Raw genomic sequence first — 144,179 nt, forward strand, 5'->3', positions numbered from 1 at the left:
AAGCATTTCATTCATGGCAAAGTACCATTTGTTCCGGGACCAGAAAAAGATCCCCTTATGCATTTTGATGGTACCGTTGGTGCTGAGTCAGTAGAAGTGATCTGGGTAATGTTAACTTTTGTTCTTAATGAAAAAACAAAAACAAAGTCCTGGATAAAGTGGGGTTTTACAAGCAGCATCATAATACAGGCATACCTTAAAGCGTCTATTTAAATTGCTGCCATGAATATGCATTAATTCCCTCAGTCTCTCAGAGCAGAGTGAAGCTTTCTCTCTCTGATTAAGAATCCTCTGATTTGAATTATAGTGCCATCTTTCCTATGTGAATTATATCCACAATACATCATCTGTGATTTGGAGCCTCGGTGTGTTTAAATTGGGACACGGTATCTGACAACTCATAAAGAATTCTGAGTGCATTTTTCCCCTAGGATTTTTTAAAAGATGGTCCTTTTCCGATTATAGTTGCTATGGCCACATCTACACAACACATCTACACCTGTACTAGTCACATCTATGCCTATGGTCCTTCATGTTCACCTTTGTCTCAGGGTTGCTTTGCTATGAAGAGATACCATGACCAAGGCAACTCTCATAAACGAAAACATTTAACTGGGGCTGGCTTACAGCTTCAGAGGTTCAGTCCATTATCATCATGACAGGAAGCATGGCAGCATCACGGATGCAGACATGGTGCTGGAGGAGCAAGAGTTCTACATCTTGATCTGCAGGCAGCAGAAAAGGACTGACTTCCACAGGCAGCCAGGAGGAGGCTCGCTTCCGTACTGGGCGGAGCTTGAGCACTAGGCATCCTCAAAGCCTGCCCACACAGCGACAGATTTCCTCCAATGAGACCACTCCTATTCCTACAAGACCACCCCTACTCATAGTCCCACGGGCCAAAGCTGTCAGATGACCACAACCTTCATGAAGTCTTTCCTAACAATCCCCTTGAATTTATTGAAAGAAGAAAGCCAGTCATATTTTTAAAACGTTTTAATGTGAATATAGCGCATTGTGCCAATAGCAACTGGCATAAATATATTGAGGACACAATGGCTTTAGTAAGCATACAGCTTTGTTGGTGTAATCACATGGTCATGCAAACTAGAAAATAAGTGGACTCAGATCATACCACAGGTGTAAACCTGAGTCTTACGGATTGTCAAGAAAACTAGAAGACAATTATTAGATCAATGGCAGCTCTGGACAGGTGATGTGTACTAGCCATACTTAACATGGTATCCCAGTGCATTCTACAGCCAGCCTCTGAGCAGGAAAACAACCTGGGCTCAAAGACTATTTAAGACTCCCCTCAAGTCTTATTGGTTATACACAGCATGGCAGAATGAAAACGCAAGTCCTTGTATTAAACAGTGATCACATAATTCCTTTCTTATGTTTTCTTTAATCTAGGGTGGAAGCTTACGATTTACCCTGAGTATAATCCAGTGAAGTGATTCTGCAATGATAGCATCACACAGGCTAATCACACATAGAGCTTATTATGTTCATCGACAGAACTTGGATTTCAAAGAAGAAGTGAGATCGAGGATGGTTCTTCAGACAACTGCACGTAAGCATTGCTTTTATCAAGGAGGCATTTGAAAGGCTCTAAATTTCGGGGAGCTAGAGGTTGCACGCCTGACAAGCAGCATGGAGGGCAGCTATTTTCATTGTCCATCAAGAGTAGGCTAATGCTTTCCCAATCAGCCCAAACAGGAGCAAGGAAGGACTGACTGACATGGGGGAAGGGGTGCACTCACTGGATGGCAATCCAAAGGAAAAGCGAGTCTATTATAAGAAGGGTGACTACCTAATGCTACCCTGGCGTGGTTTGCCTGTATTTTAACCACAGGCAGCTGAACTGTACAAGCATGGATGTGATTGGAAAATGACTCCTTTTCTTCCAGTTTCCTTTAGACACCCCAAAAGGCTAGCAATTTTCTTTTAAAAATACATTCAATAAAAATCAACCCAGGAGCACCAGTATCCCGACTTTTTTCTCAGGATACTTTTACTTATTATAGTCGATTATATTTTCAGATTTAATTAACTTTTAATGAGCACACACACTTCTCCCAGCACAGCGCTAGGCTCTCTCATGTGGATTATCTTTATTTAATAAACTGACTAAAGTCAAATTTTACTTATGTCCCTTGATGTAGCTTTTAACCCAGATATATGCCAGCCTCTATGTAGGGTAGAAGTGGACTAAAAAAAACCAGATCTCAGACTTTCCAGAGCCAATCAGCAAATTCTTACCTGAAAATATTAGATTTCTCTTTGTGACCATAATATGGACAATTACAGTGATTTATGGTGATGTAGAGTAATTTTTATGAGCCAGTGTAAGTTAAAAATGTACACTGATAATTTTATTTAAGAAATGCACATGTAAAGGTGGAAAGGCATGGGAGACACCATATCAAAGTCATCATTGATTAGCTACAGAAGAGAAAGAATTAAGCAAATATTTCAGACCTCTAAGTGTGCAGGTCCCATTATCTATGGATTCATCCAACAAAGATGGAAAGAATTTTAAATTGTAAGATGGCTCAGGGTGTAAAGTGCTTGCAGAATAAGCATGAAGAACTGAATGTGGATTCCCAGATCCCACACAGAAAGAAATACTACCTATATGGCAGTATACAGGGAGGAGGAGACGGGAGAATCCCCAGAGATTCCTGGACAGGTAGTGTAGCCAATCAGTTAGCCCCAGGCTCAGTGGGCAGTCCTGTCTCAAAGTGAAAAGAAAATAAACAGGATATGATATCCATCTTTGGGCTCCATACACACACCCAGGGACGTGTACGCTGCACATGTACCTGCATGTAAAATTACATGTTTGTGAGAGTACACACACACACACACACACACACACACACACACACACCACTGTTCCTGTAGTGAGCTTTTATAGACCTTTCTCCTTGTTACTCCCTAAACAATATAGCATATCAACCATTTGCCTAGCGTTTACATTGTATTAGGCATTATAAGCAATCTAGAAATGATTTAAAGCATATGGTAGGATGTGCATGTGCTATATGCAAATAACCTATTTTAAATGAGGGGCCTGAACATCTTCAGATTTTCCTGTCTGCAGGGGGTCATGGGATTAACTCCCTGTAGACATGAAGAAACAAGTAGATATTTAATAAAAAATTTAAGAGGAATTTGGAGGTAAGAACCTCTGTGCTAGAAGTGTCTGAAAAACGGGACGACACAGGTGACAACCTTCCACATCTTCCTGTCTGAGTCAGTTCAGCAGTCTGTGTTCAAGTAGCTAGGGAATATCCCCCGAACACCCCAAAGGCAGGAAGTCTGTCAGTCAGAGCCATCGCATGGTGGGAGGATGGGCGGTTAAACTGCTGAATGTCAGGGGGCTGCAGAATTTCCCCAAAGGTTACCTACAAAAGACTAGAGTTTGAGGGCCACTGTGTGACGGAACAGGGGCCTGGGATTCATCAGCCACGGAAATATCCTAAAGCTCCCATTTTTTAAGTCTACTGAGATGGACTTAGAGGTCAGGTAAAATTTGTTTAACCTTAGCTTCCTCAACTTTGTAACCCACATAACTTCTATCTCTAGGGCTATTGTGAGGATTAAGACCAAAATGTGCTTTAAGTGCTCATAAATGGTCATTTTAAGATAGGAGTCTGAAGAGATGCCTTCAGGTAAGTAGTGGCAAGAAGAGGGAAGATGTAGGCTTGGAAGTCACTGGCTATCGTCCCATTGTCTATAATCTTCCCTGGCATGCATCCAGGGACTTTTTTATATTAATTTTTCTTTGTTCATGAGAATGTCATACATGTATGTATATGTACATGACCATAGCCACTCCTCTACCCACCCCCAAGTGCTCCCAATATGGCTCCCTCCCAACTTCATGTTCTGGGTTTGTTTGCTAACATACTAAATCCAATTAGCGCTGTTCATACATGTATGAGTGTATGGTCATCCACTGGAGCAGGAGAGATTCAAAGAGTGATCTCTCACCAGAAGCTATCAACTGCCAACAAGGGTTGGCATAGAGAGCCCTTCCTCCATCTATGCTAGAACTTTGGCTGGATCGAGTTTGTTCAGGTAGCCACAGTTGGTGGCGAGTGATCCACTCACGCATCTTTCTCTGTTTGCAAAAGCCATCTCATTTTGTAAGGTCGGGAGTGCATTCTTGTAGACCTTGGAGGAAAGAAGTGCAGTAGAATAGCGGGAAGCTCATGTCGGGTAAGCAGTGTGGTAGGGAAGCTTCTTCTTGTATATTTAGGCAATGAATAAAAGTGAGCCGAACCCTTCTGAACCGGGCTAGCATTGCCTGTCCATACTGACCGAGACAGGGGAACGCTGGGGTGTCTCTGTGAGAATTAGAGACTTTCTAGGTTCTTAGCTAGGCTTGAGAACATTAGGGTCCTAGTAACTAGAGGGTCGCAAAAGCCACCCTGAGCCAGTGGCTCTGTTTGTGTCTTGTGATTTTGAACAATGAAATGCACGGCCCACAGAAGGGGAGTTCTAGAAAGAAGAATTTTATTATGAGGGAATGTCCTAGTTACTATTCTATTAATATTATTTATTGATTGATTTCTAAAATGCATTTAATCGGGGACTTGCTTACAGTTTCAGAGGATTAATCCGCTCTCATCGTGGTGGGAATCTAACAGGCATGGCACTGCAGCTGAGGGCTTTACATCCCGACCCACAGATGGAGAAGGGGGAGAGAGAGAGAGAGTGAAGGGTGGGGACTGGTGTGGACTTTTGAGTCCTCAAAGCCCACTCCCAGTAACACATCTCAACACACCTTCTCCAATAAAGCTACATCTTCTAATTCTTTCCAAATAGCTCATCAGCTGGGGATTGAGCTCACAACTGTATGAGCCATTTAGGGGTCATTCTCATTCAAAAAAAAAAAGAGAGAGGGAAAGGTTAAGAGAAAGAAAGGTGGGAGTATTCCTGGACAGTGGTGGGAGCCCCTAGAATTGGGCTAACACTTGGAGTCCGTCCATAAGGCTTTCCTAGACGCTGGGACGGAGCAGGGGAAGAACTGCCCAATCTACTTACATTCCAGGTGTCCAGGCATCCCATGACTTCAGTCCTCAGGATGGTTTTCAGCAATGGGGTACTCCTATTAGGGCATAGAAATCAAGGAAAACCAGACCCCCATTCTGACATCCCTGACCTGTGACTGTCACAAAAATCAAAGATATTTTGGCTTTAACATGCCTAACATCTCTGGTTGCCAAACAAGGCTGCACAGAGACAATTTGGCACAATGGCTCAGAACACATACCCTGTACCTTGTTCACTTAGACTCAAATATTTCCTTTGCTACACACTAGGTATGTGACTCTTGGCAAGTTACCCAGACTTCTCTGTATTAGTCGGGGTTCTCTAGAGGAACAGAACTGATATAATGAATTTTTTTGTCTATCGATCTATCTATCGATCTTTCTATCTATTAATTGATAGATCTATCACTATCTATCTGATAGATAGATAGATAGATAGATAGATAGATAGATAGATAGATATAGGTAGGTAGGTAGGTAGGTAGGTAGGTAGAAAGGGGATTCATTAGAATGGTTTACAGGCCATCATTCAGTGAGTCCGACAATAACTGTCTACCAATAGAAGGTTAAGAATCTAATAGTTGTTCAGTCTGTGAGGCTGGATGTCTTAGCTGGTTTTCAGTATACTCTAGAATCCCAAAGACATAGGCTCTGATAGCAGTGAAGGAGTGGATTTGCCGGCAGGAGTGAGAGCAAGCAGACAAACAGAGCCATTACCTTTCTCCATGCCCTTTAGAGGAGCTGCCAGGAGAAGGTATGGCCCAGATTAAAAGTATATCTTCCCATTCAAAGTATCTGGATTAAAAGTGGGTCTTCCCTTCCCCTCTTCTGCCATATGGTGGCATGGGCCTTCAGGCCCTGAGGTTGGAAGAGTGGTTTGCACCTCTCCTGAGCAGCAAAGTAGAGTTGCCTCTGGTGGCAGGAGCACAAGAAAGCCGGTCCCAAGGTCGTAAGAGTGGATGAGCTAGCCCTACCCCTAACCTTTGGCAAGAGAGCAGCCAAACTGACTCCGTTTCCACCCAGGCCAAGATCCAGGGCTTTGAGTCTGCCTACCCCAGCATCTATACCATCTGTAGACACATGAAAGGGCTGGCCCGCCCTGCAGATCCAAAGCTGCAGGGTCTCCATGACACAGGGCAACAGTAGGATCTGAGAGGAGTTCTGGTGAGGATCCAGTATTGAGGGAGCAGAAGAAACCCGGGGCCTCGAGCCAAGGCAATCACTCACTGCAATGATTGCAAGTAAAGCTGTTTGGGCAAAAGGGTATATTGTGTGACCCACCGAGATATACCACCACTCCACAGGGAGATTCTTGCTGTTGGTTTTGGTCTTTTTAAATTATTTTATTTTATTTTTTCTTTGGTGGGGAGAGGTTGCAAGGGTAGAAGGCAAGCGTGAAGAGGTAAGTTGAGTAGGACTGGGGTACATGATATGACATTTACAGAGAATCAATATTTTTTTTTAAAAGTGGATCTTCCCACTTTAAATGATTTAATTAAAGAAAAGAAAATCCTTCAAAGATGTACCCAGGTGCATGGATTTTAGATAATTCCAGATGTTGTCAAGTTGACAACCAAGAATGGGCACCACACTCTTCACATTTGAGTTCCCTCATGTATGAAATAATAACTATTATAGGTGGTCATTGAAGAGATTGCATCAATTGATGTATTTAGCCTTAAATTGATGTATTACACTTAGAATGTAAGAGCACACATAGTACAATCCCCCATTCCCAATTCCAGACAGACATAACCAATCAAATACAGCATTCCTTCCCCAGAACCTGTTAAAAAATCTATACTCCTTTGTTTGTTTGTTTGTTTGCTTGCTTGCTTGCTTTTGAGACAGGATTTCTCTTTGTGGCCCTGGCTGTCCTGGAACTTGCTCTTTAGACCAGGTTGGCCTGCAAGAGATTTGCCCAAGTCTGTCTCCCAAGTACCTGCCAGATACCTGAACTTTTAACAAAGCTACTTTAGGTAGTTGTTAATTGATTAGCTCACCAAATGGAAACTATTGAGTCCGGTAGAAAAATCTAGTTGAAGGAACAGAGAAAGTCATTTCCTTCACACCAGATTCCTACAAACAGCAGGCTGCGGGGACGACACATAGTTTGATCAGATGCAAACAATACCTTTGCTGCCTTAACGGGAAAGTCTGGCTCTCAGACCAAGCATCCTGTTGTGTTGTCACAGAGTTTTCATCTGCCCCAGAAACAAGAAACACAATTCACACAGAAACAAGTAGCCATGAGGGCAGTCCTCGCTGTCCTCCTTTTTCATCCGTTACAGAACAACAACTGCTGAGCCACAGACCACAAAGAAAAAGGTCATTCTCTCACAAAACACAAACCGCAGTCCCACTGAAGCGCTCAGAAAAAAGCACGCACACTTCAAAACCAGCCATGGAGGGAGACACGCAGATGAGCCACCACTCAGGAACTCATCTCACTCAAGGAGTATCTCTGCTGAGGACCCAGCCCTTGTGAGGTCAAACCCTTCACAGAAAAACCCACATCATAAAAGTTGCATTCAGCCAACAAGGGTGTGAGCAACGGTGGGGGAGACACGTGGGGGGCAGCTTGTGGGGGCAGAACAACAGGGATGCCTGGCGCTCTGGGGGTGGGAGGAAAGGACACTTTCACATCAAGTAGGGAAGCTGAGATGCCTCTGTCCTCTGTCGCTTCCACAACCCTCTGTGAGTCCAGCGTGTTTATTCTCTCATGAGGCTCCAATGAACAAGGCAGTTCTTTGAAACACAGAGGAAGAGAGGCTTCCTGTAGGGCATGGGACATTCACGAGACACAGGAGGGAATGAAAAAGTAGAAATCCCGAGACTTCCCTATCCTGGGACCTCTCTCATGTGAACATTCCAGTTCAACCGCCTTCCCACCATCATCTTACACAAGTTAGCAGGAGACAGCAGAGCAGCCGTTCTGACTTCCTTACCACGTTTTGTCTTTTTTAAGGTGAAATGAAATGGCATCGTGGTCACTCACAGCTGAGAAAAAGACAACAGAGGCCTTGCTTATGTGTTGGCCGGATGGATGCTGTCAAAAGTCTTAGGATGAGCTAGGGTTGCTCAGTGATATAGCGCTTGCCTAGCATGTGTAGAGGCCTGGGTCTGGCATGGCAGCTAAGTGATGATACTAATTATTAAATAAATTAATAAATAGTTTGGATTTCAGAGTAGAACACCAACCAGAGAGTTCTTCCCAACCACGTTACCATAGCTGTCGGGGGTTAGGACAAGACAGCAAAGCCGTCGGAAACAGAATCTTTGTATCTTTGAAATAAAGCAATCCTTCTCTTCCAGGATTGCTTAAGTGGGGAGAAGAAGAGCGAAACGTGATACACATGACAGTATATTGTAGACACTATATAAACGTCGTCACTGCTGATCATTACACGAACAAGGCAACCTGTCCACTGTCACCACTACTCGAAAGATCAATAGATCTAGAAAGAGCCCGAAGACAATCTGTGATTGAATCTGTGCATTGAGAGCTTCATTTCAACTGACAATTTCAACTGACAATTACCTGATTAAAATCACAATGCCTCCTAACTGGGTCAAGCATAGTTTCAGAAGGACAGTCATTTATAAAGCCATCAAATATACACTTTCCATTGGCTTCTCAGTTACGTCTCAATGAAAGAACTAAACGTATTTTCCAAAGGCCAGGAGCTAGAAGAGGATTCAGGAATAAGAATAGGAAGTATGTGCCTTGCAGCCTAGAATGCCAAGAAGAAAGTACTTGGAGAGAGCAGAGCAGGAGCTCAGAGGCACGGTGCCAGAGGAGAACATCTAAGATGCTACAAAGTCCCAGAAGAAGAAAGGCAGGACGGGGCACAGACAAGTTAAAAGGAACTGATAATTTTCCAGCACTGATTAAAAGCGAGCAAGCAAAGTGCAGATAGATTCATGAAACCCATTATATTAAAAAGGAAGCCAAGTTTGCATATATCATAATAAAGTATTAAAATCCAAAGAAAGAGAAATATGAAAATAAATATCCTCAGAACAGACTGAGCTGAATTCTAAGCTTCTCTGTGCACGTGTGTGTGTGCGTGCAGGCATGCATGTGTGTGTATGTGTGTGTGTGTGTGTGTGTGTGTGTTTGTATGTGTGTGTAGGGGGATGGATGTACACTCTTGTGCACATATGCACAGGTACACATCATGCGTGCATGCATGATGTCATGCCAAGGTTGATGTCGATGTCTTTCTGTCAGTCTCCACCTTGTTTTCTAATACAGTGTCTATCAGTGAACCTGAAGCCCACCAGTTCAGCCATATTGGATAACCACTAAACTGGAGAGACCCTGCTGTCTCTGCCTCTCTAGTGCTGAGATTACAGGCATATAATGGCTCGCCTGACTTTTATACGGGTGCTGGGGATTGAACTCTGGTCTGCATGCTTATGTTGTAAACACTTGTAGCTTCAGAGTGATCCTGACCTTATGAGTTGACTTCTCTAATGATGAAAACTTGGAAGCAGGTGAAAGCCACCACACTCTGACCTACGGTCATCACCTTTCAATCCAGTACCAATGTGAGACTATCAGGACTGCAGGTGAGGTAATTTAGACTAAGGAGCTTTGCCACCTGCAAGCCTTCCCTAAATAAAAATTTTAAAAGATAAAAACAAAATTACTCCTCTGTATTTACCATAATGGAAACTGTTTCTCCTGTGTGCCAATTCTGGAATGTTCAATGGTTAACTGAATAGCGTACCCAAATCAAAATTCAGAAACTCAATACCCAGACAAGGGCTACCTGATTTAACATACCAACCAAAGAGCACCAAGTTAAATGTGAATCTTAGATAAGCAATAAACAACTGAGAAAGATGATCTGAGATGACACTGGAATAGTGGAATAGTGTGCTTACATAAAGGGAGGGTTTGGGAACCCATGGGCAGAGGGAGGGGGAGGGGGAGGGAGAAGGGGAGGGGAGAGAGAGGGGGAGGAGAGGGAAGGGGAGAGGGAGGGGGAGGGAGAGAGGGAGAGGAAGGAGGGGAAGAGGGAGGGGAGGGGGAGAAGGACAGGGAGGGGGAGAGAGGGAGAGGAAGGGGGAGAGGGAAGGGGAGAGGGAGAGGAGAGGAAGGGGGAGAAGGATGAGGAAGGAGCTGGGGAGGGGGAGAGGGAGGGGGAGAGGGAGGGGGATGGAGATGCGGATGGAGAGGGGGAGGGGGGAGGGAAAGGGAGAGGGGGAGGGAGAGCCAAGAATCACCAGAATCTGTCAGAAGACAGGAGAGAGTAGAGCAGGTCCTCTCAGCCCTTGCCACACCTGGTCCTGGGCGTCCCAGCTTCCAGAATGCCACAGGCCTTTCCTCTCTACCCTTACCATCCCTGTAAGGCCTTTCCTCCCTCTCTGTGGAGCAGCTGACCGGGCCTCTGTAAGGGGTTCTCGGCATTCCCTCCTCCCTGCCTAAGGTCCAGTGAGGCCCCCTCCTTAGGTCCTGTTCTAGCCAGTTTTGTCTTGTTTTTCCTGGGACCATTTCTTCCCAGGTAACTCTCCTTCATTCCCAACTGCTGATGGGATATTTAATTATTTGAGGAGTATTATATTAACCACTTGTGGAGCATTGTTCCACAGCTCTGGGGGGCGGGGGGGGGGGGGTTGAGTGGACCTCTGGCACTTAAGGGGCACGTCTTATTGTAGCAACTTGTTGACACTTTTGGGGTGGCAAGGGAGGACAGTCTCCCTCAGGCCAAAGCAGGCTGGGATGGATGTCTTCTCAGGACACGTAAGCGGGAGATCAGCTTGGGAAAATCTTTATTTGCCATGACCTCAGTGAAGATTCAGATCTTGATGTAGGTTATAGTTCCACAGACTACAGAGGGAGAAGTCTTAAAGACTTAAAGAACTCATAACCTTTTGTGCTGGAATATTTAGTTTGTCAACTTGACACAAGCTAGAGAAGTCATCTGAGAAGAGGGAACCTCAACTGAGAAAATGTCCCCATTAGATTTGTCTGTAGGCAAGTCTGCGGAATGTGTTTTTGGCTTATGGTTGACAAGAAAGACCCCAACCTCTTGGTGGCAGTACCACTTCCTGGCACGTGAGCCTGGGATGTGGCATGTAAGAAAGCAAACTGAGCAAGCCAGGAGGAGCAAGACGCTACGCAGCATCCCTCCACAGTCTAGGATCCCGTTCCTGCCTCTAGGTTCCTGACTAGACCTCCTTTCATGATAGAGAACTATAAGATGAAATAAACTTTGCTCTCTGGTTCATATTTTGGTCATGGTATTTTACCACAGCCACAGAACACCATCTCCCAAGGACTGTATGCTTTGAGACTAGGCAATTCCATGCCGGGGAGCGTGTGGGTACTCTGTTAATTGACTTTAAGACTAGATAAAGTGGGGAGGGAGAAGTAAGAGCCAGAATAACTATAGCTGAAGGCAGAAGTGGTAGAAAGATTCCCCAGAAGCGTGGAATGTGGAATTGAGAAGCAACTTCTGACTGGGATGGTTTCTGTTGGTCTTAAATGATGGGGGCTTAGCACACAGGAGATACGAGGGGGGAGACTGGCAGTGGAAAAGAAGTGGGGTATATTATGGGCTAGTGAACATGGAAGTGAAGCTGAATGATGACCCAAAAGGTTGTAATTTTCATAAGAGCACCCAAATCCCAACTGCAAAGTCACCTCATACCAGGACTCACTCAACCAATGGTCCTCACTCAACCTGTGTGCCACAACCTCTCTGGGGTCAAATGACCCTTTCACAGAGGTTATCTAAGACACATCATCAGACACAGAAACACACAGATATTTACAATTCATAGCAGTTGCAAAATTAGTTATAAAGTAGCAACAAAAATAACTTTATAGTTGGGGGTCATCACCATGTGAGGAACTGTATTAAATTAGCGCTGCAACTTTAGGAAGGTCGAGAACCACTGATTTAGGAGGAAGGTACTACTTGGAACTGACTTATTGAATCTCCATGACTTGAGCCGTCCTTCTAGGGCTTACTAAGCCTAATTTATCGTGCTGAATGTTGCCATTTCTGAGCTCTATGCATGTTTAGGCACACAAGGGTTTAGTGCATCATGGTACTTGTAGTCCTACAAAACCTACATTTCAAGAGCCAATCAGTTCAAATTCACACAGCAGTAGATGGGAAAGACAGGGCTAACTCTGATTTGAACTCAATTTGAGCCTGAACAAGGGTCTGGGGCAGTTAGGGGAAATCATGACGGGCTAATAACATGGGCTCCGAAACTGCTTCCAATTCAAGATTTTAAACACAAAAGGTCTAACTAAATGACAGCGAAAAGCATTCTGAAAGAAAAGGCCTCTTTGTTCTGTGGTCAGTTGACATTCATTCCTGTCTGCAACAAGGCAGTGGCCATCGCCTGACTGAAACATGGCTCTGTCTTCCCCATTGCTGCCTGCCGTTTTGAGACTTTCCTAGCCACAAAAATCCCCTCCTGATTTGAAAGGACTTGTCTTCATCAAAACTCACCTCCCAACCTTCCTTCCCTTCAGAGGATACTTCAGCAGGTATACACGTCTGTACAGGGAGCCAAGACTTCTGGTGCTTGGGCTTCTAACCCATTCCTCTGTGTGTGTGTGTGTGTGTGTGTGTGTGTAGGCTTATGTGTGCTGAGGGTGCTGGCACATCCAAGTGGAGGTCAGAGGACAACCTCAGGTTACACTCCTTAGGCTCTGTCCACTGTTTTTGCCAGGCAACTTCTCTCCCTGGCTAGGCCTTGACTACAGGGTCTAGACTGGCTAGTCTAGTTATGGCCAGGAAGCCCGTAACTCCTCCTCCACCTCCTCAGCCCTGGGATTACAGGGATGTATCAGATTTATAAGGGTGAGTTACTACGCTGGGGCTTTTTCTGCTTCCCTCCCTTCCTTCCTGGCTGCATGGCACATAGAGGGAGGTTTTCTCAGAGTGTCCCAATGGCCTGGTTGGTGCACTCTGGTGCCACGGGATGGTCCAGCCACAGGAGAACCCTCTCCTCATATACCACAGGCCTCCAAGCGAGCGCACTAAACTGTTCCAGAAGCCAGTAAGACCAGAACTCTGTCACCAGAAGCCTGAAGGCGTGGCCAGAGCATCTCCTCGCCTCATACTGTCAGCTCACTTCAACCCCTACACCACCAGAACACAAACTGCTTTCTCCAGCTCCCTGGTCTAACCTTGTTCATCACAACGGAAGCTAATTTTTAGTCAATCTGTTTTTAGGAGAAAACATGCTGTGTGCATTAGCTTGGACCACATGAGACTGCTGTTATTTACTGTTATTTTCCCAACAAATAGTCATTTCCCATGAATCGACCTAATGTTAATCATAGCTATGTGGAAAAACCCTCAAAATGTTTTCTACATTTCTCAACTTATTAGAGACCCTGGGTTGTGAGGATAAAATTAAAAAAAAAAAAAAAAAAACAACATCATCAACCCTGAAATAGCACACACTAAAATTACTAACAAATGTATATTGAATTTTCAAGGATATAAATCCTAATGTGACGAGAATCCTGCATGCATTTTACGCAAATTGTGCACAAAACTTCTGATTGAGTGAATGAATGTCCCTTAAAAAAAAAAAACCAGAAAATTTTATTTGATTTATATATTTACATTTTTATTAGAATTCTTCAGAACTGTCAACAGTTGGACAACATATCAGAAAAACCCACACGAAACGTGACATGTTTAAACCTGCACAGCTTATTATTTACACATAAAGTTACTGTATATATAAAAAATATTTTCAGGGACTCATGGGGCTCAGGAATATTCAAAAGACATTATTGCTACATTTCAATATTTACAAAAAAAAGCCACATAATAATTCCAAACATCAAGCAACTGAAAGAAACATCTGACATCTGATGTAAAAACAAAAAAATTATAAAAATATAAACTTTCAAGAATATCCAAGACAAAATTCTCAATGGTGTGCCCCTGAAGTACCTGACATCCATCATTAACAGCTATTCTTCTTACTCTAATTGAAGCCATTAGGAATACAAAGAAATGTTTCAGACAGAGCACGGTAAACGGTGACAGTCTCGTACATGACAACACAACCTCCGAACCAGCTAACTTTGGAAAGGTGCAAGAGTGTAGCACTCCAGTGCAAACGAGCACTTCCAGGTCAACGGCCACGAGTCTCTGAGTGTGGCCTAAAGGGTAAAAGGGCAGGAGGGGGTGGGGAAAACCGTGAAGGCAACACACCTGAATCCTGTAGGACAGCATATGACCATGCAGACGGACGGACGGACCCCTTATGCCGGACAGTGGTCACGGGCAAGGTGAGGCGGGCCCCAGTCGACAGGGTACACTTTAGATATGTTTTCCTGGATTGGCAGCATTACATCAGTTCTAAGAGGTGGGTACAGTATGGTGAGTACAGAGAAGAGTGTCGTCACGTGCAGGAGGAGTCCAAATAAATAGGTCCTTCGGCACGCCACTCCGCTAAGCCTCGGTGGTGGCTTTGAGTAAACTCTTCTAGACAGCAAGCCGCATGCAGGGAAACTGGAGAGAGACGGGCGGTGCTGGAAGCGGTCACATCTGGGGTCCCGGAGGAGGACCCTCAGGGATGCAGGGCAAGTTTCCCGACACAACTCACCCACACGCATATACATACGCATACATACACACATGCACACACATACACACTTATATAGATACTGGCCCGATGCCCGGGACGCACCTATTAAAAGGCCGAGTCTAACTTTCACCTCCTGCTATGTGAGAATCCAAACCAGGACCGCACTGTTTTCTCGATCCTGTGGGAATCATGGGTAAGACGGTCGGTCACCTTTTCAAACAGCCTCAGTTCTCCTGCCTGCAAAGCCACTCTGACTTGGAAGGCTTGTTCCGAAGCATCTACAGGGCAAGTATGTTGACTAAGAGGTCTTATAAAGATTGTGCTTAGCAGTTATATTTTTTTCTTAAAAAACAAAAACAAAAACAAAAACATTAACTGTTTTCCTTCAAATCTGTATGGCTCTTAATCTATTCTTACACACAGCAGACCTGATGCCAGGGCTGTACACAGAAACTAAAGCTTGTGGGAAATCCCTCCTCCAAAGTATGAACACATACAACGTATAGATGAATATATACAAATGCTGGCTAGGGAGGAGGCCTTGTCTCCAATTCTACTCCCTGACAGCAAACTATTTAAAAACCAGGTCAGTTGTACAAAAGCCCGCATGCATGTGTGCGTGCGTGCGCGAGGGCCAGCCCAGAGCAGAGCATCTTTGTTTATGCCTCCAGGGCTGGTTCCTTCACAGCCTCGGTCTTCTCAGTGTGACCAGACTTCTGACGCCCAGATGTGCGCACGCGCCCTCTGTTCTAATAATGGTCTGCTTTCCACACAAAGGGCTTGGGATTCCCTTTCTAGTCTTGCTACATACATCTCCCATCCTTATGGAAGGCTCTCAGGGCCAATGGGACTACTTCTATTCTTCAAATTAACTACTGGCCATACTTTCCAAACACCCTTAGAGGAGCCCCGGGAGGAACTCTGGGCATCCTGTTCCACTCTACCCTTCCTCCTCTAAAGCAGGAGTCCTTCTGTTTACAGTAGGAGCTACTTTGCTATTGGGAATGTATATACACAGAGTTCGGACCTTCGCAGTGGGACGGTGGCTGATAGCAAAAAGGAAAGGTCATCAGCCACTAAAGTGTGCTCATAAAGGCTGAATCACAGTGGGGTGGGGGTGGGGTGCAGTGAGGAACCCACTACCCTGGGGGGGGTAGTATGCAAGTCAAAGGAAAACAAAATAACCATCATAGAAGCCAGAAGAACCGGGGCGAGACAGCAGCAAAGCCTATTGGACTCGGTTTCTGCTCAGGCATCTTGGTGTACGAGCAGAGGCTGTGTGGAAGAGGCGCTGCTGCCGACAGAGTTGACCCTCACGGAATGGTCCACCACCACGGGGTTCTCTGGGTTGGGGTTGCAGTTTGCTAAGTTGGAGTAAATCTGTGGAGAAAGAGCCCGCAGTCAAACAGCAGCACTGTGACCAACTCAGCAAACAGGGCCACTCCCTGTTTGCAGAATCCTCAAGACAAGGAACAGTGAGTGGCTAAAACCAAGATTGGGCTTATACTCCAGTATCCCCTATGAAAATCACTTCGTGAAAGAAGTGTCAATAATGTTTGCAGTGTTTCTCCTCTGAAGGGATGTATCTGAAAGCAAGTACTAGCCAGCCTGTGAAGAAGGCCTGCGCGTCCCCAGAGCCAGCCACAACCCAACGGGCCAGTGTAATTTGCAGCGACACCCATGACTCTTCCAGAGGTCGTTTGTCAGGAATCAAAGCACTTGGGTGGAAAATGATGTTTCATTTGAAATGTGCCTTGATGCCCTGCAGAGCAAGCATTAACTCGAAAGGATCAGCGGTGTGCTATTAGAAAAGAGAGTCCCCAGCAGATGGCTCAGGGGAGGGAGAAAGCGGCTTAAATGGAGTCTGGTCTCAGTAAAGATGGCCAATTCCTCCTTAGAAGCACAAGAGGAAATACTGGATTTAGTTCATCCCACACTCCCCACATCACTGGGAGGGATGTCCTAACTCCAAACAACCAACCCTTCTACACAGCTGCGGGCATCCCAGCCCTTGCGGCGGCGGCTGGCTAGTTCTGGCTGTTTAAAGCTCACTTGACTGTGGTGGCAAAGCTATGAAAGCCAGGACTTTCATCCTAGCTCAACCTACCCAGGATGAATGGCCCTGACATGTGAGGAGGAGACCAGACAGTCCCATGATCAACATTTCAGGACTGGGAGGAAGCATGGCCAGGCCTTGTGACAACAGCTAATCCCACACATCTGAACGCAAGCCCCTCCCCCTCCCCATCTCACATCTCTGGATTAGAACAGAGGTGGAGGTCAGGGGAACTGTGTGCAGGAAGAATGGACTTCGTTGTTTTACTTCCACCTTCAGAAGGAAGACCAGCCTATCATTCAAGCCAGAGAGGTGGGAGAGATTGGTCCTTGTCCTTGGAAGCCTGAGGTCTATGACCCTAGAATAAGGACAAAGGATTCCAGGCCTGGCCTGTCACTCACATGCTTGGTGCTGTCTGAGATCTGCTTCTCAATGAGCTGAACAACCTGCTTGAATGTCGGCCTTTTCAGGGGGTCAGCGTCCCAGCAAGTCTTCATGACGTCATACCTGCAAAAGGGGAGGGGGAGGGGAGGGTGCTGTTTGTCACTCCTGGTTCCCTTAACCCCCTTTCTGCTGCCCAGCACACGACCACCTCAATAACAAATCTGGGGCTCTGTGCCAGGGTGTGCGAAGTAACATACAGAGAATAAAACCCCACGCGTGTGAGATACTGTCAAAAGCTTCTGTGCTATCGGTGACAAGAGATTATGAAAAGAACCAAAGCTGTGGCATTTGAGCAGGGTGGCCGAAGGAACCAAGTGACATTTCAAACCGTGCTAGCAAAGACCGTCAACATTTCCATCTTTCAAAGGGACCTTATCAGAAGAAAAGGCTCGTGGTCCTTACATTTCGGCGGGCGCATGCTCTGGGCTGAGCATCCGGAAGCCTTCCTTGATCATCTTGTAAAACTTGGAATCCACCTGCATCCCTGGGTAGGGGCTGCTTCCTGGGGGTACAGAGAGGTGGCGAATCAATGTCAGCCGCAGTGGGCAGGATACCATGGAAACCTCCAGAAGCTTTTGGACAATGAGGACATCTTGGATAAAGGAACATTTTACCTAAAGAGAATAGCTCCCAGAGGAAAATCCCATAGGACCAGACATCACTTTCAAATGTGTACACGCAGTTGAAAATGCTTTCTGGTGCCATCCACTTCACAGGCAGTCGTGCCTAGAAGGAAACACAGCAAATCCAGCTAGTTAACGAAGACTCTCAATAAACAAGATGGACAGCAATCCTGCAGGTGCGGATCTGGCTGGAGGGCAGGGGCGAGTCCCACTTAACAAGACCTTGAACCTGGCCTCCAGCCACCTTCCCTACTTATAATTCACAATTCTAGTAGCTCCCTTTCAAACAGGGGTGTTGAGTTCATAATAGAACCATAAACTAAGAACAGAGAAGTCTATGGGTTCTAACCTTCCTTCCAGTAATGGCCTTGAAGATACTTAGTGTGCCACTCTTCCTTTCTGTGTTGACAACCTATATGGCCTCTCCCAATGAGAACTACATTTCCCAGCCTCCTTTGCAGCAAGCTATAGCCAGACCACTCAGTTTTAGCTGCTAAGATCTGAACTTTATACAGTGGCATGAAAAAAAGAAAAAAATTAAAATACTGTGGTTCTATACTCCTAGGTTCTCTTTTTTTCGTGGTATTCCTTCATGCATCTGCCTTTACCATGATGGCTAGCTGTCGGTCCGGTCATCTTTGACCAGGATGAGGAGGGTTACATGCAGGAATTACAAACCAGAGAGAGGCAGAAGGAATCCGTGCTAAGTGTTGTAGAATTCCCCACCTGACCAGAGATCCCTTCCCATTCACTGTTAGACTCCTGCCAGGTACAACCCTCCCTAACCCTCACACACCTACTAGAGTTACCTGAGCACGGATAAGCCGGGCTCAGAATCATCTTCTGTAAAACAAAATTAACTTCAAATACCAGGAGTTGTTTCATGGGACAAATGAGGCAATGCAGGAAGAAAAATGCCCACCAATGTCCAACTCACTAGTATTTACCCAGACTAGCAGGCACCGCTGAGCTGTGGCTGTTCTTGGGGGGCCTGGGCACAGTCGGTGCTTATGTCAGGAGACATTCAGGCCCCTTCCTCTCAGTCAGGCCAAGCTTTCTATGACCTTGTCTCGTACAGCCTATCAGGATTTCTGGATATTAATCTGTCAAATGAGGTGAAATCAATCCTTTAAATCTGTTTACAACTGAACAATAGGAAGAGAGCCCTTTGAGGGCTGAAGTTATTTTAGCGTGTGGGGAGGGGATGATTCACAAACTAGAAAAACCATCCACTATCCCCAGGTTTTATGCTGTGTCCCCAACAAGAGTGTTAAACTAGGATCTATTAGGGTCTTGAATTCAAGGGACCTGGGTATCTAAAACTTAACTTCTAAGTGAAATTTAGCATTTTCTAAAACTAGAAAAAGCAATGAAAGAGGCTCAGTGACTTGTCCTCCGCAGGCAACACTTCGCATCGCAGTAGTTACGGGAATTACAAAGAAAACTTTCATCCAGGGTCCCTTTGAAATCACGGCAGCGTTTATAGCATGTTGCTCCATGCAATAAAGAAGTATGTACACTGTCTCCCACTAAATTTGCTTTACAAAATTCGATACAATCGTCATTCAATATAATCTGCTTTTCTTGGATAAATATAGCATTCCATTCATTATCCATACATTGGATAAGTATCCCACTCATTTGAAATGGTATTCTAACAAGGGGCCCATAGGCACAGAGACTCAGTGCCCAGCATGGAAAATTATTAAGAATAATTCACAATTCTAAAAGATCTTTCAGAGAACAAAGGGACTTTACAAGGACTGCACTTCAAATTCCACACAGCACGGCATCACGTGCATTTCCTTGTTTGAAATGTTCTCAAATAATTGGCCAGTTCAACTGCTTGACTTGTCAACTATGATATGAGTTAGGAAGGTCCTGGGGCACAACCTCTGTCCTGATGGTTTGGATTTCAAAACATAAAACAGAAGAATGGGCCTGGCCCTGTTCTGAGAACTCTGCCCCGTAAGAATTCCTCCAAGTACTGAGTCAGTCCACCCCGGTTAAACAGGACCAGGTCGGAACTCTGCCAGCCTGGGCCCAGACATTTCACTTCCTTATCTTGCTGCTTTATCCTGAAATACTGAAGCATTTCCCATCTTCCTTCAAATATTAAGCCAGGAAGTTGATTTCATCAAATCTCCTGGAAAAAAAAAATCTGACCTTGACAGCCTTTTCAGAACCATGTGATTGAGCCAGGGTATAAAGCCAGCAATATCCTTACAAACCAAGTCGTGCACAGCCTACAACAGAGGTGCCGCTGTGATGAACAAGAAGGAACTGCATTATCCTGACAGACATAAAAATTGACCTCCAGGAATAAATATGGACTGTTCAAATGGGCTGAGGAGAAAAAAAAATATATACCTAAGAATATACATCTAGGAGATTATGGCCTTCCATAGCCAATGGACCCTGCTGACTAGCTATTTCAGATATAAATCACTAAAATATACTGGGCTTTAGTTTCTCCTTCTATAAAAATTGGAAGATGGTGTGTTTTAAGGCACGAGGTTTGTTCTGAGGTTACAGAAAAGGCTGGCAATAAAGTTTGGTACTGTGTCCCACAAACCAACCATTACTTGTGAATCTACTTAATAGCCCGATGTTGACAACGAGACCCAGCGTCCAAGTATTGCATACAGATAACTCTAACACCATCTTAGACTGTAGTCAATTCCACATAGTATTTCAATCAAAGGGGGTGGGTGCGGGGAGGGGGGAAGGCCTACTGTGACTTTCAGGTCTGCATTTGCTATGATTGAGCAAAATCAAATCCATTGCTAGTCTCAGGCTATCATAAAAAATTAAGGCTAGCTTTATTTCCTTTACAGGCGCCCTAATTACACAATTATAATTAAAAGTTCTATTATCAAGGCATTAGTGGTATTAACATTCCATGAAAATTTCACTAAAATGAGTGACATTACAAGGTAGGAGTTGGGGTAAGGTGTCAATTTTGAATCAAAACTGGATACCAAAGCCCCTGCGTAGACCCGTGAGACAGAGACAGGCACTCACATTTCCTTTGACCACGTAATTTGAATCATTCCTGATGTCTCTGGCTAGACCGAAATCGCAAATCTTTGTGATCCGCCCGTGAGTCAGGAGGATATTCCTGGCTGCCAAGTCTCTGTGAATACACTGTTGAGGGAGAACAGGGAAAATGACAATAGCCGTTCATTTCAGCTCTCCGAGAGAAGACAATTTTAATACTATGATGGTGTTTACATAAGAAAAGAAAAACCAAACTTTTGTTTTAAAGCATTTAGTACACCGAAAATAAAAATTATACTGCAAGTGATATTCATCTTTTGTGTTTCATAGGATTGGGACTCTAATGACTATAACTGCTTTCCAACCCAATTCTAATAAATGTCTTTCTCCCCTCCTTCCATTCACATAAAAACGCATTATAAATAGTCAAATCGCATTTCTAAAATGAAAGTTCATTGTGTATGCATCTCTTTGAAAGTCCTAAAAAAAACCCAACAAACAAAACAAAACAAAAAACCGATTCACAGCTTCAACTTGATGCCTTCTCCCAAGGACACAAGGAAGAGGATCTTTTAGTTTGGTAATTACCTGGGAATATCACTAGAGGAGCCACTGTGACTTCCCTCCTGGCCACACCTTCTTCCCCGGGAACACTTCCATCCCTTCCAGAATCCCTCTGGTCCCATCTCCATCCTCTCCATCCTTTCCCTAACTGCTCCTCTCCCTCTGACCTCTTCTTACTTCCTGATCAAGAGACCCATGCACAGTATGCGGGTCTCACAGAGGGAGCCCAGACCTATGCCTTTCCAGGCACAGTAACAGTGAGGCACTCCTGGGTCCCCCATTTACTGACAAAACCATATCCTTCTATTTTCTAGAAGCACATCCTACATCTTAAAGCCAACACTTTAAATGAATTCACCGCATATAAAAGAATATTCATGGAGGCTCATTTAAGACAGGTTTGTGCTTTCAAGCTTATAAATTAGAACAGGAATTCCAAAGAGACAGCAGTTGGAACGTGAAGAAATGAAATTTCCTCTGCTTTTGGTTACCACGCTTCAAAATGACACTCTGAATTCTAACTAGGACTATGCAATGTTCAAGGCTTTTTCTTTTAAGGGGGGGGGGATGCCGTACTCCTCTCGTGAGACTCGATGCACTTACGTTCTTGGAGGCGAGGAACGCCATGCCCTTGGCCACCTGGTAGGAAAAGCTCAGCAAATCTTCCAGGTCCAGAGCCAGCTCATCATCTTCCATGATGGCAGGAGTCACGTCTCTTTCTATGTATGAGTCTATTAGGAAGATAGCAAGAAAAACAAAAAACAAAAAACCCCTTAGTGGTAAAGAGAGGAGAGAAGCAGTCACAGCACCAGAAGCCAGCAGTGGATAAACGCTAGCGCGAATTCCTGAGCCAGTCACCCCCCCCAATCCAGGGAGGAACAAAGGTAGACACTGAATTACAAAGCCAATAGCTATCTGATAGTCCCCGGCTGGGTTCCAGAAATCTTCAGACTGTGGTGGGTCTATCTTCAAAATCTAACAAGTATAACAGTGAGGCATTAGATATAAAAGTGTGTGCTTTTTCCTGAACCGTATACTTGTGAACCTTAACTGCCACTTAGCTTCTTCCTGGGAATGCTGTTCCCACTTTGGACAATGGGAAAGAGGCAAAATCCCTGCCCCATGTTTCTTCGGGACTCAGAACCCAGCTCCCTAAGCCCTCTTCCCGGACACAAGAATGAAAATAAGGAACAAGGTTTGATTACGAGCCCGGTTTGATGTCGCGCTGCTCTGGCTGTTTGGTGGGTACCCACCTATTCTTGTGGATCTCCGCTTGTCCGTCTTGGTTGGCACCACATAGGAGACTCCAGGCTTCATGTCCATATACTCATTTGAACTGTCACTGCGGAAGAGATGCAAGACCCGTGTGTGTCAGAAGCGCAGGGAGCAGACGCGCGCAGTGGGTGGGGGCATGGCACGGCCGGGCCAGGCTCCGGCTCGCCTGGACTTTGTAGTGCAGCAGACTGACTTTAGGGCAAGAAAAGCAAGGGGAGCGTTGAATGAAGTTTCAAAATAGGGTTCTGTGAGATACGCTTATTTGCCATTCAACGTTAAGGTCCAATTCTCTGGAAGTAAATGTCTTTTCTTCTTCTTTCTTTTTTTTTTTTTTGGTGGGGATCCAGTTAGAAGAGTCCCATCTCAAACTATCATAGATTCAATGGGAGTGGGAGAGGGGCACAACCTAAAAAAATGTTACCTCAGATTACTTCAGACTCTAAATTAGCCCCTACTCAGACAAGTGGAAAGTCAACAGGCACTTCCAAGACATGTGAGGGGGGAGATGGTGAGCAGAGAGACGAAGGGAAGAAGGTTTGAAAAAACCAAGTTTGGTTCAGATAAACACCAATAATTTGGATGATTTTCTAGACCATCTGGACCTCTTGAATCTGCAACATTTGGCTGGAGACTCTTCAAGATTTCTAGTACTTCCTGCCTCTGATTAGCATAGAAACACCATGACAACAACCTCCTTCAGAGCGAGCTGGTGGCTCCAAACCCATATGGGATCCCAAAGCGCAAAGAACATCACACGGGACCGACCGACCGACTTATGCCATTATTTCAGAAAGTTAGGAAAAGAAAAAAAAAAAAACCCACCCAGGGCCCAGTCTCCAGACGAAGAAGCGTGGCTCTGGCCTCCGTGTGAGGAGTCTAGGTTCAAGAATAACTAACAAAAGGTGGGGTTTGTGGCATTTTAGTCCCACATTACACAACTCAAGTTTACAGGACTAAAACGAAAACATGAAGCTTCCTTTGGGACTTTAAGCTTTAGTGGTGGGAAAGGCTACGCGGGGTAACCGCCCACTGGCGATCACTGCGGTCCCCTTGGAAGCCTGGATCTAAGACTTCAGAAGAAGAAATCCTGCCATTTAAAAACGGGGTATGGTTGCTGTGGCATTTCATGATGTTGGTTTCTGGTGCTGGGATCTGAACCCGGTGCTTAGAGTTAACATGAAATAGAGGTAAGATCCACTCCACACAATGGAAGCAGTAAAAAAAAATACAAGGGAAGGATTATGATGTCCAGTAGGCCTGAAGGATCGCAAGCACATCTGGGAAGAAAGGCTGGACAAACCACAGCAGGGATTTCTACCCTGGTTGTGCATCAAACTAGGTTTCCGCCAAGGCACTTGAAGCTGCATAGACATCATCATCCTTCGCACCATCGTCCATGAGAACAATGTCTGTGAGGTCAGAATGCAAAGGGCGCTCTTTGATAGTAGTGTCTTCATAATGCAGAGCAAGGACGGGGCACGGGGAGGGCATGGGGAGGGGTGTGCCAAAACAAGGCTGATAACTAGTAGTCTATGTATGCTCCGTGCTCTTGGCCAGTCTGTGCAGTCTCCCAGACTTAATGACCACATGACAGCCTTTACCCTCTTCCCTATAAGTAGTCACACACCCGGTTCCATAGGACTAAGGCTAAAGAGAGAATAGAGACACACATTTAAAAGAAATCAGTGATGAATCTCAATTTGAATCTTCAAGGGTGCTATCTGAACTTCCGAAATAGTTAATCACGTTTAAATAATTTAATAATTCTGATTTCACACCTAGGAGTACCTCTGCTCATTTTTTTTTAAAGAATCAGCCTTGATTGCAAACCCTTATGACCCCATGAACTGCCTGTCAACAGCTGACTATTTATGCAAAACAGCCTTACCAGGAAGACTCCTTTGAATGCAGAAGGTTCTTATAAAGTGCCGCTTCTGCCTGTTCTTCATGCTTTGAGAAAATAAACGAATCACGTTTTCGTCTCAAAAAATTCAAAAGATCACCATAGCAACAATATTCTGTAATGACCAGGGTGGGCCCTATGAGGATATAAGAAAACATTAGGGACAGGCAAGATATACTATAGATAGATAATCCTGCATCCGGTAGAAATACCCAAGGGTGACCACGGCTATTAACATTCAGCCACAGTGGCTAAACCTTCTTAGTCCCAACATAATTCTATCTATTAACATCTTTTATCAAAAAAGGCAGCATTGTGTTGAGCGAAATAGAACAAGCAAGCCCCTTCCTACCTGGATGTCTAAGTGACAGGAACATTAGGGGCCAAGTGTGACTGCTGGCTTGGCAGCCACAAGCGACTACTTTCAAAAGTTCTACTATGATCTAGCTCCCGACAGGGAATCCTTTGATTCACTTCTGAGCATGGCAGGCAGGGGTCTGCATCCTTGCTGTAATGTTATTATGAAAATGAAGAACCCAAGCTGCAGCCTGTTGGGAAGTAACCAAGGAACAGCCATCTAAGCCCACACTAGAAAGTGAGCGGAAAAACCTGAAATGACCCGTTCTTCTGAGCGTGACTACTTGGAAACAAGAGTTGTTGCTCGGAATGTTTAAAAGCTTAGCTCCGAAGTTAACAGGCAACTAACTGCTGTGGGTAGAAACTGCCTCATGAACAATTCATGGTGTGCAGAAAAGCACCGGTCATGGGGGCTGTCTGGAGACCCTGTCTGAAGCTGTCTGCTGTCCCGAGGCTCTCTCTAGACAGACAGCAACAGCTCACTCTACACACCTTTGTTCCTGCAGAACAAGATGCCTTCTGGAAGCATCAAGGCATCCTTGATGGGAGCACTGAGTTAGGGGCTAGAATTGGAAGCTTGTTTTTATGGAAGTGAAAACCTTGTTCTACTTGATGTGCATTTGAGAACTGAGAGGCTCGGGGCCACTTTCAGTTATAGAAGACAAATCCACATTAACTCTGGAGTGACTGATTGTGGCCCAGCAATATATAAAGCTACCCCCACCCCGGTAGAATGATAACAACCAAAAGCTGTATCTCTGTTTATGCTGTTTAAGGGGGGGGAGTATTATAATTCCACACACATATATAACATATGATGAGGAAAGGGGGGGAATGTAAGTGGCTCCACATAAAGAGAAATCCTGTGTGTTTCCAAAAGTTTGCAGGAGTTTAAAATGTTGATCTACTGGGGGCAGACTAGAGGTCCTTAGGGCTATGGAGAGGGAGGGGAGAAATAAGAATCTGAGTAATGGGCACCAAACACAGCTACGAAGAGAAGTTCTAACACTCTACAACACAGCGAGACAACCATGGCTCACATCTCGAATGAGAGGACAGAGTCTGAAGGCTCCCAACGCAGAAATGATAAAAATCTACATTCTTAGGAACACTGTGGATAAACAAACCTAGAACAAAATGCTTCGGGGAAAATAAAAATCTCTCAAATAGCTTAGAGTTTTTGAAACCGGACAGACGGCAACCGGTGCTGCGGACGGACACGAGACTCACCTCCCACGGTGCAGGCTCCAAGGAGGTTCACAATATTCATGTGATTGCCCAGGTAGCTCAGGACCTTCAGTTCTGACATAAGGGCCTCCCTTTCCGTTAAATGGGCACTTGCTAAAATGGAAAACGGTGGTATATTTTAGCAAAACAAGGGGGGGACCTATTAGACAAACCCGTGGTGGGTAGAGGCAATGTGTGCCCTGGAGACGCTTACGTTTGAGCATCTTCACAGCAACCGTCATGGCAGCATCCGACTTAATCAAGCCATACGCAGTGGCTTCAACGACCTTCCCAAAGGCACCGGCACCCAACGTCTTTCCTTTAGGAAGGAAGAAGGCAGGGTCAGGCCAGCAGGATGACCAACCAATGGTTTGCAAGGTTCCCAAATCAACAAGGCAATCAAAGATGTTTGTGTGTCTGGAGCTACTTCTCTACAGGGTTCTTTTTGCCAACCCTGCCAACTTTTGTGTAGTTTGACAGAAAACACTTCTTGTTTTAGGTGAAACAAGACAAAGGAAGCGACTATGGGTTCCTTAAAAATCACAGCTACATGCTATACAAAAGAACTGCGTGGAAAGCCCCTGATTCATACTGACCAAAACTCAGCCTGTTTCTGGGAAACTCCCATTTGTGGTCATAAGGAAGCTGTGTCGGGTCTATGTAAACATAATTGTTTCCATTTATCTCCTCGACAACCTTCCATTGTACTTCATACATGGGTTTCTGGAGGAGAAAGGAAAGAAAGACGTGTCACACCACTGAACAATCAGTGCCTCCCTTGTCATTGTGGCGTCCCGGGGAGAGAACAATTCAGAGCTCACCTGCAAATATTTGTAGGCGAGAACCATCACGAAGATCCCCATTACACCAGCTGTGACCACAAAGCCAATGAGCAGCGGCGTGAACAGAGTGTGGGCCTGGATTTGCTCTGCAAGGCAAGAGGATTGAGATTGTCCGAGGGACAACAACCTGGCCACCACCACCTGTCCCAAACTAAACCCTTTCCCTTATGGTGCATGCAGGGAGCACGTCTTTCTCTTGGTATTCAGATGCATCACCTCTCCCTCTCCTTCCTTCCTTCCTACATTTATTCTTGGTGCTAGGGCTAGAGCCTGGGTATGTGTTCTGGCACAGCACCACAACCATACCCTTACTAGTTGCACAGGCGTCTTTAAAGGTGTAAGTTAAAAGAACAGAGAAACAAAGTAACGCACAGAACCTATGCTGTTTTTAATGAAAAGCTACATCTGACTTCCTCTCTGGGTGGTTTCCATTTGCTTCTTTCTGCTCTCTTACATTTTCTAAAATTTTCTACACTGAATGCAAACATCTTCCACAGACAAGAAAGACATTTTTGAAGAATCCTTTTCATCGCTGTGTCTGGGAAAATTAACAACAGAGAGCAGAGGTATGATTCGGCCCCTCCTTATCCAAAAACTGAGCACACAGCTTTTTGGCCCCAGTGCCCAGTTTCCTTGTCTCAGGCGCACCCATCCGTCAGCGCCTTCAAAGGTCATCTGTCTGGCCTGCTAGTCAGGCAGTGGCTGGCCTAGGAGCCTAGTCCACAGAGGCTATCTACACAACGTGCAGTGGGCTGTACCATTCTGACAGTACAGATGGGTAAGTACATGCATTAACATACATACATAACATACATAACATACATATAATATACATACAAATAAAATGGGAAAAATCATTTGCTGACAAGACCATATAAAAGATATTGTTAACCTTTCAATATAGATGTTTAGCAACATGCAAGTCGTCTTAAATAACTGAAATTTTAAACGGAATTTAACATTTCCAACGTGTCCTAATTATGCTGGTGTGTAATGTAGGGAGGTTCCCCTACCCAACTATAATTGTCCATATATTAGTCATTATCAAGAAGTTCATACAAACATACAGAGACCAGGGAGAGAAAAATGGTTAAGGTTACATTGGTGAACGCAAAACCCTCTCCAGCAGATTAGTATGAAATGAGTCTGTGAAGTTTGATGGCAGCAAGGTGTGATGCGGGTGTTCCCAGAAATGATATGGCCAACACTGGGATGGATGTAAGATTATGGTATGGCAGACAGAGCCTAAACACCCCTTAAATTGGATTAAAAGGAAATATACCTTTGTTGTTACCTTTAAATGCAAAGTTAAAGAAGGCGGAACTCCTGCCTACATCGTTGGAGGCCTTACACTCCACCGTGCCGTTGTGCCGGAAGACGCTGGAGTCTATGGAACTCTGAACCACCAGTTTTCCAAATGGCGACACAGATACGTTCTGGATCTGTACGTCCACTGGTGGGACAGGAACAGTACACCTACAACAGGGGAACAACAGCGTGGGCTTACGCCGGAAGCCAGGCATGCATCTGGCACCCGTGGCACCTTCCTCTGGCATACTTGTATGGCGAAGCTAGAAGCTAGAAACTGACTCCCTTTCCCGGCCACATGGCCAGGATGGCCTGAGGAGAAACGACCCCCCTGGGACCCTGGGAGTGTGGGAGGCACTGCAGAAGAGCAGAAAGAGGAAGGGACGGTTTAGGGGTTGGATGTGGACTTCCAGTACTTCTTAGTACTTAGTACTTCCAGTACTTCTTAGTACCCAACCTGGTGAATTCTACCAAGTTCTGTGAAGTCTCCAGGGTTAGGTTTCTATGACTGTACCATCTTGATAGACTCAAAAATGGCTGCCAGCATCAGATGCCGCCATGCCTGACTCAGAAACGATGTGTGATGGTTGAAGATCAGAAGAGGAAATCAGAAGAAATCAACAAGAATGAAGATAAGAAAGACTCAAAGAGTGTGTTAGGGAGGAGCCCGAAGTCCAGAGTTGGAAGCAGGTCCCACCGTGTGGCACTGACCACAGGATCTTCTCTGAACCCGTGGAACACCTCTCATTTACCGTTGTCTTCTAAACACCTACACATGTCAGCTGTCTTTGCCTTTTTCTGTCTCTCTCCACCCAAAAAATACAGAACATCAAGGCAGAGACGTGGGCACAGCCTAGCCTGCCGTGTGCTCTGCCAGCAGCTGGCGCAGTTTGCTTCCATTGAAGCATTTTACTGAGCAGGAGATATATACTCAGGCCATGCCACAGAGGGCACAACGTTCAGAGGTTTTATGCCCTCTTTATTGTTCTCCCCAACAAAATGTTGTGCTAAAACTCACAGTAAAACAATAATTCGAACCAATCAATCCTGATGTGTTGTCATAAAACATCTTCCATGAAAAAAAAAACTTCCACTACCATTCTATCCATGAGGCCAAACTGAGCCTTTAAAGCTGGAGTAGAACACAGTGTTTTATGGTAAAAACACAGCAACGTTGACCCCATTTTCATCTTCAGGTAATTCGAGAGGACAATTTAAGACTTAAGTGTGGTCTGCGGGATAAGCCACACAGCGGCAGATGCTCCTTGTTTCGGGGGCTGGGCACCTAATCAAGGAGGGACACTTGCAAACCCACTGCTCACAAACGCCATATGTACGTTGTAATTGTGCGATCATTACTTTTTGGTTACTTGGCAATTAACTTCTGAGGTAATTTTTTTCATGATAACTGCAGCCACATTTCCCACACACATTACCTCCCGCGTATAGAATGGAAATCTAATTACTCTGTCCTGGGAAATTGCTTTATCTACCTGCAGGCTAGAAATTGCATGATAAACCCAAAAAGATAACCACCAAAATAGAGAAGTCACTCAGTAATCATTTTTCAGCAAACAAAATTAATGTCAACCAAGAAAAATATAGCCATTATCCCTTCTTCAGAAGCCACACGGATATAGGAGGGGAAAAGAATAATCAAAACACAGCCTTTTATTCTAAAAAATAAATAGCAAGTCTGAAAACACATTTGAAATTCAAGTGAATTATAGCCCTTCCCTTCTGCATTTTAAGCAGCGCCAAAAATAATCTTCTCACCTTTGCTCTGCCCCTGTACAAAAATACCAATCTATTGTGGGCTCCGGGAATCCCGCCGCCACACACTGGAGCAGGCCATTGGTGAGCCTGTCATACGTCAGGATTTCTGGTTTTGCTGCAGGGAGAGAAATAGCCACGTCAGTCCACTGAACAACCAAGGTGTCATCTTTCTCATCCCATCCCTAGGGCCTTCCAGAAGCAGCTGAGGGACCTGAGGGACTTCCGAGACACCCAGAGGTGGCTTGAGGACTCATTGGGTATGCTGTGCAGCCCTGCCCAGACCCTCCCCATCCACCTGAAGGTAGAAGGATCCTGAGGAACTCTGTATACCAGAGCCTGTAAGACCAGCCTGGCCAGTTTCTGCTTCAGGTCAAAAATCAGCTTTCTTAAGCAGGCCTTCTTGCCAATAGGACTTCAAGTCAACCAACCTGCTCTGACACCTCATGTTATTATAGGGACTGGGACAGACAAAATGGGAAGTTGTTGCAGAAAAATAGAAGCTATACTCTCCCTTCAGGGGGTGCGAGAGGTGGTGCTGGTAAAAGCTGGAGTGGCATGCTTACAGGAAAGCTAGACCACAACAGTGAGTGGTGGTGTGAGAGACTCAACCTTTATTTCACACAAAACACACAGAGAGGAGGAGGAAGAAACCAGCCCCAGAGTTTCATTCCTACATTTATCTACAGCCTGGGCATAATCAGCAAAAACATAAATTGTACCAGCAGGAAGGCTCTCACTTGACAGTCCTAGGTAACTACAATAATCAATTGATATTCAACAATTTCAAATTCCGGAAATTATTTCTAAAGTGAAAGCAAGGTGGGCTTCTGGCACATGGTTCTAGTGACACTATAGTCCGAAAAGGCTTCTGGCCCTTTGAGGATGAGTGTACTTAACGGTCGGGCAGCATCACGCAGGCAGAGATGGGAACCACGGCCGGGAGCATCGCTGTGGAAGAGCCCAAGGCTGTAAGACCCAGCAAGGCGGTGCGTAGTGGACAACCCAGCCGATGATGCCACCTCTGAGTCCCCCTCTCAGTTCTATTTCTTTACTTATAGATAGGGAACAATGACTTCCATCTTATAGGACGTTGGTCAAGTAAAGGTGATGGCGCGTTCAGAGAACTAAAGGAGGAGGAGCTGTTGAGATGCCCCGGCAGGTAAATAGAGTGCCACCTTCCCGAATATCCAAGTTTGATTCCTGGAACCCACAGGGTGGAAGGAGAAAGAACTGATTCCCACTAGTTGCCCTCCAACCCCCATGTGCACGTTGGGGTACATTCCACCCCCATACTCACAAATAAATAAATGTAATATAAAGCTTTTAAAAAGAATCAAGAATGACTCACAGACGAATATTATTATTATTATTATACTTATTTGATTTCTTTTATTGGAATACCATGCTCCCCAGTTAAGGGAGTTAGCTACACATTAAATTGATACCATTTACCACCTTTCAGTTTCCCTTTAATGTTCTGAACATTGTTTCTTTAAGACAGTGTGATTGTGTGTTTGTGTGTGTGTGTGTGTGTGTGTGTGTTAACCTGTAGTGCAGGGATTTCAGCATCAATTATACACAGACTAATAAGGGCAATAGATGTGAGACAGAAATGCTGACAGATCAGAAGCTTACGGGGTCCGTTTCCCCCAAAGGAAGTTAACAATGATCAACAGCATCTCCGCAGAAGAATACTCAGCACCTCATTCCCTCCGAGGCAAGATGAGCTGGCAGGGATCGGTGTCCACATGCGTGACACACCCACCTGTCACTCAACCTGGTCCTGCTGACAGCACGCACACAAAAGAGCCACTGCTCTCCAAAGCTATCTCAAGGTAAGAGCATCCTTGAGGACTCGGATCTGACGCCAGCTTTCGCAAATAGAGCAAGAAGACGAGCCACCGTCTTGCGAAAGCATCCATCTGGCAAGTTTCATTTAATTATCATGGGCAACTGTGGGATCAGGCTGGAAAGTAGGACACAAAAGAACAGTGGACTCCTAGAGGCATGCTATTGTGCCGGAGAGTGCGGGAGCTATACGGTGGGTCTCTCTGGACTCAGCCCCAGAGTCACCTCCTTTTCTAAGCAACCCCACTTCTCCCAAACCAAGTTGGTTGGTCTCTATCCGTGTTCCTGGAGCAGAAGCACTTGACTTGGTTACTTCACTCATGCTTTTTTGCCTCCTCCGTCAGACTTTCACTGACAGCAGTCACATGCTAGACTAATGGTCTGGTGGCAACAGTCACATAGTAAGAGCTGATGAGTAAATACAAGACCACCCAAGGGAACAAATGGTCAACATCACAAGGAACTAACTGTGAGAAAAGTCTAATGGTGGCTTTCCTGGGCAGGGGACCTAGTTGCTTTATTCTTTTGCAACAGAGAAGCCAGAGACAGGAAATGTACATGAACTCCTAGACATGTGGAATTTATATATACTGACATTAACAATGATCAGGGGCGAGAGGTGGCGGTGCATGCCTTTAATCCCCACAGATAGACAGGCAGATCTCTGTGAGTTTCAGACTAGCCTGGTCTACAGGATGAGTTCTAGGATAGCCAGGGATACACAGAGAAACCCTGTCTCAAACAAAACATGAATAGGGCAGTTTACATAGAGGCAGCAGAGATGGCAGGATTAAAATGTCCTGAGTTCATTAGCGGAAATCTGCCTACATTCTTGGCACTCAGCCTTATGTAGGTCTATCATGTCCTAAGATGAGCTTGTCTTGAGCTGACACAATAGAAAATAATTCTTAAATGCTGGGAGGATATCTCATGGCAGGGGTTCTCAACCAGTGGGTCACGGCCTCTTTGGGAGCTGTATATATGATATCCTACATATCGGGAATTTGCGTTATGATTCATTACAGTTATGAAGTAGCATCGAAATAATTATAGTTTATAAAAATAATCTTATAGTTGGGGGGGTCACTGTAACAGGAGGAACTGTATTAATGGGTTGCAGCATGGAGAGGCTGAGAGCCTCTGCCTTGTGAGGTATTACTAATGCGGACTTCTGGCTAAAGGCCTTATAGTGTCTACTTTATTCTTCTAACCTTTTTTTTCTTATCACACTGCGGATGTGGAGCCAAAAATGAACATATAAAACATTTTTAATTAAAAAATTGGAACAGCTCAAACTTGGGCCATCAATTCCACTTTGCTTTTGGGACAAGTACTCTCTAAGATGCAGGCCTGCGAGCAGGACACCTGGGAACAGTTACACAATGGCTGGCGAAACCAGAGATGATGCACTCCGGATGGCCTACTTGCTCCTGTGTGTTGGCTAATTAGGTGGGTTTATTTATTTATTTTATTTATTTGTTTATTTATTTGCTTTTTGTTTTTTTTTAAAAGCTGCTATCCCAGGTAGGACATAGCCTGAGGCCGTCTGTACTGCTTTTGTCCTGTTGAGCCTCAGACAGTCCTAACCGTTAGATAGGAGAGAAGCTAAATGAAGATTCCTGCCCCAACCCCCAGCTTCTAAAAGCTAAGGATCTGAGCCAGCCAGAACTTGTTTTTTGTTGTGTTGTTGTTGTTGTTTAAACAAAGCACCTTAAAGGAACCTGACTGATGGCCAGAACTAGAATTGTGCTGTTGAGGCAGCCCAGAGGGTTCAGGATCTCCAACCCTTAAGTTACCTGGCTACCTACAAGGGTGTGCCTCGTACAGTTTTGTTCTTAGTCCCAGCCCTGTCCTCAACACTAGTGGTGTGATACCTCATTCTGGAAAGGCTAAGTCACACTGGCCCAGTGTCAACGGTTGTCCGTGGCAGACTGAACTAGGAAAATGTTTAATGCATAAAGAATGAGCTAGGTAGAACTGATCCCCAAAATGAAAACCTGAGCTTATCTGCATTTTGTAAGTGGCTCAATGCACCAGCTATGGCATTAAATATGCATTTCACCGCTAAAGATACATAACTGCAATTCTCCAGGTTAAGTCCGAGCCGTGGTTTCTTAAAAAGTAAGTAGGGTATCAAATGACATGTTCCCTAATTCCTGCCAAGTTGGAGTTTTTGATAAGCCTAAGAAATGTCTAAGTTACATGTTTCCTGGGCAGATTTTTTCTTTTTTAAATAGCCCTTTCCATTTGAAAAACCACCATAGATTTAAGCAACCCCAGTATCCCCAACATCGCTGACTGGCTTGTAGGCAGTTAACTCTGAGAACGTTGTTGCTCATGCAATTAAAATCTGAAACACTGATTTACCCAGCAGCAGATTGGCGATTTTGAAAAATATCCTTCTTACCACCATCAGGTCCATGTGGAAAGCAAGAACAAAATGAAGTTTAAGATTGCGGTACACAGAACAAGAACTGGCAGACAACCCTGGGAGGCTCCAGGCCACAGAAACTGCCTCCCACTCATCTCCTGCAGGGGAGTGGCTCTGAGTAGAGGCTTTCTCTGGCCCTGGCCACCTTAACCAGCCCCCATGCTGAATACAATTTGCCTGCACTCTATCATCAGCAGGAGAGGAAACACAGACTCGGGTCTCCAAATAATAAAAGACCAAATGGAGAGTGGTTGGAAGGATGAATTTCTGTTTTTATAACTCTGGGTTTGCTGGGGCAGAATGGTGACACAGTGGGCATTCACAATTCGTCACCATCCTGCTTAGGTCTGCATAGAAGCTACATTTCTGCCACAATATTGTTATAATGAGAGGGATGGAAAACCAGCTCAAGCAAGAGTATAAACTAACTGCAGCTGACTCAAAACAAAACAAAACAAAAAACTCCCCTAAAAGATACAATCTAGGCATGTATTGTAGAAATCCCAGAATGGGCACCTGAGAATAGATCCAATTGTATCTTATACATATCTAAAAGTGGCTAATGGGTATTTTGGCCAGAGTCTCATGGAACCTGGGCTGACTTCAAACTCCCAAAGTAGCCAGGAATCACCTTGAACTTCGAATCCTCCTGCCTCCAAAATCAGAGTGCAGAAATTATCGGAGTCCCCCACCAAGCCCATTTGTATCGGGGATGAAACCCAAGGCTCCTCCTTCCCTGTTAAGTAAACTCTACAAATTGATCTACACACACACGCCATCAAATCTAACATAGGCATTTTAAAACAGAAATCTGTCCAATAAACAAAAAGGTTAAAAGCTCCAACTATTTATTTTTAAATGCCAAACCCATTTTAACAACAAAATGTTACTTTAATGCAGTGATATTCCCAAGTAGACTGTAAGTTTAATATTGTATCTCAAAAATCTCTGACCTTTAACTTTTTAAAAGATTTATTTGTTTATTTTATGTACCTGAGTGCCCAGTCTTCATGAACATCAGAAGAAGGCATTGGATCCCGTTACAGATGGTTGAGCCCTTATGTTGTTGCTGGGAACTGAACTTAGGTCCTCTAGAAGAGCAGCCGGTGCTCTTAACTGCTGAGCCATCTCTCTAGCCCCAATCTCTTCCCTTTATAACTACTTAATTTTTGTTCTTAATTTGTTGACTGCTCAGACCCAACAGACACTTAATTTTCTAAATCCGTATTCTAAAACGCCATCAGGAAGAGCCCCCAGGGGCTGGGGACTCATGGACTGAGAACTACCGCTTTAACACAGAAAGCAGAGTGGGATGGGAAAAGACATAAAATATCCACCTCTGGCCGCTATACACACTTGTGCAGCAGTATGCCCCTGGGCGCACACATGGGAACATGCAAACACACATGCATGCTGCCACATACATAAGCTAAAAACAAAAACAAAAACAACCTCCTCGTTTAAGATGGAATCTCAAAATAATGTCTGTCTCTACGTGGAGAAAGCTGCCCTCGCACAGACGCGTTAAAGTCGATCTATAAAATCCTCGGTGCCGTGTGCATCCCAGATGTGAGCGGGGGACCTGGACACCCCCCACAGAGCAGCTAAGCTGGCTGCCAAGGTGCACAGGCACAGGTTGAAATGTTATTTTTCTACCCTGTGAAGTAGGTAATTCATTTTGCCACCTAATTCAGAGGATATTGACACAATGCCCACAGAAAAAAAATTATGTACCTATTCTTGGATTAATTTAAATTCCTGCTGAATTAGAGGCGACCCTGCATACATTTATAAATGAATGGGGCTAATTTGATGTAAAAAACACACCTGGCTCAAAAGCAAAGGAAATTTCCACACAGCAGAAGGTCCATAACAGAAAACGGCTACTTCGGCTGGAGTCTGGAAAAGTCACAGGGCAACTTCACCAGTGTTGGCAGTTATACGCTGGCCCCATTCCTTTGCTTTTCTATCATTTAATTTAAAAATTAAAAAAGGGGGGGCTAATCATGCAAGCAACAAAGGGCCCAAGGACTGAGGCAGGTGACTGAATTCTCTAAGATGTCTGGCATTCAAATGGATACTCCAATGAATGGCACACCCTTCAGGATGGATTATCTTATGAGACATGAAGGAAAGTAATGGTGACAACATCGGAGCAGAGAGAGATGTTTACCAGTATTTACTGCTGCCGTTTTCTTTTTTTCCAGAGTAAAAGAGATTTGAGTTCTATGCCAACAGCTGGTCTCCAGATCTGTTTCCCTCCTATTTCAATGTCTATAACCATTGTAGTATGTACAGATTCTATTTCTATGAAGAGATGTAATGTCACACACATCAAGGGCCCACAGAGAGGGCTTCATGGGGGAAAGCACTTGCCCCTAAGCCTGGCAACCTAAGTTCAATCCCCGAGGACCCACATGGTGGAAGGAGAGAACTGACTTCCTTAAATTGTCCTCTGACCCTTCCATCCATGCTGTGGTGTGGAAGAACTCATGACTGACTTTCTATTTTTCTATTTTCTGTGGCGTGGATGGACATGTGAAGTGTACACACACAACATAAACAACTGTTGAAAAAAAGTGTCACAACAAAACAATACTCAGTCTAAGAGGCAATAAAAAAGACTCAAGTCCTACCCAATCTCAAATAAATGTACAAAGTCTACAAACAGATTAATGTCAAAAGACCGGCAACTGCCTTTACACAGATTAACTACTATACTAAGACAACCTGAGAGCTATTCTTAACTCGGAATGGTCCTGAGGAACGACAGTGTGTGGAAGACATAGAGCACCAGATACACTGACAGATGGCGACTTTGTAACTTCCAGGCACTTAGGCAAGGTCACACATTCAAGATTAAATAGATGATTATAAACTCCTGACAGATCTTTTTTAAACGTCTGTCACATCATGTTAGAACCCTCTTACTCCTTAATGTCTCAAAATTGTATGTGATGTGGGCTTAAAGGGATTATGAAAGATCTGCACAAGGAGATCGCAAAGGGAGGCTGCAACTAGTACTCAGACTGGAAGACATTCTCAATACATCTGCACTCAGTACTAATGAGTCAGGATATAAACTAACACAAGCTCACTTTTGTTAAGATTTATTCACGTTATCTCATGTATATGGCCATTTTGCCTACATATATGTATGTATGTGTACCAAGTGTGTGCCTCTGCAGGTCAGAGCGATCCCCTGGAACGTGAGTAATGGATGGTTGTGAACCACCACGTGAGTGCCAGAAATCAACCACCCAGCTGACGGCCTCATAGAAAGAGAAACATGGCTTCACAGAAACATGTGTGTGCACGCACATGCAAATATGATATAAACACGCACGCAAGAGTCCGGAAGAAGATAAAAAATGAGGGGGTCTTAGCAATGGGAAGCAATGAAATGTCAAAAGAAAAACGGTAAACATAAAATTCGCTTTTCATTTTTGCTTTGACATTTTCTGGGCTTACCAAACCTAACTTCTAAGGTTAGGAAAAGTTGAATTTGGCATCTTTGGTTCCCTGATATTATCTGAAAATAGATAACCAAGGCCCGGGGAAATGACTTGGTGTTGAAGCCCTTGCTGCACAAGCAAGAGCATCTGAGTCTGGACTGATGAGACCGCTGACTGGTCACAGCAGCTGCCTGTCATCACACTTTGGGAGGCGGAGTCAGAGAATACCTAGATGGAGCTGCTTCACAAAGGCGGCCGAATCTGATCCACAGGCTCTGAGTTTGACTAAGAACGAGATTGCATCAAAGAACAAGATCGAAGAGTGATCAAGAAAAAAAAAGTTGAATTTAAAAACACATAAATAGCCGGGTGGTGGCAGTGGTGGTGGCACATGCCTTTAATCCCAGCCCTTGGGAGGCAGAATCAGGCTGATTTCTGAGTTCGAGGCCAGCCTGGTCTACAGAGTGAGTTCCAGGACAGCCAGGACTATACAGAGAAACTGTCTTGAAAAAACAAAAACACATAGATATACTTCAAGGCAGCTGATGTGTAGCCCACCTGCCAACAGTAAAGGTGGATCTGTCAAGCCGGCCGTGGAGATCGCGTCAGGCCAGCTAGGCCTGAGCACCCAGCCATCTGGATGGCTTCCCACCTGGCTAGAATCTCAGGGTCCTTTGCCAGGGGGAGAAGGCCAGCTGCCTGCCTTCAGGGACAGCTCCGTTTGGGGACTTGGGGGAAATCTGCCCTTGAAGATCCTTAAGGAACAGGATGGCAAATTTACAAGTACCAACTCCATTCCAGCCTCCGAGGAAGCCCCTCAGTTTCCGAAAAGCAAGTAAATAGGACTCCATGAAGCAAAACTCTTATTTATATTGTTTCAGAATCCAAACTACAGCCTCCAGGACCAAGTCTCAATCAAAGATGCACTAGAAGGCAAAAACGTTTTCAAACAAAACCCCACAGAGAAATGCACTGAGGGTTTCTAAACATGACAGTTTGGACACACACTTGTTAAGAAAATCATACACACACACACACACACCCTTAATAGAAACATGGGAGCTGGGAATCCAGCTCAGAGGCGGGGGCACTCGGAGGCCTTAGAGTTCAATCCCAGCATCAATAATCAATCAATGAAGAGAAGAACGTCAAAAGTAGAAACTAAGTAGCTAGGAGGTTGGAAAATATGTACAGTTATGCAGAGCGTTTCTCTTGTTCACTGAGGTTCTTCAAGGACATATTCCCTCCAAGGCAGGCAGCCATTCTTACTGTCACCCTGGTAAAGGACCCTGAGACGCCAGCCAGGTGGACATCCCAGATGGCTGGCAGGCGGTCTGAAGCGGTCTACATGGCTGGCTTGACAGGTCCACCTTCACTGTTGGCGAGCGGACTTGCCATGTGACTTACATGCAGGCCGCCCAGCGCCCGAATAGCGGCTTCCGCCCAGCCAGGCTTTGGCCATCTGTAACCAGATTTATCTATCAAAGACGCAAAAATATATCAAAAGCAGTCTGGGCTTTGCAAATGTGGTCAAAGGAAGACTTTCTCATCAAGAACCTTCATTCCGGGTGATTTATTACTTGGGCTGATTTTGGTGTACTGCAGGGCCTATAAATAATCGACTGAGCACCCGGCAGGATTTAATTATTTGATGCAATGATTTAGAAATAATCCATTATTGGGCATTTCCTTAAGTTGTTTCTGGTGCTCTGTTAGCATCCTTCCATAAATAGAGAGAAGCTGGTGGTCACGGATAGTCAAGCCATTGCTGGGACTCCAGTCTAGCTTAAGACAAGTCAGCTCTAGGGAAGCACCTTGAGGAAGGTGAGCCCTTCCTGCCCCCATAGCTGTGGGCCTCAGCAGCCCTCCTCAATGGCTAAAGTCTGTCACTGAAGGTAGTTCCTTTAGGACTGAAGGAAGAGCTACTGAGGACCCTTCTGTACCACATATTTAAATTCCTAAAGCTGACTTGCAAATGCTATCGGATGCCATCTAAAGATTTAAGACAATTCAGAGGTTTAAAGATCAGAAGCATGAGACAAAGCATCATGTCCTCCAGTGGTTATATAAATAACTCCCCAAGTCACGTGGATATTTGAGATTGAAAGTCAAAATAGCTTTATAAAGAGATTTACTTTGCTGATTGCCCTTTCAAATCTACTGGAAAGTCTCTGCCCTTTATCCAAAAAGTACAGACTGGGAAGAGAGGACAAGCCCAAAAGCCAAGTGAGGAAGTTCACGGCCTTTGATTTTAGATCTGGCAGACACATAACTGTCTGACCTGGGTAGTAAGCACGACCTGCAGCTCGCAATAAGTACTGCAGGCTACTACGAGGCTGGCAGATGGGGTTTTTTCCCCCCAATATTGAGAGGATTCTGGGAGAGACTCGTGCCTAATGGAGAAAGGAGGTTGGAGCAGAGTTTGGAATTTTATAATTCCACGCGCTCAGCGGTTTTCACATGTATCACTGTTTTCCCAAAGGGCACCAACTTTTCAGAACTGAGAATTCAACTTCTTTGTACACCTTGGATAAGCACTCCCAGGAGGAATTATAGTAATGCAAACTCAGTGGGGAAAAAATATTGAGGCTTTATTTTAATGAAATCCCCAAGTCTCCTACATGAGGAATTAGCCCCCACACTAACTACATTGAAATCTACATGAGATATTTTCAAAACAAACGGACTCTTGAAGCATTTAGACCACTCCAAATCAAGGACTGCACATTAGCATTTCTTAGCACCGAATCTGGGAGGCAATTATGCATCATGTCATAAGGAGCCTGAATTTCTGCGCTAACCTGGTGCATTTATTATCTTGACTTTTATTAATTCTAATTTTTGCAATACATAATTCCTTTCCCCCTGGAGGCTAAGCTTATTTACAGAATAAGCCATGCATAGAATTACCCATAACTGTCACTGTTACCCTGTGATGTCAACATGGGCACACAATTCCCAAGGTTCTGATTTTAAAACACTTTTGCTTGGTGGCTTGTTAGACAGGTTCAACCACGGTCAAACACAGCTAGGCTGGCCTCACCATGTAGCCCAGGATGACCCTGAACGTCTGACCTTCCTGCCTGGGAAGACAAGCACATAGCACCTCGCTTAGACTGCTTGCTGGAGCACTGACAAGCAAGCCTTTTACCAACTGAACCACATCCCCAGCCCTTGACTCTAAGTCCAATGCAAAATAACTAAGTAAAAGAAAGAAACCTAACCCATAATACTGTCGACTGTAACAGTAGAGAGAGACTGGGACTCGCCTCACAAGAGGTGGAACAATTATGCTCACTGTCAAAGCCATTTGTAAATCCAATGCGCCCCGTGAGTGAAATAAACAGCTTTTGCCAACTTCACATTTGCAAGAAACTGACAGGAATGAAAAGCCTTCCTGAAAAGCTTAATCTCAGAGGGCAGAGCCCACTGCCCCACCCTCCATCCTCCCAGAGTGATGAAGAAGGCATTCCATCAATGCCCAGGAGCTTGGAGCACAGAACCCGCGACTATAGAAGAGGTCCCTCCTGACAGGGAGAGATCATTTCGGAAGGTATCAGTGTCCCGAGCAGATGTGATCATAACCGACGCTGCTGGGTGGCAAGGCGACCTCAAAAATCAAATGACAGCAATTCTGCCCCTAGAAAGAAAAGTTAGAAGTGCACTGGGTCAGTGTCTCATGCCCAAGTGGCAGAGAGCATGCTGGGAAAGGAGGGCCCAGAGGCTAGGCAAAGACTAACAGGATGAGCTCCTCAGGGGGGGTCCCATGGAGTGTGCTCCTCTAAGATGTGTTCTCTGCTCGTGGTACTCAGAAGGAGCAATCTGAGTGCCCAACAAAGCCTTACAGGCTGTCGCCTGTTTATTTTGCCTTTGTAGTAACTGGCACTTACTGTATTTTCTGGGAGTGCTGGTCTACCATGGATAAGGAGTATTGGCACAGGTAGGTGAGAGGGGCCTACTACACTCAGAATCAAGTTTTGCATAAACAATTTTGCACATTATGCTTGCAAAGATACTGATTTGCCTACGGTCGTCTCTTAAATTAGTTGAATTATTATGGTTTTCAGAAGTAGGTAATTTTGCCCATGTGTAATATATTAAGCTCCCTTGATTAACATCTGAATTAATCTAGAAATATTTGAATTGAGGGCCAATGAGATACCAAATAATCAAAACTGTTCTCAGGAACAGAAATATTAATTAACATTTCCTTTGGAAGGGAGGAGCTCTGTGGTCTAGAGTCTGGGATTTTAGGCACCACCACCACCCACACCCTTTAAAAAGTATAGTGTACATCAACAGATAAAGGATTCTGGGACAGTTAGCAACACTAAAGAATGTAATTATGGGCCTGTGACACTTCTCCCCCTGACACTGACTAAACCAGGCTGGCCTTGAACTCACAGAGTCAACTGTCTCCAACTCCCAGAATGCTGGGATCAAAGGCATGTACCCTGACACACAGTTCAAATGTATATTGATGTCCTGGTTGGAATCAAGTAAAACCCAAGCAGCCAGGCACTCCTGTGAAGGATTTTCTTTATCAGATTATTTGTAGCAGGAAAACCCTCCCTCAGTCTGGGTCTTCTTCAGGATTCCAATGGAGACTGAAGACTAGGGCTTTCCAGAAATCCTTCCGGCCCTCAGCATCTGATTGTGACTCCTGAGACATTCAGCCTGGTAGGCTGAGTGAGACAGCCACTTCTGGGCTGCACTGATGACATTCTATAAGCTGACCTAATAATTCTGTGTGTGTGTGTGTGTGTGTGTGTGTGTGTGTGTGTCTGTGTGTATACATGTGCATACATGGGCTGCACTGATGACATTCTGTAAGCCGACCTAATAATTCCGTGTGTGTGTGTGTGTGTGTGTGTGTGTGTGTGTGTGTGTGTGTGTGTGTGTGTTTGTACATGTGCACAGATTCCCAAGTTTTGCTGGGCTGCACTGATGACATTCTGTAAGCCGACCTAATAATTCTGTGTGTGTGTGTGTGTGTGTGTGTGTGTGTGTTGTGTGTGTGTATACACATGTGCACACATGCCCAAGTTTTAGAAAAACCTGTTCCTTCAGAAAACCCTGATTGATATCTTAATCAGGAAGCACATTTCCAAAAATACTGATAAACAGCCAAGCAACTCTAGACTGCAATAACAATGCCAACCAGAGTAGGGCTATATTAGCTGATTCCTTTTCTTGAACAAGTGGATCTGGCCACACCCAAACGGCTGTCACAAGAGGACAGGGACAAATGGGATAGATATGCCTGAAACCACTGCAGATATGCTGCTCTAGGGAGGGAAGACACTCCCCCTGCCTCTGCCCACTTCAGCCATCTACAACCCACTTAGAGCCTGTACTGGCCAATTCCGAAGCTGGTTTTGTCAGGAATCCTTCTGGTTCGATCTGACATATCCCCACAGGCTGGTGAACCTTCAGGGCAGGAGGCATAGCTAGTGGAGGAGGTCACCGAGACAGGCCACAGAGGGTTGTAGCCTGGCTTCCAGCCTCAGTTCTCCACTTCCTGATTAGTCATGAGGTGAACTAGTTGTATGTTCCCACTGTCCAGGCCAAACCCCAAAGCCATGCCCTCCCTGCTAAGATGGCCTATATTCCCCACAAGCAAGAACCGAAACCCGCTCCCTCAGGCTGCTTGGGCACACGCTCACAACAACAACCAACAGTGAACGTTCCATTTCCTCAGACACACACTCGGGATGGATAATTCTAACAGTTACTTATTGGACCATCTTTCGGAGTTCTCTAGTAGACAGAATGGTGTTCGCCACTCCTTGCCAATGCAGGCTGGACCCAGAACAGAGCCAAGGAGAAGCCCTCCCTGCACGTGGCAGAAGCTGTAGCAAAGATTGACTCCTGCTTGCGTGGCTTCCCCCCACCCCCCACCCCCCACGCTGCTAAGAATCACAGTGGTGCAGAGCTTTGGTGTTGAGGTTTTGAGGTTCCCATGACTACAGACAACTGCCCTCTACCAAACCAACCACCTGCTGCCTGCTCCCCAGTCCTGCTAAAGTACTCAGGAGTGACCCATTGAGCTGGGTCAATAGCACATCGATCAGCGTGGGAGAACAATCTTAAACACAAATGGTGTATCACAGGCTGAAGAGAGAAAACTCCGGGAAGAGAAAATTCTTGTCAGGGCTTAACAGTATCTTCTCTCTCTCTCCCACCCAAGGGCAAATGCCAGCTCCATTCAACATCTGGCTCTCCAGTTGAACAATCAATAATAATATACTTTCTCTTAAACAGTTTCTAAGCTTGGCCTCTCCGGCTCCTCTGTCGACTTCGAAGGCAGCCCTCAGAAATCCACAGCACTTCAACAAGGTCACGTGGCCAGTGAAATGTAGGACAGGGAATTGGTTTCTCTTCCAACCACCAAACCACGAGGTCTTTGTTAAGGTCAAAATTATCATGAAATATTATTTACATAGTACACGAGAAACGCAGCTCTGCAGCTGTTGGACACAGGGACTGCAGCAGGCAATAACACAAAATAAAAAGATAAGGAGACCGGCGATTTACTTACTGTTCACATAAACATTAAATGTCACGGAAGCACTGACATCAGAGTTGGACACCAGAAAGGTGTAAGTGCCTCCTTCTGTGCCTTTCAATCTGGTCAGGTGAAGTTCGTTCACATATCTACAAAGGAAGGACAATAAATCAACTCCCTGTGGAGAGTCCATCCTGGAGTGCACTTCTCTGTCAGTTTCTACTTGGAAAGAGATGCCTGGTTAGGGGGAAACATCGATGAATCATTTAATTCAGTGTTATTCTCCTACACAACACACACACACACACACACTACCACCACTCCTGCATGTGAAGATATAGAAATAGGCAAGCCAAGCCTCTGGGCCCCTGTCCCAGACTACCTTCCTGACCACTTCCTCCTCTGCCTACGCTGCAGCAATACCTAGACCTCTGTTCTGGGAACCCATAGCTCAGTAGTCTGCACACATCCTTGGCTTTCATGTGGACACTGAGACCCTGGGCTCCACACAATCCTGAACTCCTGAACTCTGTCATCCTGTCCCCCGCCTCGCTCCTGCCAAGCTGTCCTTTGTTTTCCCAGAGTCCCCAGGTATCTGCTCTCCTCAGGGACCTATAGGATGGCTGTGAAGAAGCAACACCACACAATCCTCAAGCTAGCGTGAGCTCTAGATGATAGATCTCCTGAGGAGGCCGTGAGTGACTGCCCACGCTCAGTGGCCTCGCCCCTCTCCTCTCCCCATCAGCAGACAGATCGAATGTTCTAATCTTGCGCATGCAGGTGCCTCGGTCCTGTGTGTCCTCTACGGCCCAGCTCCATCCCCCCACAGACCCTTGTTGGGGGTACAGCTCCAGATGCTTCACATCTGTCACCTTCAGCCATCTCGAGTGGCCAGGTACAAAAAACTCAGTGCCCCCCAAGGTCCTTTCTCAGCTGGTTTCCTGCCCCCCACTCCCCCAGAGCTTTCTCTCTGCATAAACCACAACCCCTGACCTCCTGTCTCAGGCTCGGCTTCTAGGGAGCTGAGCCGTTTTAGACAAATGCATGCAAAATCCCACGCTTAGAGCCCCGCAGCTCGCTCATGTGTTCATCCGACAGTCAGCAGTTCCTGATGGACCAACAGACTCTGCCCACTTCCCAGACCCTTATTAGTCATTTGATCTTGGTCATATTACTTCAGCCTTCTGTGCCTTAGATTGTTCTTCTATAAAGACAGGGGTACTAAGAGTGCCTGCCACAGGGCTGGTGACTTGATAAAGCTGCTTTCAGCACAGGCACCTGAGTTTGATCCCTGGAATGTGTGTACTGGTGGAAGGAGAGACCTGACTCCTGAAGGTTGTCTCCTGACCTTCACATACACTTTGGGGTGCACTGTGTCCCTGCCATTACATACCCACACAACTATAAGTTAAATGTAAAAAAATAATAATAATAATCAAGTGCTGCGTCTAAGGTTTATGCTGATATGTGTAAGGCATATAGGACAGAAACAAACAAAAGCACACAAGGTATTAAGACTGCTACTATTGTAATTATGATGTTTTGAAGATTTAATAAGAGATCTGAAAAAAAAAAGTCAATCACCTGGCCTGAAGCATGCTGATTCAGAGTTGCCTCAGAGATTTAATAAAGAAGTAACAATACTAACTTCCATTTCTTTCTAAGGAGAATTATTGTATCCTGAAGATAGGCTAGTCATTGCTCTGAGTTACCCTTAAAACTGAGAGAAAAGTAACCCCCACTTTCCAAATGAGACACTGAGTCGGCATCAGTTCACATATGTCGTGGAAGCATTCTAAACCCGCAGCAAAATGGAATCATTGGCCGAGAACATGGAGGAAGGTGTCCCTCCTTGTACGGCAGCTTCCCACGTGCTGCCGGGTCACCAAAACATGGCCTGGTTGCAGGGTAACATGGGCACAGTCCCCTTCTTACCTGATGTTACTTTTGTTGTCAGATTTGACGGAAGCCTCCCCTTTGTTAGTAGAGGTCCTATTCATGTAGATCCACTGCTGGTGCTCAGGCTGAGGGTAAGCCTGGTATTCAACCACCAAATCTACGTTTTCTCCATCGGTTACAAATACCGTAGTGTTCTTCACGGGGAGGATGTTGATGAATCCCTTTTCTAATCGGAACAGAGTAAGACAGCAATCAGAATTCACAAACGACAGGAACACGCGACGTCAACTTAGAATCACAAAAATGGTGGCGGATGATGGCTTCCAGCGTTGACTGGCACCATGTGAGAGGATGTGCGTCAGTCACCTTTGCTCTTCACAGAGTCCTGGGTAAGGCAGGGCACACATTAAGTCCCGGATGTATACTACCACTGTGCTAGTGGTTCCCTGAAAGGTTCTCTGCATCTGCTTGTCTCCACGATCCTGAGGTTCACGTTCAAGATATTTACTAAATAGCCTTCGCCTAAGTCCAGAATAATTACAAATGCAGTAAAAGGAAGCCACTGAGTGAAGGCAAGAATGAGCTCTAAAATATCATAAAAATGCTGCCAAAAAAATCATTTTGTATTCGAAGAAAGCGGTCGCTGGCCCTTCCATACCACTTGTTGTTTGTTGTCATGCCACGGGCCATCAGTCAGACAGCGATTTAACGTGAAAACTGGGCTCTGACCGCTTGTGAGGGAGAGGGGTGGGTGCTTCTTGGAAGTGGCAAAAGGAAAATATCATAAAGGGCAAATTCGAATTAAGGGAATGGGAAAGGAGACATTAAACTACGGGAGAAGGATTGTTTAGCTAAACCAGTCATTAAAATATGGATAGCACTTTCCATTTATTAAAAATAGCAAAACTAATTTAAAATAAACCCAAGAATCTCGAGTGTGTTTCGAAGAAGCACAGGGAAAGCACACACGACAAACTGGCACGCCACGTCTCAGAACCAGTTAGCAATCGAGAGCTTCTTTTTTTAAATTATCTATTTTAAGTCTAAATCCTATAATTTCCATTTGAGAACTCTTCTTAAAATGGGTTAAGAGATGTACAAAGTACTATCTGCAGGGGCTTCGATAACTCTTGACATGACAGAACACTGGTGAAGTAAATAATACAGGCTTAGAGATAGTTATGTAATAATCCAAAAGCAAGCTTGAAAAAGAGCAACAAGATAATTGCCAATATTATTTTTATAGCTTCCATTTAGGGGACAGTGCTCACTATATGCCAAGAACTGCCTCGAGCACTTTAGCACACATTTCATTTAATAATTATGACATTTATGCTTACAATCAGTCTGGAGCATAGAGCTGTTGCCTCTAATTTATAGATGAAAAACAGGGTATGGGTTTTATTCAAGTGTGTGTGTGTGTGTGTGTGTGTGTGCGCGTGTGCGTGGTCTATGTGTGTGTGTGTGTGTGTGTGTGGTGTATGTGTATGTGTATATGTGTGTGTGGTGTGTGTGTGTGGTGTATGTGCATATGTGTGTGTGTGTGTGGTATTAATGTCTATGACACATGCACATTTAGTGTGTAGTGACTACTCAGGTGGTGGTGGTACACAGCTTTCATCCCAGCACTTCAGAGGTAGAGGCAAGCAGATCTTCTGAGTTTGAGGCCAACCTGGCCCACAGAAGGAGTTCCAGGACAGCCAGAGCTACACAAGGAAATCCTGTGTAGGACAGAACTCCAGGGGTCTTCCACTGAGTCAGAAATTCACTATTTCAGGAAGACTGGCTGGCCAGGGAACTCTCGGGAACTGCAGTCTCTGTCCCCTAGTCTAGGTGTTACAGTCGCACACGGCCATGCTTGGTTTCTTATATAAATGCTGAGGACTTGAACTCAGCTCCTCAGGGGTAAAATAAGTGTTCCTACCCACCAAGCCCCTCCCAGCCCCAGATTAGAGACTTAGTGATAACTCCAATTTATAGGCAATACACATAACCTCTAATTTATAAATGAAATAGATGATTTATGTTTGGATCCAGAGCCATATAGGCAGAGTCTAGCTTTGAACATAGATCTATGAGAAGCCAAGCATGGCTGCTATTTTTAGAGTCTCTATACATTTTAAGCGAGAGAATAAGAATATGAATAAAATTGTATAATGGAAACTCATATACAAAAATATAAGCAAAATACTCAAATCTTTAAGCAGCAGCTATATCAAGTTAGAGCTTAAAGTTTATTCCATTTCATTTTCAAGTGCTTAAACTGTATTGTAAACTTTTACTAACTTTGTAGTTATCTATGTATATACAAGGAAGGTTGTCATTGTGGGGCATTTTGTTTGGGTTTTTTTTTTTTTTTTTTTTTTTAATGCTGTCTGGTTGCCTAAAGGGTCAAGGTCAAAACCACAATCCCATATCCTTCCTCTCTCTGCTGAACCGATTTGAAAGGGATTATTTTCAGTGGGGAATGAATGAAAAAAATCATCCAAAATAAAAACTGGAGTTGGGACTGGCCCTAGTCTAACACCCAAGTCACAAATGATATATATCTCTGCCACTCTTTACAAGAGCTTTTTTGTTCATTAGATCTATGTTAAAAGAATCAATGTTGCTGCACAAGGTCATATGTTCAGATAACTGTACACGCAAAAAAAAAAAAAAGTCAGATTACCATAGATAAAATGTGTAAGCAAGGCTAGAGAGATGCTCAGTGGTTACGTTCTCTGCCCTTCCAGAGGACACAGGTTCAATTCCCCCGCACCCATGTGGCAGGTCACACCCATCTGTAAGTCCAGTTCCAGGGTTTCTTACCCTCTCACATAGACATACATGCCGGCAAAATATCAACTATGTATATTTTATATATATATATATATATATATATATATATATATGTGTGTGTGTGTGTGTGTGTGTGTGTGTGTGTGTGTGTGTGTGTGTATGCATGTATGTCAGCAGTCTTGAGTTTTCTGTTGTCTTACCTTGCCAATACAGGTGTTCTGATTTGACTGTGAAGAACACCCCCATCTTAAAGGCTTGGCTGCTAGTGAATGGATTTGTAGGAAGAGACTGGATTGCCAGGGTTCTAAGCTCATCAATGGCTGTCCATTGTGGGGGCGCTATCTGAGGGAAATGGGTCACTAGGGGACCGCCTATCTTGTGGCTGCTCTCCTGCTTCTACCATGATGCTTCAGAGCTGCCTCAAGTCTACAGACTTAGAACATGAGCCAAAGTGAAACTTCCCTCCTTAAACCGTTAGTGTGTCGGGTATTTCATCATAAAACAGAAGGCTGACAACAGGAGGGCTATGCGATGTAGTGGAAACAAAGCCTTAAATTTCTGTAATGTAAGAAGAATTAATACTCTACCTTAAATACTATAACATAAAAAGAAGAAATGCTAACAAAATTCTTAAAACAAAGTTTTTTCAAGTGCTTCTGCATAAAAAAAAATAGCAGTACATTAACTTTTAATCAGGTTTAAACGCTATTGCCTGACACTCCCATAAAATCTGTCTCATCTCGTCTCCAGTGTTGTGGGAGCTGGAGGCTGCTTCCTCTGAAGAAATACAGAGAAAAAACTGGGGTACATTAAACAGAGAAGTAGAAAAGCCCCTAACCTAAAACCAGGTCAGATTCTATCTGCTCTTACACACACACACACACACACGCACACACACACAATCAAAACATAACTGTGGGGGATGGTGGATCTGTTTATTTGCTGCATTAGAGTAACATTTTTATAGCCTGTACGCATCCCTGTAATATGTTGAATGCCTTTACTGTATACACATACACACACACACATACACACACACATTCAGATGGCCCAAAAGTCTCACCCCCTCGCCTATGCCATGTTGGATCTGAACCCTACTATGGAATCAGCCTTTGCCTCTTCCTGCTCCAGCCCCACTACAGCCCACTCCTGACCCACGACAAAAACCAGATTCAGGTTTCATAGTCACAGAGCTTTCCAGTCACACATCTCCAATTCTTGGAAACTGATGAATGGATTTTTTTTTAAAATCCGATTACATACAACAATATGCTCAAAACACCCTTCCTAATTGCTTTCTGGAGCTGAAGAGGGTGTATCAACATGCTCCCTGATCAACTTAGCAAATTAGTGCTTATGGAGTTTAATATTTTAAAAGCATAGCCTTCTATTCAAATTAATAAATGGCTCACGATCACAGTTGGGGACAGAGGAGTACACTTTGTGTGTGATGACTCTATAATTACAAGCGAAGTGTCTTCTCTTGTGTTCATCTGTTGAGAGACTTTCCATTAGAACTTGGGCAGAAGCACCAGATTTTTATGATGTTACTACAGGAGAATAAAAAAAAAAATCACAGAACTCTGTTCCATAAATTACTGAAATCCTGGGTGGGGCGAGGAGCAGGACGCAAGCACACAGCTGTTGCTTTACTAGCACTCACAAATGAGCTTGCCGCTCTACACAGACAATATCAAAGGCAAGCACCAAGAAAATGGATGCATTAAAAAGGTTTACATATTAATTACAATAAAGATGGTAAGCCAAAAATAAAATAGGTGAAATCAAACAACATCTAGAAGATAGAAACCAAAACAAAACCTATGAATGAAATAATTTTGGAAAACTTATTGGTTTGGATAAATCATAAATAACAGGACTGCTCTATGCTCAGCTTCTCTTTAAGTACTTACCGCAGATATAAATACTAGGGGACTTTCTTGCATCCAGAAGACCAAAGCTACACCTACTGCTGTACAGAACAGATGTGGGGACCTGGGGACAGAAGAGACCCTGAGGACCCTTCTCCAAGGCCCTCTGGGACCAGCGCAGCTTTCCTGACCGTGTGAGCTATCAATGAACTTGATTGAGTGCTACAGAACAGAGAGGCAGAAAGGCCAATGGCAAGCACCAAGAAAATGGATGCATTAAAAAGGTTTACATATTAATTACAATAAAGATGGTAAGCCAAAAATAAAATAGGTGAAATCAAACAACATCTAGAAGATAGAAACCAAAACAAAACCTATGAATGAAATAATTTTGGAAAACTGTTATTGGTTTGGATAAATCATAAATAACAGGACTGCTCTATGCTCAGCTTCTCTTTAAGTACTTACCGCAGATATAAATACTAGGGGACTTTCTTGCATCCAGAAGACCAAAGCTACACCTACTGCTGTACAGAGCAGATGTGGGGACCTGGGGGCAGAAGAGACCCTGAGGACCCTTCTCCAAGGCCCTCTGGGACCAGCGCAGCTTTCCTGACCGTGTAAGCTATCAATGAACTTGATTGAGTGCTACAGAACAGAGAGGCAGAAAGGCCAATGGGCAGGAGAAGCCCGACTCATCGCAGACCACAAAGGGGCTAAAGCCAACAACTGACAAACAACGTGTCTTCCAGAAGACAGAGAAGTGTCCTGGGTTTCATGCTCTACGCATCTACAGAGGTCATTGCAAAACTCAAGCCATTGCAAAACTCGAGCCATTGTAGCAAGGGCTAACATGTGAGGGAGTCGGTCTATGTTCTGCTTGCGGGGGAGGGGAAGGTGGGCACACACAGTGACAGGTCTGAACTTCAGGGACAGTTCTCTCCTGTCTTTTGGGTAAATTGGTAGGATCTGGTTTTGTGTTCTGCTGCCAAGAGGCTCCGGGGATAATATTCATCCATCCATCCATCCATCCATCCATCCATCCATCCATCCATCCATTCATTTGGTGATAATAAATTCTAAGAATCGGTTCTTAGAATCTCATTTGCATAAAAAGGAAACTATCTAGTAATTTCTCCGTCACTATTGCCCGTAATTTATACATTCCCATAGAGATATTTACCTACTACTTTCAAGGTTGTTGTGACATTTGCTGATCCAAAAGTATTATTGGCATAACACATGAACACTCCAGAATCGTTAACTCTTACGGAGCTGATCGTCAGCGTCTCCTGGCGTTCGTAATTGAAGTCGCCCCGGTGCCAGCTATTGCGCTTTACCTGGGCTTTGCTCTGGGGCTTTCAGAAGGGGAGGAAAAAAATCAAAGATTACCATATAATTTATATTCAGGATCTTTCCTAAATTAAAAATAGCAGCAATTAACTTCTCCATATTAGCATTCATTATACACTACTGAGGGGGAATAATAAATAAAGCGTCGTGACAAGCCTGTCACTGGGACCCTTCATATCACAGGATTATATTGAAAGATAAGTCATTATGAACGATTGGAAAATACAGGAAAATTCATTCCAAGGTCTCTGCGGTATTAGATTTTCAGAGTCACCACATAAGAAATATTATAGAATACCGATATGTCATAGTGAGTCAGCACATGTATGTCATATTAACATTTCCTTTTGTTTCCTTTCCCCCTTTGACACAGGATCTGCATGTAGACCAGAATTGTATCTAATTTTTTATGTAGCCATGACCTTGACCTTCCACCCCCACCCCCCCTTCCCCCCCGAGTGCAGGCATCACAGGCATATGTCCCCATCAAGTCTGGTTTATGATGTGCTATGCATTGAACCCAGGGTTTCATGCATGCCTGGCAAGCATTCTATCAACCAAGTTACATCACCAGCCCCGCTACCCCACTAGACCCTTTTCCATGTGTGAATCTAACAACTGAAAGAAAGCATACAACCTTTTTAATAGCATTTAGTTTATTATCTTAAAAAACGAAATTAGAAGCAGAATATGAACAACTGACTCCACATTCATCATCATAGTTACCAATCCAAGAGAACTTTCTTAAGGACTCAAGGCATAAGGCATAGGTCGCCTACAAGACCACATCACAAAGTGTTGGATCAGGCTGACCAGAAAGGACTGTGGCTCTGGCCTTAGGACGTCACTCTTGTGATCTGTCTGCAGACCAGACATGAAGAGATGCTTGCCCAGGAAGTACCATGGGAAAACTTTAATATCGGCAACTCCACTAAAAAAGATGGGAAGAAGTCTAGCTCTGCATTTTGCATCTTCCAAATCTGCTGTCATCTGCACACATTCCCTTTACAATGGAGAAAACAATAGCATCAACTAAAGCAAGCAAGCAAGCAAGAGCGGATACCAGCAAAGACCAGGGGCGATGGCCAGCTACGGCTACATTGCCCTGGCAGTGTAGGCCCAGCAGCCAGTGCTGGTAATAGGCACACTGCCGGAAAGGAGCCTAGCAGGATGCTAAGCTCCTCAGATCACCTGTGTCTAAGGCTCATAACAGAAGACAAAAGTTCCACGATACTGACTGCAGTGATGCTTGGGACGATGCTAATATCCGTTGGGTAAATATGACAGTAAAGATTATGTCTGGGTAGGAAATAAGAGAAATGTGGCATCACTTAAGACAGCTTACACCTGTACTGCCAACACCTGGGAGCTGAGACAGATGGATGGCTACAGGTTCAAGGCCAGCTTGGGCTACAATAGTGAGAACCTATCACAAGCAAAGCATCAGTCTTAAAGCTACAACCAAGTGGCAATGCATGCACGTGGGGAAAAGTTAAGAGAACCATGGAAAACGTGCGGGCTACCTGGCATTACTAGGACTGGCCACTTGTGACCATGGAGTGCTTCAAATGCTGTAGTTGTTGACTCCGCATAAAATACATCCTAGATTCCAAATTATACGATGCAGAGTGCATTATTAATAGCTCTTATGTTCATTTTAGTAGGAAATGATGATATTTCACATTACTGGGTCAAATATGACATTAAAATAAATCACTTATTTTTGGAATGTGCCTATCAGAAATTTTTAAATGGCCTGTGCAGCTCACATTATATTTCTACTATAGATACAGCATTGCTAGCTACAAACATGGACAATGACTCTCGTTTTTTGTTTTTTTTTTCCTCGTATAATTACAGCTTAAGAATTTTTCTTCAGGGCTGGGAACTGAAGGCCTCAAACAGGCAAAGCAAAGGCTCTGTAATGGAGCTAACCTCCAGCCGCAGTGTTTGGAATCCTGTTACATTAAAATAAGCATACGTAAAAGTCGATGGCCCAAGGTTTATTAAAAAAGAAGAGAATCTGTTTGACTTGGAGAACTTATCAAAGACACACCTGGCCCTGGCCTTTGTTCCTATAAGGTGTGAATAACAAATAGGGCTCCCCGTGCCTTTCTAATATATATGGTCCTCAGCAGATCCCGAGCCATCCCTTCTAAGTGTTTCTAGTGGCAGAAACCTGCCGTTTCAGTGTATAGGACCACTATATCCTACGATGAGTCACAATGAGCGACACCCCTATGCTGGCCTTTAGGCTGCTGTTTCTGCCTTCTGTGCCAAAGCCACAGTGATCAAAAACAGATGGAACACCACTCTGCGTAGGGTCAGAGAGTCCCCCAAAGGGTGCTCAGCACAAGGACTGAGATGGCCAGTGCAGAACAAAATAGCTTGGTCAAAAATGATGTGCTAGCTAACACCCAGAGTCAAAGATCTTAATTCAGCATACTATACTGCCAAGCTCAGCACTGGAAGCCAATAGAAGTTCAGCGTGTGGAAGCATTAGAAGAGCTGGCCAAGATGAACAAGCACTGTATAATAAACCCCAAGACTTGTAGGCTTGAACAAATAATCGCAACAACTCCTAAGATCTCATTGTAGCCTCAATTTCTCCTGAGCACAGCTTCCCCTAAATGGTCAAGATCAAGCATTATGGATTTTTTAAATAATCTGATAGTGCTAACAGCATTCCAAATTATGCCAAGGGATCAATAAAAGATTCATGGTGAACCCTGGCAGGGGGCCAAGAGTCCCATCTGCAAGTCACACATTGCATGCTGTCTGCACATGATTTGGTTTTTCTTTAACCCTTGGAGGCACACACTGGGATCTCCCCAAAGAGCTCCTAACACTAAAGACTTAGCTACCATTGCCAGTGGGTTAATTGGGACTGGCATGCAGGGCTCCTGGGATACGTGGCTCAGAACAAAACCGCCTGGGGCAAATTGAATTTCCCATCTTAAAAGGGCTAATTTTCAAGTATACACAGGCTCAAATATACACACACAGTCTAAATTGTTCTCTCCTCTGAAATCAAGGATTATAGAAAGCCAATTAATATGGGATTGTGCTCTGTAAGGTTAGCCCAAAATCCATACAGAAGCTATTATTTGTATTACATTAGATGGTCTGAAAACTAAAACTTGGTTCTCTGAGGTATTGGTTTGAAAGGATGAGTCTCCAGTCCAATCCGATCTCCAGGCCAGTGGCAGGCTTCGTAGACGGAGCAAGTTATCATCTGTCAAGATCTGTACAAATACCATCATTATGCAGGTCACCATGGTTATGCGGTTCACACCATACTCTGTATGCAGGCATGAAATTGCCAATGGTGAACACTGGCCAGGAGGAGGAGGAAGAAGAAAAATAAATGTATTTCCATTTTTCCATTTCACATTCCTACATGTAAAAGACAGAGGAACTTCTGATGGTTAGGCAATTGTCTCACTAAAATTATAGAAAAATAGAAGAGAAACTCAGTCAGTGGGAATTTTAATGGAAAATATTGGGGAAATTAAGAGTTTTAAAATCTTGTAATTGAGTATTTGAGGCAAAAAAAAAGGAATATCCAAATAAAACGGTCTAAAATCGGTTAGAGTATCCTTCCTTGCCTTGTAGTCATAAGGCCTTTGGGTTTAAACCTTAGAACTGAAAGAAAAAGAAATGGGGGAAGGAAGGACTTGGCTAAGATTTATTTAAGACATGCCCAGCACAGCATCTGACATATAGCATGCATTCAATACATATATGTCAGCTGATTGAGAACATAGGCACATCCAAATGTTTCACATTAAAGATAATAACCATTTTATTAATAGCAACGAAAACAAACAGAAAGCTACTAGCAATTTCATCTCAGGTAACCAGCCTCAAGGGGGAATCCAAGCTGCAAAGAAAGAGCCCAATGTCCCAGACGATGCGGCCATTCTGCGGGGATCAGAAGAGCTTCGAGGGCCATACCAGATGGCATTTCTTCTTCACAAGAAGAAGAAGGGGGAAAGGTGTCGACGACTCTGTCACCTAGCCTAAGCAGACTATAGTTTTACCTGAAGTATGCATTATCTGAATAATATACAGTTATTTTATTTATTTTGTTTTGTATTTTTAATTTCCTTACTAAAGTCATTTTAAAAAAACAATGTTAAGTAATAACCTGAGACAGATGCCCTCTCGTTTCTCAAAATACAGTGACAATGTGGCAATTATTTATGACTAATAGTAAACACGCATGCCGCAATATACAGAGTTAGACAGGATGTGAACGTACTTTTAGCTAGTTGCAGACAGCTATGCCCACCAGCAGAGTCACCCTGGGCCAGTGATACAGAGATCCTGTACAATCACCAACCACACAGAGACCGCAGCACGAGATAGGGATTAAACGGCACTCACCTGAGGGTTCACCTTAATCCACATGGAGCCCACGAAAGTGGACACATCTTTTATGGTGCACACCACCGTAAATGTGTCCCCTTCCTTAAGGAGATGACTTGTTTCGGACACGGACACAACTGGGATAGCCTTGATGGCTACAATGAAAAGAAACACAGCCCTGACGTCAGTCCTTCCTTCACAGGGAATTTCAACTCGTCTTATTTTTAACACACTTCTTTTCTTTGTAAAAATTATTTTATCGGTATCTTTTTTCTTTATCTTTGTGTGTGTACACCATGTGTGTGTTTGTGGGGGAAGGGTGTCTGAGAAAGCCAAAGTGGATGGTGGAGAATACCCTGGGGCTGGAGTTATTGGCCGATACCGGCCACCCAAGGTGGGAGCTGGGAGCTGGGAGCTGGGTTGATCTGTTGGAAGAGCAAGCAGCAAGCTCTCCTAACTTAGTCAGCCACCTCTCAGGACCCAACCTTGCTTTTTCTTGACTTTGCACAGCTTGTGTTATACACCATTAAATAAAATACAAAGCACAATACTAACTGATCTGTATTGTTTGCGTAACTAAATATTGACCTATGAAGTCATTCATCCCTCAAGTAAACTCAGTCATGCTGTGTGAGAAAGACAGGGGTGCCCAGCGGGAGAGCATAAATACTTCTGCCTTTTCCCCTTGGGTGGAAGAGGGTAGCCTGATAAAGCAGGCTTAATCTTTACCCTTGATGATTTCTTGAGGACCTAGTATACAGCTAATAATAGTCTTTTAGCCAAATGGGTACCTTTCCCATATATTATACAATCACACCTTGCTTACTTCTAAAAACTTCAGGTTTTAAATAATTAAAATTTCCTTCATTTTAATGAGTACAGTTTTTCAGAAGCAGATTAAAAATTCTCCTCATCAGTTGAATCCCAAAGTGATGCTGAATTAGATAACCTCCATCTATAAAGCCTGGTTTATCTCCTGGCTACTGGCAGGTTCGAGGTGATGCCAGGGTAACAAGGTCCTTGGGTTGCGGGCACTTTCTTTCCCAGAGCTTGAATGGCTTGGGAACCAATCAGCTATAGGAAAAAAAATCAGGTCACATGTCCATTTAAATTAAAGCATAAATCCCTTGTAGACTAATGTCCTCAAATTAAATCTTTCCATTGAGTAGGAACACCTGTGGCAAGGATGTCACTTTGGGATGACCTAAGCCAGCAGGTTTAATGACCGTTTAGTTAACAACAGCCATGTACCTGTCTCTCTGGGAGAATTCACAATGTCTACCATGACCTGGGAAGGTGGTGATCTTACTAGTAGCTGTGTCCTGATACCTTGGGCTAAGCAGAAAGAGAGAAATCAGACCCATGAATAGGGTCTCCACCTCCCACAAGATGTAAGAAAGAGGCTGTACCTGCTCTCACTTTGAGTGTGAATTTGTCGGACCGAATCCATTTGCCCTCACGCTGGGCAGTACACCGGACACACAGCCGGTGGTAGGCACGCTTCACGTTTTTGATGGTGATGCCAGCCTTGGGGTTTGGGACAAACATCAGGTCCGTGGGGAGAGATTTCCCATCGCACTCAGCGAGGGAATAATTGGACACCTGTGGGTCTGTCAGAGGGCATCGGACCAGCGCGTCACTGTCTTCTTTGCCAAACAAGGAAGGGTCAACCAGGAAAAGTACAGCGGGATCTGTGGAGCAGAACAAAAAGCCATCGTGCTGGGTGTGGAGACACTGAAAATGCTTTGTTAGTGTGTTTATTTGTTTGTTTAGATGGGGTTTCCCTATGCACCCCTGGCTGATCTGGAACTTGCTTGTAGACCAGGCTGGACTCTAACTCAGAGACCCACCTGCCTCAGCTGGGATGAAAGGTGTGTACCCCCACAACCTGCTCTCTGGATACAAGTTTAAAAGATTTACGAGCTTGAAGAACACAATGGACTTCAAAGCTTGTCATTTTTATTAGACCGTGCGCCAGCGTGTGGACAGAAGACTGGAAGGGGCCATTAGATCTTCTGGAAACTGGGGCTCTAAGTGATGGTGAACTGCCCAGTGTGGGTGCTGGGAACCGAAGTGGGTCCCCTGTGAAAGCAGCAAGTGCTTTTGGTGGGTATTAAGGATCAGACTCAGGGCCTAGGCCTGTGGGTAAGCACTCCCTGCCTGACAAGCTATCATCTCAGCCCTCGGAAATTCTGTTTTTCAAATTATCCTCTCCACCTGGAAATCAAATGTTATACACACACAAACAGAATCTGCTACACACTGAAATATATTTGTTTTATCATTTAATTAAAAAACAAAAAGACCAAAAAAAAAAAAAAAAACCCATCAGAAGCTGCAGCTGGTTTTCTGTCTATACTTTCTCCATTACCAGGGTGCAGGAGCCTCCCAAAGGTGTCCCTTCTGCTCTCTCAGTGGCATGCACACTAGTTAAGGGTCTAAACACGAGGAAAGGGGGTGAGCTAACTGGCTAACTCAGCCACCTCCTCAGGCCAACAAGCGTCTATATGATCACCCAGAAGCCGACTGGTACTTTAATGGTATTTTCATTACCTCCTGTGGAAATGACAAAATGTCTTCTCCAGCGTTGCCAGTGGCTGGTGGGTGGGCGCAACAGTTGTGGAGCCGAACCCTGAAGCTAAGCTGTGTCTTATCGCTGAGCAGTGTCCTCAGCTGCCCACTTGAGGAAGGACAACTGATAAAGCCGGCGGCAGAGGCACAGTCAATTTCACGGCGCTCTTCCGAGGCCGCTTTATTAACCCCTGTTCGAGCATGCTAAGATTTGTATAATTGTGTTCCCCTAACAAGCCCCTAAGGGAGACTGCTCATCTTATCTGAGGACCACAGGGAGAAACGGAGGCCCAAGGCAGCAGCACACCTCCCGGGCACAAGAAAACATCCACCACAGACGCACAGAGCTCTAAGCATGCGTGTTATAAATGACAGGCCCGGTCCCACTACAACTGGGGCCGCACCAGGACTGCCATTTCCTGCCTTCTCGTTTGTCTCCTAGACTGACATTAGCTTTGTTTTACGTCACCCAAAGGATACCGCCCTGCGGGTTCTTGCCATGATAGCAAAGACACATCCACAGACTGCGGAATGCGTCTAGAAAATGAGGTGTAGGAGTTCAACTGTCACATCTTTGTCTTTTGTTTCCAAGAGGCTGTAATTGCTGAAAAGAACCAACTCTGAACAACCTTATGACTGACAAGGGATGCTTCGCTGTTTTGAGTCGTTTTTCTGGAATTTAGTCCCTCAGAGTGGGCCAAGTCTTTTGAAGTGCTGGTCTGTTCAGGCCCTTTGAGGCCTTGGGCTCCCTGAAGTGTCTTTACTAAGTGGGAATATTTAGTATCTCAAGGTTTTAAAATACAGTTTTCCCAAAGGGCCTAATTTATTCTCAGGGGTTGACTCCAAGCTCCAGGACAAATGGGTTAACCAGATTGTAATCCAGTTCCGGCCTGGCTTTGCGGACCCCCAGTTGGGGTCACGCTCAAAGCCATGAGGAAGCTGGCAGAATCAGCCAGCCAAATTCTGCCTGTGGTTTGGTCACCTCCACGTCACTTAAAAGAACAGGGTACCCACCACTCTCCAGCACAGTAACACGGAACACCGAGCATTTACCTCTTACGAACACATAAATAGAGCTCCTGAGGCCGCTGCGGTTGATGCATGTGTATCTGCCCGTGTGAGAGACCTCAGCATTCTTCCGAATCCATTCCTTGTGCTTATTCTCAATCATTCCATCCAAGTTCTCGAAAGTCCATTTGACGAAGTCAGGATCCACGCACGTCAGCTTGATGGTGTCGCCAGCATCAGTTATTAACTCAGATTGTGCTGGATGGATGGATGGTGGAGACGGCTCCCCTGGACTCGCAGATGGCTGGGAAGTTGCTGCCAAGAAAAACAAGGACCGTGTTGACTGTGAGCTGTCTTGGCGAAATAAAGCATTTCTTCTAATATTGAGTTCCATCTCGACTGTGTGCGCTACAATAAAAATAGCCCTGCTATTTGTGGCTGCAAAGGGAATTCTGCCTAAAATTTAAATTCATCTATAAAGTTATTTTCTGCAGCCTGCAGTTAGTCCTACAGGTCATACTTGGTGTACAAGCTGTCAGGCCGGACACATAGCTTTCATTGGGTCAACTGTGCCCAACTATGACGGTCTGTCCTCACGGTGTTGCTACACGAATATTCACCTTAAAAGCCCACAGCAGCGTCTTACACAGTGGAAACCAAAAACAAAAATGAGCTGCAAGATGTATTCCTCTGTGGTGTAGCCACTGGTAAGTCGCCCTTGCTCAAGTAACCAAGCCCAAACCCTACTTATTCAAGTCAACGGGCCACCAAAGGCAAAACAAAAAGACTCTGTGAAGGAGGGAAGCCAGAGAAGAGGTTTACAGGAATGGACAGAGGAGGCAGGATAGCAGTAGGCAGGTATGATACACACACACATATGTATATGTAAATATATATAATACACCTATATGCATACACTATATAAATTATATAGTACATATATGCATATATATACTATATATACTATATATATATATAGTATGTATGTATACATAACTGAAAAAATACATTAAAAGAATATACATGACAGAAGAACATCTTTTTTTATTTTCTTTAAGCTTTGGAATTCACCTATTTTCAAACAATACTCCTTACAGGAGGGCAGTCCTCACAGAAATAATGTTACGGGGAAAAATGATGACTGTATCACCAAGATTAGACCCCGGGCTGTTCACCACATACATTGGCTTCCAATGTGATCATCCTAACGCCTAGAGAATCCACATTAGTGTGACATACGTTCTTGACATACATTTCAGAGTTGAAGAAAGAACACTGCGCCAGGAGCCAGGGTAAAAAGCTCTGTGGGGCAAACCTGGCCATCTTAACTGTAGGTCAGGGGACTCGAGAACCAGTTCCTAAAAGTTACTCCCTGACCACAGGCACACAGAGGTAGTAAGTTAAAATATTTTAAAAGGACTCTGCTGAGTACCAGAGTAAGTGAAATACAGCGAAAGTTTAGACTGAAGGAGAAGTGGTGGGCGGGACCTTGGTCCTGTCAGAGGAGGGGAGGACAAGGCTGCGGAGGACTAGACAGGAAGAGAACCCCCCCCCCCAGAAAGCCCTGTGTGAGGTGCCTGGCTGGACGTGTGTTAGGCAAGGTTGACAAGTAAGAGCCCCCACACCTCAGTATAAGTGTGGGCCAATCTGTAGAACAATCACCATGCAGGGATGACTTCAGGATGGAACCCCTCACCACCAAAAATAAGTAAACAGCCAAAAGCAGGTAAGAGGCTGATTTTGTTGTTGGTTTTAAATCACTCGGAGGGAGGGCGAGGAGGGAGGCCAAAGCAAAGGAACAAGGCAAGACAATGCATTAGAAAGTACCAGAAAGCTGGGCGGTGGTGGTGCATGCCTGTAATCCCAGCACTCTGGGAGGCAGAGGCAGGCGGATTTCTAAGTTCGAGGCCAGCCTGGTCTACAGAGTGAGTTCCAGGACAGCCAGGGCTACACAGAGAAACCCAGTCTCGGAAAAACCAAATCCAAAAAAAAAAAAAGAAAGTACCAGAAAGAAGGCAGGACGAGGCAGATGCCACACAGACCAGAAACAAGTCCTCTAAGATGGTTACAGAAAGACTGGATCTGGCCAGCCATATTGGCACACACCGAAATCCCAGCACTTGAGAGGCAGGGGTAGTCAGAGGTCCATGAATTTGAGACTAGCCTGGTCTACATAGTGTCTCAACCAACACACTCACACATGGCCACACACACACACACACTCTGTCTCTCTCTCTGTCTCTCTCTCTGTCCCTCTCTCTGTCCCTCTCTCTGTCCCTCTCTCTGTCCCCCCCCCCCTCTCTCTCTCTCTCTCTCTCTCTCTCTCACACACACTCCTGAGAGTCGAGGGCACAGTTTCACTGGAGTGGGATGGTGTCCTTGTTCCAGGGCAGGCAGCTTCAAGTGTGGAGCTCTCCTTGTAACAGGAGATGGAAGAAAAAAATGTACAAGCAAAAAGGCGGCAAAAGCAGGGAGACAGCAGGAGGAGGGGCTATACCCATGTACAGACAGCAGGAGGAGGAGCTATACCCGTGTGCAGACAGCAGGAGGAGGAGCTATACCCCTGTGCAGACAGCAGGAGGAGGGGCTATACCCGTGTGCAGACAGCAGGAGGAGGGGTATACCCATGTGCAGACAGCAGGAAGAGGGGCTATACCCGTGTGCAGACAGCAGGAGGAGGGGTTATACCCATGTGCAGACAGCAGGAGGAGGGGCTATACCCGTGTACAGACAGCAGGAGGAGGGGCTATACCCATGTGCAGACAGCAGGAGGAGGGGCTATACCCATGTACAGACAGCAGGAGGAGGGGCTATACCCGTGTGCAGACAGCAGGAAGAGGGGCTATACCCGTGAGCAGACAGCAGGAGGAGTGGGAGGGGGGGCGCCGATGGGGACAGAAGGAAGGCGCTGTAAAGAAAGCATGTAAATTAAGCATGACCAGCTTTAATTCCTGTTTAAACCCAACCAACAGATCCCTTGGGACTGCAACCACGGCCCCACTGGGTCTAGAGAGGGTCACCCTAGAGCAAAAGATACCACCCAGGACAGTGACAGGGATCATAGCCATCAAAGGTCACTGAGCACCAGCAATCAGGGAGACGCTAGAGGGTGGCGAGCCAGCCTGGGCTGCAGGGCTCCACATCTCAATGACCCGGCCTGCTTGTGGGCGTATAGCAGTGAGGACTGTTTCCAGAGACCAAGAGCATTTAAAAGTAAAAATGGAGGTACTATTATTGTTTCAGTTCCTTCTATGCCAATGATGTAAACCCTCGCCAAAAATCGGAAGGATGGACTAACTAGTTCCAATGGATACAGAATACTCTCAGGACGCTGACAGCAAACTTAATCCAAAAAATGTAGTCGATGCCTTACGTCGTTTTAGTGAAATTTGAAAATAATTGCCACTGGATGTATTCATTCAGGGTTTTTATTTTCAGCAATGACTTACAGGCTCAATCTTCAAACACACTATAAAATAAAAGGCTTTATTGGGATACAAGTGAAGGTAATGTTTATTGTCTTGTTTCTAAACTATCTTCAATGTTGTTATTATGGCTTCACCAGACGATGATGGTGATGATGATGGTGGTGGTGATGTCAGAGATTCAGGTTTAGAAAACTAGAGATTCACAATAAAGGACTATCCCTCAGAAAGATGCTCCAGGATTATAGGGGTGCTCAGGGGAGCCTAAATTTGGATCCTCAGTAGTATCACATAAAAAGCCAGGCACGAAAGCGTGCTGCTGTAACTCCAGCCTGGCCTGGCAAGCAGAGACAGGCAGCTCCCAGGCACTCATGCTCTGGCTGGCCCAGCCCAGACTGCAGGCTCAGGTCAGTGAAAGATCATGTCTCAGGGGAGAAGGGCTGTGATAAGCAGCAAAGGGAACACCTGAGGCCCTCCTCTGACTCTCATGCACAGGGCTGTATCTCCCCGACCCTCACAGCTCTCCCCTCCACCTCCCCACCCCCCACCCTCACAGCTCCACCCCTCCACCACCCCACCTCCCACCCATCCAATTTCTCTCCTCAGTATTTCAGCTGAGCCTCGAAACCACTTTGAAATACACGTTTTGATGTACGTACCTGAGATTCAATTCAGCAAGCTTTCAACCATTTGTTTATTTGCAAGGCTGTCTTTTGTCTCCCAGTAAGATTTTTGTATCACTCAATGGACACATGTCCTTAGTCACTGTGGTTATGGATAGTAGTAAAATGTATTTTCTTGTCCCTGAACATGTTAATTAATGAACCAAAGGAAAATGACATATGATAGGACTCCACACCCTAGAGACGGATCTAACGGGGAAGGAGGGTGGGACGGCAAACACAGCTGCTCTCCAGGAAGGACTTACAAATCGTTGCTGAGTGCGGGCTCTTGCTCACCAAAACAAAACAAACAAAAATGACAGTCCTTTGACAAGAGGGGGCACATAAGTAGACAACTATGAAAAGCCTTAGCACTGGTGTGAAAGAAACATCAATGCATCCTCCGCTCAGAGTCTCTTCCCGTACCCACAGTGTCTTCCCTAGAATCCATGTAAAATTTATCCAAAATCAGGTCAGCTCAAGGCAGGGACTCAAACATACCCCAAAGGGCTTTTTGTAACAGTATTCGATGGAGCCCAGAGGCAGGAAGAGCACAGCTGTGTACAGACAGATAAAGCACACATGTTGGGTGTTAATGCAATGAAATATTAGTAAGTCGTAAAAAAAGAATGAAGTACTGACACGCTACAACATGGAAAGACATGAATAAATACATGTCCTTCCTTACATGAAATACCTGGGGTGGCGCAGTTCAGAATCAGAAAGCAGCCTGGCGGTTACTAGGGGCTGGGTGTGGGGGAGGGGAGGAGCTCGCTTACACGTGGTCACTCTAGCAGGAGGATAAAGAGGTCCCAGAAATGAGACAGGATGGTGACTGTCCCACACTGCAGGCCCTCTCGTCACTGCTGAACTGGATACTTTAGGATAGCATATTCCATGTAGAGTATATTGTACCATTGTTAATTAAAATTAAGCCAGGCATGGTGGTGCACGCCTATTATCCCAGCACTCAGGAGGCAGAGGCAGGCACATCTCACTAGAGTGTGAAGCTAGCCTGGTCTACAGATTGAGTTTCAAGACAGCCAGGTCTACACAGAAAAACCCTGCTTCAAAGAAGCCAACAAACAAACAAACAAACAAACAACCCTAAAGTTAAAATAAAATGAAAATCCTGGAAGAGAACCACCTAGGTCTTCCCCAGCCAGCCCTGGCTCACTCTTAGCTAATGCTCCATGTGGCTCCAGTGTGGCTTAGAGTGTGTTGTTAAAAACAATCGCAAAAGCCGGGCGGTGGTGGCGCACGCCTGTAATCCCAGCACTCTGGGAGGCAGAGGCAGGTGGATTTCTGAGTTCAAGGCCAGCCTGGTCTACAGAGCGAGTTCCAGGACAGCCAGGGCTATACAGAGAAACCCTGTCTCGAAAAAACCAAATCCAAAAAACCAAAAAACAAACAAACAAACAAACAAACAAAAACAATCACAAAAAGAAAAGAAAAATTCCTCATTGTCTACTGTTGTACCTGGTGATGCTCACTCCGCACTTTCCATGAAGCGCCCAGTGTTGAGGGAGCCCTTTCAACTCTGAGCTCAAGGACCTAGCAGCTCATGCTGACACCACTGGAGCCCAAGACACAGGTACCCCAGGGTGACCAACTACTTCTCACACTGCCCGAGTCATCTGACTTTATCCTCAAACCTGACTAGGATGCATACAAGTAGTATATCATGCATCAGTTGCATGTAGGAAGTATGTGCTCTGAAAAAGCACACACAAGTACATGCATTGTGTGTGTTGCTGTGTAATACATGCACTCATTGTGTGTGCATGTAATGTGGAAACAGCTGAAGGCTCATGATTAACAAAAACCGTAAGGGGTGCCTCACTGGGAGATCTGTTGGATTTAATGTGGGTGGAACGTTTAGATTAGATTAAGATTAGAGGGGGGCCTCCAATGTATTCAGCACATCTGAGGAGAACTTGTTGGGAGACAACTGAACGACAATCCACAGAGCTTGCATTTGGTGTAAGGAGCAAGAATGGAGGCTCAGAATACCTCGGAGAACTCTGAAACTTTAGCTCAGTGGTAGAGCTCTGTCACATAACTGAAACACAGTGCTGTGGGCAACCCAGAGCCTTGTACAGAAGACAGGTAATCTGAATGAAATAAATACAGAGGGAATGAATGGAGCAGCTATTGTGCTTCCCAGAAGGACCAAGAAAGGTTCCAGGGGAAGAGACCAGGATACCCGAGTCTGGGGAATCTGTACAGATGTTTGAGGAAGAGGGCAGATTCTCAAAGCAGATGGTGTCAGGGAATCAGGGTGAGCTACTCCGATGAGCTCAGGGCTGGACCTACGGCGTCCCCCAGCCAGTGATCTCTCAGTCTCCAGTCCAGTCAGCACAGAGTCACGTTCCTTAGAGACCAGGGATGCAGACTGTGCAAGGAGGGGTAGGGAATGAGAAGGTGTGTCTAGCAGACTGGCCGTAACTGAGAACACTACCTACACCACACCACAGTGACTGCGTTTGCTACCCCTGCTGGCAAAGAACTTTATCCTTTCCCGTTGTTTTACATATTGTACACTGAAAGAAAAGACTCAAATGTACTCAGGGTAGCACGTGCTTTGAAATAAATCAAATTACTTTATGCCAAAACTACTAAGACTATACCTGCCTTTCGAAGTATCTTCCTGGTCAAGTGTGAATGCACACACACACACACACAATCACTCACTCACTCACACACACACACAACACTCACACAACACTCCAAAATCTCCAAAGGGCTTTCTGGATAATATTTAATTCAGTTGTACAAAGATAACAGTACTGGCAGAATTCATCACCAAGGTCACATAGGTTTAGACAATAATGTGAACAAACTCTCCTGTCTCCTAGGCCACGGGCCCTAAAAACAACCCCCTTTGTTTAATGCAAATTTCTGTTTAGCTTTTAGAGATGTGATACATTTTGAGTGTGTGCATAGCCTGTTGGATTTATGAGCCAACCTGATGTTCCAAGCAACAGAAATGTAGCCACTTGAAGTCGGATTCAAAACTCACAGAGGGACAAGGTATCTTTGCAGGGTCTTTTTAAAAGCAACTCCTTAGAAGGCTGGCCTAAAGATGAGCCTGGGCAGAGGAAACCCAGAGGGGAAAGTAAACTGCTAAAGTGGGCGTGTAGGTGACTGACACAACAGGTGCGAGCTGTGTCTCCACAGAGCAACAGGAACTCAGGCCCTCCATTAACTCAGGGAGTGCTGAGGCCTAAGAGACAAGGCCCACAAGCCTCCCAGCGGGAGGAGGGAGGCTCACAGCCAGAGATCAATGAAGCTAGTTCTGGCAAAGGGGCCATCCATGTTGGCTCTTTTCCTTAGGAGCATTAAGAAGCAATCATCTCTGCAAACTGGGCATGGAGTTTTAGGAAAACTGGGCTTTCTTACAAGGACTTGACTTATTTGGCCCAACTGCGGGCTAACAGTTCTGAGTCTCAGATAGGCTCAGCTCAGCTAGGATGTCTGACAGGTTGAGTGTATTAATTAAATTCATTTATAACTTCTAAGTGTTTTGTAACAGCATTCTTACTATTGTAACGTAAGGACTACATTAAAGTACATTACATCTGCATTAAAGTGAGATGGTCTGCGAAAGGAATGGGGTGTCGGCAGAGATCAGAAAGGCGTTCCTGGAGTTCAAAGTTTGAGCTGAACAGCTTGTAGGGCCAGGCCAGACTTCCAGGCCAGACTTCCGGTGGGATGTGCAAGCTCAAATACAAATGCCCAGAGGAGCAGCAGTGAGGGTCAGGGAGGTTAGTTAGGGTGGGGAGACCAGCCCGGGCCTGCTACTCCACAGGAGGGAGCCTGCCCTGAGAGAACAGGACTAGAACAAAGTCAACTGAGAAATGAGCGGCCTGTAGGACAGCCAGTCTGGAGGACCTCCACGTGAGATGCATATTTCTAAGTCCCCTTAGGACTCTAGGCAAGCTGGCGCTGGACAGTGCAGAAACAAGATGACACTTGGCATTTTTTAAGGCCTCTGTGATGGGACATTGGGGGTTGCCAGGTGAGTAGAAGGAAAATAAACTTAGGGACATGTGGACCAGTGTGGTGGCTAGGTTCTAGAGATCAGAGGACAGAGGTGAGGGCCAGGGACACATTCATACTCTTACTAGTCCAAAGTGGTGGTACTTGGGGTATCTGTGAAATCTCTGGGGGTGCAGGGAGGTAGATGACAAAAACCAGACAATGAAGGACAAGGGCCAAGTCACGGGAGGAGGAAGGAGACTGAAGATCTGGGACATTTCATGTGGATGGAGACGACAAACCAGGAGCAGCTAGGAGAGCCTCCCAGGATGCTGCATGTGGTCCAGCGGTTCAGGAGCCCGTCCTGGCTCAAGGGGGAGACACTGCGTTGAGCCCCTCATATTTTGGAACCAGTCTTTTGAGGAAAATATATCTGTGGCACCAGGGAGATGAGGCTCTCTGTTGGGACCGACAGAGGAGTCCAAATGGAGAAATACCGGAGGGGGATGAGGCCTGGCTGATTTGACATCAAAATAATGGGGACAAGCCTGCAGAAGAGGCTAGGGGGAGGGGAGACTCAAGGATCCTTGAAAAGTATAGTTCCCCAGCCCCAGAGAAGGAAGTCCCAAGCAAACAGGGGTGCTCAAGCAAGCCAGGGGTGGGAGGCTACCCTCTCCAGGCCGCCTCCTACCTGTTCTGCTGCATGGGGACTTCAGCCAGCCTGATCCACCTGCATCTTGAACCCTTCCTGCCTCTACTTTGGAGAGCAGGAACTCGGCGCTTGAGTAGTTTCTGCCTTAACCACTGGACAGGGCCAGGGCTAATAAATCACCTCCTCACATCACACCTTTCCTGTAGTGTGTGCTTCTGTTTCTCTGCTTTGGGGTTTTTTGTTTGTTACTGTTGTGTTAATCTTTTAGCTAAAATCTTGCCATGTTGCTCAGGCTGGTCTCCAACGCCTGAGCTGAGGTGATCGCCCATCTCTGTCTCTGGAGCAATAGTACACACTACAGAGGGCCCAGCTGTGCCCAGCTCCTGGCATTTGTAGCCGCAGATCTCTTACCCTGCTGTGAAGAACGAACGCCTCTCCTCGGAGGAGCCCCTTGGAGCTCTTATCTTAGTGGGGTGTGCCCCACCCCCACCCCAAAAATCTTAAACATGCTATCTGGTGGCAAAGAAGAAGCCCCTAGGCTGCCTGTGCCTTTTGAAAAGCACACCCAAGATCAAAGAGATGTCAGGTTCTGCCGCTGCTAAGGGACTGAGAAGGACTCCGAGGGCTTTACAATCCGGCTTTCGAGCACAGCTCCGTGCTGACTGAAGGACAAGGCGAAAATGTGAAATGTTTGGTTTGGCTGTGATTTAATATTTGTACATTTTAAACAAGACTCATAACCGCCTGTGTTTGTTTTCAAGCAACTCGCAAAGAGGGAGCACTGCACCAGGTCGAGACAGACACACAGACGATCGGAATTCCACTGACGGAAGTCTCCTCCTTGCCCAATAATCAAAGTCCAAAATTCTCAACAGATGTGAGGGTTCAGGTCCCGATGGGGGTATTGCTCAGTGGGTAAGGGCCACCTCATACACCAAAGGCCCTGGCTTCAACTCCAGAGCACCTCTTACACTGCAGTGGGATGTCTGGGCCTGTAATTCCAGACCCTCTTAAAAAAAAAAAAAAAAAATCCTGACCAGCAAGGTCAAGAGTTCAAGGTCATCCCTGACCTCAACCAACTCTTGGCCCAGCTGGGCTCGCTGAAACCTCATCTCTAAGCTTCTTCTACCACAGCAGGAAACTTAGATCATTGCTCTTGGGGGTCTGCCTAAAATTCCAGGGGCTAGCAAGTCTGCCCAGCAGATAAGGCATTTTCTGGCAAGCCTGATCTGAATTCAATCCTGGGATCAACAAGAGAGAGGGAAAAGAACCAACTCTTTAAAGTTAGCTTATGACCTCCATATACATGTGTCATGGTATATACACGCCCTCACACAGACACACAAAGTAAATAAATAAAGATAAATATGATAGAATCTAAACATTTTTGAAAAGCCTGGGGCCCATAGTCAAATACTTAGAACATAAAGGGTAAAGATGAAGGGTTCTCCTTAAAGATTTGGGGCTGGACACAGAAGCCCATCAAACCCCTGTGGCCTAACGAGATGCTACCAGGTCAGTAATTCCTGGTCCAACACACCCCAATGAGAATTCTTCCTATTGTTTTTCAGAGCTTCTTCCAGATACAGTTACCAGAAGTACAGGTTTTCCCAGAAAAAGAAAAAAGTATTTCCTTTAAAACAGTCCCTGCGAGCTCATCCTAAGAAAACTCCAGCTGAAGGTCTGAGGAGACAGAAATAACCCCTACCATGGCTCAAAGATGGCCAAAGAGAGGACGCTCTCCCCAGCCATTATGAACTTGCCTTTGAGGAATGAGGCAAGCCCTGGGTTTGACATGGACAATAAATGTAGCTCCATCAGGGAGCGCAGAGAAGGAACTTTCTCATTTCCACTGGGTTTTCCCCAGCACCCAACTCTTGCTGTAAATATATCGCTTTCCGTGTTTTGATTTCTGGAAAGCACTTACTGAAATGTGAACCAGATAAGAAGCACTAAGGAGTGGTCTCTAATAAACACCAGAACATGGACCCAGCCACCATCTGTGCGGCCTCTGGCTGGGGATGGTGTCGGGGGCTGTCTGTCCATTCCTTTCAACATTAACTTCCTTAACTTAAAGAACACTGAGAACAAAGCAAGAGACAGGTCAACAAGGGAGGCAAGGGCCAACCCAGCCACACTCTGCAGCAGGACAGCCAGACTCCAGGCCACAGAGAGCTCAAGCGTATCCCTACTCCCAGCAGCCTCCCTGGCCTGCACACGGGGCCTGCAGGGATACGAAGCCCTGGCCACAGACCCAGTTCACGGGTGCTTTTACTGTGACAGGCATGGCCTATGCCTGTGGATGTAGTAGTGCCATCCCAGCATGCCATGTTCTCTCAAGAGTCATACATTTTTGCTAAATGCCTAGGAGGAAGATGTGAGGTGGTAATGGTGACAAGCCAATCAATCAATCAATCAATCAATCAATCAATCAAATGGCTGCAAATAAAGCTTTGGAGATCCTAGGCTCCATTTCCAGTCCTATAGCATCAAGTTGTAATGGTGTTGAATGAGACATTAGGTAAGAAATGATTAACAGTTTCACACATCCGTGTGTGTGTGTGTGTGTGTGTGTGTGTGTGTGTTGTGCACACATACGCATACATATGTACAGGCATATGGCAGATGGGGCATTTCAGAAATGTATTAGATAAAATATGCGTAATATTTAATTACCACTTTAACCGTTTGTAAGTATTCAGCTGACAGGTATAGTAAGTACGTTCACACGGTCGGGCAGTTACCATCCTATGTCATTTCCACATGTTTCCATCTTCCCTGCCTGCCAGGTAGTACCTCTGCACTCCTTTCTCCCTGAGCCTCCCGAGTCTACTTTCTAGCTTTCCGAATTTGGCATTCTAGGTACCTTGAATAAGGGTCCCCACACACTATTTGTCCTTGGCTGACTTACGCGTTTCCCTTGGAGAGTCCCCGAGACCCGTTTACGCTGCAGCGTAACCCCATCCCTAGTCAAGGCTGACTAATGCTTCAGTGCACGTTTGGGCCATGCCTTTTTTTTCTACTCCTCCTGACATTTGGATGGTTTCCCTGAGGCATTTTCAACTGTGATCAACACTTTGGAGAGGCCTCCCTGACTTTCTAGCTTTGAAAGATGCTACGCATTAATTATACTTGACTAAACTAGATGAATATGCTAATTTCCCTCATAATGGGCAAGTCAATACATTTTACTCAGAAATATACTCTAAAACCTACTTTTAAGGAACCTGTCAAATAAGAAAAATTGTACCTTCCCTTTTCCCACACAACTTGCAAACAGGAAAATTTCCTTCTGTTTCTACTGTCAAGATGTCATCTTACAGAAGTAGGGACTAAAGCAGTCGTGTTTCCCACAAGAAATTTTATCTGAGGCTGTTGCTGGAGGAAAGGGCAGAGGCAGTTGTTAACTGTTCCTCCATGAGACTTCTATTCCAGGGTGACAGTGAACTGCGGCCTTGGGTAACAGGCCCGGGGCGAATCTCCACAGAACCATTTGGTGAGCCCATCTCTACTCACCTTCCTGTTACCTTGCCAAAGAGGAGAATCTGTTTTCTAGGTGCTAGAGATTTCTAGGAAGACAGCAAGCCTGTGTAGAACTTGCAGAACTTAAGGGGCTCCCAGAGGAACTCAAAGCACCCTTCTTGTTGGAAGGCCTTACTAGAAGGAAGGAAACTAGTCTCTGGTCAAGGGCAGAGGCTCGGCCTGGGTGGCCTGCATGTGCTCATCCCCAGGAAAAAAAACAAGGATCAAAAGTTAGCAGTTGCAGCCTGAAGTCCTTGGGAGTCGGGGGTGGGTAGTGGAAGGGTAGGGGCGGGGTGTTGTCCAACTTAGTAACTTTACACAGTTTTAATGTCTAGACCAGAAGCCAGACCAGAGGGTGTAAGTGACAGATGCTGCCCTGAGCTTGGGTAAGCAGGTGACACCATAGGAATACAGGGACGCCAGAGTAGGTTTTGGAGTCTCCCAGGGATCCCAAGTCAAAAACCAGTGAAGCTTTGGAGAAGCCAACTGGCCTCTCCAGACCTTGGGGGAGATGTCTGCAAGCCACATGGTGTTCAGGACCCTGGCACCATCTCTAGCTCCCTTCAGAACCTATGTGATACTGCGGCGATATCCCAGCGAGAAGATAAGGGCCTGGTGGCACCTGAAGTATCAGAGGATGTACCAAGAAAACACTGTGCCTGGAGGAAGGCAGGGGGAGGAAAAGGTGATAAAGAATTAATTCCCTGAAGTTAGGAGGAAAATGGTACTTGATGAAGACACTAAAACAATGGATATGGGGAAACAAATATCACATCCCCTCTGGGGCACCAACCGCCCTAGCCAGCTCCATACACAATAGTTTTCACGCACTTCTTAAAATCATGGAGCTTTTGTTCCCAAATTTACTGTTTTACTAGTTTACTAAACCAAAGCAGAATCTTACAACAGGTATGAGAAAGTATGTTGAAGGGCCCCAAGGATGTATCTCAGTGGCAGGGGGCACAGAGGGCGGACACCAGGCCCTTGGTTCAGTCCTTAGCATTGGAAAAACAGAGTATGTGCTCATACACCCAATAACTTCAAATAGTCAACAGATTACTAGTTTTTTCTACTCAAAGCAAGATTCCCATAAACGTGTGAGCATTTTCACTCCTTGAAATATCATCTTCAAAAAAAAAAAAAGCATTTCTTAAGGCTCTACTGTTTTTATAAATGATGGGCAGGAATGGTACTGCCAGCTCCTCTCGTGAAGACCAATGAGGCTGAGTCTCTTATTTTAGACAAATGTCTCCATCTAAGGCTGCAGCTGCTGCTGTTGCTGCTGCTACTGCTGCTGCTGAGATGGAATTCCCAAGCTGTCGCCTTCTAGAAAGGGACTGCAAAGCTTTAGCTAGGGCAAAACCAATTAGCATGCCACTGGGCTGGGCGCTACTTTCCTCTTGACATTTTTATTTGTGTGTGTGTGTGTGTGTGCCTGTGTATGTGTGTCTGTCTATGTGTCTATCTGTCCATCTGTCTGTGTGCAGACACCCTCAGAAGCCAGAAGAGGGCATTGGGCCCCTGACACTCAGGTGGGTGTGAGCATCCAAGCTGGTTGCTGGAACCTAACAGACTCCTCTGGAAAAGCAGAAAGCACTTTTAACCAGTAAGCCATCTCTCCAGCCCCTGCATCTCTCTTCTGTTACTGTGTGGGAGGAACAGGATACCCGAAGACTCCACTTCTGTGCACAAAGTGGGTTAGCTGTGCTCGGAAGCTCTGGGAGAAATGGGACAGCACCGGTTTCCATGCAAACTTTCCCAGCACCTTTCCAGTGCAGACTGCCGGCCTCTGGGCCTGCATCACACCATCTCCAAATCTCCAAGTGCAGGTTCTTCTTCTGCTGTCTCCCTGGAAGACTAACCCTCAAGAACCTGCTCTCTCGGGCACCCCAGAGCCAGAACTGAGCTTCAAACCAAGCAAGGAGATGCTACTGCGACAGCACCAGCTGCCGGTTAAGCTAAGAACGGCCTTCCTACAACTCCGCAACACCGGAGCGCTACCAGGTAGCCTTAAGCCCAGGTATCCTTGAAATAAGGGTAAAGACTAGACCTTACCTCCATCCTCCCATCACCCCAAAATACCACACTGAAGCCTTGCTGTGTGCCGGGCCCTTGGAGCAACAGTATACAAGACTTCCCCGTGCCCACCCGAGCTGTTTATATTTAGCTCCTGGTTGGGCAATAAGCCAATAATTATACACTTATATAATTATTCTATGTTAAGTATGAAGAACTAGGCGGCACAAAGGAGCTGACCTGACCCTCCCTAGGGGTGGAAGAAGATTGCAAGGGGAGGTACAGGAGGTAGAAACTGAGGTGCACCGGGAAGTCAGGGAGAAGTACCATGCCCTCTGTGTCCCAGGCAGTAAGCAGAGGCCAGGAGGCCACATATCTTTATAGAACCCAAGGCAGCTGTGAGTGCGCACGGCAGGAGGCAAGTGTGTAGCACAGGAACCAGGCCCCACCGCAGGGTATCTTTATACCCCCCAGATAGATGAGCGACACTGGGTAAGTAGTCTCTGAAAGGTTGGAATCAAGGCAAGTGCTAATCCTATTTACCCTTTGAAAACATCACCTGCAGCAAGGCCTTTGCTTCCTTCGACTCCCTCACCACACACGCCTGCTTCTGGAAACCTCTGCACAGTCCCCTCAGGACTGTAGCTGTCTGCTTTTCTGTCTGGACTGACTGAAACTCCCATCTACCTTTCTTAGGTTGTCAGAAGGAGAACTGAGAACTGCGCCCTGTCTGAACTTCAAGGGACTCAGGAGGCTCTGAGCACTGTGCTGACAGCCCTTCTGACCCCCTCAGCTGGTGGTAGATCAAGGGACTGGAAACTTATGCTTCCCATTATTTCCAATGCAGCAGGTTTGGGGGAAAGAGGGTGTTGGCATCTTTATCTGGTACCAGGCGTGCCCGGTGAGGTGGTCCTGTCAGCCAGAAAACTAGTATGGTAGCCCCCTGAACTACACAGTAGTCAGTCGACTAGCAGGAAAAAACAAGAATCAAAATTCAAAAAAAAACAAAACAAAACAAAAAAAAAACAAAAAAAACTCAGGATATTAGCCATTAGTATAGCAAGAAACTGTACCAGGATCTTTCTCTTGGAACTCAGGGACAACCTGCAGAAACAGATTTTCTTGAGTGAGCAAATCTGCCTGGCTTTTACACCTAGAAATCGGCCTCGCGCTGGGTCCCCCTGACAAGCCTTGGCAGCCAGTCATGCGTGCACAGATTTCTCAGATCCCCGAGCTTTCAAGTGGGAAATGTTGCAGAATTCACCAGTCACAGCTACAGGACTCCAGAACAGTGACACTGGTGGCAAAGACAACTTCTGCAGCGCATCAGACCTCAATCTGGCTCAGTGACTCAGAGGAGAGCCTGGCACTCAGTCTTCCCATGCTCCCATTCTGAGGGTCTCCTAGCCCATTCTGGTACAATATGGAGCATGGGGGGGTCCCCTCATGCAGGGGTTCCCTTACACCGGCATGGTTGAACAGGACTGTTACCTCTCTCAAATAGAATTAGATGCTGCCTGCGAGGGAAGCAGAGACCTGCTGCCACTTCCCTCAGAGAACTCCGAAAAGGCTGCCCTGTGGAACTGCTCTCTCCTTCAGAACCCCATCACACTGCCTGTAACTCTGGGGCCTGAACGCTCCTCAGAGTTCTCACCGTGCTGTTGTCTGTAGCATTAATAACCCTTCCAATAAACGTCTGGCTCCCAACAGTCTGTTTCCGGGTCCCCTCAGAACCCCGCGCCAAAGACCTTCCGTCACCCACCAAGCTTTTCTTGGTGCGTGGTTGGATACCAGCAACCGGTTTCCTCAATTGCTAATCAGATAATTGCCCTGCAACAGTTAATTCTGTAGCCATTCTACATTCAAATACACAAAACAGAAAATAATTAGAGCCAAACAATTGCCCTGGTGTAAAAGCACACTAATGGACAGGATTGGGGCATTCAGATTTAATTCAACATTCATCAGGACGCTTGCTGGTCAATTTGCTTAATGAGTGTTCACTTCTCTTAATTTTTCTGGGGTGACATTCACCCAGAGCCACACATTAAGCCCACTTCCTTTCTGCAACGAATTCTTCCTAAGAGGCCCCCGGTGTAAAATGATCTCAGTGCCTGGAGGAACAAGAGAAAAATGCCTGAAACTGATCTTACAGTTTTCCAGAACTGAGAAAAACAATAAACAACAACAACAACAACAAAACCCACCCACTATGACCATTGAGAAAGTTCCAGTTCTTCCCACACAGCTTTAGAATATGGCCATCCCTGAGGGTGAAAGGGGAAGGGACGCCTACTCTAGAATTGTAAGCTTGTTGTTTGTCTGTTGTTTGAGACAGAGCCTATTTGGGTCCCGGCATTCCCTAAGTAGACCAGGTTAGTCTCTGGCCTAACCTCTAGCATGCCACCAGGTGCTGGGGCTAAAAGCCAAGGAAGGTGCTCATCACCGCACCTGGCTAGGAACCTTTTAGTGTGATCATTGAAGTCAAGAGCAAGTGGAAGAGACTCAAGTTGAACAAAGAAAATTTAAGATTTCTGGAAATTTAAATAAATATGTCAATCCCTGGCAACATTTTTTTTCAAATGATTATAATGAAAAATATGCAATTTTTTCCACTGGGGGTAAGAGAGAGGGTAGGAATGCACCCAACTAGGTAGCAATGATACCTTTATTATTTGGTATTAAACGTGTAGATGTGGCATTAACACTTTCAAAACTAAAAAAAAAAAAAAAAAAAAAAAAAAAGACTGTCTCTCTCAGAACTCAAGAAGAATCTTTTACCAGACAGACAATGTCAAAGAATATTGGTTCTTACGAATGTTCCACAAAGACACCCTAACAAGCTTCCTGCTCCGCTCTCTGCGCAGCATTACCATAATGCTTTGTGGTAAACAATAGCTCAGACCGCTGATGTCAGAGGGGCAGGAAGTATTTGTTTTCACACTGATCTGTTTGCAGAGAGTTTACAAACACAACTCTTGTCTCCAGCGACAAAAGTTTTTAAATTGTACTTTAAAAGAAGATTGCATTCTTCAAAGGCATCAGCCAGTCATTTAATATTTCGCTTCGGTCCAGGCTTGGCAAATGCATAAATTAACAAAACCATATGGTAAAAAGTAACTTTAAAGAGTTTGAAGGCTGTTTTGGCTTCCGGAGCAGAAATGCAACTGATGAATCTCAAATCTCAAAACTGGGCAAACAGAGAAGAATTTAATACTTCAAATGACTCATGGCCCTGCATGGCTCAGTGGGTGTACAGGGCGTAGAGTGTATGACATCACAGCCCTGTGTGACTCCATGAGGGAGCCGCCCAGAGTATGACATCACAGCCTGTGTGAGCCAATGAGCAGAGAGCCCAGAGTATGACGTCACAGGCTATGAGAGCCAATGAGCAGAGAGCCCAGAGTATGACATCACAGCCCTGTGTGATCTGCTGTGTGTCGCCAAGGGAGTAGGGACTAAGTACCAGCAGCAAACATGGCAGCTCGGCAACGAGGTTATTCTGAGAAGAACCCCATAGACAGGAAGTGCAGAGGAGACTGTGACACATGAATATTCAGTGTGTTGGAGTATTCTGGAATGAGGGAGGTTGAGCCCTAAGAACTAACAACCCCAGATGAAGCCCCCCAAGGGGAGACAGAGCTGGGGGTGGGATCTAAGGACAGATTAGGGGCAAGGAGAAGGCAGGCCTGGGGCGAGGGGCTGGAGAGAGGTGCAAAGTCAGAGTAAGATTATCATTATCACTTAGTTAAAACAGGAGCAGAGAGCTCTGGTCTGCCATACTTAGGACAGTATTGGCCTGTCCTCCCCAAAAGTACAAGGGAGCCTCTACTGAATTACAAAGAGTTATTTAAAAAAACTCTACACCCTCTAAAAAGGAGGGTGACATCTCTAATGCAGAGAGCAAAATCTTTCAGCTGGTGGCATACCCCTGTAATTCAGGCACACAGGAAGTAATGAAAGGAGAATCAAGAGTTGAAAGGCAGCCTCAACTAAATCGTGGGTTCAAGACCAGCCTGGCATACATGAATCCTAACACACATACACACACACACACACATCAAAGACTGGCATGGTGGATAGAGGTTTTATGGCGAAGTACAGGTAGTTGGATCTCTGTGAGTTCTGGGATGGGGAATTCTAGTCTACATAGTGAGTTCCAGGACAGCTAGTCTTACAAGGTCATGGTGAGACCATGTCTCAAAAAACAAAACCAACCAAAACCATGGAAGGGATACCAAGAAAGCTCACTTGATAAAGACACACGCAAGGGAGGAGAGAATCAGCTCTTAAAAGTTGTCCTCAGACCTCCGCACGTGTGCGGAGGTGCGCAGGCACACAAAATAAATGCACTTGTTAAGAAATCAACAAGAATAGAGTAAGCATCAAGATGTAAAATGAAATTACAAAGCAACATTTCAAAGTTATCTCCCCCCCCCCCAGCACACAAAAAAACTAAGCAAATGAAATAATGCACACAGAGCAGTATAATCAGAACACTAAGGCCAGAGAGCTGAGTGGACGGCCCACTGGTTAGGAATACTTGCTCTGCAGCCATGAGGGGTGCAGACCCCAACACCCACCTAACAAGGTTTTCCTGCTGCTCCTAGGTGTATCAGACAGGAGTGAATTTACTTCATATGACTCATGCTTGCTGGTGTGATTAAATGCTAAAACTGTTCTTTATATGCATCTAGGGTAAAACATGTGTTTGCCATGCGCTTGACCTACCTTGTGACTGGATACAACTTGAACTCGTGGGAATTTACCCATGTGACTTCCCTAACCCTCAGACTATTAAAGTCGAGATGGTCTGCCTAGTTTATGGGGCCCATGCTCTCTGTTGCCTCTAGAGGCGCAACAATCATTGGCATCCCACCTGTAATCCCAGATCTGAGGGGGTGTGGAAGCGGACAGCATGGCTGGGGCTTACTGGTTTCCAGTCTAGCCGAGAAAACCCAAGCTGTAGATCCAAGGAGAGGGACCCTGCCTCAAAGGAATAGGTGGAGACCAATACGGAGCACCCAGTGCCTTCTGCATTCACACATACAAAACCATACGTGTGCACATGCGTGTATGTGAGCACATACCCATAGACACATACAAGTAAATAATTTTAAAACTTGAAAGTATGTTGAGAGAAAAATGGAGATCTGAAGTGGCAGTGGAGAACTACAAAACAACCAGAAGTCAAATACAGAACACAAGAACAAATGCAAGACTGTGTCTCCACGCGCAGGGCCCTCCTGTAATCCCAGAATCTGGGAGGCGGAGGCAGGAGATCCAGAGTGAGAGGCCAGCCTGGACTACACGGAAGAACCCTGGGGATACCAGGAAATTTGACTCTAAACAAAAGATAAAGGAGCTAAAAGGGTTTCCAAGAAAAGGGTAGGTCTAGAAGACAAGGCGATCTAGCAGATGCCGCTGGTGGCTCTGACAGAAGCCACTGGAGAATAATAAAAACTTCTGATCTTCAACAACTCTTTAGGGAGGGAAAAACGAAAACCACGCTTGGAATTATATGTCAAGGCTGTGATCTCTTCTCCGTAAAGACTGACTCTTAAAAATGACTGTCCTGCAAAGAGTGAAGAAAGCATTCCCGTGGGTATCCAGGTAAATGTGCGGCAAAGAAAAATCAGATCAGCGTGCCTGCCTTTGACAGCACTTTATGGTGCAAAGAGAAGAGCAGGAAAAATATTAAAGAGACCTGAGCAAAGACAGGATAGCTGAGGCTTTCTATCAGACATATGACCTTTAAAACAAAACCACAGTCAAGCTACCCTGAGCACATCACTGAGATAGCTTCCGGACGCCCCTTCAGAAAGAGGCACATGACCAGGCATCCTCCCAACACTGCGTGCAGGCTGACTTTCGTCACTAAAAGGAAATGGTGGTAGGGAATAGGTGAGTCCCTGTCATGGATAGAATTGATTGGAAAACCTGAGAGTCAGCTTGGCAAACAGATAATTAGCTGGGGGGAAATGGGTACTTACTCCTTAAATCCCCAACTCCCGGCACAAAAGGAACAGAGAACAGACTAGTGGCCAATTTACATGTCACTCATGGTAGGAAACCAATAGAAAACAGCTCTCAGGAAAGGCGGCCAGGAGTGCTTCTAAAGGTATCTGTCTAAAAGCGCCTATTAGAAGAGCATCATTGTCATCGCAAATACTCAAAGGTCTACTAGAGAGAATACAGTGTCTACCCAGCATTCTCTTTAAAAACAAAATGTGATCATGATCAACCACTCAATCAACAGTTTACAGGAAAGGCAGACACTGAAACATGCTAATTGTTGGAGGAATGCAATCAGATTAATTTGCACTGAAGTGACAGAGCACGCATGCGCCTCTTCCAGGAGCTAAGGCTGAATTAAGCCTACCAAGAAGCAATGGTGACGAGAGCCTCCAAGCAGAGGCTCCTGCTTAGCTTCAGCCAAACATTTACAGACTTGCTTATATTTTTATATTACTTATTTTCAGCAGGGGAAAGGTGAGTACTGAACAAGCCACAGCAGGGTAGAGCTATGATTTGTTTTCCTGCTTGAATGAAGCGCCCCTCCCCCTTGTGTCGGCCAGGGCAGTGATCAGACGCATGACTGTTTACAAAAGGAAATTGGTATTTTAGAGCTACATAATAAAAATATTTATAGATGGAAATCAAGCTTTCGTAGGAATGAGGTAGTGAACTGGGAAGGGACGAAGCTCATAGGCTGGCCTCGTGGATCTGAGAGCTCACTATGTGGTCCTTCAAATACCACGGTGATAAAAACACAAGGGCGGAGTGTGGTGATACACACCTGTAATATGGGCTTTGGAGAGGAAGACCAGGAGTTTAAAGTATCCTCAGCTACATACTGAGTTTGAATGAAGCCAACCTGGGCTACATAAAACAATGTCTTAAAAACTCCAGAAACAATGAAACTATCAACATAAATGTTCCTCCATGTTGAAATAAAAAATGGCTACCAAGAAGTTTTCAGACAGGCCAGGGAACGATAGAAATCAGAGGCTACCTGATGCTTTTCAAAATGGATTTACTCTTTCTTAGTCAAGTGACAGTAAATTTAAACATGGTTATACTGACACATTTTTATTATCAACTTGACAACCTAGGGTCACCTGGAGAGAGGGAACCTAGAGAGAGGAACTGTCTAGATCCGGTTGGCCTGCGGATATGTCTGTAATGGTTGTGCTGACTGCCGTAGGAGGGCCCAGGCCACTGAGAGAGGTGCCATGCCTAACCAAGGGGGTCAGAGCTGTGTAAGAAAGCAGGCTGGGCAAGCCAGGCGGAAGAAAGCCAGGAAGCAGCTCCCCTCCCCTGTCCCTTCCTCAGCTCCTGTCTCCAGGACTCTGCCTTGACTTCCCTTGGTGTTAAAATAAAGAAACCCTTTCCTCCCCAAGTTGCTTTAGTCATGGTGTGTATCACAGCAATAGAAAGTGAGAACAAAGGTCTAGTTAAACACTAGCCCTGAAATTCTCACCCCCAACAGTAGGTCCTAACAATGACGATTACCCTGGATCAGAACAGAACAAGTACTTCAACCGAATCATCTTGTAGACCAGTAAAGCCTGCAGTGTGCATGTCCAAAGCTAGCGAATTCATCAACAGTGACTGAAGCCGCATGTCAAGCACCTCTGGCTTCAACTACGTCTGTCAACCCACTTACCGGTGTCCTTCCCAGTTCCAGCTGAGATCTGTCCCTAGATTCCTCCAGGAGGACCAGAAGTCCACCATCCAAGGAGAGACAGATAAAAACTTTTGTCTTAATTCCCCAGTCTCAATTCTCAGTTCAGTAAATCCCATTTTTAAAACTGAAAGAGCTCAGAGCTTAACACTTTCTGGATACCCGAAAGGCCATTCTAAAGGCTAAGATGCAAAAAAATAAATAAATAAACCTCACTATGTTCCCTCCCGTGACATCTCCCTGCTGGTACTTCATCCTGACCAGACACGGCAACTGGATTGGGATGTATGGGCCATCAGTATCTAAATTGTACTGTGTCCCAGTACAATGTTGTGGACTTTAGTATGGTTACGCCCAGCTTCTTAATAAAAAGATGAAAGGATGTTTTAATCGTGGTATAGAATGAGCCCCTCTCCCCACCCTCCTATAGATCCAAAGAAAATCTGAAAATAGGACAGACAGATGGCTCAGTGGTTAAGGGTACTGGTTGCTCTTCTAGAGGTCCTGAGTTCATTTCCCGGCAATCACATGGTGGCTCACAACCATCCGTAATGTGATTCTGGCATGCAGGTGTACATGCAGACACAATGTTCATATTCATATTCTTTAAATAAATATTAAAAAAAAAAGAACATCTGAAACATCTCCCTCAGCTATGAAAGAAGAACATTCTGGTATGTTCTAGAACAAAGGGTTCCAAATCTTCAGACTGACAAGACACCCTGGCACACACACACAAAAAAAAAAATGCTCCAAAATCCAGAAGGTGGGGGATGTCCTAATGTTTCAGTTCTGATTTCGTCCCTGTCATATATGACAATCAAAGAGTCAAATGACAATCCACTTGGTCAACAACCAATGGTCAGTCCTTCCTGGGAAGGCAGTGGCCCTAGATCACTCCAAAATTCCCACTGACCTTCCACTCTACCCTTGCAAGCCCAGCTCCTGTCCCTGGTCTCCTGGTTTGCCCTCTCAGACCTTTCGCTGCTTGTCCCTTCACTGGCCAGACCCCGCTGGTCATTAAGTCTAAATTCAGCAGATTTTTGTAAGACAGGCCTTCACGTTTCTTTCTTTACTCTTTGCCTCCCTGCCAGTCTGGGCTCTTGAGAGGAAAGAATGCACTAGAACACAAGCCCCCAGGACCAGGATGTTCACTGCTATCCCCCCACTCAACTTTAATAACTACTCGTCTAGACTCTGCTCAAGAGCAGCCCAACAGAAGGTGCTGCACTGGTCCTTGGCACTTCCTGTGCCAGGAGATGCCCCTTGCCCGCTGGCACCGGCTCGCCCAGCCCCTTAAGGAGAGGAGACAGTGGTTCTAAACTGGATGATAATTTTAAGTAATGTCCCTTGGAAATGCTGGAAATGTAAATTAGGCAACACATTCAGATCTAAAGAAGAAACTCACAACCCCTTCTACATATGCTAAGCTTATTTTAAAACTGGGGCGGTGGGTCCTCTTCTATCAAAGTGATGCTTTCTGGTTCCGACACAGCTGAAAGCATACCTTCTATTCCCTGTATTAAGCATATGGATTATATGAAAATAAATACAACAACATTCAAGGACAAATTTGCTACTAGCTATCCTAATGCCTTCATTTTAAGAAAACCAAAGCTGGCTGTGTGGCACGTGCTTATAATCCCAGCATTTGGGACAATGAACAGAAAGATCAAGGGATTGAAGTCCACCTAGGCAGCATAATGTGTACCAGGCTAGCCTGAGCTACATAGTGAGACCTTGTGGACTTAAAAAAAAAATTCCACATGGTATTTACCAGCCAATCAAATATAACCCATTTATTAAATCGAAAATCTTTCCAACAACAATGGAGGATATCTACACTGTGGCAATCAGGATGGAAGTGGAAACACATTTAGAATAATTCTACTGCCTAGCAATTACCTCTAAAATACCTGATAAGTTTCTCAGAGAAGAGTCTTGGCTTTTAAAGTACAATTCCGTTCCCCTTTTTAAGCACACACTAGCCTTGTAGAATGACAGCCTGCGCCACTGCCCTCAACACTTCTAACATCCACAGCACAGTCCCCCTAAATCTGCACTGGGTTCCATTCTTTGAATTCTTCCACCCAACAGACAGGGTCACTGGCGAGGTCCACTGTGGCCACCCTCCCCTCTGTTCTCAGGCACAGAGCAAGCTCTCCACTTACGAGTAGACTATTATACACATATCACAGGTAGTTTCAGAAAGTTCCCAATCCTTTGAAACACCCCAAGTCACCTGAGGCAAGCCAGGGATTCTGCCTCAGAATTTAAAGACACAACACAGGCAAAGGAGACAGGAGGATCTCCTCCTCATTTTTATTCTTCTAGTGATCTTTTCCCCACTAGGTCAAGGGTGAGGTATTATTCTCTGGCAAGTGTCAATGGCCTACATCTTCTCCTAGGTGACAGTGTTCTGCCCAATTCATATACCTAGAAATGAGTTGATTCCTGGATATATGGACTGCCTATGACATTCTTCTATTCTTTCCAATACTGTTTTAGAGAAGGTATACCTAAGAGTCTTCTAATACAGGAGTGGCCTTGAAGTCAGGTAGGAACCGGTGTGTGCCAGCAAAGACCTTACAAAAGGCCTTGCCCATCCTTGGTTTTGCTAGATCAAAAGAATTCACATTTTTAAAAAGGCTTTTAAAACCTGTTGCTTACCCCATTTCTCATCTCACTAGAGATTTGTCAATAACTGAAGAATGGGAAATCGTCTTTGCTCCTGTCAGGTGTATAGACATCTGTAATCAGGGCTGGGAGTAGCTTGCAGGGGGGGGGGAGGAACGAGGCGTGGTGCAATTAGCCATGGACTCAAAAACAACTCAGTTCAAACCCGAACTGGATTTGCATGATACATACACAGACATAATCACATGCACAAGTGCGATGCATACTTTTCCATTTTTTAAAAGTTATTTCTCTGAATAGGCAATTACTTGACCAGATTTCATTTACAAAAAATCTCATCGCATATGGCATTGTGGGAAATGCTTCAATTTCTGAAGGATTCTGAAAAATCCAGGTGCCCTACAGATTGGCCCCTATCACCTCCCACCCCATCCTCCAAAGTCTCTTTCTAGGGGAGCCTCTTGGCTTGCACAACACTTTTGCTGTTCAGACACTGACTGAATGGCAGCCCCCTCCTTCAAGATTCATTTGAGGTCCTCGAAATGCCTCTGAAGCCACCCTTCTACTCAAGGAGTGAAGCCTTATCTTCTAACCCAACTGTAAGGCATATGACCAGACTGTCACCTAAACTTGCTGACACATGACATTCCAGCGGGTCTGCCTGGCACTAATGACCTTAGAGACAGGAACCCTACCTCACACATATCATCATTCATTCATTCATTCATTCATTCTTACACCATGTTACTGGACCGGAAACTAGTGAGCGAGTGGGACTGAGGTTTCTACCACCTTACCCCCAGATCCTGGTTGATCTACTTTGAACCATGACTGTGAAATGGCCAATGGGAAAGAGAGGATGGGAAGAAGAGTTGTGGACAAGCCACAGAACAAGCAGTGCACCCGAGCAATCAACAGAGGAGGGTGGGGCTGCATCCTCACCCCGCATCCTACATCCCTGCATCCCGCATCCTACATCCCGCATCCCTGCCGAGCATCCTGCATCCAGCTGAGCTTTCTGCCTAGCCACAGCACAGGGTGGTCCCATCACACACATGAGCCCCCCCCCTCCCACCCTCAGGTGAGGATGGATCTCTCCAGACCTCAGACTTCCTCCGTTCTCTTATCCCGGCACGCCATGCACTACACGGCACAATTGGATGACCTACCCCAACAGATCAATAACCTATTTTTAGGCTGTGGCTTCCTCTCTGGCTGTTTTCCATGGAGCCAAAAACCTATGAGTCTTCACACTACATCTGAGAAGTACCCCACAGCCAGCCAAGGGAGGAAACAAACCACGGCCAGCTATTTTCCCATTTCCAAATTATGTAACAAGGATTGCAGTCCATACATGAAAGGGACATCAAGCCAAACTGAGTTAGGCAGGATGGGACCATATCAAAATGACATTTGGCTTTCCTCTATCTCCTGCAGAGATCCATTAGTCAACCATGGTAATCTTTTTCAGGCCACAATTAAAGAACTTTAAAAAAAAAAAAAAATCCCAGTTTCCTTCTGAAGCAGTGTCAGCCACTGGCGGCTTGTACCATTCTTGTCAGAGACTATAAATACTTGAAGACTGACAGCCACTAAACCAAACCTTCCTCCCCTATCATCCCAGGTCTAATAAACCCAATTTCTTTACGTTGCCTCCAAAGGTCTTGCTTCCCAAACTGCTCATCAGTTCTGTGTCTGCGTCTACACCCAAAACATTAATTTTATTCATGCCTCCACTGGACAGTTCCTTTCGTGACATCTCTCTTTCTATCATATGACCGGTACACACTTAACACAGAGGTCTTCATAATCCCCCCAAATCCTCTCATAATAGTGTCAAGCTGGAGTTTGAGACTTTGGGGTTTCATTTATTTCTGACATGGACCTGACCTGAAAAAGAATTTCATTGACATTAAGCTTTGTGTCTGTGAAATTGAGTCTGAGGGAAATGCAACCCAAGCCCAGTGGAGCCCAGCACCATGCTCTTCCCCACAAAGAGCCTCTTCCTACTCTCAGCCTGCCCAGTGACCCCTAACCACCCCCCCATCCACCTTACTCCCAGGGACCAACACCAACTAAACCCCAGTTCTCCTTCCCTTCTAGGTTCCAGGCAGGTGGTGCCAACTGGGTGCCATCTTTATCCCCCTTGGGTGTCTCGGGCTTTCTCTCTCACTTCCAGAATACACCTAACCCCCAGGGTTTCCCATCCTTGTGTCCAATACCACTAAGAGTGTAAATGAATTGTCCTTCTGTGCTGTTTCCCACGAACACATGACTCACTCTCTGAGGTGAGACCCCCTTTCCACAACAGCCCTTCAAAGTGTCCCCTTGAAAGATCATTCACAATTTCCAAAAGGTAGACCCAAGCCAAGTGCCCACCAGCTGTGAATACAGCAACAACACACGGAGCAGACACACCACGCGGAGCACAGAGACAATAGAGTGAAAGCTATTCAGCCTCAACAGGAGGGGAATCCCAACAGGTCGGTGGTACATGCATGTCCTCCTGGGACTAGAGAGACAGAGGCGGGATTATTAGGAGTTGAGTTGGTTTGGCCAACATGGTGAGACCTGTCTCAAAGAACACAAACAAACATGAAATTCTGGCCTTAAACACACAGAAGACCCCTGAAAACATTATGGTACTAAAATAAGCCAACCAGAAGAAGGCAGCCATTGTGGGGTCTACTTAGACCAGACACACACAACAGTAATAACCAGGGGATGGGTAAAGAGTTCTCTAATAGGTACAACGTTTCAGTTTTGCAAGATGAAGTGATAGCACTCATTTCATAACAATGTGAATGTACTTAGTACGCTGCACTGTACATTCCAAAATGTTAAAGGGGTCCATTTTAGGATAAACTCACATTTTAGTTAAAAAAAAAAAAAAAGAAAGAAAAGAAAAAGAAGAATGAACAAACAACAACAAAACCTTCCCTCTCCCTTCATCCTGACCTTCTAGAGTAAGGATACCCCACGTTTGCAGCAAGCCATGGCTGGTTTCCATGCTGTGCTTAATTGGACAGAAGGCAAAGCAGGTGGCCCCAACTGGTGACCTTGTTCCCAGTCAAATCCACCTTGGCCTGGCCTTCAAGGCCTTCTTCACAATCTGGACCAAGCGCAACACTAAGTAAAGTTGCCTCCCTCCCCGTGCCTTGAGGCTAATCTAATCTGGGGCCACATTTCTACCTTCTTATCCTCCATTTCCTTACCCTCCGCCATCTGACCAGACCAAAGACTAGATGTTCCTCAACATCTGAACATCTTGCTCCACGTCTTCCTTAACTCTCCCAACCATCACAGCAGCAGACGTTCTGCTCCCCTTCCTTCCGAGGTGCGTGCTGTCTTATCTCAAAGTAAGATCTCCTGTGTGGATGACTGCTATTCCCTAGTCTCTGCTAATACTGCCCAACCGGACTTGAGGCTCCTCTCTTTAAAAATGCTGCCCACCCACACCCCATACATATGCACCCCCAGTTTTACTCTGAGAGCGCCCCTCCCTCCCACCAGAGCTCCTATCTGCTGCCCCTGTGAGGACCCAGCAGGGGATTGATAAACTTCGTTAAACAGATCCACAGTGTTTGCCTAAACACTAGCCTCGCCCGCGTTTAAAGCTTGGTCCAGTGAGTGGCAGGCAGAGCCGTTAAAGCAGTGGTTTCCAGCCTGCTGTGGGTCGGAACCCAGCCAAGGGCAAGTTAGTTCACAAGGGTCTGTACTCCTGGGAAGCAGGCCAGGAAAGCCCCTCCGATTCCGGGTTTGCGCAGCTACTTACATAGAGTAAAGCGGCCCTGGGACCAGAGGAGGGGTTACCTGGATTCTTGATCCCTAAACTTTTATCCCAAACTCTGCCTTTGGGTGGAAAGTCAAATGAGGGGATATCAACTACAGAGGCAAGCACACATCACCGCTGGTAGCAGATTTAAAAAAAAAAAACAAAAAAAAAAAAAACTAATCATTCGAGCCATAAATTTCATCTTAATACCAAAAACAAAAAACAAAACAAAAAAAGCCAAAATGTACAAGCAATGTAATCTGGTTTTAGACCAGTTACATTTTTTTTTCATTCTAAGAGATTAAGCTAAAAAAGGGTGATAAAATCCAAGCACACTAGAGACCACCCACTTCCTCTGAGGGGCTCCACACTAAACCGACCTCACACAGCACCTCTAGCCATCAACCCCTAGCTTCTGCACCGTGACACCCTTCCCCTTATACAGGAGGGTTAAACATCTGGTCCCTGATCACTCTGCAGCTAAGTGGCATTCTGGGATTAAAACTCGCAGATGTTAATCCCAGAAACCCAGCTCCTAACTCTGATACAACCTGCGCTAAATAATAATCGAACTTAGTAACAGTTCTGTAGACCTGCTGGGAACCTACTGGTCACACACGGTGTGCACGGGAACCTGAGCCACGGCTGAAAGCCTGAAGCAGGGGATGGGTGGAGAGAAATGATCAGGCTGGACCATTTAGTGGGAACGATCTCCCGTGTTTTCTAAAAGCATCCAGTCAGTCGAACGAGCATGCCCAGGAGCTGGTTCCTGGCTTCAAACAACTCTCTTAATCAGAGACTAAAGTCAGACGATGACTCACACAACCATGTGCCCAAACAGTCTTGCTCCCAGGTCTCTACTACTTTTTCAACAAGAGCCTCGCTGGATTAATTAACCCTCCATCCAAATGTCTCCCTCCCCTCCCACTGACGACTTCCTTCCAAGCTCAGCTTGCCCCGTGAAAATATCGACTGGTGCTGTCGAAGCTACATATGAAATTTTGCATACTTGGATCCCTATAAATGTCTTTTAATCCCACTTTTGGAAAAGTTACCACACATGACTACAGCACTTTCCACACCCAAGCCTGCCAACTCTTGAACCTAATTCATTCTGGGGGGGGAAAAAAACCTAGACCGTGCCCTTGAACCTCCACTTCTAAGGGGGGCAGGGGGTGGCCTTACCACCTAGATCCAGCTAAGAATCGCTCTGGACACCATGGCTAGTTTGGCTCATTTCCTCAAGCTCTTCTTTAATCAGCTAGAGGATCCCGGAGGAAATGACTCAAAACTCCTAAGAGTAACTTCTAAGGACTGTCAACAAAGGTGGCGGTGCTGAAAACTCATGACCAAAACAACATCTGCAACTTCAGTGAGCACCAGGGAAGCCCACAAAATACTCAGCACAGTCCTGATGAGAATTTCTTCTGGGGGTGCAGAGAATGGACACTGTGTTTCACCGTACTTGGTCATGGCCAACAGCCACCGAGATCAGCCAGTTATCAGGGACAAATATATAATGCTGTAGTTGTTTTTTTTTTTCTTTTTACTTGAGGGGGCTGGGAATGGTTTTCAACTTCATTTTAGAGATAACTTAATCTTTCTTTCTCCCCACCAAAACCCTCATATGATAGTCTCAAACGCCCCTACCCAAGCTGTACAGTAGTGAGTCCTTATGGCAAATTAACCCACTGAAATTGAAAAGACCCAAATGTCCTAAGACAGGTAAGCATGAAGCCCTCTGACCTAAATCAGCAGTCCTGGTCCCCCAGAACCTCCAACATGGATGGGCTTATAGTAACCACTCATTAAATGCTTTTGTGAGTGTCTTACTTTACAACAGATTCTGGTGAACTGCATAAATGGTGCACAGTTGGGCATACGGAGCCGGCTGTTTTGAGCAAGTGACGTATTCTCCAACTGGAAAACAGCGGCGGAGTGGGAATACCCGCTGTAGTGATCCAACCTCCTGGACCCCCAGAAAGGCAGGCAAAGCCCTCAGTATGGGACCCGTCAGACATTTGCTGATTGTGAATCCCCACATATGCACAAAGCACACCCATGATATGATATTTAAAGCACACTAGGAAGCATGTTGAAAAAGTATGGCATACATGATTTATAACGTCATAACAAAGAATATGTGGATGGGTGGGGAAAGCCAGGAATGGGGGAGGAGTGAAATTATCGAGGATCTCTTCACGGAACCATCAGGTTATTTCCAGCAGGACCCTAAGCCAGAATGCCAGGTGCGGGAATGACTAGGGGCTTGCACCTGCAGGAAGATCTGATTCACTATTCTAGGACCATCCTGTTGAGCAGTAAATGCTGAGAATGCCCCGGAAGGAGGGGTTACTGCAGAGCAGGCACTAGTTAGCCTTCCAAAGGCTACAACATAAACAAAACCACCACGAAACTGCTTCCTGCAAAGCCAGGAACAGTCTCACTCACACACACTCACACACACATACACACACCCCAAATGGCCCTTACTTAGACTTGAAAGCAGCTTACAGAAATTCTGAACTCCCCAGATCCTTCATGATGCAAATGTCTTCAAGTACCTTCGGGGGAAACCGAAGCCCCCCACCCCACCCTCTCCCAATTTAAATGACCGCCCAAGGGCACATAACCCAAGGAGGCAGGCAGTGTGGCTGAAAAGGAGACCTGAAACTGGAGAGACAGAAAAGGGAATTACAATACACCACACTGTGTGCCAGGAATCAGACCTTCACATTTCCCTTTGCCAAAAATTTATTGGCCAGAGCACACTAATCAGGAGGAAATTGCAAACCATTGAGTCGTTTGTGTTTTTAAGAGGGAACTGTGTTTTTAAGAGGGAACTATGATCTTTGTGGTGTCCTACCTTGGTCTAACGCAGAACAAGGTGGAAAAGAGAAAGATCGCTGGGGTCATTTTCAGGTAAGCGGTTAAATATGCTTGGGAATCTGAACACTCATTTGTGACCCCTCATCTGGCGCAGAGGTCCAGATGCAAGGTTACACACACACACACAAGAAAGCCCTCTGCGGGCCTTTCTAGGGAGTGAGATCGGGAAAAGGCGATGGACTCAAAACAATTCACAGAGATGCTGGCCAGCTGACTCTTTATTCCAGCGCAAAACAATTCACAGAGATGCTGGCCAGCTGACTCTTTATTCCAGCGCGCAGATTGTCTCTAGCCTACAGCATCAAGGTAACCTTAATGGGTTTCTGATTTTCATTTGAAAATGACCTGGAGGAGAGCAAGGCTTCAGGGACTAGCCAGGCAACCGGCACAGGCAGTGCACCAGCGACACCTGGCAAAAAGGGGCAGGGCTGAGGTGCTCCAGGAGCCTGAAGATCTTCAGACCCAAGTTACCCAGCAGAGATAATTTTCCGAACAGCTTAAAGAAACAAATGCTATTTGCAGAAAGCTTTCCCCTTCTCCCCCACCCCCTAGCCTCCCCCAGGCAGCCCTGAGTATGGCTATCACGTGGGAGAGGGTGTCTGGATCTCGGGATTTCCCCCAACCCCCCCCCCCAAAAACGACCACCTGCGATTACAAGTCACACACACAGTAACCAGAGGTTTCCAAAGCTGGGGCGGGCTGACTCAGTCGTGGTACAGCGCGCACGAGATGGCAAGAACAGCTGCGTCCCCGCACGAAGTCCCTGCTACCCAGAAGCTGGCGGCCAACATAGGCTACAGCAGCTTCCCGGCGCGTGGCAGCAACGAACACCGTGCGGCTGCAGAGAGGGGCGAGCCTCTAGCACGAGATTTACAAAAGGAAAAAGTCTGCAACCTAGCGGCTGCTCGCCACACGCCCGGCTCAAGTTGTCCCCATAGCCGCCACCTACAGGCTCGCGGGGTCCCGCCCCAGAGCCTCACGCCGCGTGTTCCCCATGCAAAAGAAAAAAGAAAAAAGAAAAAGAAAAAAAAAAAAACGGGATGGGGGGGACAAGCAAGCCCGAGATTCGTCTCCACGGGTGGCGCCACGCAAAACGAGAGCGGCTGCAGTTGAGTCCCCAGCACTGTGCACAAAGAGCGCCCGCGGTGGGGAAACAGCGGCAGAAAAGGCTCTCCAACTTTGCCCGGTGTGCGTTCGGGGACCCAGGGGCTGGTCCTCCCGGGCGCGGGTCACCCACGCGCAACTTTTAACAAAAAGGAAGCTGTGGCCGCACCTCGCTCGGAGAGAGGACGCTCTCAGTGCGAAGCCCGAGGCCGCCCGCCACTGCCACCCGGGCGCAGTCGGCACAAAAGCATCACCAAACTCGCCGGCAGCCTGCAGCCCGCTGCCCGGGTTCCCAGAAGACTCTCCGCCCCGGGTCTCCACTACCCGGGCTGCGGTCTCCCAGCGCAGGTGAGCGAGGCGGGCCACCAGAGTCCCGCGGCCGCCTCCCACCTTTCGCGGTGGCTGTAACACACAAGCATGGGAAAAGCCAACAGCTACCACTCAGGACGCACCCGGGTGGCACCCCTCCCGGACCCGGGAGGGTGCAGTCCCCTTGTCTACCGCTCTTTCCCACCTGTCTGGCCACGGAGCAGGACCAACAGGACGCAGAGCAGATCCCAGGCGCCGCGAGCGCCTCTCATCGCGGTGGCTGCGCTAGACTCTGAGCTCCTCTCTCCGCTACAGCTCTCGCCCAAGTGCACGGAGCGCGGCAAAGCCGAGCCCCCAGAGCCACTAGCGGCGCGCGACAGCCCCTCCTCCAGCCCTCCTCCCAGCGCGTGGCCACGCCCCTCCCCTCTCCCGCCCGGGTCGCACTCCCTCCCGCTGCCTGGTGCCCGGGGCTCTCGGGCTGGACTATGCTGATCCCGGGGGGCGCTGTGCCCTCTAAGACCTGGCGCCCCCATAGACCCTCCACCCCGGATCCTATTTCTCCCAACACTCTGCCTCCCTCGGTGGTCCTTCGGCCCCAGGCGGCTGGCTGGCCACGCAGGTGCTGCCCGCGCTTTGTGAAGCCCGGCGCCACGCACGCATTAGGCACGGGCCAGCCACCTGGCAGGTGCTCCCTAGACAATAAAGGACAACCACCGGTCCTTCCAACACGCTCCGGAGCGGGAAATATATACTGGGCTAATGGTGGAGGTGTTGCTAGTCGGGATTGCGGGACGAAGGGATTAGGAAACTGGGTCCCCAATATTTATTTCCGTTCCTGTTTGTAGAGGAGGACGGATCGTGGTGCCCCTGACCTCGGTAAAAGACCAAGGCCACGTTTAAGTAATTTTTCGTGCTCAGTTTCTCCACCTGCTACGAAACCTGTAAGAATACAGCTGATTTCTATTGGCCAGCGTGGACCTCCGCCCAACCAAGCTCCTGCTGAGACTTGTGGAAAACTGGGCCAGTGGACTAAGGAGAGACTGCCTGTGAAGTAGTTAGCTTTGAAACACGGCTTTTAAAGCCCATTTGCATCTGGGTGCCTTTTCTCTTGTGTTATTATTATTTTTTTTAATCTAACCCTCAACACCCCCCCCCCCCCGCATCCCCGCACCCCCCTCCCACGGCGCGTCCCTTTCCCCAGTCCGACTCTGGTCTGCCTTAGGAGCAAGATAAAAGTAAAATAATTTCCTTTTAAGGTTTTCTTTAATGTGTATGAGTGTTTTACATACATGATTATGTGTGTGCCACGTGTGTGACTGGTGCCCAGGGAGGTCAGAAGGAAGATGTCAGATCCCTGAAACTGGAGTTGCAGATGGTTGCCGACCACCTTGTGGGTGCCTGGAGCCGGACCATTCTCTCATCCTTAACTATTGACCCATCTCTCCAACTCGTAAAGTAATTCTCTTAAGACAATTTCTACCTAGGGACCCTTCACAGTCCCTGCGGCTATCCGTGGGTGGACAGTAACAATCTGCTCTGTAGAAGGTTTTTATAGTTTTGTATCCCATTATCTGGGTTTACAGTTAACTTTATGAAGTAGAAAGAATAAACGCTTATTATTGTGATTCTTAAAGTGCCCCAAGATTGCACACTTACTACTGTTTGCGTATGACATCTCATTCCAAGATTTTTTTTCTGGTTATTGTTAGTTTCCCCTACATATTCTTTATAATTTCTCTTTATTTATTGATTTATTATTTATTTATTGAAGGGGCCGTGTTTGTGTGTGTGTGTGTGTGTGTGTGTGTGTATGTGTGTGTGTGAGAGAGAGAGAGAGAGAGAAACTTTCAAGAGTGTGTGTGTTCTTTCTTTCCACTACATAGGTCCTGGGAGTCAAGCATCCTCTAGCTTGGTGGCAGTAGCCCTGGGTGGTCTCAATGAGTGGTCTCACTGGCATCCTGACAAATGGATTAAACAGCCTTACAGAGAGCTTAAGAGTGAAAAGTAGGGCTGGAGTGGTAGCTCAGTGGTTGAGAGCGCTTGCTGCCCTTCCAGAGGTCCTGAGTTCGATTCCCAGCAACCACATGGTGGCTCACAACCATCTGTAATGGGATCTGATGCCCTCTTCTGGTGTGTGGCTGGGGACAGCTGCAGTGTACTCATATAAATAAAAATAAATATTTTTATTTTTAAAAAGTGTAAAGTAGGGTAGACACACAGCCACAAAAATGTAATAGGTAGATAGAGATAATGCATATAATATTTTTTAAGAATGGAAAAATAAAAGAGAGATAATCACAGAAAAATAACAATTTACATACATGTAGCCTCTTTGAGTATCATCAAGAATAATATGGCACTTCCCAGCTTTCCGACATCATTTAATATTAAAGCCGTCCTTTTGGATATTGGCAGGCTCAAGAAAATTCATTTTTTAAACTATTCGCTTAAAATTTATCAGTCCTAAAGACTGATCAAGTGATCCGGGTATATCACTGCCTCTCCTGACACAATTTGATGTGCCCCTTCCTTCAAAGCACATCTGGAGCCCCTTTGGGGCAGCAGGGAGGAGCTAGGCACTGTGAGGAGATGCGGCCTCGTGCTCAGTCCTTGGGATCTGAGATGGGAGTCCATGCCCAGCATCCTAGCAGTAGTTCTGGTCATGCAGTTGCAGAGAGGCACTGAGCTACACTTCCCTCTTGGGCTGACCAAGGTAAGTGATACCACTCAATAATCCTAAACTTTTGGGATCTTGATTTATTTCTAAAAACCCATGTTGTGTTAAGGGAGGGGGCACTATGAATTAAAAGATCAACATTATGCCCGAGAGAGGAAAAATTACAATTTTCTTCTTCAATCAACTAACATTGGAGAGAAGATAACATCTCCAGAAGTGTGGGGAAAGGAAACCATATTGCAATCTAATTCCAGGCAAGAAATTCCTATTCGGAAAAATAAAAGCAGAATGGGGAATGACACAGTTCTAAATTGTCATCCGCATTTACCTCTCAACAAACTTTATTGAATGCCGAGGACTTGCCAGTAGGCACCAAGGCCTGTATATAAATTAATAAGACAAGATCCCTGCCTGTAGGAATTCACTGCGTAATGGGGGGAAACAGCCATTCTGATAAGAATTAATAACATCTGGGAACAGAGCTCATGTTGGGCCAGGACACTCCACGAGGCCATATTGGCTGGTAGAATATTGAAATCTTATTGTACTGATTTGTTTTTAAAAGCCGTCTAAGCACATCCTAAGTGCCCCCTGTTCCAACCCACTCCTGAGACACCCACCTCACACCTCCTGAGAGCCAGCAATTACAGGTTGAACACTGAGCACAGCAGAGAGCCTCCAGGACCTGTGCTTTTAGGGTTGTTAGCTATTTTCAATAGGACCCCCTGCCTGCTTTGTACTGCAAGAAGACATGTTGTGCAAGGTGCTATTAGTGCGGGGCTGTGGGAAGGAACCGTGTTATAGATGAGCACTGTCCAACTGAACATTTTCAAAATGGAACTGTTTTCTCTCTGAGAAAGAACAGATGGGTCACTTCTGTACTATATTTTGTGATAACCCTAGATGCTATGGTGACTGTGTTTTATGCATTTTTCTGTCTTTGTCATTATTTTAGTGAGGGACTGTTGATTGCCAATTGTGGGAATATATTGCAAACTGACTTAAACAAGCAAAGAAACAGTGGGGTTTTTTGTGTTTTTTGTTTTGTTTTTGTTTTGGTTTGGTTTGGTTTTTGTTTTTGGTGCTTACCCTGAAAGGCTCAGGGTTGCTTTCATTGCACATTCTCTTGCATCTGAGAACTCAAAGCTGTTAGGATTTGAATGGGGATGGTGGTGGTGATAGGTGTGTGTGTGTGTGTGTGTGTGTGTGTGTGTGAGATGTGAATGGGTTTTCCCCTCCATCTCTGTCCTTCACGGACACCTGCCTTGTGTTCTCTGTTGGTGTCATGTGTACACAAGCAATGAAGCTTTCAGCTTCCTATAGCCAACAGAGGTGCAGTTCTTCTGCCCCATCAGCCTCTTCTATAAAAGTCATGACTGAGTCTTACTTGCTGGTCTTAAGTCACTTGCTCATCAATAGAAAACATTGATTGGAGCTGGGTTTGGTGGCAGCGCTTGGGAGGCAGAGGCATGCAGATTTCTGTGACTTTAAGGCCAGCCTGATCTAAGTAGTAAGTTTCAGGTCAGCTAGGGCTATATAGAAAGACCCTATGTCAAAAAAAGAAAATAATGATTGGTTAGTTGTGTTTCATATACCTATCCCCCAAAGGAGTTGGAATTGGAGGTCTATTTCACCTATATTCTGTAATCCAAAATAGTGAAGGATATGTGTTCAAAGGAAAATGTAGGTTTTTCACTAGAAAAATAAATAATGCTGCACAGCTAGATCAAAAGACATTTGAACCCAACATAGTAACACACACCTCTAATCCCAGAACACAGAAGGCAGAGGCTGGCCAATCTGTGAGTTCAAGGCCAGCCTGGTCTACATAGGAGTTACAGGCCAGCCAGACTACAGAGTGAGAATATGTTGTGGTTGTTGTTGTTCTTGTTCTTGTTTTAATTATAGTCTCACACAACCAAAATTTCTAAGTTGACTTCACTATGCAGCTGAGGATGGCTTTGAACTCCTGTCTGCCTCTGCCTCATAAGTGCTGGTACTTCAGTCATGTGCCACGGCCAGCTCTTAGCTTTTAATAGTTTGAATTCTAAGAGCAAGGACATTTATTGTAGATGACTTAGGAAATACCAACAATCAGAAAGAACAAAACTAAAATCAATCAAGTTGTCAACATCAAACATCTCATTTTAATGTTTCTCCCCAAACTTTTCTCTGGACGTGGGTGAGGTTTTTTTTTCCTTTGTATGATTTAAGATCATACTACATTTGTTTAGTTTCAATCCATATTTTTTGTAAACAATATAAGTGTTGTTCTGTAGCACTTAGGACTCTATTCTATGGCTGGGCCACAATTCTGAACACTTAAATATTTCTGTATGTTTTTAATAAATTTTGCCTTATGTCTATTGGTGTTTTGCCTGTTTCTGTGCCTGTGTACTGTTTATATGCATAGTACACCTGGGGGGCGGTGGATCCTCTGGAACTGGAGTTCCGGGCAGCTGGGAACTGCTATGTGGGTGCTGGGAATTGAACCTTGCCTCTCTGGAAAAACAGCCCATCTGTGCTCCCATTATTTGAGCTACCTCTCCAGTCCTCATTTCTGCATTTTTTCTCCGTGTTTTTAATCACCATGAATAACTTGCACATGAACATCCCAGGGAAGATTGTTTGCCTCTGAGTATTTTACTGAGGTCGATTCCTAGAAGTGAAGGAGTTACATTACCAGAAAACTTTGGGAGAATGGGAAATGGAGATCTCTTCTTGGGGTTCTTAGTATCACTGATAAAAGAATTTAAGAGCAGGCTCAAAGGGAAGCTTGAAGACACTTTTATTAGAGTTTTAAAAGAACCCCCGACCCCACTCCTCCTATCCCACGCAAACACCCAACCCCAGCCCCGAGAGAGAGAGAGAGAGAGAGAGAGAGAGAGAGAGAGAGAGAGAGAGAGAGAGAGAGAGAGAGAGAGAGAGAGGGGCAGCAGTAAATCTCAGCAGCTGTCAGAAATGGAAAGGGGAAGAAAAGAGCCTTGCTGCTTGAGTTAAGTTAGTGTGGAGAGATCGGCACATGGCCACGGGGTAGGGAGTGGGTCTAGAGAGAGCACGGAGCCCAAAGTGCTAGGGAAATCATTCTTAGGACAGAGGTAGAAGCAAGAAAACGTGATGCTTTTCTAGACAACTTAGGAAGTTACATATCAGTGATCCTGTACAGACTGAGTTAGAGAATTCTGGGAAGGATAAGTACATTACCTTACTAAGGGATAATTAGTTTGCCTATCTCCTTAGCAAGGCTTAAGGCAAACTTCTTCCTAGGGGCGGTCCCGCCTTCCTGTGTGTCCGCTCCTTAGCTAGGTCATTAACGCTGCCCAACTGGAGAGGCCAGAGATTTTTTTGGGGGGGGTGGGGGCGGTCTACCAGACCGGAAGTGTTCCCTAACGGACCTTTAATGCTTCCGTACCACTCACAGCACCAGTATATAAGCCGTTTCAACTTTGTTGTTTAATAGTCCTGGCTTTGTCAGCGGTCATCTGAAAATCTACCCATGAAGCTAAGGACGTGCATATAAGACGCACACTGTGAGACACCAGGCTCACAAAGGCACCTCATGGCTTGTGAGAACGGTCCTAGCAGCAGTATGTCTTTGAACAGCTTTGGTGTACCAGATAAACTGTATTAGGTCCATGGAATACGAAGTTAAAGGAAACATAGATGCTGCTGTCCTCATGGAACTCGCTGTGAAAGAAGAAAACCACGTGGGAGTGGCAAGGACCACACTGATATGTTTTCTAAAAGTTCTTCACTGCATGGTGAAGCCAAAGAAGCACCTAAATCATACACACAGTGTCCTCAAGAGACGTCCTCACAGAGGTGGCCATTAGATTCTACAGGACCAAGAAGATGACAAGGGGAAAGAGAGGAAGGAGACTGACTGGGCAAACAGTGAGAAGCCCCTCCCCCACACACACCACACACACCACACACACCCTCCTCAAAGGGCTTGAGACAAGAAACTGGCTTGCAGAATGTGAAGAACAAGAGAAAGAGAGTGCAGGTAGGGAAATAGAGTCTATGGATAAAGACAAAAGTCTTTATAAATCAAGAAATCTGACCCTCATCCTCTGAAGGACAAACAGTGGCTAATGGACTCTAAAGTAGCCAGATGGGGTAAGATTTTGAAAATTGAGGAAGGATGAGTTAAAAGATGGGAAATCTCAGTAGGAAGAACACGGTAAGAAGTGTCATGGGTCCACCCAAATATACAGGCCTGGAGCTCCGCACTAGAACAATCACGGAGAGGCAGTTGCAGCCTGGGTCTGGCTTGCTCACTCCATTTCAAGTGTGTGACAAGGAAAGCGGAGGGCAGATGTTGTCTCCTTAGGGAGCTGCCCTCCTGGAAAGGACAGGCATATTAAATGAAAATTACAGGAAGCTATTGTTTTGGACCAGATCTGACAGACAAGACAAAAAAAAAAATCAATATGGAGTCACTCGTGCTAAAATCCAACATTACCAGACTGAAGCTAGGCTGCTGTTTGGTGACCCTTCTCCGAGAAAGCTGGGATTGCAGCCTTGCAGTCTGGTTTCCCATGCCGGTTGTGTCAGCCAGACACAGATAACAGATAACAAAGTCCCCTCTGCTCCGATCATACAAAGATAACCTGAAGCAACCTACCATTCGCCAGGTTTTTCTCCTGCACTGACTTCCTGTCCTTACCTTGCAAGTACAGTAACACCGATATGACAAGCTTGGTTCTTATTTTTAACTTTCTTCAGTCTTTTTCTGTCTATAAAACAGACCTCCTTGCCTTAGCTCTTTTTTGATTTTATGGACTTCTGTGCTGGCCCGGTTCTGGCATCAAAAAGAGAGCCAATCAAAATCTATAGACCTATACAAAACCCCAGGCACAGATAAACATAAGAATAGGGCCAGCAAGATGCCTTAGTGGGCAGAGCATTTTCGCACCACCCTGGCAAGCAGACTTCAATCCCCAGAGCCCATGGTGGAAAAACTGGAAGAAGTGAGTGTATCTGTAATCCCAGGGCTCCTAACTGAGAAGAAAGCTGAAGACAGGAGAATCCCCAAGCCACACAGATATCCTGGAGGATGAACCTTAGCAGAAACAAAGAGACCTTGCCTCAAAGACGTGGAGAGAACTGACTTCCTAAAGTTGTCCTCTGACCTTCCCATGTGCTTTACGCCTGCATATTCCTCTCTCTTTCTCTTTCTCTCTCTCTCTCTCTCTTTCTCTCTCTCTCTCTCTCTCACACACACACACACACACCCACCCCCCCACACACACACAAACACACACACACATCATACACCCCACACACACACACACACATATATCATACACTGTCCTTTGCCCCGTAGAAAAGGAGAACACTGAAGTAGCCATGTAAGCAGGAGAGGGTCAGAAAGACAAAGGAGCTGTAGTAGTAGAAGGTGACCCCGCCCCCACCCCACCCCACCCCCGTAGTAGAAGGTGACCCTGCCCCCACGCCCCCCAGAAGGTGACCCTGCCCCCGCGCCCCCCCCAGAAGGTGATCCCCGCTCCCTGCGCCCAGGGGAGCATAGCATATCAACTGTATCATACACCTTAGAGAGGTCAAACAAGACAAAAACAGAAAATGTGACAGTCCCTGAGGCGACTCTTACACTCCTCTTAGGCATTAACTCGTTTAAACTTCCAAGGTAGGTTCTCTTGTTCTCCTGATGTTGCAGAAGAAGAAACTGAGGCATGAGGTAATTTAATAACCTGCAGAAATTAGAAACGGAATTAGACCCCTGGAGAGACTAACTTTGTAGCCTTGTGCTCAATTACCATAATCCTGGGCAAATTAGGGTTGGGGGGTGGGTGGGATGTTTTAGCAACTTGTGAGCCTCCTGCCTCAACTTCTTGGTGCCCATTTAGCAGGTCGGAGCAGTGGTGCCTGTTTTTATGCCCTGCTGAATGGGACCAAACCCCAAGACTTCATGCATGTTAGACAATCACTCTACCACCCTACTAACCCCCCCCCCCAGCCCAACATGGAGGTTTGGGGTGAATATGCATGGCGGCTCTCACACCCACACTGAGCTTGTGGAGACAGAACTTCTACCACAAGGGATTGTGCTCAAGGGCAAAACTGAGAAGGGAGACCCTGGACTCTAGCATGAGCAAGGCCCTAACTTCCAACCTTAGCACTAACTCCCACCAGACATCTGCTGTCACAAAGCGTAGAATACCCCATGTCCAGGCTAAGGGATACTTGTCTCTCTAACACCATGCTCAAAAGGTTTGAGGTAGGAGGATTGTGAATTTTTTAAAATTTTTTTAATTCGATATATTTTTTATTTACATTTCAAATGATTTCCCCTTTTCTGGCTCCCCACTCCCAGAAAGTACCATAAGCCCTCTTCTTTCCCCCTGTTCTCCCATCCACCCCTTCCCACTTCCCTGTTCTGGTTTTGCCCTATACTGCTACACAGAGTCTTTCCAGAACCAGGGGCCACTCCTCCGTTCTTCTTGTACATCATTTGATGTGTGGATTATGTTTTGGGTATTCCAATTTTCTAGGCTAATATCCACTTATTAGTGAGTGCATACCATGATTGATCTTTTGAGACTGAATTACCTCACTTAGTATGATGTTCTCCAGCTCCATCCATTTGTCTAAGAATTTCATGAATTCTTTGTTTCTAATGGCTGAATAGTACTCCATTGTGTAAATATACCACATTTTTTGTATTCGTTCTTCCGTTGAGGGATACCTGGGTTCTTTCCAGATTCTGGCTATTATAAATAGGGCTGCTATGAACATAGTGGAGCACGTAGAGGATTGTGAATTTTAAGCAAACCTGTATTACTTAGTAAGACCCTGTCTCTGGAAAATATAAACAACCCTATAGTCATACAAACATACACACACACACACACACACAGTGTCATGATGATAAGTATTTGATCATTCCTAAGAGCTACCTATATTTATTTCTTATTATTTACTTAGTTGACTTTGAGATGAGGCTTTATGGTGTGACCCTGGCTGACCTAGGAAGACAATATTGGCCTTGAACTCACAGAGCTCTGCCTCCCTAGTGCTGAGATTAAAGGGACCCAGCACTGAATCCCAACTGCTGCTCAGAAAGTCCTTTCTTTCTTTCTTTCTTTCTTTCTTTCTTTCTTTCTTTCTTTCTTTCTTTCTTTTTTTCTTTCTTTCTTTCTTTCTTTCTTCTTTTCTTTCTTTCTTTCTTTCCTTCTTTCTCCCTTTCTTTCTTTCTTTAAAAAGCTAGACCCGGTAGTGTAAGCCTTGACTCCAGCTACTCAGGAAACTGAGGCAGGGGGACCACAACATTAAGGCTGCTCTGTCTTACAGCCTGAACAATTTAGTAAAATGCTCTCTAAAATATATTTTTAAGGTAAAAATAAGGCTTGGGACTTCTTTTAACGGTAGAGCGTCTTGCCTGCCGGGAGCAGTGGCCTGGATTTGATCCCTAGCATTGGAGGAAAGCAAATAAACAACAGTAGACTCTCTTATCTAAACCCATGTCGCCTCCTGCAAAGAGGAGAGACATTCAGAGTTCATAAATCCCCTCAAAACCCGGTTGGGATGCATCTTAAGTCATACATTTTCCTTTGGCTTGCATGACAATTATCTGTAACCTTGTCATAGTCTCTGCACTAAATAATAATTCATTGAGGAAACTGCATTGGAATTCAACTGTGGCTCTCAGGGGAAGGCTTGCTCAAACAAAACCTGTACACCTAATAGGCACCCCATATTTGCAAAACTGAATTATTGACAATGCGTCTCAGTGCATTTTCTTTTGAGTTTTAAAATTTTCATCAGGATTTGCTTTGTTCTCAGGAAATCCAATGTCTTTACCGCTGTTATTATTGTGATAAATGTATGCAATCGAAATCTCCGTTAATTGCACAATGAACATCATGACCTCCTCATCATTTTGTATCTTCCTTCTTAGCCAATAAAGAAGTCATGCTGCTTCTACAGGAGTTAGAAACACTTTACATCTACAAGTCTGGCATGGTTGAGTGAATACAAGAAGTAAATATATATTTAACTAAGAGACCGGATCAACCAGGTTTCCTGATTGGTGGGAGTCAGGGAGACATAATTGTCTGCAGACTTTGAGCAGTTCCTAAACCTTCTAAGTGAGCAGTTCCCATTAGGTTCTATCTTTTATTCTTAATAGGTAGATACTATTTCCACCAAGGGAAAGATTGTATACTATAGCAAAGATCATTCCCAGACACAGACGCTCAGACGCTCAGACGCTCAGACGCTCAGCTCACGTCCCCAGGCTTCCAGAGGTTAAAGCGACTGGGGACGGGGATATATATGGCTTTGGGGAAGAGAGGCAAGAGAGTAGAGGTAAGTGGGGGAAAGATGAGTAAACTTTGTGCTCTTTAAAAAACAGGCCTAATGTTCTGCATTGGGGATGCAGAACTTGTCATCCATCCCAGGACATTTCTGGTGGCATTCCCCCTGTCCTGAGTGACAGATGCCTCTGCTGCTACCCATTGCTATGATTCTCTTATATCTTGAACCAAGATCTTACTAGTCATCTTGAATTCACGTTGCAGCCCAGGCTGGTTTACAACTCAAGATCCTCCTGCCTCAGCCTCCAGAATTGGCATTATAGGCAGATACAACCTAGAGTTCCCTGTCAATCATTGGCTCACTTCTGAGAAATGAGCACTCTGTGCGAATAAAAACAACTCAGAACTGGCTGAATGCTTCCGACCTTTGCCTCAAAGAGGAGGCAGGGGAGGGAAAGTGCCCCAGAGCTTCCTCCAGGGGCTCCTACAGAGCCGCCACTAGGGTTAGCTCGGAAAAGCAATTCTGAACCTGAGGGAATAGCCCCGAAGCCAAAGGCATCTGCCCCCAAAACCTGGCAACCAAGAATTTGATCTTTTGAACTTGTGCAACGGTGGGAAGAGAAAACCAGCTCCTTAAAGTTGTCCTTTGACCTCCACACGCCCTCCCCTGCACGCTATGTATCATTCATAAACACACGTGCACACAATTTTAAAACTTTGATAAAGGCAATTCCATCTCAGTCAGGAGAGTGCTTGACTGTCTTGTGTAAAACACTTGGTTGGATGCTATCGTGGCATAAACTTGGCACGGACCGTAGGCAGGCAGGCAGGCACGGTCTTGCATTCCTAAGCAGTAGAGAAGTAACGAAAGGGAGAATCAGAAGTTCAGGTCCCTCTCTGCTAACAAGCTCAAGGCAATCAGTGGATACAAGAAACTCTGTCCAAAGGAAAGAAAGAGAATTCCTGGTAAAGTACAATGTAGAATGTCTGTGATCCCTGCCCGGGTTATTGGGGAAATCAGGGTTCCCTCTTGGGTTCTTAGTCTTGTTAATCAAAGAATTTAAAGATGAATTCAACTGGAAGGTCAAGGAGAATCTTATTTTTGAGCTTTGAAGAAAACAAAACAAAACAATAAACAAACAAAACCACCCCAGGGTAAGCAAGCTGTAATCTCAGCGGTCACCCAGAAGAGGAAGATGGAGAGGAGACATTAGGCAGGCAAGGAAGTCAGTCACATAGCAGAAAAGCATCCACAATGTAGGGAGAGGAGCTGTGGAGAAAGTGTGATAGGGAAGCATGTTTAGAAAAGAGAGAGAAATAAGGAAAGTCTTCCCTTCGTGGGAGGTAAATACTGCTACGATGTCAGCAGAATAGTCAAATGTTCAAAGTCAGCCTGGGATACATAGCAAATACCAGGCCAGCCTGAACTTCATAGAAAAAAAAAAAAAGACAAGAAAGCTATCCCTGCCCCAAATCATTATAATAATAACATATAATAATGGTTATGTATTATTCCTTGTGACATAATCACCAGAGAGGATCACCTTTTATTACACTCACCTGCAGGACTTATTAACAGGTCACATAACCACATCGGCTATATAGCCCTGCTGATGTTTCCTGAGTAATTATGAAGTTCCGTGTTAGGTCCAACCACATGTTGCAACCAAGAATTCTTCAATTGGCTCTTACAGACAGCTCTGCTATTAGCCCCATGCTCAGTCCCCCCCTCCCCTAGGTGAGGAAGACATTCATTTACCTGTGGTCACATGCTTAGGAAATGGAAGAGCAGGCTTGGGGCCCTGACAGCCTAAATAATGTCTCTGTGGTCTGCCCAGCTCGGCCCCTCTGTGCACTATAGTTTTATCTAGCATAAGCTGGACCCAGCTTCATATATAACCGTTTAGAATCAAAGGCAGACTCCTCTGAAGCATCATGCCCGTATCCTCCACAGTACCATATCCACTTACTACAAAAGAACTATTTTTTTAAAATCTGTGACAAATGAAACAATTTAAACCTTGAAAGCATATTTGGTGATTTGTGTCTTAGTTAGGGTTTTACAGCTGTGAACAGACACCGTGACCAAGTCAAGTCTTATAAGGATAGACTTTAATTGGGGCTGGTTTACAGGTTCAGAGGTTCAGTCCATTATCATCAAGGTGGGAACATGGCAGCATCCAGGCAGGCATAGTACAGGAGGAGCTAAGAGTTCTACCATCTTCATCTGAAGGCTGCTAGCAGAATACTCAATTCTAAACAACTAAAGTAGGATCTTAAAGCACACACACACAGTGACACACCTACTCCAACAAGGTCACACCTGCTCTGACAGGCCACACCTCCAAATAGTGCCACTCTCTGGGTCAAGCATATACAAACCATCAAAATTTGTCAGCAAAGTTGTCTTTTAACTTATTTGTTCATGTGTTTGTTTCATGACAGGCTATCATTATGTTGCTCTGGCTGTCCTGGAATATATAGAATGGGCTTCCTATATAGAATAAGATGGCCTCAAACTCACAGAGATCCACCTCCCTCTACCTCCCAGTGCTGAGGTTATAGGTGTGGGCCAGCTCTTTTTTCTATTTATTTATTTATTTATTTATTTATTTATGGCTTCAGGTTATTTTATTGTATGTGTATGAGTGTATTTTGTCTATGCACTACATGTGTGCCTGTGGAAGTCAGGACAGGATGTCAGAGTCCCTGGAATTGAAGTTACACATGACTATGACCCCCACACCCTATGTGTATACTGGGAATCAGTCTGCTCCCAGAGCAGCAAGTGCTCTTAACCTTGAGTCACCTCTCGAGCCTCCAAAATGGTTGTTGTTGTTGTTGTTGTTGATGTTATTATTATTATTATTTTAGTGTGTTGCATTATGGACAGAATCATCATAAGGGAGAAAGGGTTGATGTTGGCTCACAATTTGAAGGTGCAGTCCATCATAGCTGGGAAGTCAAGGCAGAAGGACTGGATGAGGTGGATCATGCCGCACCATCAGTCAAGAAGCAAAGAGATGCAGAGGCTGGTGCTTGGTTTACTTTCTCTGTTTTATTCAGCCCAGGACCCCAGCCCACATCAGTTAAGTCTTCCTGGAAACACCCTCATATACCTGCCTAGGGATTTGTCTCCTAGGTGATTTTTAAATCCCATTAAATTTAAAACCATGTTTAGCTCTTCCGGTGTGATAATGACCTGGTACTGACATTAAAGTCAGAGACCTTCCAGGGCTTTTCTGTTGTTTGGTTTGGGTTTTTTGAGATAAGGTTTCTCTGTGCCCTAGCTTTCCTGGAGTTCCATCTGTAGATCAGGCCTCGAACTCATGGTGATCTGTCTGCTTCTGCCTCCGGAGGACTTGGAGCAAAGATGTGTGACACCACATCCAGCCCATGACAAAGTATTTTGATGCCAGAGAATCTTAAATTTTTCTAGTGGAAGGGAGATGGAAGAAGGAGATGGAAGATGGAGGGACATGGATGGAGTGAGATTGGCCAAGTGGTTGCTGGAGTTGTGTGAGTCCTGGGAGGACACTATATTACTGTGTGGGTTTACCTTTACCAAAAGAAAAGGTTTGGGGTTTGTTTGTTTGCTTGTTTTTGTGGGTTTTGACCAAATGGAGAAGACCATGAGAACAACCAGATGAGGGCAGCTAAATCTACGCTTGGCACTCAAGCCTCCTTGGATGCTCTGAGCCCAGAGTCGTCCTGTCTAAAATTGAGACGTTTGCCCTTGGCACTCTTAGAGGTTACACGCAGCTCTAAGATTGTAATAGTCTTTGTCTAGGGAAAAAGAGTTAAAGGGAGAGGTGTTGACCAATCGTGTACTGGCCAGCTCTGTCTTTAAAAGGAGTTTCAGACTTATCCATACAGAAAGGAAGGAAGAAAGGAAGGGAGAGTGTGGAGGGAGGGAGGGAGGGAGGGAGGGAGGGAGGGAGGAAAATGAGCATGCTTTCTCCAGCAGCATATATACTGCAATTGGAACAATACAAAGAAAAATTAGCCTGGTCCCTGAGCGAGGATGGCATGCAAATTTATCATGCTCCATATTTTTAAAGGATCTCTCTCCTTTCTGTACTTAGTGGCCTCAGAAATAGATCCTATGGACCAGTCATTAAGATAACGCAAGCCTTTGTCTGCTTAGAAAAAGAAAAGAAACCATTCTGGCCGAGTTGAAAATAGAGCAATAATTAATTGCATGCCCCCTTCCATGACTCACATATAGGCTTGTGGTGTGTGCTCCCCCCTTGTCTAACATCACCCTGGCCTGGCCTCTTTTCTAAATGCTACAATATCGGGTCTTTTCAGCTTGTACATGTACACATTGTAGTGGAGGATTCACTTATGAGGAGAGTGTGTTTCTTTTCTTCTGAGTTCCTGGGGCCTCTCACATTCTAAAATGTATCCATTTTCCTGCCGATCTTATTTTTCTTTACAGCTGAATAATTCCCCATTTTGTGTATGGACCACATTTCGCTATCTGTTCACCTGTTGATAGACATAGAGGTTGGCTCCATTTTCCTGTTCTCATCAATAGAGCAGCACGAAACAGAGGTGCAAAGATCTCTATGAGCAGATATGGCGTTCTCTATATTTGCCCAGGAATAAAAGAACTGGGTTCATATAGAAGGTTTTTTTCTTTTCCTTCCTTCCTTCCTTCCTTCCTTCCTTCCTTCCTTCCTTCCTTCCTTCCTTCCTTCCTTCCTTCCTTGTATAGTGGCTGACTCCATAAAAATGGAATTGAGAGTGACCATGTAAAACCCCAAGAAAGCTCTGTGGCTTCAGAATGGCCACCCTCACTCCACAGGCATTCACCGAGAGGCACAGAGCTTGAGACTGAGTGTGCGCTTGAGCGGGTACCTTAGCCTAGCTGCGTGGCGGTTTTACTTGTTAGTTTGTTATAAGAAAGGAGATTTTGAAAAGAAAAACTACTTTTCCTGTAGTCCTGAGTTCAATTCCCAGCAACCACATGGTGGCTCACAACCATCTGTAATAGGATCTGATGCCCTTTTCTGGGGTGTCTGAAGAGAGCAATGGTGTGCTCATATATATAAAATAAATAAATACATTTTTGAAGGAGAAGGAGGAGGAGGGGGAAAAGGAAGAGGTGGAGGAGGAGAAGAGGAGAAGGAGGAGGAGGAGGAGGAGGAGGAGGAGGAGGAGGAGGAGGAGGAGGAGGAGGAGAGCAGTGGAAACCACACTTTCCTCTGTCCATCCTTCTTCATGCCTGGACCACTGGCTGTCTTTGCTTTGCTTTTATAGCACAGAACATCAGGCCTTATTTAACTCCCCGCTACCCCTCAGTTTTCTCCTCTGTAAAATGGGTTGAAAGTAGGGTATTAACTACTTCCTAAGGCTATGATGGCAATCACATGAATAAATAATTCATCTAGAGTGCAGAGAGCTAGCTGTGTTTGGCATTTACTAAGCATCCAGTCCACGGCAGATACATCTTTTTCCTAACTCCATTAAATAGCCCTCAAAACTAATTGTGGCTCAGTGAGGGTAAGTGGTTTGGCCGAAGTCTATCTGTTTTAATAAACAGCTGTGCAGACATTTAAACGCAAGTTACTGACCATAAATCCCGCTTTGCTTCTCCAACTGTCCGCTGAGGGTGTTGTTAGGAAAAGCAGTAAAGGTTGACAGATAACGTTAGGCAGCGATCTAGGGGGGGTCTGGTAGCACCCGAAGAGTCCAACACCACCAAAAAATAAGTTCATGTTTGTTATTAACACAAAAACTTAGTCTGCGTCGCAGGCTGCAGCCCCAGGGTCACGGAGCCAGCCAGCCTCTCTCCCAGACAGCCTGGAGCCCAGCACAGAGCAGTCGGGGAGCAGTGGGTGACTGGGCAGTAAATTACACCAGTCAGCCTGGCCAGCCCAGCTCAGCGACAGGGACTAGGGTGTTCTTTTGTTTGCACAGTGAGAAGCTTTGTAACTGGGCACACTGGCTCCTTGGAACAACATCTTCCTTATACATATACTGACCTCAGGTGACCAGGTTTGAGGGTTTCTTTTTGTTTTTGTTGTTTTGTTTTGTTTTTAATGTGGCTTGTGATGAGCAAGTTTCTCCATATCTCCATCATGGCCAGAATCTCCTCTTCTCTGTAGCCTTCATCCATCCTCTTCAAGATTCATTTCTATTAATGTGTTTAGAGGGTGTCTGTGTCTGGGAAATAAGAATGATGGGGGGGGGGGCTAAGTACAGTTGGTTCTCAACCTGTGGGTCGCGACCCCTACAAGGATCTCACATCAGACATTTACGTTATGATTCGTGAGAGGAGCAAATTTATAGCTATGAAAGTAACAAGAAAATAATTTCATGGCTGGGGGGGGTCATCACAACATGAGGAACTGTATTAAAGGGTGGTAGCATTAGGAAGGTGGAGAACCACTGGTCTCTGTGAAGATGTGTAGTTAAAGGCAAAAAGGAGTTTGTGGGGGGGTGATTTAAATGGGGTCGGATGTAATGATGAACGCTGCAGAGCTGTGGATGACTCAGCGGGATTTGACTGGGCTTAGGAGGAATCTCGAAGTTCTATGTGGTCATCAAAAGGAAACGCACCAAACGCTATTGCTCCTCTTTGGCCAAGATGGTGGAACCGGAGAACGGAGAATGCATGGGGAGGTAATGGGATCTGATGTCTGTTTCTAGTGTGCACCTTGCCTTGGTTTACTCTGTCCATTACTAGGAGAGACTGCAGCTCTCTGTCTTCCTGCCTCAGTTTCCCGAGTGCTGGGTTTACAAGCGTGTATCATCACACCCACCTCTCATTTAATTTTACGTGCAGGGAACTGTCATAGTTGGGGTTTGTATTGCTGCAATAAATGCTATGATCATAAGCAACTTGGGAAGGAAAGAGTTTATTTTACTTCAAAGATTACAGTCTATCTTCAAGCAAAGTCGGGGCAGGACCTCAAAGCAGAACCCAGAACCCAGAGGCAGAAACTGAAGCAGATACAATAAAGGAGCTCTGCTTACTGTGGCTGTTCAGTTTGTGTGTGTGTGTGTGTGTGTGTGTGTGTGTGTATCCCACCCAGAACTACAGCCTAGTGGTGACTCCACCCACAGTGAGCTGGGCCCTCCCACATTAGTCATTAATCAAGGCCAACCTGATGGAGGCTGTTCCCCCATTGTGATTCCTCCTTCCCAGATATGTGGAGATTTGTGTCAAGATGACACAAACACCAACCAGCACAAACAATATTGCTGAGCCCTAAAGACAGGGTGAGGGGCTTCTAGGACCCGTTTGATGAATATGCCTTTGACGCATCTGGTCTACCGGTCTCTGGCTTTCCCAACAAGAGGAGAATAAATTCTGTGCTGCATTGTGAATCTGCCCTGTGACCTCCTTTCTGTAACAGGGCCATTACAATAGGCGTTCATCAGAGCTCATCACTGGCTGTTAAATGAACGAAAGCCTGCTCGGGAGGGCCTGCTTCTTCTTCATGATATGTGCCCTGGGTAGAGCCACGGCGGGGCGGGGCTTTACAGATGTACTCATGTAACGGTTCAAGGGCAGCGAGCTGAAAGCAAATCAGAAACTTCTTCATGTTTTGTTCAAAGCCCACGAACACTCGGACATGTATTAAATGTTAATAGGCAGCTATCTGGGTCAGTGGGTTAAGTAATAACTGTGGAGGGAGGTGAGAGGTGAGGAAATACACGGAAATTACAGTCGAGGACAGCTTGGCTCACCAGAGCGAGACTTGTATAATAGCATGCCAGTGATTCAGCCGGGCCATCTTCCCCTTTCCTCACACAGGCAGCTCGGCGCAGAGACAACCTTGCCTTTACAGGCAGCTTCAGAGTCTGGTAAAAATTTGGGAAATATTGAGAAGCATCCAAGAGGTTGCATATAGGGTCACCGTCTTCTCCTTACAGACGAAAGGAGAGAAAATCACTGTGTTTAGAGAAAATGTTTGGGAGCTGATTGTACTTTTTAGACCATTCTTTCTCTCTCTCTTGAATCTTTTTCTCACATTTTTCTAAAGCCCAACAAAAGAAACAAAGGTTTTTGTGAGCATAAAATTGCTGCTCCTGAAAGAGATACCGATGATGATGGTGGTGGTGGTGGTGATGATGATGATGATGGTGGTGGTGGTGATGATGATGATGATGATGGTGGTGGTGGTGATGACAGTAATAGCTAATCTTCTTTGAGAACGGATTATGCACCAGATCAATTCTTAAAGTTAGAAGTTTTAGGGGTGGGTGTTGTCAACCAGGAGACATTTGGCAAATACATCAGGGGCATTTTGAATGGTCAGGACTAGGAGAGAAGGGAATTGGGAGCTGATGCAGGCATTGAGGGGATGAAGTCATGGACATGTCCCCAAAGCACAGGATAGCCACCTATATAGCAAAGCAAAGCATCCCCTGGTCCCCCAAACCATCAGGTTCAATGGTGATGAAGCCTGCTGATGATGAATGCCTCTCTCTCTCTCTCTCTCTCTCTCTCTCACACACACACACACACACACACACACACACACACCATGCATACACACATATATGTGTATATCTCCCTGCACACACATACATGCACACCATGCATACACAGGCACACACATACCACACACACACATATGTGCACACACACGCACACTTCTACATGCTTCAGAATTACTGCTTTCATTTGCAGATAGAGAAACTGAGGTATAAGATCAGTAACTTACTCTGAACCTCACATCAACATAAATGAAAATTAGACTTTAAAATGAAAATGTCAACTCTGTGTCACCTTTTCCAACTAAAACATTCTGACACCGGATTATTTTTATTAAGATAATATTGATCTATAATTAGGAATTGTAATATTTAATAAAAAATATTCATAAAGGAGTTTGTGAGCAGTTCAACATAATAAAAGTATTAGCAAGATAATGAGAGCCAAACTCAGCCTTCCCCTGCTGTGGGCAGCTGCCCTGTGTTTCGGGGAGAGCTGGGCAGTACCCTGGGCCCTGGCCCATTCACTAGATACCCATACCACTGCTTCATACCCCTCCTCTCCAAGCCCTGGCAGCTCAAAATGTCTCAGGGCATTACCAAATGCTGCTGCTTTTTCTTCAGCTATGTGTACTCACGGCAGATGTGTCTCATGTTACATGAAATTCACAAAACAGTTCTATACCCCCTTTTGGCTGCCACTCTCCGTAGTCATGGGAGTTGAACAGTTAAGTAGTGTCTCTAACATGACAGTGTACTGACCCCAGAACCAGCAAGAAGATACTTCACACTGCTGTAATTTTATTTTCAAGAGAGGAGCTCACTTTTCCCCCCAAAAGCCCCAAACGACAGTCATTGGTTAATATTACCCCAAAGCCCCTGTTTTCTGCCAAGCTGAGACGAGTTCCACATATGACCCTCCCAAGTGAGCATGCTCAGTGGTTCTCTCAGTGGTCGGGTGTCATTTCCTTTCCCATAGACTGTCATAACTGGATGTCTTGCTTAATACTACATTTCACTTAATAGTTCCCATCCCTCACTCAGGAGGCAGAGGCAGGTGGATCTCTGTGAGTTTGAGACCAGCCTGGTCTATGGCAGGAGTTTTCAGGACAGTCAGGGCTTGTCTCAAAACAGAAAGAAAGGATGGAAGAAAGGAAGGAAGGGAAAGAAAGAGAAAGAAAGAATAAAAGAAAGAAAGAAAGAAAGAAAGAAAGAAAGAAAGAAAGAAAGAAAGAAAGAAAGAAGGAAGGAAGGAAGGAAGGAAGGAAGAAGGAAGGGAAAGAAAGAGAAAGAAAGAATAAAAGAAAGAAAGAAGGAAGGAAGGAAGGAAGGAAGGAAGGAAGGAAGGAAAGAAGAAGGAAAGAAGAGGAAGAAAAGAAAAAAAAACGAAAAGTCTTTCCATTCAGTTCTAGCTACATCTGGAAGACCCATGTCTGTCCAACGCCTGACTGGAAAACTAGCAAGTATTGCTGCATACATTGAAAGCAAAGGACAAAAACCAGGAAAGGCCCAGGAAATTCGAACATCCAAGGAAAGGGACTATAAATTCATGATAGCAGGGTGATTGATCCTTAAACAACTGTGGTTAGTTTTGAAATACAGTTAAACAATGAAGTCTACTAGAGTAAAATAATACATTTTTTATTTTTCTTCTCTGTCTGTCTGTCTGTCTCTGTCTCTCTGAGACAGGATCCATGCAACCTGGGTGTCCTTGAACTCCTTATGTGGCTGAGAATACTCTTCTTGCACAGCCTTTTCCTACTTCTGTTTTGAGACAAGGTCTCACTGTAGCCCTGGCTGACCTCACTGTCAGAGCAATCCATGTGCCTCTGCCTCCCAGGTGCTGAGATTAAAGGCTTACACCACAGTGCGTAAAACTTACGCATACCTTAAACTTCCTATCTGCCTGCATTTACCCCTCAGTAAATGCTAAGATTACAAATGTGTACCACCACATCTAGTTTTACACAGAGCTGGTGACAGAATCCAGGGCTTCATGCATGGAGGAGAGGCAAATCTAACCCAACTGACCCAATTCTATTGGGAAATAATAATCATAATAATTAATAATTAATAATAATTTGAGGATTGAAGTTACAGCAGAGTGGCTAAGCTCTATCTAGCATGAGCCAGGTCCCAAGTTCAATTCCCAGTACTTGTGCATGCAGTAACCTCCCCCCACTCACACACACACATAGAATATCTACCTCTATAAAAGAAGAAAGAAAAAGCGTTTTATTAGGGGGGCATTATCATTCAAGACTAGACCTAAATTAACATTCAAGAGATGCCATTAAACAAAATATAATTTAATTAATATTTTGCATTTTGTAAGATCAAAGATAATGAGAAACCCAAGGGAGAAACCTCAGATTAACTGATTTCCCCCCCCCCCCCCCCCCCCCGTCTCCCTTTCCCAGTCACACTCAGCTCTCTAGTGACTGCTGGACACTGTGGTGACAGTTTTTCTGACTAAAGTAAAAGTGTGGTAATGCTGATGGCTCGCGAAGAAGCCCCAAGAAGCTCACTCTTATCTAAGATAATGTCTGACTGCCGCGGGGCCCTTGGCACTTGGGACCTTTCTGGTTTGGCTGGAGCGTAGCTTTCTAGCCTCGGAACTTGCCAATGCTTGCTTCTTTTACTTTCCCTCATTTCCTACGAAGATTTACCTCCAGACTTAACAGATCTGGATCATGTATTGCTAATTGGAGGCTCTTTTGCATAAATATTTTTACTCTTTCACCCCCTCAACTACATCTCCCTTCCAGGCCCAGTGGCACTGATGCCACACACCCCATTTCCACAGCACATTGATTATCTCTCAACAATAGTCTACTTTAAGACATCCAGCTGAGGTCCAGGGGATAGTTCAGTGGGTAAATGTGCTAATATGTCAAATCTGACAGCCAGCATTTGACTCCTGGATCCTACACAAAGAGCTGGACTCAGTGGTGCACATCTGTAATCACAGCATTTCCACAGAGAGATGGGAAGAGAAAAGGGGAGGGTCACCTGGATGTTCTCGGACCAGCTGGGTTGGGAAGAAGAGTGGAGCAGCAGAAAACAAACGAGACAGACAGAGAGAGAGAGAGAGAGAGAGAGAGAGAGAGAGAGAGAGAGAGAGAGCTTGCCTCATCACAGAAGTGAGAACCAGCCAGAAAGTTGTCTTCTGACTTCACACACATGAAAGTATGGTACCATACACACACACACACACACACACACACACTACATTTAAAAAATACAGTGGATATTTTCCTCACACAGATACTTAAATATCCTTTGCTGTTTCACAGGCTCAAATTTTATCTCTCTTTTAAAACATAGAATTATAGGTCAGAAGAGATGGATCAGCAGTTAAGAACACTTGCTCTTCTCCCAGAGAACCAGATCAAGCAGCTCATAACTTCCCATGACTGCAGCTCCAGGGGATCCAGCTCCAGGCTCCCTTCAGCCCTCCATGGATACTTGCACACACATGCCATACATATATACGTAAGCACACACATATACATAAGTATAAGTGAATCTTTTAAAAAATAGAAGCTGGAGAGATGGGCTGGTAGTTAGGCATTTGAACTGTTCCTCCAGAAGCCCTGGGTTCAAATCCCAGCACCCAACACATTACCACACCAGTTACAGCATCTGTAACTCCAGTTCCAGGAGATCCAATGCCTTCTTCTGGCCTCCATGAGCACTGGGCACACAAGTGATGTGCAGACAGATATGCAGACAAACGCCCATACACATAAAATAGAATAAGAATGATATCCATAAATGTAGGTCTGCAAATATTTTGGGGTGACTTAGTGATCATAGGAAGGATGCTTTTGACGCACTGACCTTGGGGAGCTCAGAACACTGCACTGGCCACTCTTGAAGGAAGTCAGAGTGCAGTGGTGTGGTAAATACATTCTTCCTCGGTCAGTGTTCTGGCTTGTCTTAATTGTTAACTCGACACAACCTAGAGTCATCTGAGAGGGGAAGTCTCTACTGGGGAATGGGCTAGATCAGGTTAGTCTATGGACATATCTATGAGGGATTATCTTGACTATTAATTAACATAAGAATGCCTGTCTCACTGTGGGTACCACTATTTCATGGGCAAGCAGTCCTGAGTTGTATAAGAAAAGTGGTTAATCAGGAGCCAGTGAAGGAGCCAGGTTAAACAGGAAGTAAGCTAGGGAGCAGCATCCCACCACCACATTTCCTGCCTCCATGTTCCTACTCTGACTTTCTTCAATGATAACTTGTGGCCTGGAAGTATAAACCCTTTTCTCCTCAAGTTGTTTTAGGCCACAGTGTTTTATCACAGAAAGTAACTAGGACCATCCTTCTGATACTTGTCTGGGAGGCTGGATTCATTCACAAACACCTTTCTCAGTTCTAAAGTATCAGGACTCAAATTTCTCACCCTTACCCAACCCAAGGTTTGCGATGCTTCTGAAAATTTCTCTACTTTTTGCTTTACCTGAAAAGAAACTTATTTTCTGTAACTCTAGTCACACAGTAATTATTTTATTGGTACAAAGATGTTGGACTCAGTGCTGAATAATTTTCCTTTATAACTTGCACTAACTAACCTGTAATTTAGTCCTGTGATTACTCTTGTTGGAACCAGTTGTACGAAGATGAAATGATGACCCACTATTGTATTAGGGATTTGTACACATTGAGATGTCAATTTCTCTATGTCCTTTCTGAAGAAGCAGCAGACACTATACCCCTTCCCCTACCCAGCAGAGCTGGCTCTCCTGATCAAGATTAAGCAGGAACGGAACCCACAGAGGAAGCTCAGCTGGTATCAGCATGGTTAAAAAGATCTCATCTCTCTGCACAACCCAGAGAACCAAGAAATGCTAGTCCTGCAGATGACCTTGGGACCAGAGTCAACAGCTCCAACAGCTTCAGGCACCAAGCAGGAAATGTGAATGCATGAGCAGGCTTGTGGACATCGGGATGTCAGAACCCCACTCACGGTCCTTTTTAAAGGAATGAATGCTACTCTCTCTGAGCAATGGTGACTGGTAAGAATGGGAGGCCAAGTGTTGCCAAAAATGTACAACTTCCTAAGAGAAGATGAAACATATGGATTGTCAAAGGGGGAATATCCCTATTTTGAGCCTAATTTGCAATCAAGGTCAAACATGCAAATCCAGGTAAAATCAGTCATCAGGTTGGATGGGACCTGAGACTTGGTGTCATCAGTTTGTAATCCTTGTTTTACGGGCCAGTTTATTCGTCTTACTTCCTTCATCTTACGGATGCAGCATCAGGATGAAATTGATTTCACTCATCCGGTTACAAAAAGGTACCTGGATCTTAAGCCTTTTGATTGCCCCTGAAGACCATCTATCCTGGATTAGGCACAGAGTCTGAGATAATTGGCATAGAAGGACCAGGTCAACCTGGCTATGTTGGGGGTGCAGGTGTTATTGTCAGGGCATTCCTTGATTCTAGTCTTTCTTGAGTGTGCAAACAAGTTGACAGACAATGGGTAGATATCATGTGTCTAAAATTCTCAGGAATTAGACAATTAGTCCCTTAAGTTTACTGATCATCAGATATACCCGAGGAGCCTTACAAATTGTGGAGGCCTAGAATCCAAATGGGAGCCAAGCAATCAGAAACACCAGAGACATCAGTAGTTTTAGTAAACACTTGACAGCCTGGCTGGGTGGGGATACCTGCAGTTTCAGCTCCAGCCCAGAGATACAGTTTAGGAAACAGAGCAAGATTGGGTTTCAAAATAAATAAATAAGCAAATTCCTTCACGCCACCCTGAAGTTTGCCTGCTGCAGGCTGGGTAGAAAAAAGTAGACTGGAGACCCAGATTAACCCTTCTCCAAGCTGGTCTCCTGCCCCACTTGCTATGTTTTTATGTTTTAAAATGACTGTTTTCCATAGGCTTGGGGATACAGTTCAGTTGGTAGAGGGCTTGCTTAGCATGTAGAAAGCCCTGGGTTGGATCCCTAACACCACATGAGCAGTAATGTATGCCTGTAATCCTAGCACTTGAAAGGTGAAATAGTTCAAAGTCATTCTGGGCTACACAACAAATTTAAGGCCAACTGGGACACATGAGATCCGCACCTGGTGGCACACACCTTTAATCTCAGCACTTAGAAGGCAGAGGCAGTTGAATCTCTGAGTGTTGAAACAGCCTGTTCCACACATGCAGTTCCCAGTCAGCCAGCCAGAGCTCTATAGTGAGAACCTACCTTTAAAACAAGAGCAAAAGATGGCTCAGTGGGTAAGAGCACTGACTCCTCTTCCAGAAGTCCCGAGTTCAATTCCCAGCAATCATATGGTGGCTAACAACCACCTGTAATGGGACCCCATGCCCTCTCCTGGTGTCTAAAGACAGATACAGCATACTCATATATGTTAAATAAGTAATAGTTTTGAAAAATTAAAAAGAACAACAACAACAAAAATTCAACATCACAACACAAAATAAAAAAGTTTTAAAAAGAAAGGAAGAAAAGGAAAATGAACATTTCCAATTTTCCATGTTTTTCTATTCTCACACTTTTAAAAGAAAAAACTTGGGCCAGTGAGATGGCTCGCTGGGGAAAGGCACCTGCTGCCAAGCCTGGCGACCTGAGTTCAAGGCCCAGGATTCACAAGGTGGAGAGGGAACTGACTCCTGCAAGCTGTTCTCTGGCTCCAGTATGCATGCCACATCACATGAGCCCCCCTTTCACACCCGTGCACACATAAAAAATGTAATTAAAAAATAAAAGTACATTTTAAGAAAAACAAGGACCAAACTCTGTGTGGTAAAACTTCTGGTTTCCAGAGCTGAGAATGAGATATTTTTACTCAGGCATAAACCCGAACAGCTGCAAAGAGCTACGTAATTAAATCATGAATGACAAATTCCTCATAAATCATATTCAAACATTTTATAGTTCTTGATTTGATAGTTCTTGCCTTTTTTTTAAACTATGATCTGTAAACATTTAAGTGGAAGCTATGAATTAGATTTCAAAATAGATGAGTAATTTTAGACTGTGACACCCATTTTCACAGCATTCCAGTTTATTTTAAGGGACAATTAGTACTCATAAAAATGTATCTAATTGTGAGGCTAAATCAAACTCGGGAGCACTGAATGTTTTGCCCTCAGTGGAACTATTTTTTTTCTCACAGTGACCAAAACAGAGTGAACAGAGGCAAAAAAGCAAAAAGCTTATGAAAAACTTAATTATCATTTTGAAATTGATGCAGATTTACTCTGGAGTAAACCATTTCTTCAGATTTTGCCCTCTCTTATCCACAGAGCGGGAGTATTATTCTCTGATCAAATGGAACTCAAACCCTTCCAGAGCAAGCATAAACAGTTTGCTTTTATATTGGAAGGGTGTTTTCAAACATCTGTATCAAAAACTCAAGTTTCCACGATGACATGGAGATGATGGTGATGGAGATGCTGCTGGTGATGGAGATGCTGCTGGTGATGGAGATGCTGCTGGTGATGGTAGGAACAGTGGGAAATGGTGGGCAGGTTGAGGGAGAACATATAAATGATGCGATTGAGCCGAGTAGTAGTAGTGCACGCCTTTGATCCCAACACTTGGGAGACAGAGGCAGACAGATCTATCTCTGGGAGTTCCCAGATAGCCAGGGCTATACAGCAAAATCATGTTTCAAAACAAACAAACAAGCAACCAGATTTCACTCTAAGATTTCCTGATGACTATCGTAGAATGGTGTTATTCCAGCACTGGGTGTTAAAGGTAAATGGAAGCCAGGATGTGGCCCAGTGGTAGAGAGAGCACTTGCTTGGGATGCACAAAGCCCTGAGTTTGGGCTCCATCACCAAAATAAAGCGAAAGAAATAAAGAGGAAGGAGAGGGAGGAGGGAGGGGGAAAGGAGAGAAGAAATTCATAATCATAGGGTAGCGTGGCCTTGGCCAGTTAGATCTCCTGACTTCTCAAGAAAAGCAGACACTGGGGTTTTTAATATGAACTCTTTAAGCCTCAAATACGGGAAACTGGCTTAGGACAAGTTGTACCCCGGGTTAAACAATATGATCTGGAACTGACAGCCTAAGAGTGTGAGGAATTTCACACTCCATAGAACCTGCACCGTGGGTTGGCAGCCATAGCGCCATCGACACTTTAGAAAGCTCTACCTGGGAAGCTCACGTGTAGTAGCTAATACATAGCATCCCGCACTGTGTGGATTGGAGAGATACCGAAGAGACAGCAGTGACGGAACAGAGAATTTATGGTCATAGGATTCATAAAGGACAAGACAGCAAATTATAAGGAACTGACGCCCACCCCCTTGGATATAAAGAACCAGATGAGGAAAAAAACCAACAACAGATAAATCCAAAAGTAGATCTCATGTTATATTCAGTGTAATAAACCTAAACTTGTCATATACAGTTTGATACAATTAAAACTTGAGGGCTGGTAGGGAAAGGTGCAGGTCACCAAACCTGGTGACCTGAATCTGAGCTCCAAACCCCACATACTAGAAGGAGAGAAGAGACTCCCACTAGGTTTTCCTCTGATCGCTGTACATGTACCATAGCCTAAGTACATACACACACACACACACACACACACACAGAGAGAGAGAGAGAGAGAGACAGAGAGAGAGACAGAGAGACAGAGAGACAGAGACAGAGAGACAGAGAGAGACAGAGAGACAGAGAGGCAGAGACAGGGAGACAGAGAGACAGAGAGGCAGAGAGAGACAGAGACAGAGAGAGACACACAGAGAAGAACACTGAAGTTAAGATGAATGACAAGAAGAAATGTCTGGCTAAAGGCCATCTGGGCTACACAGCGAGATTCTGTTTCAAAAACAAAAGTCTTGTTTAAATAGGATGGTCAGGGAAATGATCCAAGGGGAAGCGATGTTTACTCTGACAGAGGAGAGTCACTGGAAAGAGGCATGGGCAGAGAGAGTGTTTCTTAGTAGATCAGAATATGATAAAGTGTTCACACAGGCCGGAAACCTAGTGGAGTCAGGGGATGAAACCTATGCAGCTATAGGACAATGGGTGAGTCTGGGGGACAGCAGGAACTGGGAGGTAAGAATGAAGGCGATTCCCTAAGCCTAGAGGAAGCTACTAAATATTACTCAAGGGAGCCATGATCTCATCTATACCTGAGAATCATCTCGGCTGCTGTGTGTACAATTGTGAACAGGAGCAAGACCGGCCCTGACCAAGGCGGGTGGATCAGGCAGCCACTGTAAACAGGAGGTAACAGTTGACTATCCCAGGATGATGCTTTGCAGGTGGTTGAGAAGGGTGGAGATTTCAGACCCGTGGTGCTTCTGAGGGTTTCCCCTCAAGTCCCATGACTCTGCTTGTTCTTCTTAAACTTTCTCCAGGAAATAAAAATCACAAGGGTGAAAGTCATCTATACCTCCTGATAGGAAAGTCTGGGCTGGAAGTAGACATTAGACTTGAGCAGCAGCTCTATGGACCGACTTTCATGACTGTAAGGCCACAGAGAAGGTGAAGGGCATGACCCTGTCGACTGGATATCTCCCTCAACGCCAAGTGCTTGAGGCACCAAGAGTTCTTTGGCTTTCAAGAGTTATAAGCATGTCTTATCAAAATACTCAGTGTGTTTGCTCAGTTGCTTGCTTGCAAAATGGTGTCAGAAAAAAAAAAATCCCGACACACTATAGTTAAACAAGTTTTACTGTGACCCTTAACCCAAAATAAACAAATGAGGGGCTAGTCTTGAAGAACGTTCAAACGAATCCAAAAAACTGTCTAGCCTGGTGACTTGGGGTGGTTGAGTACTGTTTATTTTTTCTCTCCGCATTATAAGGCACCACTAAAGCCAGCCCGGCTCAGTTGAATAGTGTCTCCAACAAGCTGGGCCTGGAGATGACATTCGTTTGAAAAGTAAATCAAACAGAACGTGAGATGGTGCTTGGACTTGACCCTGGAGAGGGAACAAGATGGAGGAGGAAGGAGGTTAAGGAAGAGCCTCTTGGCCTGGAGCCTGGGCCCTGTGTATTCTCCCGATCTACTGGGCACAAAGTCGAGTCCCAGCCTCATTTCATCCTTGCGTCTTCTGTCACACTTTCTAGCCCTGCCTCGCCACTGGGATAGACAGAAGGTGACACAGGAGACCTCTAGCAAAGGGCAACACATACATCTGTAAGGGTTGGGGCATTCATCAGCCTCTCGATTTTAACTGGCCATCTGTCAAAGAGGCTACAAAAGGATGATGCTACACAGTACGCTTGAGGTTAATCTAGATCACATATCCCCCTATCTCAAACAAAACAAAACAAAACATCCCTCCAAAACCAAAAGTGGACTTGCAGATGGCTCAGTGGGTACAAGTACTTGCCAATAGCCTGACAACCTGAGTTCAACGCTTAGAACCTGCATTTTTGGAAACAAAGAACAGTCTCCTATAAGTGACCTCAGCATACACTCATAAATAAAAGTGATAACATTTTATTTAAAACAAACAAACAGTTCAGCCAGGTATTTGCCTCGAATATGGGAGGTCTTGGCCTCAGTCCTTAGTATTGCAAACAATAACACAAAAGGCTCACAAGTTTGGGGGTATCAGTGCTCAATCAACAGGCCACATTGTTTTGGGGCCCACGGGCCAGGCAGCACACTTGTGGGGAAGGAGTCCATTCACTTCAGAGCAAATGCGACTAGAGAAAGAGACCAGTGTCTCATGGTGTCTTGAAGGACATGTCCCACTGACCTAAAACCTCCCACTAGGTCCCATATCTTAACATTTCCACTACCCTTCACTAGAACCAAGTTAGAACCTTTTGTGGATGGCCCAGACTCCTGCAGCAACACACAGATGGCTTCTGGGAAATCCCTGCTGTACCTCTGGGAAGCGCCCGCCCCTCATGGGTGCCATCTGTGCTGTTGGTGGCTGTATCCCGTCCTTCTTCCTGAGACCAAGGAGATGCCCCGTGAGAACTTTACATGTACTAGGGAGGGATGTCAGAACAGCCATGACATCCTTACTCCCTTCCAGGTCAAGGACCTGGATCCCTACTCTGTTACAGCTGCATTTGGATTTCATTAAAATCTGGAGAGGGAAGAGAAGCAACCCGGACAGCTGGGGTGGGAGAGCATGCATCCAGTCCCTGCTTGGTGTCCACAGGATCCTGCTAGTTGCTTGTTTGTTTATCTTTGTGTTCGGAGAAGAGGTCTGTCCTACCTTGGACTTTCTGCTTTGCCTCTGGCCAAGAGGTGAACTGCTTATTTCTGACATGTTTCCACATGATGTCTGTCTGGCCAACAGTCCAGGAAAAAGAAGGATGACTGAGTGTAAACCCAAACCTCCCAAACTAGGAGCCCATGTGTTTTCCAGTACCGAGTATTGAACCCAGAACTTCCCACATCCCAGACTAGTACTCTACCACTGGGCTACACCTCAGCTCTTACTTTGTTTAATTTTTTATTTTTTTAATTACAAAAGATTTATTTATTTATTTTATTACATGGTGAGTGCTCACATGTATGTAAGCGCACCACACATGTGCTAGTGCCCACAGAGGTCAGAGTTCGGGATTCACTGAAATCAATATGTGGACTCGGGGGACTGAACTTGGGGTCCTCTGCAAAATCAACAGGTAACTGTAACCACCAAACCATCTCTCTATCTCCAGTTTTTAATTTGTTAAAGCAAGGTTTAATAACTCATTTAGTTATTCAGGCTGACCTTGAACTTGTAATTTTCTTGCCCGAGCCTCCAATAGGCTGTGGTTACATGTGTACAGCATGGCATCCAGCTCAACTCTGTTTGTTTGCTTGCTTGCTTGTTTGTTTGTTTGCTTGCATGTTTGTTTGTGTTTCAGGAAATCTTGTAGCCCAGGGGAGCCTTGAGCTCACTTTGTATCTGACGATGACCTCGAACTCATGATCCTCTTGCCTTTATCTCTTAAGTGGGTCTCACCACACCCCACTGATTCTTATATTACCACCACCAACAAAATATAATGCTCTGTTTTAGTTGGGGTTTGTTTTGTTTTATTTTCTGTTGCTGTAATAAACACTCTGGCCCAAAGCAACTTAAGGGAGGAAAAAATTTATTTAGATTGTACTTCCAGTCATGGTCCACCACTGAGGGATGCCGGGATAGAAATGTAAGCAGGACTGTGAAGCATTTAACCATAGAAGAACGGTGCTTGCTGGTTTGCTGTCTGACTCAGTGTCAACTGGCTTTCCTACACAGGGTTTCTCTGTATACCCCTGACTATCCTGGAACTCACTCTATAGACCAGGCTAGCCTCAAACTCAGAGATCCACCTGCCTCTGCCTCCCATCCAGCTAGGGTTTAGGGTTTTTGAGGAGGTAGAATAGTTGAGGAAGAATCTCACCAAGTAGACCAGGCTAGCTCCCTGAATGCTGAGATGGCGAGTATGAGATTACAAGTGTAGATGAGTGTCTTCCCAGTGTCAAATCACAGTCACAGAATGTGGCAGTAGTCTCTGTTAAACTGTGTTCTCTCTGACACAGTCCCAGCATCTTTCTGGCTCTACAATCAGAACTCAACATGGGAAAAGGAAGTTTAGACAGAAGCAATACAGTATTTGGTGGCTGAAATATAATAGGGCCTTAAAAAGGAAAGGCTTGAAGAGGAACTTCATTAAGAGTGTGAAGGAGAGAGACAGAGACAGAGACAGACAGAAACAGAGAGACAGACAGAAAGAGACAGAGAGAGGCACACCACCGAAGAGGGACGGCTGTAGGAGAGCATCCTCTTCAGAAAGAAGTATTTACAACACTTCCCTGTGCAAATCCCTCCAGGCCAGGAGTCTCTAGATAAATCCCCAGGACAAAGGAAAAGTGTGACTTTTATAAACTGTGGGGGATGAGTAGCAGGAAGTTCTTGAGCTTGTGATTTAGTTCAACTTAATGTAGCTAGCTAAAGCACAGAGGGTCCAGGGCATGTAGACAGAGGGCTGTCAAGTCACAGACAGACAGACAGACAGACAGACAGACAGACAGACAGCCTTTGATGTCTCTGTCCCAAAGTCATCTCCTGGTTTCTTTTTTCATGAAGTCATCTCCTCGTTTCTTTCTTCATGCTATGGGATCTTGGAATCTGGCCTTTTAAAAATGACCACCATATTTTAGGGGCAAGCCGTATCCTAACAGGGCTCAGTCATTCAATATAGAAGCTTTGGAAGGACACATAAGATCTAAGCCATCAAGGAAGGCTCAGAGACCATGACCTTCATTTTCTTTTTTCTTTTTCTTTTTCTTTTTTTTTTTCTTTCTTTTTTTTTTTTTTTTTTTTTTTTTTTGATTTTTGGATTTGGGTTTTTTGGAGACAGGGTTTCTCTGTATAGCCCTGGCTGTCCTGGAACTCACTCTGTAGACCAGGCTGGCCTTGAACTCAGAAATCCGCCTGCCTCTGCCTCCCAGAGTGCTGGGATTACAGGCCTGTGCCACCACTGCCTGGTGACCTTCATTTTCTATTGATAATAATTCCCTATTATTGAGACACAACCACAGCCTAACTGAGGAACATCTGTAGTAATCTAATCTGAGATATCCCAGAATACAAAGCTGACCTCTGCCACTGCATAGCTGTGTAACCCTACAGCCTCCAAATTTCTTCACATCTCTGAGCCTTAGTCTCGAAGTGGACATAACAGTGCTAACATCATAAGGTCAGACCTTAATGCACTAATATGTGCAACTGTAAATGATTCAACAAGCATTAGCTGTAAATTACTCCATTCAAATGTCCCACATATTCTAACAGAACAGAATTGCAAACACTTTTCCATCCTGGCTTGAGAGAAAACTAGATACACGGGGGCAGCCCTTAAGGCAGAGAGGAGAAAGGCAACCCTGAAAAATGAAGGGGCGTGTCCTGCACCACGGCCCTGACTCCTGGCTTTGAAACTTTGGGGATTTACTGACCTGTGCCGTGCCTCTCTGTCTCCATGTCTAAAATGGAGGCAGGGTGTGTGTGTGTGTGTGTGTGTGTGTGTAGATCAGAGGACAACTTTGTGGAGTGAATTTTCTTTTTTCTACCCATCTAGATATGGGTTCTAAAGATCAAATCCCAGGGTTTCAGAACAAGCACCTTCACCTGCTAGCTTCCATTTTATGTAGGTTAAAAGGGGGGTGGTGTGGGGGACAGGGAGAGAAACCACAATGTGGGTGTTTCTCCTTCAGCCCATGTATTTGTTAAACAGACAGAATCACTTAGTGCATCTCAAGCTTTGCATTTACAAAATGTTTTGTAAGCACTGTGCGATTTAATCAATTAATATGTATTACTCAAAATAGCCCTGGGAAAGTTATCTGGAGTTCCGTGTACTTGGCGATAAGTGTTATAAAGTCAAGGTCACCCGGGAGGTTGATGGAAGCATTAGAAAAGGAATTTGCAGCCCCTGAGCTTCAGTTCTCCTCTGTCTGCTCTTGGCTACTTATCGCCATCAAAAACAAACACCGTTTGTTTATTTGGTACTAAGGCAGCTGGACGGTACAGTGAGTGTGGGGCAGCGGGAACAGACGTTGCCCTGCCGCTGGTCTACATCCTTGGTAAGAGGAAACTCAGCAGCAGGTGGTGGGGTGGGGGGGGGGGCGGGGAGAGCATAAGGTCAGGGGCCAAGAAAACGCTGAAGTATAAGCAAGTCTGAACACACCTTAAAGAGAGCAGAAGACAGGGACACCATGGGAGGGAGGGCCCTTTACAAAAAGGTCGTGCTGGAGCTGGGCTCACGGTGCACACCTGCCTAGAGACCATCAGTAGAAGAGTTAACCGTGGGCAAGATTCTGGGGCTCCCCACCCAGGAGGGGTGCAGAGGTCAGCCTTTCACTCCCCACCGCACCCCACTGGGGTCATGAACTGACTCCAAGGGGGCTGCCCAGCAAGCTGGCCCTGAGCAAGAACCCCCGCCTTAGAGGGTGCTCAGGCAGGGGCATGCAGAGGAAGCAAGAGGCAGTTCGTTTTATAGCCTGGATTCCTGCACACTTTTCCAAACAAAAGAAGGCCTCCTTCTTAATAAACACCCCTGTGATCTAGGGCTCTTTGAGTAAAATAGTTCCGAGTCAGAAAAAGCAATGGCGAAAGCCCGGGTTAGCCGAATTGCCAACCGAGTCATCTTACACAAAACAGGGCGACTTGCTCATCCAAAGACCACCCTGCTAGGGCAAATGAAGTAAGTTTGGCGGGTGGTGGTGGTGGTGGTGGTGATGTAACATTTACAAAGATGAACTTTCCACCTCTTGTATGTTGCACCCAAGCATGGATTTTAACCTACAAGCACTCAGCTTTTGGAAAAGATACTGTTTCTGAGTGATTGTTGCTAAATTGTATCAATTGGTAAAGGCTCTCCTGATCCTTGGCCTCTGACCTCCGCATGGGGCCTCCTGAACCTGGCTGCAGGGGACGTTCTCATAACACAGATGTGTTTGCATAACACAGAAGGCTGAAGTTCAAATACTCTGCAAGGACACCTTTTTGTTCCAAAGAAAGCAAGGAATTCAGAAGGACGCGCTGGAGCCCTTCAAGTTATAAAAGAATGCCAAGGGGTGAAGACCCAACCGCCTCCAAGAAGGGGCGTGTTGGGGAGGGGCTGGGGGTCAGGGGAGCACTATGATGGGGAGGGGGCAACTGGGTAGGGTCGCCTCATTTATCCCCTATATGATTTTAAGTTGCTCAGCACCAACGCAAAAGAATGCAAGGTCATGCATAGATCACCGTCCCTCTTAAACTGGCCAGCATACAGGACTTCTAGGGATGCTGTTGTAACAAATTGGGAAGGCGTGCCCAGGGTATATAGCTGCATCATCAGCACTAAGAACAGCTAGGAAGGTTTTCCGGGACCCTGCCAATTACCAACTGGGCCTCTCCCTCTGGCAGAGAACAGAGGTGAGCCCTCTAAAGGTGAAGACCCTCCGCTCTGAACACCCAGTGTTGCCATTTCAAATTTGGCAGACAGCAGCAAAGAGCATCCTGGCATGTCTTAACCGTTGCCAAGGGAGGAAGGGTGATTAGACAGATGCCAGGATCCAGCTGTTCACAGCTCCACTGAGGTCAGAGCGAGGAAGAAAGCATTGAGTCAGAGAGTGACTCAGCAAGGTGCTCCCTGCCCACCTGCTCCAAGCAGTCAATAGTTGAACGGATGCAGCATGAGGCTGTGGTCTCTCCCAACTGATGTGTAGCAGGTTCACTCCCAAGAGACCAGCATTCATGCTCAGGAATGACTCTGCCCCTTTGTTCTTGGAAATCCCTAAGGTGTTATATTCATGAGAATACTTTATTGAGGGTGGCCCAGTGCCAGGCACCAAGGATCCTGCCTGCTAAGGAGGTACTTCTGGGGAAAGTGTCATAGAGAGAGAGAGAGAACTTAATGTAGACTATAAAAGTCTGCTTCCAGTGTCAGCCTAGAGGTTGAATGCATGTACTTATTGACACTTCTTATTAGTTCATTCCATCATCAAATATTTATTGAGGGCTGTCTGTATTCCAGGCACACTCTAGGCTCAGGATAAGGAGCTACACATAACAGACACATCCCCCACCTTCCTGGGGAAGAAAGCAGACAGGGAAAAAAAAAAGAATATAATGTGTCAGGCCGTGATAAACATTGGCAGGAGAGATAAAGTGAGGTAAGAGGTATAGAGAGAGTTATAAGAGGGTAGCCATTCATTCATGAGGGCTAATCAGAGACAGCCACTGCAATAGGTGACATTTGGACAGGTGAGACATTGGAAACCAAGGAGGAAGCCACCCTGCCATACAGAAAGGAAGGACTGTAGACACAGGGGTAAGGGTAGGGTGTGTTGGGGTGCCGGTGGTAAAAACCAGCTCACAGTGCCTCAGGTACAGCCAGGAAGCCACTCGCGGCTGCTAGGTCAAAGCTGGGAGGGAAAGTGGAAGATTAGACCAAAGACAGAGCAGAGGCAGATCTCTGAGGGAAGCAGGAAGTGCTGGAGAGATTTGAGCAGAGACATGACAGGATGTGACTGGCCTTTTAAAAAGACCAGTCTGGTTGCTGGGTGGAGGGTTAACTGCTGAGGGGGCAAGTGTGGGGACGATGGGCAGAAAACCATGTTGATATCTGTGACAGTCACCCCGGTCCTAGATGTGGGGTGGCAGGGGAAGGGGTGGGGAGAAAGGGTTGGCTCGGGGAATGGGCTCCTTTTAAGTTGAATGTTAAATGTGTGTGTGTGTGTGTGTGTGTGTAAAATTTTATTGATGCATTATGACTAAACATCATGGCCAAGGGAACTAAAAGTACAGTTTGTTTGGTCATGAATTGTGTTACATAAGGACATTTTCGACCATACTTTCCACATGCGCCCATGGTTCTGTTCCCATCCCTTCTACTTCCTGTTAAGTTCTTTCTACTCTCTTTCTTTTCTTTCTTTCTTTCCTTTTATTTTATTTATTTATTTTTTTTATTTTATTATTATTATTTTTTTTTTTTTTTGGTGTTTTGGATTTGTTTTTTTCGAGACAGGGTTTCCTCGGTGTAGCCCTGGCTGTCCTGGAACTCACTCTGTAGACCAGACTGGCCTTGAACTCAGAAATCTGCCTGCCTCTGCCTCCCAAGTGCTGGGATCAAAGGCGTGCGCCACCACCGCCCGGCTCTTTCTACTTTCATCGGTATTGCCAGTACTTCTACACTCGTGTGCTGTGTCCACTTCTGGCTCTATAAAATCCAGGGACCAGAGGTAGAGAAAACATGCTCTACTTGTCTTGCCAAGCCTGACTGCATTGACTTCATATGATTATCTCCAGCTGCACCCATTTCCTGCAGACAACAGGATCTCATTCTTCTTTATGGCTGTAAACAGTTCCTCCATGTATATGTCCCACCTAGCTGTCTCCTCCATGTTTGGATCTCTGGGTTGATACTGTTACTTAGCTCCTTAATCGTGCTGTGATAGCATACTGATGTGTGAAGTGTCTCTGCATCACACTGACTTGGAGTCCTATGAGTGACTGTGACAGCTGGGTCGTACGGTGGGTTTATGGTTGAGGCTTTGGGGGGAAGCTCCTTACTGAACTCCACAGTGGTTGCGTGTTTCTCTCCGCTCCTTCAGTGTGTAAGGCTCCCTATCCCCCGCATCCCTTGAAGTATTTATTGTTGTTTGTGTTCTTCACGACCTGACTGAGGTGAGAAAGAATCTTGGTGTCGTTTTAATGTGCTTTTCCCCCTGGTGACTATGGAGAGGGACGGTTTTTCATGTTTGTTTGCCATTTGTATTTATTTTGCCACTCATTGATTGGCCCCCTTGATTTCTTGTGATTTAGGGTTTATCATTGTTATTTGTAGTAACAGTAGCTACTGTTCTATTATTGTGCGAAACACCACCGCCAAGGCAATTTGTAGAAGAAAGCTTCTCTGTGAGCTCATGTTTTCAGAGCACTAGGGGTCTGACGTGGCTGTGGTGAGATGTGTGATTCGGTGGAGACCAAGCTGGCAGCCTCAGCTAAGGAACTATGGGAATGGGGGTCAAGATAAAGTGTGGGTGCTGATGGCGAGCAGACGTGGCTGGAGACAAGTGTGGTGGCAGGAATGGGAGACTGAGGGCTCACATTTTGACTCTCAAGCACAAGGCAGACAGGAAGCACATGGGGAATGGTGAGCCGCTTTAAAGCACGGTCTCAGTGACGTACTTCCTCCAACAAGGTCACGACCCCCCAAACTTCCCAAAGAGTCCCACCAGCCGGGACCAAGTGTTCTAATGCCTGAGGAGTCTGGGGGATAGCTCATTCAAACTGCCATATTATTTTTCAATCTTTTCTTCTTTCCTTGTTTGTTAAGAGTAGTTCTCATTGTGTAGCCCCTGGAACATACTGTGCAGATCAGGGTCGCCTTGAGCTCACAGAGGCCTATTTGCCTCTGCCTCCAAACTGGGATTAAAGGCGTGTGCCACCACACCTGGCCTCATTGCTAGTGTTTTCTTAGTTCCTTGTGTGTTCTAGATATTAATCTTCAGTCAGATGCAGATTTCAGCATCTGCAAAGATTTCTCTCCCTCCCTGCAGCTGTCTGTTTCCTTTACACCGCAGAACCTTTTTAATTCCCTGAAACCAGGCTTGGAGTACATTTTGGGGACAGTGCACAAATGTTCTGTAGGCATAGGATGGTGAGTGCCATGGGTCCTTTTGCTGTGGTTGTGCTGTAAACCATTCCAACAGAAGCTTTACATCACACTTGAAGGTATGCGTGTCAGAGAAGGAAGTCAAGGTGGTATCACCTGTTCCTGTCACAGTCACAACCATGAGCACAGAGGTGAACGAAGGCTTCTGTTTACTTGCCCTTCTCCATTTGTATACAGCCCAGGATCCTCCTCCCAGAGAGTGGCCCTGCTCCAAGTAAGGTGGGTTTTTCTGCATCAATATAAACTCCCTACAGCTAGAGACCCATCTCCCAGGTGACTCCATATTCTATAAAGCTGATGATTAACACCAACTACTACAAGTAGGTGGAGGGGAGGTGCATTCCAAGGTCGAGGATCTAGCCAACTGGAGGAATGCAAAGACCATTTCCTGAGGGGAGAAGGGGAAAAAGGTGCTGTGTGGACAAGCTAAATGGTGCTTGGTAGACGCGAGTGTCACATTAGCAGTAGATGATACTCCAATCTGGAATTCAGTAGAGGCCAAGCTAAGCCTCAGCTAAGGAATTATGGGCATGGGGTTCAAGATAAAGTATGGGTCCCGATGGGGAATGGAAGTGGATGGAGATGGGTTTGGTGGTCTGCCAGTATGTGGGAATCAGGAAGAGACTCTGCCAGACCCCCAAAGCAAAAGCACAGTAAGATTCCTGGCTCAGGAGTGAGCGTCGCTTAAGTGGTCATGGGAATCTAGCTGGTAATGAGCGTCTGAACCAAAAAACTGTCCGTGTTATTATGTTAGAAGAAAGAGAGAGGGAACAGGTACATGGGTAATGATGGAGCGGACACAAGAACATCTGTGCAAGACAACCCAAGGAAGGAATGCAGTGGACACTGTCTAAAAACTATAAATAGATTAGTCATATAAACCAGAGGGTGGAGCCAGGGAGATGGCTCAGTGGATTAAGGCCTTAGCTGCCAAGACTGCTGATCTCAGTTTGGTGCCCTGAGCCCACATGACAGAAAGAGAGAAAAGACTCGCCCTTTGGCCTTCACACCTTCACAGACGTGCTGGGGCATGTGTTCGCATGCACAGGTGAACACACACAGAAATAAGTAAGTAAATAAATAAATGTAAAATTAAAAGCAAAACAAATAAGAATGGAGAAGCGAATACCAGGATGAAGAACTAAGAGTTGAAAGTGGCTTCTTTTGGGAAGTTAGAGTGAAGAACAGAAAGGAATGCTGCTTTTGTCGTTGTCATCCTCATCATCACCATCATCATCATCATCATCACCATCACCATCACCATCATCACCATCACCATCATCATTATTATTGGAAGCAGTGTCTCAGTATGTAGACCAGGCTGGCCTTGAATTCATAAAGATATGCTTGCCTGAGTGTGCCACCACATCCAGCCTAATGAGCTATGTTCAAATGATGTTACTGGGGTCTGGAGAGATGGCTCAGCAGCTAAGAGCAGGTTCAACTGTGACTTCAGTTTCCGGCATTCATGTCAGGGGCCTCACAGCTGCCTATAAGTCCAGCTCACGGGGATACAATGCCCCCTGGCCTCCTGAGCACATCTGTACTAATGTGCACATATCTCCACATACATAACACATCTACTGTCTTCCTTAGGGTTTCTATTCCCGTGATAGAACAGCATGACTATAACAAACTTAGGGATAAAAGGTTTGACTTTTCTTCCACTTCCACACCACATTCCATGATCAAAGCAAGTCCCAGCAGGAACTCAAGGCAGGAGCCTGGAGGCATGAACTGATGCGGAAGCCATGGAGGGATGCTGCTAACTGGCTTGTTCCCTGTGGTTTGCTCAGCTTGCTTTCTCATTGCATCCAGGACCATCTGCCCAGGGGTGGCACTGCCCACGATGATCTGTGCCCTCCCACGTTAATCATTAATCAACAAAATGTCCTACAGGCAAGAAGGTGGAGGCATTTTCTCAGCCGAGGCTCCCTGTACCCAATAACTCAAACTTGTATCAAGTTGACATTAGAAACAATGAATTCATGAAATTCTTAGACAAATGGATGGAGCTGGAGAACATCATAATAAGTGAGGTAACCCAGTCTCAAAAGATCAGTCGTGGTATGCACTCACTAAGATCAGTCGTGGTATGCACTCACTAATAAATGGATATTAGCCTAGAAAACTGGAATACCCAAGACATAATCCACACATCAAATGAGGTACAAGAAGAACGGAGGAGTGGCCCCTGGTTCTGGAAAGACTCAGTATAACAGGATAAGGCAAAACCAGAACAGGGAAGTGGGAAGGGGTGGGTGGGAAAACAGGGGGAGGGAAGGGGGCTTATGTGACTTTCAGGGAGTGGGGAGCCAGAAAAGGGGAAATCATTTGAAATGTAAATAAAAAATATATTGAATAAAAAAAAAAGAACTTAATAAATTGTTAACTAAACACATAAAAAAAAGTAATTAGGAGAATTCACCCCTTGTCAACCTGACACACAAACACATCAATTATTAATCTTCAGTTTTCTTTTCTTGTTCATCTCCAAGATACCATATTAATAAATATCACAATATGAAACATTCCAAAGGTTTAAGTCCCACAGTCTTTACAAATCCAAACACTTCAAAAGTTCAGTTTCTTTAAAATATACTGTCTCTTTCAAAGTTCAAGCCTCTCTAAAATATTCAGACTCTCTAAAATATCCATAATTCCTTAAAAAATGCCAAACTGTGGGCTTCTGTAAAATCAAAAACCATGTTAAACTCTTATTTCAAGAGGGGAAAAAAACAGGGCACAGTCAGTATTGGGACAAAAGACAACTGGAAGAGAGTGAGTAAGTCAATGGCTGAAGTGGTTTGAATGAGGATGGTCCCATGGGCTCACATATTTAAACACTTGGTCCCCAGTTGGTGACACTGCTTGGGAAGGCTTAGGAGGTGTGGCTTTGTTGGAGAATGTGTGTCACTTGGGCCAGGTTTTGATGAATTAAACAACATGTCACTCACAATGTCTCTTTTCCTTCTCCCTGCCTCCTACTTGAGGACCAACTGTGAGCTCTGAGCTACTGTTCCAGAGCCATGCCTGACTGCCTGCTGTCATGCTAACCTCTGAAATCATACATCCTAAATTAGATGCTTTCTTCTATAAGTTGCCTTAGTTATAATGTTTTCTCACAACGGTAGAAAAGTAACTAAGACGTTGGTTGGTATAAAGGAGTGGACTACTGCTGTGACCAGGTTGGTTTTTAGAAGAACATGGAAGACTTTGGTACTTCAGATCAGAAGGCAGTTAAACACTGTTAGTGGGGATTAACGGGTCATCCAGTAGGAGCTTGGGTGACAGTAGTGTTGATAGTTTTGTGGACCACAGAACCTGGCTCAGGAGATTTCAGTGTGGGACAATGTTATCCACTGGGCTAAAGATCATTTCTATGATATTTTGCCAAAGAATGTGACTGCTTTCTACCCTTGTCCTGGGAATCTGCCTCAGGATAAATGACAAAGTATTTCAAGACAGCCTAAAATTGACTCTATTGTGCATGTATGCATGCACATACACACAGACAGGGATGGAGGTCAGAGGACAACTTGTAGGGGTCAGTTCTCTCCTTCTACCATATGGGTTTCCAGGCTCAAATTCAGATGGTTAGGCTTGAGGGCAAGTGACTTTACCCACTGAGATATCCAGCTAGCTTTTTACTTTAGTTTTCATTTTCCTTATCATTCATTCATTCGTTCATTCATTCATTCATTCATTTTGGAGGCAGGATCATATTGTATCCTAGGCTGGCTTAGAATTCATTATCTAGCACAGGCTGACCTTGAAATGGTGATCTTCCATCTTCAGATTGGGATTACAGATATGAGCTACCCAACAGCTTGCATGTGATTTCTCTTTTGTTTTCAGTTTTAGTAGATGTCACCAGTGCCCAACAAAAGGAAGTGAGAAGCATGTAAGTAAGAAAGATCCATTAGGGATTGCCCTTTCTGCTGGCCAGGCAGCTGTATCAGAGGCAACCTGCCTTTTGGAGATGCAGAGTCCACAGAGCTTGGTGCTGGTCTTGAGTCTTGTTGAAGTCTTGTGCAGTAGATCTGGAAGTCTGAGCTTCCTTCAAAACCAGAAGGCATCAAGGAACAGCAGTGTATATGCTGCCCACATAGCAAATACACGTCATCTGTCCCCACCAAGACCCCCACCCCCCACCCCTGGACTTCACACAAAGCATGAATTCACACAAAGCATGAAAGGCATTCACGAGTTCAAGACTGCAGCAGCAGAGCAGGAAAGAAAACCTTCTGAGCAAGGGACCTCTGTGTGATGCAGGGTCCATGCCCAGATGCCAATGCTGCTGTGGGAACCTTGTTAACACCCACAGTCCCAAATTCAAGGGCTCAAAGCTGTGAGGCTTCCAACATGCATACACATAAGGGGAGATCAAAGAAATGGACTCTGAATTACAGTTGGGAGAATACGTAACAAGAACTCATTTCCTTTCTCCCTCTCGGTCCCTCTGTTTCTGTCTTTCTCTCTCTGAGTGTTAGACTGTAAGGCAGGTGAAACCATGATCAGGTTCTTTTTTGAAAGAAAGATAGTGTATGTTTTAGTTAGGCATGGGCATATGTCTGCACATGCACATGTATGCAGGTATCCTTGGAGGTCAAAAGTAGATGTGATTTCTTAGAGATGGTGTTACAGATGGTTGTGAGTCACTGGGCATAGGTGCTGGGAATTGAACTCCGATCCTCTGCAAGAGCAGCGAGCTCTTTAACCACTGAGCCATCTCTTGGGGTACCACTCCTCTTTACCTCTTGGCCTTTCTCTCCTTTCACTAGCCCTTTCCAAAAGGAAAGCCCATTTCAAGCCAACCACCACTGTCTTCCTGCTGGTCTGCTTGCAATTTTTCTGTCTAGCCGGATCAGAATACTATCTCCAGGCCAGTGGCTCCTACAGAATATTGCTTGCAACAGTCCTAGAGTCTTTGAAGCTCAAGGTTAAGGAGATGGCAGATTTTGTGTCTGCTGAGATCTGTTCTGCATAGACAGCTGTCTTCTCACTGTAACTTCACAGGACAAAGAGGATAAAGGGTCTCTCTGGGGTCTTCTTCAAAGGGGCATTAATTCCTTGAGAGGTAATCACCTCCCAAGGGCTTCATCTCCTGATGCTGTCATCTTGGGGTTAGGGTTTCAACACTATGGGGGATACAAACGCAGAGATCAGAGCATCTTCTCTGACAAGTCTAAGCCAGCTTCCCTGATGTCCTCTTAAAACCCCTCCTGCCATCATGTCTAAGCTCAATCTCAGCCGGCAAAACCTTCCCGCAACCAGAACCCGCTTGTCCTCACTGGGTTTAGTTGCCATTAGCTTATTCTATGTGAGTCACTTCTGTCCATTCAGTAGGTCACGTGTTAGATCTCACCACTCTCTGTGCTTCACAGTTCAGGGTGCTGCTCTGCATGCTGCATTCAGTAAACACAGAATAAGTGAAGGAGTGAAACGAAATGCAGCAAAATGTAGCATGCAAGTCAGAAAACCCACCTAGGTTCTGATTTTCTTTTTGTTGATTTTACCTATCAATCGTCTACCTATCTATCTATCTATCTATCTATCTATCTATCTATCTATCTATCTATCTATCTACTATCTATCCATCCATCCATCCATCCATCCATCCCTCTAGCTATCTATATCTATCTACAAAACTATCCACGTACGTATCTATCATTTATTGTCTACCTATGTATGTATGCATGTATGTATGTGTTATCTATCTATCTATCTATCTATCTATCATTTACTTGTTTAGTGTATTAGTCAGGGTTCTCTAGAGTTATAGACCTTGTAAATAATTTCTCTTTATATATATATATATATATATATATATATATATATATATATATATATATATATATATATATAAAGGGAATTTATTGGGATGGCTTACAGGCTTTAGCACACCTAATCCAACAATGGCTAGCTGTGATTAGAAAGTCCAGGAATCTAGTAGTTGCTCAGTCCCACAAGGCTGGATGTCTCAGTTGGTCTTCTGTTTATGCTGGAATCCAGAAGACGTAGACTCCAATGCTAGAGAAGGAATGGACTTGTTTGCAAGTCAAGGGCAAATAGGCAGAGAAGAAAACATTCCTTCTTCCATGTCCTTATATAGACTTCCAGTAGAAGGTGTAGCCCAGGTTAAAGGTGTGTCTTCCCACCTTTGAGGGTTAAAGGATCTGGATTAAAGGCATATGTCTGCACCAATTCAAGATCTAGATTACAGATAAGTCTTCCTACCTCAAAAGTCTGGACTAGAAGTGGGTTCTCCCACTTCAAACCAAGCAGAAAATCTCTCACAGGTGTACCTTCCACTTCTGGATTGTAGTTCATTCCAGATGTATTCAAGTTGAAAAACAAGAATAACCAACACAGTAAGTTAGTTTGTTATTGAGACAGAGTTTCACTATGTAGCCCAGTTTAGCCTGGAACTCCATATGTAACTGAGGTGGTTCTACAATTTGTGGTCCTCCTGCATCAGCCTGCAAGGTGCTGAGAGTCATAGGTTGTGTATCTCCACTTCTGGCTATATTGTGGCTTTTCCAAGGACACTTTTGATAAACTGTGAATATACTCTTTCTGGCCTGTTTTCCCATTTGTTAAACTAAGACATTTGTAGTATGTCTTTACCTTGCTTGTGACAAATCATATCATGGCCACTATTGTTAAAAGTTTCTTGGGATAAGAGAACTGTACCAGTGCCCAATTCAGTCAGACTTTCCTTGTAATCCCCACAAGGATCATGGAAATGCAATTTAATTTTTAAAACACTCCTGTCTTAGGTAGGGTTTCTATTGCTGCAATGAAACACTATGACCAGAAACAAGTTGGGGAGGAAAGGGTTTCTTCACCTTCTACTTCCAGTTCATAATCCATCATTGGAGGAAGTCAGGACAGGAATTCAAACTGGGCAAGATCCTGGAGGCAGGAACTGATGCAGAAGTCATGGAGGGATGCTGCTTAGTGGCTTGTTCCCTCATGGCTTGCTCAGCTGGCTTTCTTACAGAACCCAAGATCACCAGTCCAGGGATGGCATCACCCACCATGGCTGGGCCCTTGCCCATTGATCACTAATTGAGAAAATACCTTACAGCTGGATCTCATGGAGGCATTGTCTCAACTGAGGCTCCTTTCTCTCTGTTAATTCTAGTGTGTGTTAAGTTGACACACAAAGCCAACCAGTACAACTCCAACATAGTATTACCACCTTAATGCAAGGGGTGGGGGAAGCTTCACATTGACTCTAAACAAGTATAAGTGTATTATACTGAGTCTTGGACAAAGACTTGAGTACCAGAAAACAAAAACATACCCTACTACACAGGGAAACACCAGCTTCAGTTTTATTTATGCCTCATCGGGATCTCCAGTCTAGACCCTGAATAAGTGTACCTTAGTTTAACAACTGGCTCAAATGTAAAATGACTGTAAATTTAGATAGGCTATCGGTGACCTGAACATGACAGAAAAAATTTATAGAGGAATCGGTCTTTCTATTAGCTTTCAAGGAGAGATAGATGGCTCCCTGCAATGGTCCGTTTGAATGTGAAGCTTTGATGGAGTGCTTGCGTTAAGCTGGCTTCAGCTTCTACCCCAACCCCCAAACAGGGCTCTGCTCAGCCCACCTGAACAATGCTGATTCGTGCCTGACAAGACTCCTCCCACAAGGAGGAGCCTGCCGTGAGCGAACCTGGGAGATGGTGGAGACACTGAGCTGTTGGGCACCAGAAGTCTCGTGGGACTTATGTGCATTTGAATTTATTGAAAGAACAATGGGGCTGCAAAGGCTAACTGACTTGTTCTATGTCATACAGCTTGTAAGTGGCTAATCTGTCACCTGTTATACCAGCAAGCTCTGTATCATCCAATGTTTTGTTTTGTTTTTTAATATGTATGATAATCTGCCTGTGTATATGTACATGTGGTACATTCGTTCTTGGTGCCTGTGGAGGCCAGAAGAGGGAATCAGATCCCCTGGAAATGGAGTTACAGACATTTGTCAGCTACCATGTGGGTGCTGGGACTTGAACACTGTAGAGGAATTTTAATCCAGCAACATGGCTGCTCTGACTGGGTATCACATTCAAAAATATGATATGGCTGGATTATAGACACTCCATTTATCTTTAATCCCTCTGCCTGGAGGACACACTTTTAATCCTAAACAATGGCATCAAATTGAGGGACAGACAAAGTAATTCAGAGAAAAAATTGACAGAATGAGTCAGAGATAGGATACACCCAACTCTCAGACAGGAAAGAGGGGCTACTCAAGAGCAATGAGGAGAGAGAAGAGAGTTCTGTGCAGTGCAGTTCTGAGCAGTATGCTCAGTTCATTTTGGAGCAGTTCAGTTGGTAGAGTTCAGAGGCAGTCTTTCCATGCAGAGCAATCCAGTCAGAAGCCAAGAGAAGCTACTTTGAATTAGTCAGGTCGGAGAGGAGTTTGAGCCAGAATAGCTGAGTTGAACCAGCCAGCCAGAGTTCAGAAAGATCTAGAAAGGGTGAGTTTATTCAGCAGCAAGTCTCAGAGGCTGAAACACTCTAGGCCTAGGTTAGCAGATGTAGGCTGGAAGCTGAGGCCTTCAAGGTCCGGGCTTACAGAAGGTTAGATGGAAAGGAGGCTTCCAGACCTAGTCTTAGGGTTAGTTAGAACCAAGAAGGAAACACTCAGGGCTCAGCCCAAGCCATGTTTTCATAAAGCTCAGGTACAGCTCTCATCTTACCTCTTCCTCTGGGAAAACAAAAACAGCATTCACATTTATAGAACCCAAGTCCATTGCGAGAGTAGCAAGTGCTCTAAACTACTGAGCCATCTCTCCATCCTCATATCTTATGTTTTAAAAGAGAATGATTATGATTGAGTATGCGTATATGGTACGTGTGTGTGTGTGTGTGTGTGAATGAGGTCCAGTGAATGCCACAGAGGTCAGAGAATAACTTGTGAGAACCCATTTCACTATGGTTTCCTAGATCTTATAACTCAGGTCACCAGGTTTGCACACCACGTGCATTTACCCACTGAGTCATCTTCCAGACTCAGTACTTTTACTCATACAGGAGGGTTATTGGACATTGGGCATTTTGAAAGACTGCTGTATTTGTATATACATGTAAAAAAATGATAAGGGCTCAGCACCAGTGACCTTATTAAGAGCCAACGTTCATACCTTGCAAGTGCTAAAAAGATCATAACCCCTTGTGTTGTGTATGCAGAAGGAAGTGATGGTCACGGCTTGTGGCAGACTCCATAGTTCTTCATCCTAATGTCTATATTCTTCCCTGGCACACAACTGAGCTAATCTTCCCATTGTCCCTTGTGGCTTCATAACTGAGTTTAAGCCAACAGAGGAGTGGAAGTGATGATGTCACTGCTTCTAGGCTAGTAAATGACCTATGAATTGAAGGTGACTAAAAGTGACAGAGCTGCCGAACACATCAAAAGTCCCCTTGAGAGCAAGCATGTGAACAAGAAATAACCTAGCATGGCATTATGGCGTAGCCAGATGGAGCCTGTTATTGCAGCCTGTTCTAGTATCCCCTAATGCCCTACTACTGACTCAAACCCTTCCCTCCACACTTGAGTGTTGCCCCTGTGGCAGGACATTGCTCCTTGTACATAACTCTAGATGACAAGCAGAGGGGTTGGAGTTTCAAGGAGGGAAAGATCCGTGGCTGGAGATCTGAGTCTTGGGTTAGCAGTGGCATGTTCTCTGAGTTCCACAGAGAAGCACAATTGTGCCCTGCATTAGCAGGTTAGAGTTTGTGCCTCCAGCCAATCATTCATTTACTCTGGTGTGCAACGAGGATGTTAAAGGACAAGATGCTCAAAGTCCCTGCCAGTTACAAAAGATGTCTCTACACTCCATACTGTGATTGTATATAGCCCAAGAAGGAACCAGGATCTTGCAAGGATGGTATTCAGCTTGAACTTGGTTCTAGGCTAAGGATTTCCCACATCCTTTATTGGAAGGCATGTTGGTCTTCTGGGTAGGTATTTTGAGAATCACCCTTGGATTTTGCTGACAGAAGTCAAATTTAGACATCCCTCTAGCTCCCCATTTTTGTCAGAATATGAGAAGGGGAAGTGGACAAACTGTGGTGTTCCCAACTTCAGATTGGAGATGTACTAGTTCTGAGTTGCAAATAAGTGTCATAGAAAAATGGATATGTCTTAGTTAATGGTCTATAACTGTGAAGAGACACCATGACCACAACACTTATAAAAGAAAACATTTAGTTAATGCTTGCTTATCATTTCAGAGGTGTAGTCCTTTATCATCATGACAGGGAGCATGTTCCATTTGTGTCACGGTCTTAGCTGGAGCTGAGTGGCTCAAGCAGCCGATCTTCATGTCCCAGTTTAGAGGCTGGACGGTCTAAGACCAAGGTGTAGCAGTCTAGTTAGTCTAAGACTTGGTTTCTGCGGATGGTCCTCTTAGCTTAGAGATGACTGCCTTCTATAGTACCTTCGCATGGTTAGGGAGGGAACTCTCTTTGGTGTCTCTATAGGTCGCTAATCTTGTTCTCAGGGTTTCAGCTTCATGATAGAGCTCCACTTCCAATAACTATTACTTCAGGAGAGAGGCTTTAGTGCCTTCTAGACTCTGTCTGTATCTCTATCTTCTTTGTCTGTCTCACTGTCTTTGTCTCTGTCTTGCTCTCTCACCTCATTATATAGCATTGGCTGTCCTGAACCTTGCTATGTAGACTGATCTGACCTTGAACTCACAGAAGGCCATCTGCCTCTGCCTCCTGAGTGCTAGGATTAACAGCATGTGCTACCACGCTAGTCCAGCAATCATCTTTCTCTTTCCTATTCCCTTCTTTCCTTTCCTACCTTCCTTCCTTTTAAACAGTTCTGTTCTATCATGTACAGATCATATTCAAATAAAGCAGCAACTCTGAAGACAGAACAGTAAGCCATGCCTTTTCTTTTCCTTATGCACATATGGGCATTTTGCCTTTGCTTGCATACATGTCTGCTCAGTATGTAAATGTGTGGGGCCACTGGAGGCCAGAAGAAGGAATTGAATTCTGTAGGACTAGAGTTACAGATGGTTGTAAGACATCATGTAGGTGCTTGGAATTGAACCCAAGTCTTCTGGAAGAATAGCCAGTGCTCTAGCCCCAAGCCCTGTCTTTTTCGTAAGCACTCAAGAGGGTATAAGTTGTTGTCTCTAGAAGAAAACATTCCCTCTCCTCTCTAAAAGGGGAGTGTGTGTGCAACCTAGGTCTGTGGGACTTGGTCATCTGAAACTGCCCTCAATGTCTTAAACCCTGACATCGGCTTCCTGGGTCCAGGGTAAGTCTGGGTGGGTGTATGCTACTCACTCACTCATTCAACTTCCATCTTCTTACTCTACAATGAATGGGTGAAGACTTGCCACTCCCCTGAGGACGACAGCGATAGACAGATCTTATTCCAAATGTGCTTGTTTGCCTTGATAGTAGTTCTCATCCCAGACCACAGCCTTATGGTCCTTCCCATGTTTCTCTATTATCGAGCGATCATAATCAATCAGATCCTAAGAAGTCCCTTTCTTTTTCTTGACTTCTGCTTCCAGGTCATTCAGCACAGTGACTACAAGCTCTTTGGGTCTCTCCTTCACATCTACTTCCATGGCCTCTATCTTTCTCTTATGAAGGGGAAGTGTCTTGTCAGGACCCATAGCTAACCCTGTGTCAGCTAAGTTCTACTGCACAGATTTGGTGCAGTCAGATATGGGAGCACTCAATCCATACCCCTACCTTTGGATGACTATTCTGATTCAGACACTCACACTTGACAATTAAACTTCTGTCTCTGAGTGTTTCCCTTGCCTAGGGTACCACTGATGGTCACACCAGCAGCTCAAACCCTGCCTCACTCTCAGAGCCACATAGTAACAGATTCCCTGTGGTGTTTTGAATATGCTTGGCTCGTTTCCACTAATGAGGGGTAATATTAGGAGGTGTGGCCTTGTTGGAGTAGGTGTGTTACTCTGGGTGTGGGCTTTAAGACCCTTGTCCTAACCACTGGGAGTCAGTCTTCTCCTAGAGGCCTTCAGATGAAGATGTAGAACTCTCAGCTCTGCCTGCACTGTGCCTCCATGGACACTCCCATGCCTTGATGATAATGGACTGAACCTCTGAACCTGTAAGCCAGCTCCAATGAAATGTTATTCTTATAAGAGTTGCTTTGGTCATGGTATCTGTTCACAGAACCAAAACCTTAACTAAAATACTCCCCAAAATCATCCTTCTTAAAAGCACGCTTCAAACACTTAACTTTTCCAAAAAGGACCAACACCTGTGGCCTCTTTTCCACCTACAAGTCACCTCTCTGTCCATGCAGTCTTTCTCTGGCACCATGACAGTCACTGTCTTTGAATGCCAGGTCCATTCAGATAATACTATTTATTTTTAAATAATGTATTTAAATATAATCAATATATAGCATATATCACATATCCATATATTATATAATATGTAATATTATTTATTTATATATTTAATATAAAATAATGTTTGGCAATAATCCTATAATCTGCATTGGCTGGGCAGGCCAGTGCATTCACTTTGCAGGCACTGTCCCACTTAATGTTTTGCAGCCCTCTGAAAATGGACTGGGGTTAATCACAGGAAGCCACAGCTCAGCAGCCTCAGGATTCCCCAAGGAGGATGGAGAGGTTCACTGGCTATTGTTTGTGTGCCGAGTTGTTTTAAATCCCAGCTCCTTCACGTCCTGCTTGAGCTCTGACATTAGATAAGCGATACTGCCTCACTCCCTTGTTTGTGAAATGTTATGGAAAGCATTGCCAGTCTCACAGGGACACTGAGAAGAGCAGTCAGAGTGGAAGATGCACCCGCGGAGGGTCTGGTGCAGCGTCAGCTGTGACAACACAGGGCTCTC

General features: G+C 45.2%; 1 protein-coding gene and 1 non-coding gene across 3 annotated transcripts; one reads left to right on the top strand and one right to left on the bottom strand.

Moving 5' to 3' along the window:
• Nucleotides 1-15,000: 15,000 nt before the first annotated feature.
• Kit (KIT proto-oncogene, receptor tyrosine kinase) lies at nt 15,001-93,130 on the bottom strand. 2 transcript variants are annotated; one of them, XM_052198620.1, is made up of 21 exons: nt 92,984-93,130; nt 60,165-60,434; nt 57,950-58,231; nt 56,559-56,695; nt 52,000-52,174; nt 46,201-46,390; nt 44,299-44,414; nt 30,024-30,138; nt 28,234-28,415; nt 26,919-27,025; nt 26,694-26,820; nt 26,312-26,416; nt 26,101-26,211; nt 24,499-24,649; nt 22,589-22,677; nt 21,939-22,066; nt 20,796-20,918; nt 17,763-17,874; nt 17,551-17,650; nt 17,106-17,211; nt 15,001-16,028 (listed from the first exon to the last, which is right to left on the bottom strand). In XM_052198620.1, exons 1-21 carry the CDS (start codon nt 93,048-93,050, stop codon nt 15,897-15,899), a joined length of 2,925 nt encoding a protein of 974 aa, XP_052054580.1. In that variant the 5' UTR covers nt 93,051-93,130; the 3' UTR covers nt 15,001-15,896. The 2 variants fall into 2 exon arrangements, with proteins under 2 accessions (XP_052054580.1, XP_052054578.1); XM_052198618.1 differs by having other exon boundaries at nt 28,222-28,415.
• Nucleotides 93,131-107,685: 14,555 nt separating this feature from the next.
• Nucleotides 107,686-107,791, top strand: LOC127696855 (U6 spliceosomal RNA). The gene has a single exon (XR_007980313.1). It is a non-coding gene; the product is annotated as a U6 spliceosomal RNA (small nuclear RNA).
• Nucleotides 107,792-144,179: the final 36,388 nt, after the last annotated feature.

This window comes from Apodemus sylvaticus, chromosome 11 (genome assembly GCF_947179515.1).
Source record: "Apodemus sylvaticus chromosome 11, mApoSyl1.1, whole genome shotgun sequence".
Classification (NCBI taxonomy): domain Eukaryota; kingdom Metazoa; phylum Chordata; class Mammalia; order Rodentia; family Muridae; genus Apodemus; species Apodemus sylvaticus.

Bases quoted from the DNA above. Each gene is read 5' to 3' on its own strand.
- Kit (XM_052198618.1), bottom strand. From the start codon at position 93,050: ATGAGAGGCGCTCGCGGCGCCTGGGATCTGCTCTGCGTCCTGTTGGTC. The intron at 27,026-28,221 runs GTATATTTCCTT...CTTGCCTTGCAG, and splicing joins ATTTAAAGGTAACAACAAAG to AGCAAATCCAGGCCCACACT. The intron at 20,919-21,938 runs GTAAGTGCATCG...CTCCCTCAACAG, and splicing joins CGTTCCTCGCCTCCAAGAAC to TGTATTCACAGAGACTTGGC.